Here is a 144,179-nt window from a genome sequence, read left to right on the forward strand (position 1 = left end):
ATTACTATGGCTTTGTAGTAGGGTTTGAAATTTGGTATTATTCTGTTCTTTCTGTTAAGATTGTTTTTGCTCTTCGAGGTCTTTCATTGTTCCATATGAATTTTTGGATTTCTTCTATTTCACTGAAGAGTGAGTTTGAAATATTGATAGGTATTGCATTCAATTTGTAGATAGCCTTTGGAAGTATTCCCATTTTCATGATGTTGATCCTTTCAGTACTGGAGTATGGGAGTTGTTTCCACTTGAATTCTGGGCTTGAATTCTGGGCTTGGGCGCTGACCCTCTGCTTTTCAGCTCAAGGAGAGCACTCTACCGCTTGAACCACAGCACCACTTCCGGGTTTGTAGTGGTTTATTGGAGATAAGAGTCTCACAGACTTTCCTTGCCATGGCTGGCTTTGAAGCGTGATCCTCAGATCTCAACCTCCTGAGTAGCTAGGATTACAGGCATGAGCCACTGGCGCCCAGGGAGGGTTAATTTTATACCCTGCTACTTTGCCAAAGTTTCAAATCAGCTGGAGTAATTTGGGAGTGGAGTCCATGGGATTCTTTAAATACAAGATCATGTCATCTGCAAAGAGGGAGAGTTTTACTTCATCTTTCCCTATTTGGATCCCTTTATGTTTGCATCTTGTCTTATTGCTGTAGCTGAGAATAGACATTCTTATCTCATTCCTAAGTTTAGAGGAAATGTCTTTAGTTTTTCATCATTAAGTATAGTGCTGGTTGTAGGTTTGTCATATACAGCCTTTATATATTGAGGAATGTTTCATAGATTCTTAATTTTTCCAGAGCCTTCATCATAAAGGGGTGTTTCATCTTGTCAAATGCTTTTTCTGCATCTATTGAGATAATCTTGTAGTTCTTATCCTTGCTCTTGTTGATGTGATGAATTATATTAACTGATTTGCATATATTGAACCAGCTTTTTGCATCCCTGTTTGATCATGGTGTATGATGTTTTTTGATGAGTTGTTGAAGTTGATTGACCAAAATTTTGTTAAGAAGTTTTGCATTGATGTTCATCAAAGAAATGGGTCTATACTTCTCTTTCTTTGATGAGTCCCTGACTGGTTTTGGGATGAGGCTTATGAAGGCTTCACAGGAAGCATTCATAGTGAACTTTCCTTTCAATTTCACTGAAGTGTTGGAGGAGTATTGGTGTGAGGTCTTCTTTGAAAGCCTTCTAGAATTCCTCTGTAAATGCATTCAGTCCAGGACTTTTCTTAGATGGGGGGGCGGGAGGGTGTCTCTTATTTCTGTTTCTATTTCGATGCTTGATATGGGTCTGTTAAGTTGGTTTAACTCAGTTTAGTTTTGGCATGTCAATATTTGCTAGAAAAAGGTCCATTTCTGCCAAGTTCTCAAACTTATTAGCATAAAGGTTTGAGAAATATTCCCTTATAATATTCTGAATCTTGGTTGTTTCTATGACGATGTTTCCATTCTCATCTCTGAGTTTATTTCTTTGGGTTTGTTCTCTTCTTTTTCTGATAAGATTTGGTAAAGCTCTATCAATTTTGTTAATTTTTTTTGAAGAACCAGCTCTTTGTTTTGTTGATTTTTTCTATGTTTTTTTTTGGAGTCTAATTCATTCAATTCTGATTTAATTTTAATTATTTGCTTCCATCTACTGGATTGGGTTTAGCTTGCTGCTCTTTTTTCAAGGAGGTTCATTTGTCTCATGAAATTGTTGGTTTTAGATCTCTCTTTTGTTAATGTAGGAACTCAGAGCTATAAACTTACCTCTGAGTACTGCCTTTGTTTTGTCCCAGAGGAGCTGGTGATTTGTGTGTTCATGTTTGTTAAATATCATGACCATTTGAATTTCCTTTCTAATTTCTTCCATGACTCACTGGTGGTTCAACAGTGTGCTGTTCAGCCTCCATGTGTCACAGGACTTTCTTTGGTGGCTTTTGGTGTTGAGTTCTAATTTTTTCCCTTGTGGTCTGAGAGAATACAGGGCATAATTTCAATGTTTCTGAATTTGGACAAGTTTACTTTGTGACCTAATGTGGTCTATTTTGGAAAATGTTTCATGTGCTGCTGAGAAGAACATGTATTCTGATGCTGCTGGGTGAAATATTGGGTCGATGTCTGTTAAATCTAGTTGATCTATGCAATTGTTTAGATCGATGAAATGTGTCATATAACAGCCCCTCTATTACCATTTTACCCCCCATTTCTTTTCTTCTTTCATATCCTTTTAATGTTCTGTCACTCTTTTTTTTAACCATGAGAGAATACATGTAATTCTTATATTTGGGTAATCCACCCAAAATACTGTCCAATAATGTTTGATTTCCTACAGACAATATCCTTACGTTCTTTTTCGTGGATGTATTAAGCCCTATGATATGTGTGTGTGTGTGTATGTGTGTGACATACACATAATCCATTCTTCCATAAATTGACACTTAGACTGATTCTTTAAGTTGGCTCTCATGAAGAGTATCATAATGTGAGTGTGTTTACAGTTTATGTGTTTACCATGATTTGTTGTGATATGTACCTCGGTAGTTCTATTTTTATTGTATTGAAGTTCCTCCCCACTATAGTGGTTTCACTAATTTACATTCTCACTAGCAGTGATAAATGTTCTTTTCTACATCATCACCAACATTTCCTAATTTTGCTTTTTTCTTGATTATGATCATTTTTTATTTTCTTTTTTCTCTATTAATTTCAGTTTCATATCTTATATCAAAATCATTTGTCCATTTTGTACAGACATTTGTAAAAATGAAACAAAAGTATCTACCACATTGGATTCGTATCCATGTGGACTTCCAGGTTTCTGATCATCACTTGTTGAAGAGACTAAACTCAAACTAGGTTTTTGACACATTTGTCACTAGTCCATTGGCTTCTTTACTCCATTCTTCTACTTTTCTCCTTTTCATTTGTCTACCTCACAAAAAACAAGAGTGAGGAAAGGAGTGGGTAGGGGTGGTATATGTGGGAATGTTGAAAGGGGTTACATTGATCAAGATGTATTGTGTTCATAAACTGCTTTGTTAAATTACAACTCTATTGCACAACTATTTGAAGATAATCTAAAAAAATAAAAATCGAATACTCTAGAAACACTACAAAGTGCATAATACCTCTTAACTAAACTAATTGGTTGAAAGTGAATAAAATCATGTCAATATAAGAAAGAATGCCAGTCGGGCATTGGTGGCCATACCTGTAATCCTAGCAACTCAGGAGGCTGTGATCTGACGATCGTGGTTCGTGGTTCAAAGCTAACCCAGGCAGGAAAGTCCGTGAAACTTTTATCTCCAGAAAACCGGAAGTGCCACTATGGCTCAAGCAGTAGAGTGCTTGTCTTGAGCTGAAGAGCTGAGAGAAAGCTCCCAAAGCCAGAGATCAAGCCACAAGACCAATTAAAAACAAAAAAGAAAAAGAAAAGGAAAAAAAAAAGAAAGAAAGCCATTTCTAGAGTTCTATGAGCATAATTCTGAATTTTTAATTTAATTCCATTGGAATAAAGTAGATCCATACTTGAAAGCTTCCTTATTTTGTGAACATTTAGCATAGGTCTTTTTACACCATTTTAAACAAACTCCATTATATTTTCTTTCATGTTTTTGTTATTGAAATTTTGCCCTGTTGGTGTATAACTCTAGATATTCCTGTCTCCAAGTCCAACATTGCTGAGGTTCGGGGCACTTGTTACCACACTTGGGTAGCTGAGTCATTTCTGTCTGCCGCAGTCTTTTCCAGGCATTTACAAATTTTATTCAATATGTATATCATTTGTTTCAGAATTATGAAAAGATTCTTGGGAAACCAAATGCCGGAACATGGATTGAATTTGAGCCAACTGCATAATATTAGCAAAAAGGCCATCAGAGCTATTTATGTTATGCTTGTGTCTGCTTGAATAAAAAAATTCTTGGAATCTTAAATATGAAAAGTAACTTAAAACGATGATGTAGATATTTACTCTTAAAGAAAATAATATTTCAATATATTCATATTTCTTCATTTATGGTTGTCTTTAATGTATTAAAGCATGGATAACAGTAAAGAAAGAGAAATCAATATATAATAGGCATATATAATACATAATATGCATATATGTATACATATATAATTAATATTATGCATATATACTAAAATTAATATTATGCATATATATAATAAAATAGTGAGAGTTACATATAACTATACACATACTCAGAACTGAAGCTATTTTAGTATTCTGCAGAGGAGAATAAACATTATTTATCATCATTAAAACCAACACATACATAAACATAAACATATATACTGAGAAGGATGTTTCAAATTATAAAGTGGGAATTTTTTAATATAAATTCCTCTAACACTTTGCAATGATTGATCAAATATCAGCCTTATTTTCTGTAGTAAAGAAAGTAAATTTCAAAGATTTTTCAATCTTACCAAAGAGCAAGTTCAAAATAAATAACACAGAAAGAAACCCTAGAGGAAAGAGAAATGAACCAGAAAATCAGAACACTAAACTTTTCTGTATATTTATAGTAGCAAAGTTAGAGCAAAATTAAAAAATGTTGCATTTATAAATCAAACCCAAATTCCTTAAAAAAAAAGATTGTTTAGGCAAGAAGTTTCAAATATCAAACCTATAGTAGAAAATATTTTTGAAATAAATTCTGACATTTAATATGAAAATGTCTATTCGTCAAATAAAAAATAAAAAAGTAGCTGAGCAGCCATGGTTCATACCTATAATCCTAGCTGCTTAGGAGGCTGAGATCTGAGGATTGTCTTTCCAAGGTAGCTTGGGCAGAAAAGTCCCTGTAAGACTCTTATATCCAATTAACTATTCACAAACTGGAAGTGGGGCTGTGGCTCAAAGTAGTAGAGAACTGGTCTTGAGCATAAAGAGCAGAGCCAGAAGCCAGGAACTGTGTTCATGGCCCACAACCTATAAGAAAAAAAAAGTGCATGTGTATGTGTGTGTGTGTGTGTGTGTGTGTGTGTGTGTGTGTATGTGCGTGTTCACTCACACATGTGCATGTGCCTTTAAAATAGCATAGATAGAATGAATAAACAAGATATTCTAAGGACAATGAAAGTTACATCTATAATATATTGCTTTAAGCTTTTTAAGCAATCAATTAGTGAAAGACACAAAGCAGTTTCTTCAATCAATTTTTATTTTAAGTTAAAATTTCATTATTATTTCTATTTACCATTTTGAGTTATTAAAAATATCTTACAATAAATTGGAATGTACCTTTATTACCAAGAACATATACTTTCATGAGAATAATAAAGTCATTAGAGAACAGGCCAAAAGAACAGGAAAAAAATACGAAAAAATATCAAGGAACAAGAGAACTCATCAAGGACTCCATGAAAGTTTTGCATATATGGCTAATCTCCAAGAAACTGTGAGACATGCATACAATTCGTAATAGTTCACCAATGCACTATATTTTATTATTGATCAATGCCATTTCACACATAATTTGATATGAAGTTGACTTACTAGAAAAATACATCACAAAATTCATGATTAATTAAAACTAGTTAATATAAATTAGTATTATTCAAATAAAAACGTAAATTGCAACAGGGTCCTGTAATCCTAGCTATTCAGAGGGCTGAGATCTGAGGATTGTGGTTGGGAACCAGTCTGGACAGGAAAGTCCATGCAACTCTTATCATTAATTTACTGCCAGAAAACTGGAAGTGGCTCTATGGTTCAAGTGGGTGAGTGCTAACCTTGAACATAAAGAGACTCAAGGGCAGTGTCCAGGTTTTGAATTAAACCTCACAACCAACAAAAAACAAACAACAACGGCAACAAAAACAACAAAACCATTAATTACTACACTGTGAAGCATGTTTCTTTCACAACCTTGTCTCTGGCCATTTTTAAATTTGTTATTTATACATTCCTTATTAGTATGGTTTCAACTGTCAAAAGGTATTTAAGATAAGATATGATTTCTCATGATTTAAATTGTGACACCTATATGTATATAATGGCTATATACATATTTGTATACTGCTTATCATTGATTTTAAGGGTTTATTGGTCATGGGGATTGAACTCTGGGCTTGGCTGCTCTCCCTGAGCTCTTCAGCTCAAGGCTAGTGTTCTACCATTTAAGCCACAGTGTTGCTTCCAGTTTTCTGGTGGCTAATTAGAGATTAAGAGTCTCACAGACTTTCCTGCCCAAGCTGGCTTTGAACCACAATCCTCAGATCTCAGCCTCCCAAGTAGCTAGGATTACAGGCGTGATACATGGTGCACAGCAATTATAAGGTTTTATGATTAATGTTACTAATAAAAACTCATATAGTTTAATTAATTAACTTAAACTACCAAAATATTTTTTTGAATTTTTTTAGGGAATGGATATAGAATCAGAGATGTAACAGATTAGAAAATAAGGAAACTCATTTAAGGAGAAAAAGTAAGGGGACATTTCTTTGAATTCTATCTGTTGAAGATTTTGTTTTGTGTTTTATATCAGTAGTTTCAGTTTAGTGCCTCCTACTTGCTAAGGTTACTTGCTCATAAATGTATCTACCACCTGAGCCATGTCTTTGTGCTAACTTTTTATTAGATTTAAAAATAAATTTACTCTATTTCATTATTGTATTATTCAATTTTAGTTTTTACATTAGTTATTTTCAACTAAGTGTAGAAAGCAATTAAAATTTCACATTGATTGTATGTAACAGTTTATTTTAATCGAAATCACCCCTTCAACCATTCTCTCTCCATCCCAACTTCCTCAATACCTATGTGTGCCTAAACTTTTCCTAGCCCTATTTTCAGTTGTTAGATTTGTAATTCACTAATTGCTGAAGATGTCAGTCATATTTTCATATATTTATTAGCCGTTTGTACTTCTTTTGAAATAATCTGATTAGATCATTTTTGCATTTACTGATTACACCATTCATTCTTTTGGTGTGAAATACTTGAGCTGTTTGTACATTCAAGACATTAGTCCTCCATTTAATACACGAGAAATCACGTTACCAGTTACAAATTAAAGACATTTATAAATGTGGTTAGTATAATATGTAGCAAATTTTAAAACATCTAACTTTTTGTCTCTAAAGCATAACCACATTTTTAATCAATTGAATTTTGATGTAAAGCTTTCCCTAAGGATTAGACATTATTAACAATAAATGTGATCAAAAATGTTTTTTTTTTCTTTCATGCGATTGTTTCTAACACATTTATAAGATTATCTCTTTGTTGCTTTGTATGTTCCTCCCCCACAGTATAACCCCTGCTTTCACTGTATTTGATTTCGGTATAATTGTGGAGGGGAAGGGGAAAAACAAGTCGTTTAAATAAGGATACAGGTGGACCCATTGCAACAATAAGTACAAGTCCTTATGTCGAAAATGAACTTTACAACTTTGGTGGGGGCAGGGGTGGGGAGAACTGGGTAGAGGGGGGTGGGGGAGGATGGGAAGGGATGGGAAATGGAAACAAATGAGGAGGATACAATGCTTGATAAGAAATGTACTCATTATCTTGCCCATGTAATTGTAACCCCTCTGTATAGTATTTTCACAATAAAAAATAAATAAAAATTAAAGACAAAAGAAAAAAAATTTGAAAGGGAATTGAAATTTTCTGTGCAGGGCATTTTATCTGATCTACTACATTCTTTCTCATAGCAAATACTTGCGTTGATTATATTGTTTGCCTTTGAATAAAGTTTACTCTATTGGCAATATTGCATTAGTTACACGTGTAGGAAATGAATAATATGGACAATCAATACAAACTGGTATGAAAAGTTTAAATCTACTTGAAAGACTGAGTCACCACAAAACAAAAAGATTATGGCTAACTTATTGGCATTCTTGTTTTCAGACCAGGCCTTGCATGAATATGTTTTGTGCCAGGGATTTGAGAGTTTGGTTATGTGTCTTATTTATTTATTTATTTATTTATTTATTTATTTATTTATTTATTTATTATAGCAAGTAACGTAGAAAACTGCCAAGGACATTATGAGTCCAAACAGAATTTATAACAGATATAAGACGTTGAGCTCTAGTCTAGTTTATTTAGAATGATGGGAAGGAAAGTCAAGGTGAGGTAAATCCATAAACATTGGGTTTAAGTATTATAATATGTTTATCACCTGAGAAAAATATAAACAGAAAGCAATTCCAAAAGTTGTTTATGCATAGAATCCATATGGTTCCTGGCCTTCACTGTATTCAAAATTTTCTGCAATTTTAAATCATTTTCATCATATCTTTCATAAAGCTATCAAAATTATTTAGGTGTATCTGATTTCAGATCCCAAATGTTCTAATCTCTTTACTGATTAATGTCCATATGAAGTTAATTTAATATTTTAGTTTTAACAATTAATCTTATTGATACAATAGGTTTTAAAGTTTATGACCAATAATATACAGAGTACATTGTCATTATCATTATTAAAATTACTTTAGACTTTCCTGATGAAATTTTTTCTAACAGTGAAAAGTTAAAACCCATCAACTTACTTGCTGTGTGTGTATGTGTGTGTGTGTGTGTGTATATGTGTGTGTGTGTATGTGCTAGATCTGGGCTTGAATTCAGATTATAGGTATTGTCCCTGTGCATTTTGGCTCAAGGCTAACACTCTGCGACTTGAGCCACAACTGCACTTCCAGCCATTGGAGGTGAATTGAAAAGTCTCACGGACTTTCCTTCCTGAGCTGGATTCAAATCATGATTCTCAGATAGTATCTAGGATTACAAGTGTGAACCACAAATGCCACGCCACATACATACTAAATGAGAATTTCTTATTACAGAAAAATGGAAGAATAATCATAATTGATTCAAGATCCCTTTTACTACCAATTTACTTTGGAAATATGTATATTTGCATTTGTGTATATGACTAATTTATAAATTACAATGTAATATTAAGTTAAATATACTTTTAAATTTGAATACTAATTTAAATAAATATTAAAATGGAAAATTTCCAAATTGCTAAAGGAAAAGTAATAGGAGGAAAATGCACAGAACTCAATTGAAAAGAGGGATAAATGAGAACCTGTAAAAACAAAAAAGCCAGAGAAAATTGGCAATAAAACTTTAGAATGTAGAAAATAATTCACACATGGAAAAAGTAAATCACAATAAAGGAAATGTCATATTTCCCATTACAAATTCAATCAATCTTTATGAATTATACATAATCAAGGTTATTCTCTTTAGAAGAGATGAGGCCACTGGTTATCATCATCACAAAAATAAAGAACATGAATATTCTAATGAAATAAGATTCAGGAGAAGACTAAGTGGCAACTGTTCTAGAAAATAATGTATATAATAACAAATATATAAATAATGTCATGTATAATTACTTCAGTACATTGAGAAGATAGGTGTTAAGTCATTTTAATATAAAAACATTAATATAACATTGGCAAGCACATTCATTGTAAAAGAACAATAATAGCAAAACATTGTGCAATAATTAAGCATGAATAAGTGATTCTAAAAATGTACATAATATAAAGTGATTGCATTCTTTATGTAATCTACAGGACTATTTGTTAAGATTCTCAGTAACATGCAGTTGTAATAGGTAAAAAAAATCTGCCCTTGGAAACTTAAATAGATGGAGTCTTTATTATTCAGTATAACTATGAGAAACAATAAAATAAAGCTACATTCTTTGGGAGGAATGCATGCAAAAATGGTGAAAGACAATATTATAGTAAATTTATATATTTTCCTTTATACTAAAGATTATGTGTCCACATAATACATATTTGCCATGTGAAGGGTGAACTTATACCAAGTATGGATATAAAATCTTTTAACTTTGTTATTTTTGCATTATTTATCTTTCTCTTTCTTTATGGGGAATCATATGTGCATAGCTGCCTTATTGTTTCTTTAACTGAACAATTTTACTGTATTCCAACATATGTTTTATCTTGAATTTAGATTATTTAAAAGTTACATTATATAGATGGGTCAAAGGGGTGTGACACAGATCAAGGTGCATTGTATTATAAACAGTTTTGTTAAATAGCAAAAAATATTCAATACATATGTTACAAAATTATGAAAATTAATGAAGTGATATATTGGGAGAGATGGGTAAGAATGTTGAAGAGTTAACAGGACTAAAGAATCAAAACAATCATAAACTGCCTTGTTGGATGGAAACTCCTTTTTCTAACTAAAGATAATAAAATATTTTAAAAAGTTACCTTATCACTATTATTAAACTAAAGTGCAAATCAAATGTTAAGTACAAGAATGCAGGCAAAGTTGTTCAGCCCACTCTTTGCTTGGAATATATATATATATATATATATATATATATACATGTATATGTGTGTGTGTCTATCTATGCATAGATAGACACACATGCATATATATGTATATGTATCTATGCATAGATAGACACACACACACATATATATATGTATATGTATATATGATCTGAAAGTTCCAAATGTTAAGGGCTTCTTCCGCAGAAAGGTGATATTTGGAGATGGTAAGAAGCTTTAAGAAATGAAGTGCCTTTGGAAAATGTTCACATCATTAACTGCCATGGAAAGGGAATTCAACAACCCTAGTCTCTTCATTTCTCTCTTGATGTTGAGCCATAAAATGAGTGTTTTCATCCTGTCATCCATTCCAGCCATGACGCATTGCTAAAGGCCTAAAGCAATGTGTCAGCCAATCATGGACTGAATCTGTGTACTAAATGAAACATTTTTCTTTATCCATTTCCTTAAGTATATATTTTAGGGACAGAAACCTAACTAGCACATTCAATTAGCTATTTATTAAAGAAATTATCACAGAACTTTTGATATTAGTCTTGGAATCTTGGATAGCATGCCAAGAACTTTTGATGCTGTCAGTAACTGGCTTAAGAACCACACATAATGAAAATTAGAGACACAAGGAGAGTCAATGATATGTAATAAAACATTTTTTTCCTTGTAACCATACAGTATACAATTTTTGCCACATCAAATCACAGGGAAGATGTTGCTTGATGTTACTTCTGCCCAACATTGAGTTAAAGAATTGCTCCTCAGATTATTTCATAGTTAGATATTTTGAATCCTTCTTCAGAGTTTAAATTATTTTAACCCATATTAATTATGTATTAGATATTGGCTGTATTGCACTACTGTTTTAGATATTAAGATTGAAATTTTAAACATTACAAAGTATAATTTGTATTGTTGCTGCTGATTGTGATGGTGATGGTTTTCCTTAGTTTTCTTTTTTTTTTTTTCCAGTTAATTCGAGGGTCTCAGGATCAATCTCAGCAAAGGACGGATGCAAAGAAGTACTCTACAATAACCTCATCCCTCTTGAGACAGTCTATGTATCCTAACTGGCTTTGAATTTGCCATGGAGTCCATACTAGCCTTGATCTCAAGATGCTTTAAGTTCAACTCCTAAGTACTGAGTTTAGAGTCCTGCATCACCTAAGGAATTTCAGGATTGTTTTTCTTTTGATTTGAAATATTAAATACTGGACAATTCATTTTCTTCCATCAAATTGAATGTGGCTGTTTTAAGGTACATTATTCAAAAAAGTGTTCCAGTATCCATCCCCATTACTGGTGAAATACTGATTAAGCTATGCCCATACTTGTTTTTAAATCTTGTTAGAATAACAGAGGACATATAAGTATTTCTGAAACAATGGAACATATATACATTCCATTTCTAATTTATAATATTTCAATATACACATAAAATCTAAAGCACATCATGTTAAATAGTCTGCCTTAAAGTTTTACTGTATTCCAATTTCAACATGAAGTTGCCAAAAATCTCTTTTAGGTTTCAGAAATTTACTATTTTAGTTTTAAAAACATTTCTTGACTGAATATTGGAAGGCATTTCTTGGATATTAATTGTTATGGACTCAGGGACAGACCTTAAAATGACACTTGAAGTCATATTGCTGTTTTCACATCACCAATTACAAAAGAGTTCATATAATGGGTTCCAATAGCTGAGCAACAGTACACCTGCATGTTATGCTTGCAGTAATATTGCTGCTCCTGTGGTTGACCATGCATCCATTCATCTTATAGACAATTAAATTACTTCAGTTAACTCAGAATTTCCAAATGGAATGTTTTGTCTCCAACCAAATTATGGCCCTGTAATTTTTTTGGGGGGAGGGGGGTCCAGTCGTAGGGCCTGAACTCTGGGCCTGGGTGCTGTCCCTCAGCTCTTCAACTCAAGGCTAGCACTCTACCACTTGAGCCACAGCGCCACTTCTGGCTTTTTTTCTTTTTGCTTATGTGGTGCTGAGGAATTGAACCCAGGGCCTCAGGCTTGCAAGGCAAGTGCTCTACCACTAAGCCACCTTCCCAGCCTGTGGCCCTGTAATTTTTGATGGTCAATATTTGGTCATATATAATTTTTACCAAATTATGAAAGCAAAATATATGTGAGAATAAAATGTGACTATGTGTGCATGATAATGTATAACTGTATGCATAATTGTATATATGTATAAATATGTATAAATTTATGGCCTAAGAAATTAAGCTCAGTTTTTGACTTTTTTGTTCTCAAGAAAAAATTTCTCCCATGTTGATAATACCATACAAAAATCCCAGCTTTCCATTTGAATACTTACTATTCTGCCATTGTAACAATCAATTTAAATGTTTATTTCACTTTCTTTTTGTTAAGTAACAACAATAGAGCTCCTGTTTAGCCAGCTAGAGTCCTTGGGTTCAAATACAAGATGTTATGTCGAAAATGAACTTTACAACTTTGGCGCAGGAGGAGGGAGAGGGGATGGGAAGGGATGGTAAGGGGAACCAAAGGAGGAGGCAACAATACTTGATAAGAAATGCACTCATTACCTTGCCCATGTAATTGTAACCCTCTCTATGGTATTTTCACAATAAAAAAATAAAAAAGTTTTATTTTTTATCATTGATGTTGATTAAGACATTTATATGAATGTCATCACTATTCAAATTGCACACACCAATACACACAGACACATTGATTAACAAAATGTTAGTAAAAGATTTCAATTCCTGAAATTTGCTTTGAAGAAAATCATATAATATTTGAGTTTCTATTTCATGATTTGTATGTTAGTAAAAGTTGTAAAGAAAAAAATGACTTGAATTTTTCTTTTTTGTTAAAAGCTTTCTCATGTGGAAAGTTGTCTTACATTGTGTCAAAAGAATAAGCTGTCAGACTGTTAATGTTTAATACATTCTGAGAATAACTGCCATGTAGTAGACTAATTTGACCTTTTCTTAGCTCTGCATTTGATTGGATGGACATTTTTCTCCTATTTAAAAACTCAAACCCCTGTTGAGAAGAACGAGAATGACCATCTGTTGAAATTCAGAATACTAAAAAGGTTAAAGAACACTACCAAATGCTTCCCGGTGTATTTTATAACTACATTTTGCCATCTATTTCCTGTTGGCGAATAAGAAAAACTAAGATGAAAACTTGAAATCATTCTCCGTTATTCAGAAAATAAAGAGCAAGGTAGTGGCACTCACGTTTCACTGTCAGGTGTGATATTCAAGGATATAACTATGTAAACTTGTGTCTTTGTTTTGCTCCCATGTTCGGTTTTCTAATTCTCACTACACTGTCGCAGCACAGGACATCTGTCGAGTTCTGAAAAGCTATCATAGGAAGAAGACAAGTAGAGCTACAAGAGGGGCATGAAAACAAATAACTTTGTCCCTCATCTTTCGCCAATATTTCTCCAATGTCAACTATTTGTGCTTCAATTACAATCACGTATACTTGTATGCTCAGAATTCTGGGAATTTAACAAAATTTCAAAGCATAACAGACAAAACAACAGATAATAAATAATAAGAGTTATTAAAAAAATCTGGGACAGGTGAGGCATCTCAGTTATAAAGTGGTACCTGAGCACGTGTAAGTCCCTGAAATGAGCTCCATAAGTTAAAACAACATTGTCAGAGCTGATCCACTTCTGGGATTAAGCTCATAGTCTTCAACTGCTGTGATAAATACATTACCACTTGAGCCATTCTGTCCACTGTTGGCATGTTGGTTGTTTTCAGAGTCTCAGTTCATATCTGTGCTAGATTGCACTGTGATCTTCCTATTTGTGCTTCCCCAAGAAGCTCAAATAAGAGGAGTGTATCCCTTCTCCCTAGTCCTTGTCCTTCCCATAGTTTGAGATTAGAGGCATACCATCAGGAAAACATTGGTGGAGACAAGGCTAACAGATGTTTCTTTGGTCTCAGGGGTTCCAAATTGTGCTGAGATAATCTCTGCCTTCCAAGGATTGTGATTATAGACCTTAGCCAATGCATCTAGAAGAAATGATTTCTTTGATAGTGTATGTGACCAGTAATGACATATGGAAATATTATGTGAATATATAATATAGCCTTTACAATAAAAATTGGTAATAATAGCCTTGTGCTGATGGCTTATACCTATAATCCTACCTACTTGGCAAGCTGAGATCTGAGGAACGTGGTTTTGAGACTCTTATGTCCAATTAAACACCAAAAAACTGGTAGTGGTGTGGTGCCTCAGAGTGGAAGAACACTAGCTAGCCTTGAGCATAAAAGCTCAGGGACAGCACCCAGTTTCTCAATTAAAATCCCACGACAGACAAAACCTAAAAAAATGTCAATAATATAATCATATCAATATAGGTATTTCATTAAATCTTGATACTACGTGGAAGTATCTTCTTATATTTAAAAGTTAAAAAATAATAGATTTTTTACTTCCAATATATGATCTCCTAATTTTATAATTTCTTCCCTCTACAACAGAACAAAACAAAAACAAAGGTGATTAAAAATATATCAGAATGGGGCAGCAGAGGCTCCTTACCTGTAACCCCAGCTACTTAATGGCTGACATCAGATAATATTGGTTTGAAGTCAGCATAGGCAGAAAAGTCCATGAGACTCTCATTTCCAATTAGCCAGAAGAAAATCTGGAAGTGCAAGTGTGGCTCAAAAAGTAGAAAAGTAGTCTTGAGCAAAACAAAACAAACAACAAACAAACAAAAAAACAAGGCAAGAACCTGATGCTCTGATTTCAAACTCCATTATTGGCACAAATACAAAAAAAAAGTACCAGATTTTTTTTGTTTCTTCCTTGAATTATTTTGGATTTTTATATTACCTGAAATTGCAGTAGAAAATAATGTGCATAGATTTCTTGTGTGTGCTTTCTTTCTAGTAGTTAAATTCAGTGAGACTTAACTGAATATTTTTAATATACACATGTATGTAGGTAAACATGCACATGCATATTAAATATAAACACTAAGGTTCAGATATGTGCATATGATCAAACATATTTATACATAACTACATTCAAATACATTTTACATACAAATTTCACAGTTAATATACATGCAAGCCAATGTGTTCTTTACAGAGTTATGCAACCATCACCATGTTTGTTTCTATAAAAATGAATTGTGAGTATTACTGTCTACTTGTTGGTATTTTTGTCAGGCCTGTTGTAAATTTTGACACCACAGACATTTGCTTGATTTTTTTCTTTACTCTTGTGCTTTGCTTTTATTTGTTGTCATCTATGTGAATATGTTTAGACACAGAAGTTTGTTAGTTGAAAAATTGCCATCTTATTTTTGAATGTGAATTTCATTTTGGAATCTTTTCTTTGGAATCTCATTTAGCTACTTAATGTCAAGAGAACAAAATATTTACTATTTGCCCTTTTTTCTATTCCAAAATATTAAACAGCATGAGCCATGAGTTGAAATTTCTGCTAGAAAATGCAAAAAGTACTATACAGCAAAATTAAAAGTTTATTACATATTAAGATTATATAAAAAGGAAAAGTAATTTGAATGTGGGTTTACTTAATATTCTCATTTGTTATTTATTAAATACGAAAATGTTATTGGTAATCTAGTACATGATCTTTTATCAGTTCATTTATTTTACTGAGATATCTGTAAGTAATTATGATGTGCTCATAGATTTTTTTTAATGGTGATCTCCTTACTTTGGAGAAAACTAAACTTGACAGAAACATTAAAGATTTTGTTAAAGAATGTAGACTCAAACATTCATGGATTTTGATAAAACATTTATATATATTATTATAAAGATCCTTTAGAGAGGGGTTAAAGTTAGATGAGTAAAGTAAGGAGTACATTTCTGATTGAACATTATTACCTCCTTGGTTTTTCCCCATTATCCCCATTCCCAACCTCCCCAACTCCTCTCCCCTCCCCAAGTTGTAAAATTATTTTTTAACATAGTGTCTTGTACACCTCATTGTTACAATGGGTCAACCTGTATCCTTTTTCAGCATTTTGTTATTTTCCTTCCCCTCTCTAAATTAGAAAAAATCTTGGGGCTTATTTTGCTTAGCATCATTTTATATGGTCATATGTACATTGCTTATGACCTTTTCTGCTTGTCTGGTAAGATTATCCTATATGTATACTAGTTATTGCAAATGACTAGTTTCTTTGTTTCTGGCTTACTTCACTTAATATGACTTTTTTCAATTCTTTCCATTTCCTAACAAATGGGGCAGTGTTACTCTGATGGAGGCATAGAATTCCACTGTGTGTGTGTGTGTGTGTGTGTGTGTGTGTGTGTGTGTGTGTGTGTGTGTGTGTGTGTGTTTGTCTGTATCATATTTTCTTGATCCATTCATCTACTAAGAGGCATCTGGGTTGCTTCCATATCTTAGCTATGTAAGAATGGCCAATAGATACATGAAGAAATGCACAATTTCTCTAGCCATAAAGAAATGAAAATTAAAACAATATTGAGATTCTACCTCATCCCCGTTAGAATGGGTATAATCCAGAAATCTAATAACAAGAGATGCTGGAGGGGATGTGGCCAAAGGGGAACCCTACTGCATTGTTGGTGGGAGTATAAATTTGTTTAACCACTCTGGGAAGCAGTATAGCGTTCCTCAGTAGACTACACATGGAGCTCCTGAAGACCCAGCAATCCAACTTTTGGGCATTTACCCAAATGATCACCAACAAAGCCATACTATAACTATCACTATAACTATCAGCACAACTATGTTTATTGCAGCATTATTCACATAGCTTCATAAAATATTTTTTATTTTTCCTACGTTTACACTGATTGTCACCTTTTAAAATGATTAAAGTTTAAATAGCAGTTAAAGCTCTAATGTTTTAAGTGGGTGTTTTTAATTTGTTTTGAAGTAACATATTTACAATGTATATCATTTTGTTTTAATCATGAACACCTCATAAAATTGCTGAATTCATTTGAATAGCAGAGACATTACTTCATATATTGTTCTCAGTAATGAGGAAAACTTCAACATTAGTGATCACCAAGAATATAATAAAATGTTGTAAACTACATTTGATATGTGTTTATATACTATATATTCCTCTAATTTAACTGATTTTATTGTTGTTGTTGCTCTTTAACCAACATCTCTTCAAATCTGCAGAACCCCATCTCCTAAGAATCATTCCACTTTGTCTGGTTCTAAGTTCAATTTATTTAGATTCCACATACAAGTACATAATGTATTTTGTCTGGGTCTGACTAGATTCATTCAACATAGTGTTCTCCACAGTCACTTTGCTGCATATCATAAGATTTTCTTCTCTTTACAAATTGGATTAGAGCCTAGAGCCAGTGACTCCAGTTACGTAAGAAGCTGAGATCAGAGAATGGTTTGAAGCCAGCCAAGGCAGGGAAATATGAGAAAACCCTTATCTCCAGCTAAACACCAAGAAAGCTGGAAGTTGAGCTGTAGCTCAAGTGGTAGAGTGTTAGGCTTGAACAAGAGAATCTCAGAAACAGTATCCATGCACCAAGCTTAAGACCCCAGACTAGACACAAATATAAAAATAAAAAAGTGAAAATAAAAAGAAATTGTTTAGATTTCAGATTTATAGCTTTACAACCATGTTGCCATATATTCATTGATGAAAACTTGTGCAGATTAATTGTTCAATTAATTATAAAGAATACAGCAGTGAATATACGAATGTAGCTATCTCTCTGACACACTTATTTTCTTATAGGTATATTCTCAGAAAAGGTAGATAGCTGCCTTTTTTCTTGTTGTGTTGAAGACATTTCCTCCTGTTTCACTGGTAGTAATAGTAATTTACATGCCAGAAGTAGAAGACAGTGGACTAGCATACCCCTGTCCCTTTTTTTTTTACAACCTTTTCACATTTACCTTTTAATTATTTAGCCATTCTGATAGGAATTCTCATGGTAAATTGTGCTTTTTGCTTTGTATAGAGAAATGTTTGGCCAAGCTAAAAGTTAAAAAATATTTTCTCCTATATTTTCTTGAATAGATTTCACATTGTTAGTTCTTTATATTTCACTCTGTGAATCACATTAATTTTTGGATGAGGTTAATATTAAGAATTATGCAGGCATCTGGTTAACCAATACCCCAGCATAGTTATTTAAAATGTTATCCTTTTCCTAGTCTCTTTTTAGAATTAGGTTTCTGCTTATATCAATTTATAATGCAGATTCTGTTTTGGACCAAAAAGACTTGTGTGCAGGATTTTTGATTCAAGTGACAGTCATTTCCCTGGGCTCAATAGTCTCTTACTGAGGACACCTACTGATAAGTGAAGAGAAGTTAAATGCACAATATATAGGTTTGACTTTGTTTTGAACCTCGGAAATAGATTCTCCCATTTAAGAAATACACGTAATAATCACATCATTAGAATTAAACTACCAGATTCAAATTCACAATTGAGCCAAGATCATGGGTAGACAGGTGGGTAGAAAGAAAAAAATTCACTAAGATTTTAATTTTCTTCCAGAAGTTACAGGTCTTTACTTTTTTTATATCCTAAGAAATATGGTGTTGAAACTAATAATTTAAGAGAATATTCACTCTGTGAGTGCATTTCTATTTTTTAAGGTAACAAAAATGGGACAAAACTTCCTTTTGTCTTTAAGATAATCATAAAAGTTTATACTGGATATTTACATTACAAGTGAACATTTAACAATGAATATTTGTATCATTAATTTTTTTTCAAAAATGCAGTAGGGAAACTAAAATCACAATGTTTGTGAAGACAAAGTTTATAAAATTTACAAAATGTATAAATGTAATAATTATTATATTAAGTCACTTGAATGCATGGTCTATGTGTGTATATGCTTATATTTATGGCAATTACTGTACACAGTATCAGGAAAAATAGAATTACTAGCAGAGACAATTTTAACTTGTCAGCCTAATTTTCCCATCTTGAAAGATTATGCTCTACTAAGTATAAAAGATGCATTAATGGCATTGTCACTATTTTCATACAGAGTATTTTGATTTATTTGAAATTACCATATGAATATCATAGTTGCTTCATTTTCTTTAAACCCTGTATCCTCTGTGGTTATTGCAAAGAAAACACAGTGAAAACAATTTTTCAAATTTTGACTAGAAAGTCTATTTCAAAAGACTTGTAATTAAAGTAGAGTGTACCTTTATAAAGTAAGGTATATATAAATCACGCTGAAAAACTGAATTTAGAATATGTATTCCTGTAACAACAAATTCAAGGATAAAGTAAGATATATAAATCACACTGAAAAACTGAATTTAGAATATGTCTTCCTGTAACAACAAATGCAAAGACTGAATACCAGTGTTTAGTACACAAAGTAAGATTTACTTCTAGTAAATATAGTTTATTGGGGTAGGGTAGGGAGGGAGGTGGGAGTTGGGGTGGGAAGGGGTAGTGGGACAATAAGAAGGAAGGGAAGGGGTAACAATGATCGACAAGTAATGTACTCATTGCCTTACTCATGTAACGTTAAGCCATCTGTACAGAATCTTTACATTAAAATATTTTTAAAAAATCATCATATAATATTAAGGATTTTTTAATCAAGAAGCATTTTCATAATTCTTTAAAAATATCTTATTGTTGATTACAAGATATCAATTCTACACACAATACATTTGATTTGATGGAATATATTAACAAATGGCATGTAATTACAACTTGAATATTTCACTTATGATTACATCTAAACATAAACATGCGTATATGTTCATATCCATAAGTCACATAACAATCCAAAATTATCTTCATCATCATCATGATATCATAATCACCATCTTCATCATTATCAGTAGCAGCACTGGCATGATAGGGTACCATTTCTTTCTTATTGTATTGTCAAGACCATAAAGTTGTATATTTAATAGAAATGAGATGGAGAATCCATTAATAAATATTTCACTGAAGTTTTTGCATTCTTTTCTTCCTCTATACCAATTTGCAATCAGACTTGGCATGATGCCATACTTCCCCAAGTAGATACCTGTGGTATAGTGTTGGACCAGACCCTATATTTGGATAATGAGTCAGCAGTATCAACAAAATTCCTCCTGACTTAAACCTTAGTTCAACAACTCAAACATAGAAAATATCACTGTCCTTTAAGACTCCCTAAGCTTGTACCAAAAAATAAAAAAGGATTTCTTGAAAACAAATGAACAAATATTTTCTTCATAGAGTTGTGTTATTTTCTTGTCCAACCCTCTCTGTTGTTATATTGTTATCTGTATAAACAGAGATCTACTTAGTTCCATCTATGAAGAGACACATGTATTTGTGTCTGGAGAGGGTGAGACAGAAAAGGCGAGTAAATAAATGAAAGCTAGATTTATTCACTTGTGAATGTGTAATGTGTCTCATTTCCAGAACAAGTGCATTTCATGCACTTGAACCATGGGCAACCTACTTCAGGATTCCTGTTTTTGCTGGAATTATGCATGGATTCCACTGTGAACAACTTTCCTCTGTGCAAATGGAGCCTAGGAACTTTTTTCTGCCCAACTGGATTGGCATGGTGTTCTTTTGATCTTCCAGAAATAGCTTGGGCTGTCAAGCATGCACCACTGTACCCAGCTAAGGATTAAGCTTGGATCCCCGGATCTTTTCTGATAAAGTATATCTTGAACCATGAATCCCTTTCTCACTCTGCCAACTAGTGAGAATAAGTCATTAACCTATGCATCTGGTGCTTTTATGTCTTTCTGCATAGATTTTGATCAGATATTTCAAAATAAGCTTTAGTGATAGCATGGAAATGATGTTCAGATACAGGAAAATAATAAAACCACATCCATATACAACATAGCTATATGATATATTGTATAAAATATGATTCTCTAACACAAGAACTGGTTAAGAGTGAAGAAAAAAAGTTTAATAAAATATATTTTGTTATTTATGGTTGGAAAAAATCTTGTCTGAAATTGTAAAATCAACAACAAAAACAGCGTATGTCCACAAGGAGAGAACCTATGCAAATATACACTTTATTTACTTAATTATTTGTTTAATAATTAAACAAATTAGTAAATGAAAAATTTATAAGAATAATAAAACATTTTGCCTGCATTGTGTGGCATTATAACTTTTGTTGTTAGAATAATACCACACACATTTCCAACCACTTGAATTTTTTGATTCAATGAAAGAATGAGTGAATGAATGAACGTTGAATAATGACTCAGGAATGTGTGATAGCCTATAATAGTTTTGACTTGACTAGCTGATAGGGTATTACATTCAGTTGGTTTTCTTCACATTTTTAAATGTCCAACTGTAAAAATAGCTTTTTCTCTATCTTCATGGATGATGCATAATGTACAGGCAAGTCTCTGAAAATCACTGCCTAATTCTACCACTGTGCTATGCTTCACAAACTCGACAAAATAGGTTATACACTACAATGATTGAGTTAATTGATAGAAAAATAATATTTTGGGACATGTGAAAATACAGGAAAACACCACCCAACAACAAATCCTCAAAGAAACAAATGCCCAATAAATAAGTGGGCGAAAGACTTAAAGAGAAGCTTCTCTGAAGAAGAAAGAAGGATGGCCAATAGACACATGAAGAAATGTTCAACATCCCTAGCCATAAAAGAAATGCAAATCAAAACAACATTGAGATATCACCTCACTCCAGTTAGAACAGCAAAAATCAAGAACTCTAACAACAACAGATGCTGGAGGGGATGGGGACAGAAAGGAACCTTACTTCATTGTTGGTGGGAATGTAAACTTGTTCAACCACTTTGGAAAGCAGTATGGAGGTTCCTCAAAAGACTTCACATAGATCTCCCCTATGATCCAGCAATCCCACTTTTGGGCATTTACCCAAATGTTTACAAACAAGACCACACTAAAGCTACCAGCACAACTATGTTTGTTACAGCATTATTTACCATAGCTAAGATATGGAACCAACCCAGATGCCCCTCAGTAGATGAATGGATCAAGAAAATGTGGTATATATACACAATGGAATTCTATGCCTCCATCAGAAAGAATGACATTTCCCCATTTGTTAGGAAATGGAAAGGTTTGGAAAAAATTATATTAAGTGAAGTAAGCCAGGCCCAAAGAAGCATAGGTCCCATGGTTTCCCTTATTTGCAATATCTAGTATAGGTATGAGTCAAGCGGAAAAGGTCAGATAATGTGATGTTAGGAAAATGAACCCTTAAATATGTATTTTAATGTTTTCGTTTCTTTCATGCATGTGTTTCTAACGCATTTATAAGATTATTTCTTTGTTGCTTTCTATTTCCCTCCCCCACAGTGTAACCCCCGCTTTCACTATATTTGATGTCAGTATAACATGTGGAGGAGATGGGGACAAACAAGTCGTTTAAGGATTCAGGTGGACCTGTTCCAACAATGAGAAGTACAAAATGTCATGTCAAAACCAGCTTTACAATGTCGGTGGGGGGGGGAGGGGGGTATAATTGGGTGGGGGGAGGGGGGAGGCTGGGAAGGGAGGTAAAGGGTAAACAAAGGAGGAGGCTGCAATGCTTGGTAAGAAATGTATGCATTATCCTGCCCATGTAATTGTAGCCCCTCTGTACAGTATGTTCTCAAATAAAATAAAATAATATTAAAAAAATACAGGAAACCTATGTTGTGTACCTGTAATGAAATTTGCAGAAGCACATTTATGATGATTCAGTTATAAGCTGAGTTCTAGGTTGAATAGCACTGACAGCAACCATATGGCTCAAAAAGCTCAAAATACTTGCTATCTCGCTATTGTTTTCTAAATGATTGAGTTTCCCTAAACTTAATGTATTGATTGTAGGAAGGGTTGATGACAGGCAAGAAATGAGGTGTTAGGGACAGATGTGATTAGTTCTTATTATCTGATGATCAGTGGTGTCTTTCTAAATCTCTAGGGAGACCTAATTCATTCTGTCTTGACCATATGAAGTAACAGTGTAATTCTGGCTGATCTTTGAAGCAGAAAATGAGCTCTTACATGGATCCTAGTTTCCAGACCTATAACAACAACAACAAAATTGGTGATTTATATACTCTAAGTTTATCGAATTTTGCCTTACTAATTCAAAAACATATGATAGTGTCACAGAAAAATTTGACTGGTTTTGATATAAATATTTGAATATCATATTCTAGGTTAGTTTCATTTTTTCTTCGTATATCCTTAAATAATTGTTTCAGTCTTACCTTTTGCTCCTATTATAGATATTCTCCCATTTTCTTACGAGTATCTGTGTATGCAATTAAATTTGTAACTGTCTCCTTGTTCCTTCTGATAAGATCAAGATGTCACTTTGCCCTACTGGAAAATTTCCTGGGTCTCTAACACAAAACCTCCCATAGAGTAAGAGACATTAATATGAATTCATGGTTGGATAAATAGATGCATTTTAATTCACTCCTTAATGAGGGTCAGTGTATATCATAACAGTCATCTGGAAAAAGATTCATTTTAAATCATTTTTATATATGCAAGTTCAACTGTGTCAGATGACTAATTGTTTAGTATAAATTAGGAATTAGAGCTATTTCATGAAAATTACAATTTTAAATATCTAACTTACACATGAAATGATAAACAGGAAAACTGTTCTCTATTTTTACATTAAACATTTGAAGGGTGATGAAAAATGAAATATTGAGAACTGTATTTAAACTTTTATTTTAAAATCCAGGCAGGAAAATTAAAAAAGAAATTATGGAAGTTAATTAGCACTGGCTGAATGCAAGGATCATTGTCAGAGTCCATTTAATGTTATTTTTACATACTGAAAAAGAAGCAAAGCTTCAAGACTTTGTCTAATTATTTTGGGTACTTTTCCATCTTCAAAATTAAATTTACATAAATTTTAAAATTATCTGAAACAAAAAAGTTTTATTTAAAAAACAACTATTGAAAGAATATTTAAACACAGCTAAAAGGAATTCAGGAAGTATGCATGGACAGATTGTCATTTAAGATCAAGAATAAGAATAAACACACACATAAATATATATGTATATGTATATGAAAGCCAGGTGCTAGTCACTTACAGCCGCTGGGGCATTTATCTCCAATTATCTACTATCCCCTCAAAAAAAATACAAAAAGTAAAAACACAAAAACAATAAAAAGGCGCCAAAAACAGAGCTGTGACTTAAATGATAGAGCACTAGCCTTTAGCAAAAAGCTCCGGGACAATGTTCAAGCAGCAGGCCTTGCACAGGCACACACGCACGCATACACACACACACCCCCACACAAACTATATTGTTTTTTCTTAAAGATTTCTGCTATTTTTAGTTTCATGGATGTCAATTATAAGCCATTACTTATGTTATGCAAAGATTATCAAGCATTCATAGATAGAACACAATTTTAATATATATGTTCACTTATCACTTCATAACAATAGGCATACAATATTATTGACCTATTTTATTTTAGTACTTTTTTTTGGAGTTGAAACATCAAAAATAATAAATATAATATTTTAGTTTGAATTCAATTTTAAACAGATGTTAAACAATCTATCTTGACTAGAATAAGTCTTTTGCCCATTTATAAACTTGTAATCATTTAGCTTCAAGAAAATATTTCTCCATATATTTGATTAAATTGTTGGCAAATCTTTGAAAATGAAAATAATGTAGACAAACTGAATTTATTTTTAGCACATGCTCATTTATTGGACATTTTATTTAATTAAATCATATCTATTTAAAAATTACAATGATTCAATTTTATACCACATTTTTCAATTTTTATTGTATAACTGCTGTACAGAATGATTACAGTTACATGAGTAAGGTAATGAGTGCATTTCCTCTCGAGCATTGTGAAAGAAACAAAAGAAATCACATAGTACATTATAAGTACATTAAAAACAACAACAACAAATATTAAACCTCTTGTGTCCCTATCTTGGGGTTCATTTCACTTAGCACCATCTTGTATGGTTATATGTGCATAGCTTTTGACCTTTTCTACTTGTCTGGTAAAATTATTCTAGACATAGAGTAGTTATTGCAAATAAGGGAAACCGTGGGACCCATGTTTTTTTGGTATGGCTTACTTCAGTTAGTATAATTTTTCCAAGTCTCTACATTTATGCAACTTTTTTATTTCATATTAAAGATGTAATTGTGAATAGTTGGCATGGAGAAGGTCAAATAATGCAAAGCATATATAAAAAATTCTAAACTTTAATATCAACTTGAGATTTTTTCAATTTTTTTCAATTTTTTATTGTGAAAATACCTTACAGAGGGGTTACAATTACATGGGCAAGGTAATGAGTACATTTCTTATCAAGCATTGTTGCCTCCAGCTTTGTTTCCCCTTCCCATCCCTTCTCATCTCCCTCCCCACCCCCAGCCAAAGTTGTAAAGTTTGTTTTTCATCATAACGACTTGTACATCTCATTGTTGCAATGGGTCCACCTATATTCCTATTTAAACGGTTTGTTTTTGCCCTTCCCCTCACCAAATTATACCAACATCAAATACAATGAAAGCAGGGGTTATACAGTGGGGGAGGGACATACAATTCAAAAAAGAAATCATCTTATAAATACGTTAGAAACAACTGCAAGAAAGAAGAATAAACATTTGAATACTTATCTTGGGGTTCACTTCACCTAATTTCAACTTATCTGACCTTTTCTGCTTGCCTTTGACATATACTAGTTATTGCAAATAAGGGAAACTTGAGGTGTTTTTAACTTTATACATGGTTGCAAACATTTAAGTTGAAAAATAACCTAAACATTTTGGCAAATTAATTTAGAACAAGTACTGGTGAATGGTACAAATGGCCTCTTAAAGTTATAAATTATACATATATGTATAAATATTATGTATGCATATATATCTGTATATATGAAAAACAAATCTTAAGAATGTTGATATAGTGTTAGAATTTAGGTGATGAAAGGTTAAACTGCCACAATGCTAAGGTGTTGAAAGGTTAAGGTGCCACAATGCTAATTCAAGTCTTCCAGGAAAGACTTTCCAAAGCTTGGTATGAATATGCAAAAGAAAGAAAACTGTATTCAATAGCAGTATTGAGAAAAAAAAAACTGTGATCTGGGTCAAAAAGTAGAACCAATGTGACTCTGAGCTCAGAACCATGGAAAGAGCCTGAACAGTTTTTTACTTGTGTATGCAATGGAGGACAATGAAACCCAAGTTGAGCTTGAATTGGGACTGTAAACTTGTTCAACCACTCTGCAAAGCAGTATGAAGGTTCCTCAGAATGTTAATTATAGAGCTTCCCTCTGACCCATTAATTCTATGACTGTGCATTTATCCAATAGATTACAAACAAGAACACACTAAAGCTACCAGCACAACCATGGTCAATGCCGTATTTTTACCATAGCCAAAAAAGGAAATAAATCCAGATGTCTTTAGTAAATGAATGGATCAAGAAAATGTGGCATATACAAACAATATAATTCTATGGTTTCATCAGATAGAATGATATTGTACCATTCACAAGGAAATGCAAGACTTGGAAAAAAATATTTAATGAATTAAGCCAGACCCAAAGAAACATAAGTTGCATGGTTTTCTTCATTTGTTGTAATTAGAATTTTTCTATAAGTCTACAAGTAAACACACTGGATGGTAAAAGAAAAAAAAATGCACTTGGATATGATAAACTATACAGGACTCTAGATATTCATACAGTGAGATAATATTCTTAGGAGAGGATCACAAATGCACAGTATCTGTGTGCATATGATCATAGGAAATAATGCTTATACAAATGAATTCCAAGAAATGGAAACAAAAGTTTTGTTTTGTTTTTTGCTTTTCTTTTCCTTTGATGGTGTTTTTGTTTTCTTCTACTGTTTGTCTTGTTTGTAAATTTATCTGTTTTGTGGAAGCATAAGGGGAGCACAGAAATAGTGAGTGAGGATGGAAAAATGCAGCAGTGATACTCACTAGGCATTATATTAAAATGACCTAGATATACAACTTGTGGGGGAGGAGGGAAAAACTGGGAGAAAATGAGGAAAGAGCTGAAACTGTTCAAAAAGAAATATATTCATTACCAGACTTCTGTAACTTTTGCCTCTGTGTACATAACATTCACAATAACAATTATAACATATATATATTATATATATATATATATATATGCTACTAGGATCTTACCAATGTTATTGCCAGTGTCAATTATGCATCAAAACATTTTACACACAGAACACATAGGAAAGTTGAGTTCCTTGCAGGTACTTGAGATGATTTTCTGTGAAAATTCAGTGTGTGAGTTGACTTTAGTGAAGACACTTGGTTCCCCCTCATGCTAACACTGTGAGCCAAACCCTGACATATGCTGAAGCTCAATAGCCATTTCATCATTTGCTTATTCATCTCGATGTGTGGAGTGAAATACCAAATGAAATACTGAAATCTGATTCTGATTGTTTTAATTTCTACTATAATTCATTTGCTATAGATATACTATTACTGATGAGAAATGCATAAAGTTGCAAATATGCCCAATTATATGATGAAGACATTTGTGTTTATTGTATTATAGACCTAATATTAATGAGGAGATATACATATGGGCATGTTTATAACACTCACTTAATGGTGCTGATGTGTATGTATTGTACTATAGACAAAACATTAATAGGAAGAATGCATACAAACGGTTGTATGCCCATTTACATAACAATATCCATATGTATTTTTGTAAGATAAAAATATTTCTACTTATGTAGTCAACATTTGAAACACAATATACCTGGGCTGATGAGGCTGGAAAGATTGTTAATGGCTTTGATGCTATATTTAGATGTCTAGGATAGATAAATTGGTTATGAAAATATATGTAAGTGAGTACTTTAAATTCAATATATTACTAAGAGGATAGCTATCCCTTATTTACTCCAGAAATGACACAAAATGCTCTGTACTCATAAAATGCCCCATTGCAACAAACAGTTTGTGTTTTATGAGTAATTTACACAATGGAATGATTTTTAAGGACATTTCAATAATTCGAGACAAATTGAAATCTAGGTATGTTTACAATTATTTTAAAATCTTTAAAGTCTTTTAAATGTAAAATGTAAAGTCTTTACATTTTATGTCATATATATATCCTAACAATAAGTAGATTTTTTTGGACATTTTCAAAAGAATTAAACAGAAAATCATTGAGTAAACTTTAAGCAATAAATCCTTCAAAATGTTCTCCTGAGACACTGACAATCCATGCCTCTTGAGAAGTTAGAACAGAATGCTGAATTAATCTTTAATCTTATTCAAAGACAGGGTAAATTTCTTGCTATATCCTGGTCAGTGTATAATATACTTGTAAACATTACATAATCATTGTGGATTATTGTGCAAGCTAACTGTAGAAGTAATGATTAAATAATAAAAATCATAACTTAAAACTTTTACATATTGATATATTACAGAACATGATTGTATGCTGAAGCAATTATGCATACATAAACAATACAATTTTGCATTTCCTGCCACAATTGTAAACAGTGAGTGCAGGAAACATGATGCAGTGGTTCAGAACTACCTGCTTACATTTATCTTTCAATTCATGTTCAACGATAACATGTTGTCAGGCTAGTCAGGTAGGAGGATTTTCAGTATAAATAGTGTCAAACCTGACAATCAGGGTGCCTTGTCTCTGTTACCTAAAAAGTTTGATGATTAAACACTGAGTACTGGATAACCACTGAAAATTTTCTCCACATACAGAAATCATGATTAAAATTATCTTCTTGATATGTAAACTAAATTGAATCCTTATGTATCATAAAATCATAAGGATATTAAATCCTTATGATTTTAGTCCTTTGGAGATTAAAATATACCTATTTTACTCTGGTACAAAGGTAGAAGAATTGAATTTTGATATGATTTTTCCACCAAATATTTCTTTGTTCACATTTCTGTGAAATTCTTGCTTTTAACATTTCAAGATGAATTGTATTTCCTGGTGACCCTAGTCACAGTTCTGCTAATATGATCTTTGCTTAAGATCAAATAGTCGGCGATCACTTTAAGGATTTTGTTTTATTACTGTCATTTGGGTCATAAATGTTTCTGAGGTGAAAGGAAAAAGAAAAACAACCAGTCAAAATATCTTCAAAGATAATGTTCTAGAAAGTAACCATTCACTGTTGAAAACTTGAGTGAGATTGGGGACAAAAGATCAAGTTTGGGTCAATGGAAAACATCTTTTTTTCTTCTTCTCTGCCATTATTCTTTCCTATAGTGTAAAGACATAAAAGGTAAAAGTTATTTTGTTTTTACATTAAGGGAACAAAGCTCTTTGGGCAATGTTCTGAGTACTTGATCCAATGTAAAATAAAAAAAGAAGTAAATTGCACATATTGTTTAAATAAAATCCAGACACATATTTGTAAATATAAATACTTCTCAATTATGGGAAGCTGAGTAGATTGAGTGAAATTGCATAGTAAGTCACTGAAGTTACTGAACTGTACAAAGTAACAAGTGTACATACAGACATACAGATATAAATATTTTCAACTCGAAGAGGATAGATTTATTTTGATCTATTAAAAATAACCTAAGTAAAGTTGCGCAGCCTTTGGTGCATTGGAAGTTCACCCATTGCAACAACGAGACATATAAGTCGTTATGTTGAAAACGAACTTTACAACTTTGGTGGCAGTGGCAGGGGGAGAGGGTAGGGGGGAAGGATTGGGTGAGGGTGAGGGGAAAATGGGATGGAAAGGGGAAACAAAGGAGGAGGCAACAATGCTTGATAAGAAATGTACTCATTATCTTGCCCATGTAATTGTAACCTCTGTACAGTATTTTCACAATAAAAAATGTAAAAAAAAAGAAAACTAAGAATAAAAGAGAAAAACCACAAAATAAAATGAGAACTACAACATGTCTAATATTAATGCAATTGAGAAATACTGTAAATGTAAAATCAACAACATACTTTAAAAAATGCATGATGATACACTGTTTCTTAAGAAGTTATTATGTTCATAAATTTAGTTTCAAATTCATATTTTAAAAATAAGATTAGTATAATGCAAAATTCAATTGAATAAAATGAAAATAATTTAGTTCCTATTAACAAAGTAAAAAAGAAACAAAATAAATGTGAAAATGTAAACAATATCAGAACATTTGTTTATTTTAAGTGAAATATTATTTTTATTAGGTAGAATTTTTTAAACATTTTAATGTTTATTTTATATTCAGAAATATTTCTATGTGTATATGTGCATATCTTTATGTGCATATGTGCATATCTTCTATGTGCATATCTTTAAGGACAAAATAACATATGGGAGAGAAAATATATGAACTATATTCTTCAGAACCTGATTTTCTTTTAAGATGATGATCTATAAATTTATTATAATTAAACTGGAAATGCCATATTTTCATTTTTGTTTATGTAGAATATTTATCATATATATATATATATATATATATATATATATATATATATGTATTACCTACCTTTTTTGAGCCATACATCAATTATAGGGTTTCTAGGCTGCTTTGGTAACTTTGCATTTATGAATAATTCTTCAGTGTTCATAGATGTAAAAATCTGTTCATTTTATAAATCCAAGTGTGATATCACTGAATCAGATGGTCCTTTCATCTTAGTTTTTTGAGGAATCTCTTTATACTGTTTTCCACACTGGCTACATTAAATTAGTATGTAAGTTTCATTTTCCTAATGGCAATTTTATGCATTAGAACTTAAAAATTTCCACATTACAAGGAATGTGTGAGGTAATAAAAGTCTAAATATTAGCTAATATTAGCCAAAATATTAATGATAAATGATGTAATAAAATTCATTTTGAAAATATTCAGTATACAAATATATTAAGGTAGATAGCCTTGAATACTATAATAGCACCAGAAGATAAGAATTAAAAAAAAAATAAAACTATACCACAGAAAGAACCAGAATGGCATTTTTTTGAGTCATCATAACTTGTGAGGAAATTATGATTGTTTCAAAAATTAGAATGCAATTATTCCAGGACCATTACATACCTACATGAACAAGTAAGAAACGAAAGGAGACTTTAGTGAAGTTAAGCTCCTTTTCCCACTAGGACAATTGTGAATTTACATCAGAATATTCAAAAGGAGGAGAGTCTTAGATCCACTAAGAGTAACTAGAGCTAGTGATAAGCAAACAAAAGAAAAACAAAGCAAAATAAAAAAGAATAAAACCAGTGAAAAACCTTTTTTTATCAAGGTGACAGTTTAATAAGAAACTTTGTAGAGCGAGTCCCTGTTATAACACAGGAAAGTCCTCCAAATGAAGGAAAAAAGAGATGAAAATATATACTTAAGCAAAAGCATTTTTATTCACAGCACACAAATATGTTCAGTATTAAATGAAAAGAATTCAAAACCAACTAAGATGAAAATTAATTTCAGAAAAAGTGAAAAAGCAACAACTATCACCATAAAATTGTTAATACTAAAGTTTTTTTAATAGAAAACAAATTAATTTTGACTAGCAGAATTATAAGGAAATCATAGAGAAGTTTAATATAAAGGCATATGATAAGATCATTTTCATTTGTGTGCCCAAAGTCCATGACATTATTTCATTAAAATAACAAAACCACAGCATATATTTGTCCCGGCAAAAACCATATTCATACAGTAGTTAAAATATAAGTGTATCTTTAAGTCTTCTGATTAAATCACATAGAGGCTTCATAATGGAGTCATGCTATAAATACTAAAGACAGGAACAATGCAAGTACAATTATCCTTTACCATATTTAGCAAAGAAAATAGGAAAGAGAGTTAACAGTTACAATATAAAAATAACACATCTTAAAGTGTAAGTAATTCAAGGAACTTTATCAAATTCAATTAACCTAAAACTATCCTAATGCATTTTTCAGTTTGTAAATGCAATCAATGTAGGACATACATGTTTTTTAATTTAATTTAATTTTAAAGGTGATATACAGAGGGGTTGCAATTACATAAGTAAGGTAATGAGTACTTTTCTTGTTGAACAGTGTTACACCTTCCTTCGTTTTCTCCCATATGTAATTGTTTTATTTCTTTTAATGTATACTTATATTAAGGTGCAAGGTGTAGATGTGCATAATAGTGTCAACATTTCATGGGAAAAATAAAAAAGTAACAAAATGAAAGATTAGTTACTGTGATATAAAGAACCTAAAGATGAATTAAAATAGATATGTTCAAATGATTGTGGCTAGGACAAGAAAACGAAATAAAAAAAAGTAGGAGACAAAAAATATTCTTTCTTTAAAGGCAAATGTGCAAGGATTTCTACATTAAATTTAATATGACTCTCATACATTAGGGAAAATAAGAGAAATACATTATCTATCTATCCATCTATCCATCTATCTATCTATCTATCTATCTATCTATCTATCTATCTATCTATCTATCTATCTATATCGGGCTTAATTTTATTTGAGGGAGTGGGGTATTGAGGCTTGAACTCTGGACATTCTACACTTGCTTGTATTTCTTTTGTTCAAGGTTGCTTCTCTTTTTGCTGATTAATTGGAGATAAGTGTGTCTTAAATTTGTCTGCCCAATCTGGATTTGAACTTTGATCTTTAGATCTTAGCCTCTTGAGTAGCTAAGGTTAGATGTATGAGCCACTAGCATCCAGCATGCTCACATTTTTGAAATACTTTGTGAGAATGGCTGTATCCAAGTGTCCTAAAAAAAATCTGATTCTCCCTCAATTTGTACACATACTATTTCACAATTACAAGTTCTGATTTTTCTCCCTGAAATTAATTCAGATTCTTACCCTGCATTAACATTTCTTCTATAACTTTTACAGTATTAACTCCTTCTCAAAAGCCATCCAAGGACATTCCAGAAGAGTGGTTACCTTTACAGGTAGTTTTACCTCAAGTTATGAAACATTGACAGACTGCACGTATAAGCTAGTACTGTAATGACTTCACTCATCAACGCGTCACCTACAGTCACTATAAGTGTAAGAATAATAAAATTAGGTAATTCAGCTAAAGAATTGATGAATCAAATTTATTGACTCACACATGCTGAAGCAGAATTACACTGGGTAATGTGCTTTGACTGACATATCAATAAGAAATCAGTAAGATATGAGATATATTTTATTTTCACTTAATTTGGAACATATATACATACAAATAACGGCAAATATCTCAATCCTTAGAGTAATAGTATGTCTGAATACAGATGGAAGTGCATAGTGTTTAATTTGCATTAATTTTCTCTGACCAATGAATGTCCTATTGACATGTAATACCTTGTTATTGAGGGATCTATCCTACTTTATTTCTGTGGCCAGTTCAAAATCCAGTAAAAAAAAAAAAAAAAAGCCTAATGATAAGGAATATCAGGGATTAAAGTCAATGAACAGTAGAAATCATGTTTGATCCAGTGCTAGTAAAATCATGTGATGACAATAGGTGTAAGAAGATTGGGAATCTGGCATCATTTGATAAATACACCAACACAATTTATGTGTTAGGTTAATTTAATGACATGACTAGTTAAGTAACACAAATTGTCATATATTATAAATGTGCATTTATCCAGGTTGTCACTGATAGAAAAGGATTTTTTAAATTTTATATATATTTTATTTGTTGAGAATGCTATCACTAAGTACCATAGAATGGTTGGTTGTAAATAATTGGAATATGTTAATCATACTGGAGGCAGGAAGCTTCACATCAGCTTGCTTCTCATTGTAGCCTTACATGTAGGAGAGGAGAGAATTTCAAGATTTTTCATAATTCTTGACCTGATTTTATTCTAATTGACTTCCAAAATACTCATTTCCGATGCTATTATATTGGTATAAAGAATTGCAACAAACAGATGTGGAGTGTATGTATATTACTCAATCTCCCGTGCCCATGCATGCTGTTTAATGGATGCTGAATGACACTCAAAGACTCTTATTCAGAAAAATAGATGTTGGTAATGCTGGAAGCTAATGGCTCTCACTTGTCACTATTTCTGTGAATTGCACTAAGCAAATTAAAGTCCCATTTTTAAGCTCCTGTCAAATTCCTGGGAACAGCCCACAGCTAGAGCAAAGTCTACATTCCCACAGATGCTCTTGTTTAAGGGTCAACTTCCAAGGGCCATTTTGACTTCTGCTTATCAGCTTTTTTAGAATTTTACCACCACTTAAATTTTTCATTTTTCTGCTCTCTCTTGTCCATGTTCCAACCATTACCTTTAAAAAATATTCTACTAAATATAACTATAACTTAGAGCCACGGTATATATAGATGTAATAAACATTTCCTGCAGAATTTTACAGGCATTCTTTGTGCTACATTTTTAATTTTTAAGATTTTTATTGTGAAACTACTGTACAGAGGGGTTATAGTTACATAAGCAAGGTAATGAATACATTTCTTATCAAGCATTGCTGCCTCCTCCTTTGCTTTTCCCCTACCAACACTTCGCTCCCACTTCCACAACTGCACTCCCCCACCCTGCCTAAATTATAAAGTTCATTTTTCAACATAGTGTCTCGTACATTTTGAAGTTGGCCCTTGCCTGATTCCAGCATCACTATGAAATTCTAAATAAGAATTCAAAAATCTTTAAAATTCATATTGTATCTCTTCTTTAATGGGACCAACTTTGAATATATTAAGAAATTATCCTACAGTATCTCTCATACCTGAATATTGCAAGTATATCTTTTCAATTTTTGACTTGTATTTAGATACAAAAATAGAAAATTATAGCAAGAAAAGTAACTTCTTTATGTAATCTACACATGATTTATGTAACTGTAACCCTTTTCTACATCACCTTTATAATAATAATAAAATGTATCCTCTTTAAAACTAAAAATTTAAAACCAGTGCAAATTAATGATATTGTAATAGGAAATACGAAAAAATAAGTGTGCAATATTTGATAATGAAAATACGATAACAAAAAAGTTTAATTGTATTTCATGTGAAGTTTCTGTTGCAATTCTAATTTGTTCTGTGACTCTAAGAAATGGGTACTCTCTATTCCTACTCACACATTACAATACCTTCCTGATCCACATTGTAGCATATCATACAGTGTATTTCAAGCATGGCTTGGTTGGTGAAGCAACAACCAGTGATGAAAGCATCAGATGTGTTTCTAGGTCTTTTTAGATCTTTTTAGGTCCTGATTGTGGACCTAAAAAAGAAAGAAGAGAAAAGAACCAAAATGTATTATCAGAATTACAGTTTTTATAAATATAATTGTTATAAATATAATTAAAACTTTATTTGCCTCAGATAATGAGCATTTAGTAATGTTTAATCTTTATTGTTCTAGTAAGGTTCAGCAGTTTTATGAAATAACTTGTTAGTTTATAGTTGAGAAGGTAAAGGGGCACAGAAAAGGTAGAACAAGGGTAAACACAGAAATGAAACACTGGTACTGACTAGACACTGTGGAAACTGAACTGAATATCCTGTTGGTGGGGATGCCGGGGAAAAACTGGGAGAGACTGAGGGAAGGAGGGTCATCATTTAAAAAAATGGAACTTCTTACTTATTTCCTGATTCACGTAATTGTAACCCTCTCAGCTCTATAGTAACAATAAAAATATTTGTTATGGTTACAGATTCAAATAATAAATGTGGGAATTAGATTTAGCTTATAAACTTAAAAGCTAATTTAGTGGTTTGTATGTTAGTGTATTCAAATGTATTAAGTGAAATAAGGTAGATTTAAGGAAGAACTCAATATAATTTCTTAGAAAGACAAAGTCAAATTTCAGCAGTATGAAACACTGGCAAGCTGGAACTCATGTGAGATGAGGTGGTATCAAGAGAAAAGGGTGGTCAAAAGAAGAGAAAGGAAAAGTTAAGAATCTAATATATATCTTGCAAAGTTAAGAGGAATAAGATAAGTGGTAGGAAAGAGAGAATGTTGAATGGGGTGACATTAATTGAAATACATAGTATTTGTAAACTGCTTTGTTGAATAATTGAATATAATAAACTGCTTTATTGAATAATTGAAGATACTAAAAAATAAAAATAAAAGATGGATGCAAGTAGCGCATGCTTACGCTCTGAATGATGCAAGAGGCTGAGATTTGGAGGGTCTCAGTTCAAGTCCTATCTAGGCAGAATAAGATCACTTTTTTTCTCTATTCAAATCAACCAACAAAATCAGGTATGCAGACATTACTCAGATAATTGGGTGACATTCTAGTAAGCATGAAGCCCAAAGCCTAGAACCACCCAAAAGCGGGGGGAGGAGGGGGGTTGCGTAAGCTTGCCTTCATCAATATCTTTTGGAGATAATATCTTTTTATATTTATATGAAAGTAGCTTTGAGTCTTTTAATATTGAAAACTAAAAAACTATGTTTTGTTATAGTTTAATATTTTGTTTCATCTGATACTCAGATTATTTATGGTTTTAGATTTTTAACTACTCATATATTTGCCATTATCCAAATATTTGATGTGAAAATAGAAGGGTAGGGTTGGGAAGGAGGCTTAGTGGTAGACTGCTTGCCTTGCATACATGAGGACCTGGGTTCGATTCCTCAGCACCACATAAGCAGAAAAAGCCGAAGTGGTATTGTGGCTCAAGTAGTAGAGTGCTAGCTAGCCTTGAGATGAAGAGGTGAGGGACAGCACCCAGGCCCAGAATTCTGGCCCCATAACCAAAAAAAAAAAAAAAAAAAAAAGAAGAAGGATAAAGCCTGCATAAAATGTTAAGCAAGATGTCCTATGTTTTCAGAATTAGAGTCCTTTAGTACAGTATGTGTAGTGATATATTCACAGTTGAATCTAAGCCATAGCTTGTCATATATTGTCAAAATCTCTCTTTGTTGTTTTATTTGGCATTATTTTACCCTTTGTTTTTATTAACATATACTATTTGTACAATTTAATGAGCAATAAATGTGTATTTTCATATCTGTACATGGTGTAACATGTTCAATGACACTACTTACATCTGAACTCCCTTCTCTGCCAGTATCCTTTCCAGTTATATTAAAAACTATTCTAAGTTGCCATATAGATTTTTACCTTTCACATATGAAATAGAACATGCAATAACTGTTTTTCTGTTCTGAATTAATTCACTAAAATGTCATTCTGTAGTTCTATCAATTGTGCTGAAATTGAGAACGTTGTATGCTTTCTTCATGTATGTTACTGATTTTTTTTTCTCTTACTGTCTCACACTTCCTCAGCAAACACTCTACCACTTGAGAGTCATGGCTTCATTATCTTTGCTTTCACTTTGTTTTTGCTATAAAGTATTAAACTAACTTTTCCCAGGCTAGCATAGAATGACAAATGTCCTATTTCTTCTTTCCAATTAGCTAAGGTTGCAGGCATAAAACTCCATTCCCTGCCCAGGATGTATGTTTTTTTATGACTGAATAATACTCCATTTACCCTTCAAATACCATACTCTATCTGTATTTTTTGATGGACATCTAAGATAATTACATGTTTTAGCTACTTATAAAAATATGCAATAAATATAGGAATGCAAAGTCAACTTAAATATAAAACAGAACCTAACAGCTGAATTTAAAAAAAACAAAACAAAACAAAACAAAAACTGGCTGTATGTTTGCTGCAGACTGGTTCTGTCGGGACAACAGAGGACACCTAGTGGAGAAACTGGAATAAGTGAGGAGATGGCAAGCAGACAACTCACACACAAGAGGAGTGGATGCTGAGTGCGATTTAATACAGAGGATAACAAACTTTTATAGCAAAAGTCTCCATGAAAAAGGGCAAAAGGTTACACAATCTTGCTGCAGGGCTTCATTCTTGGGTGGTCACCAGCTGGTCGCCTGATAGGCACTTGTTTCCGGCTTTACCTCTATTTTTAAGAAATACAATGGGTTTCTATGTTTATCATCAATTAACCATTACTTTTTTCTATAGAGGCCTTAACTGTCCCATGAGATCTTTCCTGTTCCTTCTTTAATAGTAAGCACCAAGATGGCCTAGATCTAGCAAGTCTCTTAGTAAATGAAAGAGAGTAACAGGAAGTTCTTTCTCCTAAGTAGTTTTCCCAGCAATTGCCATACACTCTTTCTGTTCTAGCCGCGCCTACAGCTTCTTGTAAATCTCTTACAATTCCTTCTGCTGAAATGACATCGTAAAACCCCCAATACTTTTATATTTACTTATGACTTGTCTACTAGCCTCCATAAGAGGGGCTTTCAGGGTAGCATTTAACTCTGGTGAGCTAGTCATATTTTTAAGACACTCATCAGATGTTGGAGTCGTCAACACTCTTAAGAAAGAGCCTTGAATAGGGGAACGTTGAGCATGAGTAAGTACAATGAGCAGCAGAAACAGTAAAAGATTAATAGGCACTCCTATACAGTGAAGAAAAAAAAAAAACAGGAACAGAAGCATATCTTTCCCAGGGGCTTGCCAGCCTTTCCAGGAGGTAGGCCTCTTTGAAGCCCCATTCTCTGAGGTAGACTTCGGTGAAGTCCCATTCTCAGAGATAGGTCTCTGTGAAGCCCCATTCTCAGGTCTGAAAGCAGGTTTTCCATGCTAAGCAGACTCCACCGGAGTAGGCGTGGCATATGTTTTCTTTGAATACGTTACATTGTGTTATCATTGTGTTATTTATCTTGTGTATATGAATTCACATTCCACCAATAGTAGAGACATTTTTTTTGATCCAGTTCATAATAGCATTAGTTTTTTTCTTTCTCTTGGTCCAGTCCATAATAGCATTAGTTGTTTTCTTCCTTTTAATCTTTTTTTTTTTTTTTTGTCAGTTGTGGGCCTTGAACTCTGGGCACTGTCCCTCAGATCTTCAGCTCAAGGTGAGCACTCTTCCACTTTAGTCCCAGCTCCCCTTCTAGTTTTCTGGTGGTTAATTGGAGATAGGAGTTTTCCAGACTTTCCTGCCTGGGCTGGCCTCCTGAGTAACTATGATTACAGGCGTGAGCCACCAGCTCCTAGCTAATCCTTTTTTTTTTTTTTTTAATATAGCTATTTCTATCCTGGTGAGATGGTCTTTCAGTCCCATTTTTATTTACATTCCATTAATGGCTCTAAAATCTGAACAATTTTTCACACATTCATAAGACATATTGAATTATACACATATTAAAAGACACCTGTCCTATTATTTCCTAAAATAATGTCTGCTGCTGATTTCCAGGTTAGGATTTGGCACTCGCTTGGAACCATGCACATGCACGTGCACACACACACACACACACACATACACACACACACACACACACACAACCAGTTTCAATGAATTTTAAAAGGAGGTGTAAGAAACAGCCATCACTAGATCCAAAAATGCTTGTTTCCATTTCAGCTTTGTTGATTGCCACCTTTCATTATGAGAATTCTCCACAAGATCCCACAATTTCAGAATATATGATCGCTGCTATAACATATTTATACAGTATCAAAACAGTTCTGCAACCCTGACCAAACTGCATGACCTATCTACAAGAACAATATTTCTAAGCACCTGTATCTAAAAAATGCTATTAATTTTACTTATATAACGATGTAAGTATAATCTTGTCTTTATATCAAGGGAAGACCAGTTATCCCTTTAATGTAAAGAAGTTCACAAAATGTGAATTTCCTTATTTTAGAGTAGATTAAATGTATTATTAATATATATAGTTAATTTGTTAAAAAATATGCAGTTTAACATACAAATGTTTCACTGCAAAACATTCTTCTCTCACTTTTAAAAATTAGTTTATATTTATATTGATTATGTATGTTTAAATTATATTTTGAATTACTGACTCTTTTTTTTAAACCAGTAGTTAAGAGGTATATGGCAAATACTTAATATACGTCTAAAGAAGAGGAGATCAGAATTATTTCACAACAAACTTGAAGAAATAAATTCATCCAGGAAATGCTTATTGTGTGTTAACATTGTTCACAATTCACTTTTACTTCTACACTAGTTTCCAATGTGTATTTACAGAAATATTTTACTTTCCCTATTCTTTGTCCAATTAATTGTGTATATTTGCCTAGTTCTCGAGGTGAGTATAGAAAAGAAGAAAAGAAAAGCAAATCCTTAAATGATCTGGCTTGTGATTTTTCTCCAGTGTATTCTGAACAAACACCTTCATGGTGCCTTTTCTGCTTAACATTCTCTAAAGCTTTCAATTTCCAGCCCCAGATTCTATTTTTGACTTCCATTTACACTTCCTAAGGGCTTCTATTTAATCTGCTTTCACTCTACTTTTTCTAAGAGCCCCCACTTCTAAATGCATATAAACTATTTTTTATTCTTGAGGGAAGCATAAAACATGGGCAAAAATGAACTGCAGTGTAAAGTGTAGAGAAATCAAAGTGAGTAATATATCAGGTATTTTCATAGGAAAAAAATTCATCATCATAAGAAATGTCAGTATTACAAACAGTTCCAGAAAGCTGTATTTCCTTCCATGAGACTAGAAACAATGAATGTTGATAATTTGCTATCTTAGCTATCTTAAATCTCAGTAATAGATTTTTCAAAATTATTCTTCTAAACAGCATTCTAAATAAATAGGATTTTTTTGGTTGGTTATGGGACCTGAACTCTGTCCTCAGTGCTGTCCCTCAGCGCTTCAGCTCAAGGCTAGTGCTGTACACTTGAGCCATAGTACCACTTCTGGCTTTTTCTGCTGACGTGGTGCTGAGGAATTGAACCCCAGGGCTTGCAAGGCAAGCACTTTAGCACTGAACTACCTTCCCAGCCCTAAATAAGGGATACGTTAATGCACACATTTATAAAAATTTATTTTATTTATTTTTTTCTGACCTACAAATTGTTGTACAAAAGAGGTTCAATTAGCCAGTCCATCTAATTGTTCAGTATTTCTTGTTTAGAGTCAACTTTTCTATCATTTGCCCTCAAACTGTTTCCTTCTCAATTAATTTCAAAATTTTCACTATATTTTGAACAAATGCACACAGTGAGTATTTTTGCTGTTGTCATGTAATCATTTCTTTCTCACCAACCCCAACATTACGATCACATTTCATTTCCCTGATATTAATTTTGTTAGACTCTATTTCAGTTGTTCAAATGGTTTCTTCATGGAGTTTCACTCCTATATATCCTAAACTTTAGTCATCTGGATCATATATATATGTGTGATATATGAGAGGTTACGATTTGGTCTAAGATCCACATAGGAGAGAAAACATCTGCTCTTTATTCTTCTGAGCCTGGTTTTACTTCACAAAGTTAGAAAGGTTTCTTTAGACAATATGAACTAGTATTTCCAATTTCTATGCATTTATTAAATTGTTTAATTTAGAATACCTTATTTTCACTTCTCTTTATATTGTACTTAATGACAACATGACATCATTTCAGATAAATAATAAGCAAGTGGGTACTAAAGTAGAATAGAAGAGGTAGTGTATTGTATAATAGATATCTTGTAGTTGAACGCATGTTTTAATATGTTAATTTGTTCTGTGTGGAGAAATACAATGACAAGATAGGCCATATTCTGTACAATATGCCCCTGTGTGTGCATGTGTGTGTGTGTGTGTGTGTGTGTGCGAGCACGTGCACACATGTGTGTGTTCTTTCCCAGCCCACTTCTTAAGACACATTTGCTTTCTCACACATTTGTCCAAAGATAACATGGATACACATACCTTCCCTACCCATATTCATAGCTATAAGAAAATGTGTACAGTCATCAATATAAGTGATATATTTAAAATAGATGTATATATATACATGTGTATAAAGATGTTTCTACAAAAGATAAAAAATTAAGATAAGCAGGATGAAACTGACATTCCATTACTATTTTTAATTTATCTTTCAGTCAAGTTCAGATCAATGACTAGTATTTTGGTCAGCCTGAGTCATGTAGTGCTCATTCAAGAGATGGCATAGAGCTTATATATCTATATACGATCTCAAAAAGAAACAAACAAAAATAGAGTGCTGGGGCTGGGAAGGTGGCTCAGTGGTAGACATTTGCCTTGCATGCATGAGGCCCTGGGTTCGACTCCTCAGCACCACATAAGCAAAAAGAAAAAAGCCTGAAGTGGCACTGTGGCTCAAGTGGTAGAGTGCTAGCCTTGAGCTGAAGAGCTGAGGGACAACGCCCAGACCCAGAGTTCAGGACCCACGAACGGACCCACCCCAAAAAAATAGGCTGTTGATGATGTCTTTGCAAAAAGATAACTCCTTTCTGATCTTATTCTGTTAAAGATAATATTTCTAGAAAAGGAAAATGATTTCTATGGGTTGCATCACTTACAAAAGTTGTTGTTCAAGGATATTCCAAAATTCATCAAGCTATAAATTCTGTAATTTTTTTATGTTGCCTAAGCTTGTTTCTTTTTAAAATTTTTAAATTTTATTTTGTATGTTTTTTATTGTAAAAATACTGTACAGAAGGGTTACAATTACATGATCAAGGTAATGAGTACATTTCCTATTGAGCATTGTTGTCTCCTCTTTGTTTTTCCCCTACCATCCCTTCCCTCCCATTCCCACAACTACCTCCCCACAACAACCAAAGCTATAAGTTTGTTTTCAATACAGCATCTTGTACATCTCATTGTTTCAATGGATCAACCTGTATCCGTATTTATGCATTTTGATTTTTCCCTTCCTCTCCTTGAATTAGAACAGAAGTATATATAGAAGATGCAGGGCACGGACACCAAATACAGTGAAAACAGGGGTTATACCTTGGGGGAGAAACATATGAAGAAATAAAAAAAATCACATGGTATATTAAAAATACGTTAGAAACAAAAGCAAACAAGAAAAAAAAATATTTGTGTCCCTATAGTGGGGTTCATTTTGCTTAACATCATTATATGGTCATATGTACATAGCTTTTTAACTTTGTTGTTTGTGCTACACATGTACTAGTTATTGCAAATAAGGGAAACCATGGGACCCATGTTTCTTTGTTCCTGGCTTACTTCACTTAATATAATTTTTTCCAACTCTTTCCATTTCCTAACAAAGGGGCAATGTCATTCTTTCTGATGGAGGCATAGAATTCCATTGTGTATATATATATATATATATATATACCACATTGTATTGATCCATTCATCTACTGAGGGGCATCTGAGTTGGTTCCATATCTTAGCTATGTTAAATAATGCTGTGATAAAAAGTTGTGCTTGTAGATTTAGATTGGCCTTGTTTGTGATCATTTGGATGAATGCCCAAAAGTGGGATTGTTGGGTCATAGGGGAACTCTACATGAAATAAAAGAAGCAACCCCAAAATTCAGATGGCACAATAAAAGACCCTGAAGAGCAAAAAAGATCTTTAACAGAAAGAGCAGTGCTGGGGGAATATCGATACCAAATTTCAAACCCTACTACAAAGACATAGTAATCAAAACAGCTTGGTACTGGCACAAGAACAGACCTGAGGCCCAATGGAATAGAACTTAAAACCTAGAAATGAACCCACAGACGTATAGCCACCTAATCTTCGATAAGGGAGCTAAAAAAATAGAGTGGAAGAAAGACAGCCTCTTCAGTAAATGGTGCTGGCAAAATCGGTTAAACACCTGTAGAAAACTAAAGCTAGATCCTTATATATCACCTTGCACCAGAATCAACTCCAAATTGATCAGAGACCTCTGAGTCAAAGCAGACACCCTGAAAACTTTACAGGAAGGACTAGGAGAAAGCTTAGGTCTCCTTGACACAGGCTGAAATTTTCTCAATACAGACCCAGAAACACAACAAATCAAAGAAAGGTTGGACAAATGGGATTGCATGAAGCTGCAGAGCTTCTGCAAGGCAAAGGACATAACTAGCAAAATCAATAGAAAACTCACGATTGGGAGAAGATCTTCACTAGCCATACAATAGACACGGCTCTCATATCTAAAACATACTTAGAACTCAAAAAATTAAATCCCCCAACAACAAATCCTCAAAGAAACAACTGCCCAATAAATAAGTGGGCTAAAGACTTAAAGAAAGATTTCTCTGAAGAGGAAATAAGAATGGCCAATAGACACATGAAGAAATGCTCAACCTCTCTAGCCATAAAATAAATGCAAATCAAAACAGCATTGAGATACCACCCCATTTAGAATGGCTATAATCAAAAACTCTAATAATATCAGATGCTGGAGGGGATGTGGACAGAAGGGAACCCTACTGCATTATTGGTGTGAGTGTAAACTTGTTTAACCACTTTAGAAGCTTTAATTACTTTCTAAACTTTTCTTGGTTGTACAGAGTTAGCATGATCTTCAGCTAAATGAACTCTTTACAGTTTGAAAAATCAGTCATAATAAGTAACAAGCATTTATCTTAACAAGAAGCCAACCTTGTAAGTGAAGAAGTGATGTAGGATTGTATTGTTGAGGCTTTGCCCACACTCAATCGACTTGGCTTTTATAAGATATGTTAAGATAATTCTTGATGAGAAGAAGTTCATAGTTGTGATGTAATAGTCTTGAATACATCACAAAATAATTATGAGTGAAGATATTTGGATTTTTAGGAGATCAAGTAGCACCTGTGACACATAAAATGCCCTATGTCCGCATAAAATGTATTTAATCATAACAATGTAAAACATAATTCTGTCAGAAAATGTAGGTTGATAGACTTTTGGCAACCAAAACAAATCTTTGAAAAAGAGTGCTTCTGTCCTCTTCAAGTTGGTTGCTACTGTCACTCTTACCTTAAATGCAGTTTATTGCCTTTCAATGTTAAATATATGGGAAATTAAGATTAAAAGGGAGAATTCTTGTATTTGTCCTTTAACAGTTCTCTAAATAATATTTTTTTACTTCTAAACCATTAGTGATGTTATTGTTGGTAAATTCAAAAAGAAGACAAAGGAAAGAAAACAAATTCAATCATAAAAATGCTGGGTTTTCCCTCCCAATAGAATTGTGTTATCACAATTGCACAAATAGTAAAAAATTTTATTTAAAAGATGCCACAATCAGAAGTGCTGGAAAAATAATAAGGAACAAAACAATCATTATAATAGTAATACTTTTTTCAAACTTCAAAAAAACACATTTTTACAGTGCCAGGTTTCTCTCTCTGCATCTCCAGTTGCAATCACTTCTGCTTCTCTCTGTAAAACTTCAAGTGTGCACACAATTTCGAGCCACCAAATCTTCTCATCTCTAAGAGATAAAGAACCAAATGTGCCTTGTTTAGTCACAAACATGGAAGAAAATGGAAAGAAAGGAGGCTTTGTGCATCTAGGCCATAATCCCAATCAACATTTATCCTCCTAGGTTGGTGTCTGCTCATGAATAAAGCATTTCAGCATTCATCCATCAGGCAATTTTCCAGGACAAGATAAGGAATGTGTTCTCAGTTTATTAAAATTCTGCTGGGCTACATGAATATCCATCTAGCAAAATGTAAGGTACCAGTATACTTGGCTCAACTATTTAACCAATGGCATATTGTGTTCATTTTTTCTTACCATAGACTCTATGTAGCATAGATTACAAAGTTAGCTATCCAGCATGTTATTGCATCCCATAAGTACTTGGCTGCATCAACTATTTAGTGTTGACCAAAGATGAGTTATGAGATTTAGCTTTAGCCTATTAGCCACTCTTATAAAGGCTATGTGAGACTATCTTAACCCTCCCTAAACAGTAACTAGTTTAACATGCTGGCACAACTCATCCATGTTGTGATGCAGAAGAATGTAAATGGTAGGATGTGCTTTATAACACATTCACCTGGAGATTTATTAAAAACCTTGGTCCTCTCATCAGTAGGTCTGTTTTGACATCCAGATTTACTTTCTTCTCCAGATTCCATGTCTGATTCAATGTTCCAAGAGTCATATTTTGAAATCTGCTCACCTCACTTATCCTGTAAAAAAAATTATTAACATCAATTGACAGACCAGTAAGCATGGAGCAGATGAAGCACCTTATGAGTTAGAATTGAGTTATTAGCAGAAAATAATCTAAGTGATTACATTTGTGCAACAACTTCAGTAGCACATTTATAATTAGAAATTCTATTGAAATGATAGATTGTGTACATTATCTTTGGACAAATGCTATTTTTAATTAACCATTAATTAATTCTACTATTTTTACATAGTTGTACAAAGGAGTTGCTATTTACCTAATATTAATTTTAATGTGTGGCCTATTCTAATTCTTTATTGTTACATTTTGTTGTCTGCTCAGATGTAGTGGCTTCAAACAGCATGCATTCAGTGTCTCAGAGTCTCTGTGAGGCAGCATCTGCTCTCTTCCAAAACTGATCTTCTGCTTCATAGTCTGTCAATGAGTGACAAATCAGGTGTCTCTGCAGCCTGATATCTCACATGGAGGACTCGGGGCTCATGAACCTTAAACAGGTCAGCACAAGGTCATTCAAATGGTCATTGGCAGGACTCACTTGCTCCTGGCCACTGCACTAAGGATTTCGTTTCCTACTGGCTGGCTGCTTCTAGAGGCTTCCAACAGTTGCTTGGCTGACAAAACACAAAAGCAGAGCCAGGAAGAAAAGTCAAATTACGATCATGAAAAATTGAATCCTTAAATTCATATACTGTCATCTCCACCATCTTTACAACCTCATGCCCAAGGCAGGTAGATCCAGCTACCACTGAAAAGAACAGTTTTCTACAAATACTAAGTAGAGATATCCATGAGTCATCTTAGAAATTGCCACTCTATCATAGTTCAAAATCTGCTAACTATGTACACAGTACACATTCAAAGTGATGAGATAGTAAAAGAAGAAAATATTATGAAATGTACAAAGAAGCATCTGTGTCTTATTGAATTAAAATAATGTTATATATTACCAGCAAAAAGAGAACTTGTTTTGAGATATTCAGGCATGAAGAATAAAGAAATACCATTTAGGTACTAAGAAGAGAGAAATTCATTTTTTTTCTTTTTCAGAATTCTATCTTGTAAATATGTGCATGGATACGTACACATATATATTTAGTGTGCCATTAGTTACATGCATACACATTTATGTGTTTGATTTGTATTGTTATACAACTATGATTTGCCAAATGATAAGATTTTGAGTTTATTTCCTTTTCGTTCAAGTGCTCATAAAATTTTTATAATTTGTATAGCTTATTTAAAAATATTCTTGCTGAACTTAAGAATCTTCAAGGAATACAATTAATGCTGGTTGTTACTGATAGTGTTGTTGATTTTTTTTTGTGTGTGTGTGTTGTTGATTTCTTATTCCTGTGTAAGTACTTCTATGATGAATGCTTAAAAGTGAAAATTCTGGGAAAACACAACCATGAAGTATGTTTCTCACCTTGAAAGGTATTCCTCTATGTCCTACATGGGTGTTTGATCCAATTTACCCCATAATGTAATAATGCAGAACAGTCTTTCTTTTTCTATTCCTTTTTTAATATTGTAAATCTTACCAACATTTTTTACTTCACAAAGCTCATTGCTAAAACTGACATCTCATTGAAGTTTAATATATGTTTCTTTCACTGTATGTTTCTCAGATTTTAATAAAATTTGGAAAGGTTTTCCGGCTGCTGTATTTACACTATCCATTTACTTACTCTGCCTTTTTCCCCGTCTTCTTTTTACTAAGTTATTGATCTTTCCTACTTGATTTATAAACACCTTTTAAAACATTTTCATCAGAAGCAGCAACTCCAACATTCCCTCTTCATATATTGTTTATTTATTTTATTTTTAGTGACTTATTTGCCAGGTGTGAACAGTCACTTGCTATGTAGTTCATGATTAAAGTGAGCAGTGAGGTAAAGTGAATATTAATTGCTGAGTGCAGCTCTGGTATGGCAGTGAAGTAAGGCTAGGAGATTGTGTTTCTCAACCTCCTTTATTGAAGGACTTGGCTGCCCTAAAAATGCAGGCAAAGCTGGTCAGCAGGCAGCATCCAACCTTCTGTCAGCTCCCCCAGTTTCTGGCTCACTCTCAAAGAACCACCTGACTGAGGTTGTTCACTTTCCAGAGCAGCTCACAGGCAGTGACTGAGTGAGACAGATTCTCTGTTCGGCAAGATTTATTTTGGACAAGCTAGAGTGCTACCTGCTGTGGGGGCTGAGAAGATGTCAAGCTCATCTTTACAGACTTCTCCCTGGCCCCGTGCTAGATCTTAATTTTTAACAAGTTACTGCATTCGTGTGCTCCTGATAGTGTCTTTGTATCTGCCTCCTAAGAATTAACGCTTGGTTGGCACTGTTCTTAACCGCAATTTAAGACTTAACTTGCCAAGCTGAGATTTCATGAGGATGCTTCTTCTTTGTTTGAAATATCCTTCTCTATCATTTGCACAGGAACAGTTTAATATTTCTATGGTTCTTTTTAGTTATCTTTATGAAAAGCAATTTGCAAAAGGTCTTAAACTGTAATAAAGCACACTTATCCTTTTGTGGGTTTATGATAAAATCATATTTTCTCTGTTCCATTGTAACATATTAGATTCAGTCAAAAGACAATATTGAGCCTCATACTGGTAGCTCATACCTCAGGAGTCTGCAGCTCAATACAGCGCACACATGAAAGTACTTGGGACTCAGTCTATAATTAATTGTTTTCTATGAACAGAAACATGGCTCAAGTGAAACAGCATGAGGTATTAGAAAACTAACTAACTAAGGGAATGGGAATTGATATATTTTTTAAAGTGTCTATGTATATTTGAATAGTCCTCCCCAAATCAAAACAAATTATGAAGGAAAACAATAAAATAAATTGTAAAAGGAAGGTAGTTCATTGATTTTAGTTCTATGATTTCTTTCTCTTAATTCAATGAGTTTGTAGGGTTAAAACTTGAGCATTTACATGTAGATTTTAATCGGTGGTTCTGTTAGTTTTTCTCCATTTTTCAACTATATTATTGATTTGAAAACTTGAACAAGAAATACTTTATATAAAAATTATTCCAATGAAATCTACTGTATCAGCTCCTTAGTTTTAGTGTACAGTCTCCAAAACTGTGAAAAATAAAATTTTAGCTCCCAATGCAGTGAAAAAATATACCTTTAGCCTCTAAAACTTTAAAAAGTAACTTTTATTATTTAAGTCAAATATGCATAAAGTGTCAAAAATTACATGTGCAAGTAAATTGCAAGAATACTCACCAGAAAATAACATGATTTTTGAACTTCCTTATTTAATAAAACTAAGAAGAGGAGAAATTATTTGAATGGGTATCTCTCTCATCTGCGCTTACTTTTATAATATATCACACATGGATTGCTACTTGTTTTTGTATTTTTTTAAAGTGGAGCTTGGAATGGAATTCCAGGTCTCAGTTTTACAAGTCAGGTGATCTACCATGTGATCCATAAAAGCCGTTTGCTTTTATGCTGGTTATTTTTGTGGGAGAGTCTCTCTTTATAGCGTGGCCATTTGAGGCTGTAATACTCCTTTTCTTTCTCTGTGTTGCTGGGGATAAAATGCATATTCATTAAGTCCAGCCAAAGTGCTAGTGCTCCCAGACTTTGGAAGATGGAGTGTGGCAAAGTTCTTCTAGTGTGGGTTAGAAGAGAACATTTATCCCCAATCTCTGCCTCCCAGTTAGCTAGGATTACAACTTGTACCACATAAGGGGGCATTCTCATGGTTTCTTCTACATTGTTGAGAAGGCAAACTTAACTTTAAGTTGTATTGTTAGTATTGTGGAGATGTTTAATTCTACCTTTCTTTTCTGCCAATGGTGACATAAAATTCAAAAGGTTGGATTAAAAATATTAGTCCAGTATTATTTCATCAACAAAAAATCCTCCAAAGATCATTTAAAATATAACATTTTGGTCTTATCATTGAACAAATAGTGTAAATTTCTTGTCTTTCCCCTCCTGGAAAAGGTAAAACCCTGTCTCCTGTCACTTTTGGAACGTTATTTCTGAATAAAACACCAGAGCAAGGCTTTGGCTCCTTATACTTAGGAAAATCTGTTCTTTGATTCTTGTTGAATAGCTTGTGGTTTCCCTAACAAATTTATCTGAATTCCACAGGTCTTATGACAGACACCAGCTTTGTTAACATGCTCATCCCAGAGTACTGAAGAAAAAAAAGCCTGAAGAAAATGTCAGAAGTAGATTGTCAATCAGAACTCTTTCTAACTTAATTAGGGATGAAACCTCATAGACTCACAATTACACAAACCATCATACACAATTACCATGATTTTTTTAACACCAAAGTTCATCTAAAAGTTTGACTTCTTTTCCATTTTTGATAAAACTTCATGAATAATTCTTTAATGAAGTATGACAAATTCTTCGATTGTCACCTTTCAAGCATGAAATTGAAGGAGAGGTAAACATTTCAATCAACAAAAAACTTCTATCTTATCTTCAGTCCTTGAATGTTAAGCCTTGGCATCTGTGAATGAAAAAAATAAGTAAAATAAAACTTTTATTTTTGTTATCATGAGGCTGTCTTTCAAAGATACAAAATTTTCTGTTTTGGAATTAGTAAAAAAAAACTTGGAAACATTGGTTTATTGACATTTATAATAAATGGTATTAATGCTAAGAGAAAACTAATGATATTAAGATAATAATGAGAAGGTAATCACACTAGAATTCCAGTTATTTCTTTATTGAAGCAATTTAAAATAATAAGGAAAAGTCCATTCCTTTAGGCTATTAAATTTTATAAAATTATAATTATGTGGTGTGTTATTTATGTCTTGCTAGGTAACACAACTAGATTTATTGAAAAAAAGGGGAAAATATACAGTAAACTCAATAAATAAAATTGTTAGATAATGAAATAATTTGTGCTGAGAAAGAAGTAGGGAAGATTTGGTTCTGAAAATTAATCATATTTAAAGTTAAAATATATAATGAAGAGATAATTATGTGTTAAAATTTATCATATTTCTTCCTTGCACTGATTGCTTTTGCTGAGATGTAGAATGGTAAATTTATTGACTTCTTTTACACTATTTTTTTCAACGTGGCTTAAAAAAGTATTTTTATTTTTTTATTTTCAACATGCAGTACATTTATTTATTTATTTGTTTTCTTTTTGTCTATAGGCCTTATTTGAACTTTCTGAATATACAGTAGGTTGTTTTATACACAGAATGTGGGAAGACTCGTATAATTTTTGAAGTATTTTCTTTTCACTTTTTTGTTTGCTCTCCCTATGGTAGAACTGTTATGCATATATTGGTATGCATGTCTCCTCTTTCTCCTCTCAGTATTATTGGCACAGTATTTTCACTCTTCCTTTAGCCAATCTAAATTACACAAATTAATTTCTGAGATATGCCTGTAAATTAGCATAGAGTTCTAAAATCTAAATTATTTCACGAATTATAATTTCTTATAACTCTTCACCCCATTTTAATATTTCAATGAGTTTCATTGTTCTATTTTTCCTTTGTGAACTTAAATTAATTCAATTATACTTTTCCTCTTCATCTTTTCTTCTGCTATCCTCCCTTTTACTGGTATCTACACATGTGACCCTTTCTTATTTCTGCCCTTCTTATAGGTCTAAATTCTATTACAGAGAACACATGCTCTTCGTCTTTCTGAGTTTGATGTATCTCTCTTAATATCATCTCCTTTTATGTACATTTTCTTGCCAATGACAATTTTATTTTCCTTTGTAGCTGAAAAATACTCTGTTGGCTACATATACCACATTTTCTTTTTTTAGTGTTTTAAAAATAATTTATTTATTATCTCTAATAGTTGTACAAAGGAGTTGCCATTCACCAAACAGTTTATATATACAGCGCGCCATGATTAATGTCACCTCTTTCAACATTCTCACCCACCATTCTCAACCTACCCCTTCTTTAACTTATCTTAATTTTAGATTATGCATTGCATATTTTTCCATTTAACAAAGAAGTTTATGTATATAAAGCTTCTTGATTTCTTTTCTCACGTATACCATATGTGCCAGTCAAATGAAATCTGGCCTGCTTTGATTCCTTTTTACTGTGAAGTATACAGCAATAATCATGGCTGTAGAAACATTTATCTTTGGTATTAACCTGAAATTATTTTCACATATAATCAAGTATGGTATGGCCCAAACATAAAGTAGTTCTATTTTTAGTTTGCTTATTTACTTATTATTTAAAGCACCTCACTAGTAATTTACATTCTCCTCAACACAGGAGCTGTGCTGATCTACATTTTTACCATAGAGTATGAGAGTTGGTAAGATCAAAAGCCCCAACATCATTCCCAAGATATATAAAATATATATACATAATATTATATATATTTTACCTTTGCATCATTGTACAAAGGAGCTGCATTTTAACAAAGGAGTTCCTGAATATATTTTCATCAATGTCACCCATTTCAATTGTCTCAGCCACCCCTCATACTTTCCCTCAATCTTCTCAATTTTGTAAGATAACCATTGAATTCGTGAATGCATTTTCCCACCCTTCTTGTCTGTTTGTCCCTGCCTTTCCATTGATTCCACTCCAACCCTTTCTAGTACTTGTTTCTTAATGTTTTATTCCAAGAATGTTTTGTGTTTTTTCCCATTATTATAACTGTGTTGCCCATGATGATACGGAATTTCATCATAGGCATTTCCTTTCTGGCTATAAAGGTAGAAAATGTATTAGCTGATATACTTTCTGCCTTTTTCTGTATATCATTAAACTTAAATGGTCAGTATTTAAGATACTGTACTCAATCACATCCCCATGTGTATATTTTCAATAAAAATAAATAACTCAGCCTAAATTTATTATATATGAAGTATGCAGTAAGTAAAATATACATTAATATTTGGAATACAACTACATTTTATAAAGCAGAGATGTTTTTAGTGTGTATTTGTTTGTATGTGTAGGTGTATAATTAAGGCAAAGCTATAATGAAGAATAGTGTTTAGAAGTGAAAGATAAAAGATTTATTTTGCAGGTTAAAAATTAAAGGAAGAAAATAATTTTAGGACTGGGAAAATGGCTCAGTGGTAGAGCGCTTGCTTTGCATGCGTGAGGCCCTGGGTTCAATTCCTTAGCACCACATAAGCAAAAACAAAAAAGCCGGAAGTGGCGCTGTGGCTCAAGTGGTAGAGCACTAGCCTTGAGCTGAAGAGCTGAGGGACAGCACCCAGGCCCAGGGGTCGGGCCCCACGACTGGATTCCCCCACCCCCCAATAAAAAAGAAAAAAAGAAAATAACAATTTTAGTAATAATCATCACTTTCACATTATTTCAACATGTCAGTAGTTGAGAATATGAAGGAAAAGTTATATTAGATCATTATGTTTTTAAGAAAATAACTATAATTTTAATAAGATTAATGCAGCCTACACTATTTTTCTGAAACATTATCTGAAGTCTCATGATATTTAGTATATCTAGTTTTTAAAGTTCTAATTTTTAACTTGAAAGCAATATTGAAAAAATAAGATGTCCTAAATGTTGAATACGTTATGAAATAACATTTGATCACATAGGAACCATTGATATCAATCACCAGTAATCATCTAAAATTATTTTAAAGGGTATCTTATTTAAAAAAGAATACATATCACAATGTTTCATAATCTATCTGATTTTCACTTTATGGAAACTAAGTTGATCATCACCTATGACTAACTCAGTACATAGCTAGTGTATGAGTCACAGCTGACCACAAAATGGCTGGGGCATCTCAATATGCTGCTAAGAATAGAATGAGTCAGGTTTCCTCTGCACAAGGCATTCTAGCTGAATACTAAAGACTTTTCAATTTCTACAGTTGCAGGTAATCAAATTGTATGCAGAAACAGAACTCGCGGAGAACTATTTTGTATCTTATTGATTAGATGCTGAAATGATTAGACAAAGGGAAGGTAATCTCACTCAATAATTAGCTGTAATTTCCCTTGAAAATGAAATGGAATATTTGTGATGGCAAGGGCCTGTCCAAATATCTGATCAACAAGGATACAGGAAAATTCATAGTTAAACATGTCCAAAGCTTATATTTTAGATCAATAGTTACCATATAGTATTAAATAAATAAATATTCAAGAGTGTTGCTGTTAAGGTGTTACTGAATCTAAACTTAGTGATAAATGGATATACAGTATTACACTGTTAAGACATATAATATATGCCTGGAATACCTCAATATCGAGTCCTTGAAAAAATATTATTTTTCTCATATTAACTTTTAATTCTAGTCTCTAAATTCTCTTATGTAGTAAACAAGGTATAAAAATAATTAATGGTCAAATGAAATTATTTATACAAGTAGTCTTGTTATCTCAGCTAATTGGGGTCCTCAGAACTTTTACTTGTTTTGATTCTTTCAACTGGGAGAAACTACTAAAATAATTGTTGAAAATGGAAATGTGTAAGTTTCTTAGAAGAATGATTTAAATATTTTCAAATTAAGGAAAATTACATTCTCTTTCATTAGTTGTCATTTCTGTAATTACATTTTAAAAGAAGATACAATATTATGAGAAATTATTGTATTCTGTGTTTGAGATACCTGGAAAGCTTTCAATAGAGAGAAAAGGAACAATAAAATGGTACTTTATTCAGAAATCTGTGTGTTGTTTCAAACAAGGAAATAGATTCTGGAAGTTAGAGGAGAATGTTTTTTTTTTCTGTCTAATATTTACTTTATGAATCTTGGCCTGTTATCTATCTTTTCTAACTCCTGAGATTGTTATAGTTACTGAGATAAATAGACTGTACAGTTTGAAAAGCCTTAGAAATAATAACCAGAATGTGTTTCTATATACTCGAATACAATAAAATATTCTATATGTCAACAGTTGAGAATCCCATGTGTGTGTGTGTGTGTGTGTGTGTGTGTGTGTGTGTTTTATTTTATTTTTTGTGTGCTTTATTATAAAGGTTCAGGAAACAATTTTGATGAGATTAATCCAGAACTACATACAGAGGTGGAAGCAATTTGATTGATATATTCCAAAAGATTAAAGGAACACTTAGTAAATCTAGGCTTGGTTCTCTTTTACACGAACTGTTATTTGTCACATTGTATCATAAATTATTCATAAGCACCAGAGTCACTTGCAACAGGCATGAACAGAATAGGTAATAAGTAAGTTTACTGTCAGTAGAGAGGGAATTCCTCATTAGGTTAACACATGAGAGTCAGAGAATATCACTGTCTTCCCCTCATTACCTTTCCTGAACCACAGAATCAAAAATGTTTTGTTACTTTAAACTTGCATTGCTCCTAAATAAAATTAAGGAAAATTACAAGTTCCCTGAAAATTGTTTCTCTATTGGTACCTTAATTTAAGAGATGAGGAAAAGCAATACATTTCAAAATGAATGACAGATAAATCTCCAGTTATTTCTGTCACTGTTAATGAATCTTTGTGGATCTGGTCATGTAACAAGATGTTAAGATGGTAAAGATTAAAGATGCCTCCTGTGTAGCTACACAGAGACATAGTCCTTTCAGATTTGAATGACTTTTCAAGCACAGATTTTTTTAAAGAATTAATCAATACACAATTCAAAATATATTAAAAAGTATCAAAACCCTTTATAACTTCAAAATTAAATTGTTGTCCTAGTGAAAATTTCACAAATTTAGGAAAATCACCCAATACCGCTCGAAACTTTTAAAAGTATTGTGTGTTGGAATTAGATATAAATTATGAATATATGTGTAAACGTATACAGGCTCATATGCCTATGCACACAAACACGTTAACAGGGAAGAATTTCAATGGCATAACTCTTGGAACAATTAATTTACAGTCCAACAAGTGGAGCATCTGGGATCTAGAACTTGTGGTATCAGGAAAGAGGACAAAGGGAATGTGTAGATAAACTAAGAGAGCAAAGTTGGAGAATGCATTTATATTAAAATTGTACATGTACAAATGGAACTATCTAAATTGAGGGGATGAGTAGGATTGGGTTTGGTGGGGAGAATTATGAATGGAATAACATAGATCGACATATATTCTATTCATGTTGATATGTTTAATTGAAAACCCTCTGCACCACTATTTAAAAGATCATTTCAAAAGATTTCATCTAAAATAGTATTTTTTAGCGCATAAGTTATACACAGTATGTTATACCTAATTTTAATTCTGTTATGAATTTTGCTCCAATTCAAACAGGTAGTAACAGAGAACCTAATCTTGACGAAGAACATATGGACAGATTTTGTGAAAATATGAAAGTAAGTATGAATGAGCACAGACATAATTTTCCTTTCTTTTTTCTTTTTTCTTTCTTTTTCTTGAACTCTGGGCCTGGATGCTGTCCCGCAGCTCTTCAGCTTAAGGCTAGCACTAGCACTCTATCACTTGAACCACAGCACCTCCTACAGTTTTTGGTTGGTTTATTGGAGAAAAGAGCCCCATGAACTTTCCTGCCACGGCTGGCTGGCTTTGAACCTCGATCCTCAGATCTCAGCCCCCCTGAGTAGCTAAGATTACAGACGTTAGCCATTAGTGCGTAGCTGACAGACAGAATTTGCAAAGAATGGACACAGACAGAATTTTCTGTAGTGAAGTATATTGTGGAAATAAAAGTGTACAAGGCAAATTGAATGAAACAATTTTCAGTGTTTTTTTTCCTCTCAGGTAACTTATTACCTGAATATCTGTTTATACTAATCCCAGGATATGTGGAATACATAGAAGTTTCCTGCACATAGTTGCTGCTCCTGCTTCTTATGACATTAGTCCAGTTTTCCATTTCTCAAAATCTGACAAAAAGATTATCTGTGTTTACTTACAGTTCAATTGATGTTATTAAAACATAATTAATATGTGTGAAATGTGTAAAACTTTGCCTTTGATCTTCTTAACTTCTCCTGGAGCACATCTGGAGAAAGTGTATTTAGGTCATGGAAAGTACAGTATGTGAGTAGACAACTTTTTCCCCCAATGGAGGTCAGTAACCTTAAGGATTTGTGTTTGATTCTGAATGAAGCAGGTCTTATGAAAACGTAAGATTACAAATCTGATTTAGTTTGGATTGAACACTGTAATACACAAACATAGGAACTGAATGTTCTATTAGCTACAAGCAATAAAGTAGACAGGATATAACTGTTTCAGAATAGAAACATAAACCTTTTTAGTGATTTCCAACACATTAAATTCATCCAATTTCATATGCTACTGGAACTGTTTTTCAAGATAGAGAAGCAATTCACTTTCATAAATTCTTCCTTCTATACAATTAAGAACATGAATTTGAATGTTTCTTCTTTCTAAAAACTATTTTATCCTTCTTTCTACCAATTTTTTTTGTCAGTTTATGTTCTTGTTTTTGGGTTGTTCTGTGTGTGTGTGTGTGTGTGTGTGTGTGCGCGCGCGCCTAGATAAATTCATGTTTACTATACCTACATGTTTACAATAACATACATTTACTATACCTACCTTGGTAACTTTAAAAATAGGAAACACCTGTGAAACACCACTATAACTATATCATAAACATGACATTTTAAATGTTTCTTTTTTGTAAAATAATTAATAGCAGATCTATTGTATGAAATTTCAAGTGCATATTACAGTGCACTTAACTTTCCACATAAAATGGAAGTATAGTTTCCCAAGGACCTATTGAGCTTTTATAAAAGGAATAGTATACTATTTGACTAAAACTTCCCCTTTTATGCTTCTTTCTATCCACATAGTGATATGGCTATTTTGATTTTTAACTCTCTGATTTTCTGTATGACTTGTCTCACTTTGCAGAATATCATTTAAATCTATATATTTTTAGCAAATGACTAGGTTTCCCTTTATAAGGTTGAATTTGATTCCATTTATGTAGCAAGGATATTTTCCTTATTCTTTTGGTGGGCATTTAGATTTTTTCCATGTGTTCACCACTTTAAATACTATTATAATCCATTCGAATATACAAAGATCTCTTCTAGTTATTGATGTCAAAGTTCTATGCATAAAAAAAGCTATATGATTAAGTTTTAAGACATAGGGTTGTTGGGTGTTTAATTTTTGAAAATTTCTATGCTGGTTTTCATGAAGCAATTCATATCCCTTTTAGCAACACAAGAGGATTATTATAGTTTCTCTCTATTTTTTGCCAACTCTTCTTATGTTTTATCTGTTTGCTTTTATGAGACCGGCATAAGATCACTTTTTTTATATTGATATAGCTTTGATTAGCATTTCTCTGCTGATCAATGTTGAGCAACATTTCATGTATACAGTTACCATTTACTCATCTTTGGAACAATTATCCTTTCAAATAGTTCACATCTGTTTTTGGTCTGATTTTGTTTGTTTTAGTTGTGTTTTTCTTTGATTCCCTTTGATACTGAGTTATATGAGTTCCCTATAGATCTTTTTTAAAATTTTTATTTTATTGTAAAGATGCTGTACAGAGGGCTTACATTTACATGAGTAAGGCCATTTTTCATTGAACATTATTACCCACTCCACTGTTGCTCTCCCACTATCCCTTCCCTTCCCATATTTCTCCCCCTCCCCCAAGAAGATGTACAGTTCATTTCTGACATAGTCTCTTGTGAGTCTCATTGTTGCAATGGGTCAACTTTGGTACTTCTTTCAGCATTTTGTTATTTCCCTTCACTTTCCCCAGTCAGATAAAACCATATACAAGATGGAGGGTACCAGAATCAAAGATAAAACTTTTAAGAGAAAAATTGTTTGCAGATTTTGTCTTCCATTCGGTAGGTTGCTTTGTAATTTTTTTATGTATTTTTTCCAAACACTTAATTTAATATAGACCCATTTATCTGTTATGTTTCTGTTGCCTATTTATTTGATGCACAATCCCAGAAATTACCAACAGTGTTAATGCTAAGAAGTGTTTGACTGTTTTCTTCCAGAAGTGTTCCAGTGTTTCATTTTACATTCAAATATTTACTGCATTTTAGTTGATTATTGTGTGTATCTTATCATGATTAGATTTCATTATTTTACCTGAGGATACCCTATTTTCACAACAAGGTTATATAGACAATTTTTTTCAATCATAGATTCTTGTTGTCCTTGAAAATTGTAATTTACAAAAAATATTTGAGATTAATTTTAATTGTCTATCTGATACTACTAGTCAATGTTGGATTTGATACCACTACCATACAGTTTTATTGGCTGTAACTTGCGTTTGATAAAGAAGCTGAGATATTTCTTGCTTTATTCTTCATGATAAATCTTTTGGACTATTTTGTGGCTTTTGTGGCTTTATATAAATTAAACAGTTTAATTCAAATCTTCAATGTACTTAAAAATTTTAATAAGATTTAGAAAAGGCTTAATTATATTGAAAGTATAGTTTACAGTGAGGCGTAGTGATATTGTAATAATACAAATTTTCCTATGTAAGATAAATCTCCATTTACCTATATCTTTCTCAACTCTATGGATTTTTTTTATTGTTTTCAGTACTTTTTTGTAACATTTAAAATGGATATACATGGTTTTTCAAAGAAAATATCACTTATTAATGTAAAAATTTTGTCATATGTCTGTACCTTTTTGAATTGTTCTTTTTAACTTTTACATGTGAATATTAACTGAATTACATAATAGGTTTCATCTTCTCATTTTCACCTGTATAAAGAATTTTGATAGTATTCATCTCATTTATTTATCTTGTCTCTCCACTTCACTTTCTCTCAGTCATTTTCTTTTCTCTAATACTTCTGCTTACACACCTAAGTACTCTTACCACATTAGGCATTTGAGAGAAAGCAGAAAATACATTTTTTTCTACTTGGCTTGTTTTTGTCAACATGATCACTAATCTGTTCTGTTTCTTTTACCATCTTCATAAAATGTATTATAACGTTTCATTTGAAAATTCCAAACAACCTCAGATTTGTGTTTAATTCTAAAATTATTTTACTGTCATTTATTCTTAAAATTTGTCAATGGGAACCTGAAAGTTTAGTAGTGCAAAACATTCAAACATTTGAGTATAAATGTAACCAAAATATTCATCATGTTTCAAAAATTACAAGTAATCCTGTCTTCTAGGAAAAATTGTCAATGACGTTCCTGTTAGATAATTTACACCATGTAAAAAAATTGACAATATAGGATGAGAAGGAATCTCCTTGTGTACTAATGTTGTAAAAGAGATACTTGTAAGTAAGAGAATCGATTCCTATAAAGACAGTCATTCCTATAGATTCCTCAAACATTTCCATATATTATTGAAGAATATTTAAAACATTAGAAATATTTTAAGTCACTCCCTAAACTGACATGTTATAAATCAACTTTCTGAATAAAAATACCAATTATCTAGTTATTAAGACACTCATAAATAACATGTATTGTAAATGAACCAAAATTAACTAATTTTAAAGTATGAACATGTAAGATTTCCCTATCAAAATTATTACTTTTAGTTAATTATTCTATTTTATTGTAATTGCCTAAATTAGCAAGAGAAAAATACATAACCTGGACTATTTATAACTTTCTTGAGAAGTAAATTAAGCAAACAAAGTATATTTTTATAAATGATACCATTTTCTCCAACCTCACTTATGATCCATCATAGTGAAAATTCTAATTATTTGATGAGACGCATCTCCATTACTGTGTTCTTTACTCTAATTATAACATGTTTGCATTGCCACTGGTAATAGAGAAATTAGTTTACCCAAGCAAGAAATCTATAATTCAAACTTATAATTAAATTTTATTATAATGAGAAAAGCCTCACATAAACAGGACCCATCTATTTATTTTCAGTATTTATTTTGTGATTCATGCATAATTAAATATGCAAATTAAAATATCTAATATCAGTGATGCTATAGTTTTATTAAAATCAATAGACTTGAAAGAAGAGCAGTGTACATCAATAAATATATGACTAATATGAAATTAATAAGCAACAAATGTATGTATACAGTGCTTCATTCATTGAAATCAATAGCAGCTAGAAGTATTCCAGTTTTGATATTGATGGCTTGAAAGTTTTAATTTGAAAATTAATCATTTTCATCAATAATGATATGTATGTATCAAAAACAAGAGTAGCAACAAAATTTATAAAGCCTAGTGTGAAAATGAATATTCTGGCAATCTTATTCCACATTAATGACTGATTTCAAAAAGATAGTGGACAGAACATTTACTCTGCTGTCAGAATTACATAGCAAAAGTAGGAAAATACAAATATTCCTCACAGACATATACTGTTTTTAAAATATTAGTGATTTGAACACAGTAGATTTTTTTATTTTTGGTGGGTCGTGGGGCTTGAACTCTGGGACTGGGCACTGTCCCTGTGCCCTTCAGCTGTAAGGCGAGCACTCTACCGCTTTAGCCAATGCGCCACATCCAGTTTGCTAGTGGTTTTTTTTTTTATTGGAGATAAGAGTTTCAGGGACTTTCCTGCCTAGGCTGGCTTTGAACCACGATCCTTAGATCTCAACCTCTTGAGTAGCTAGGATTACAGGCGTGAGCCACCGGTGCCTGGCTAACACAGTAGATTTTTGAAATGCTATAATCTTGTGGACTTTATTTCAGATATGTAAGTCTAACATTTAAAAATCAATCAATCTATTTGATCACATATCACATGTCAAATAATTGAGAGAAATATTTGATGAAAGGCATCATTTGATGACAAATGAAACCAATTTGAGAACACTTGTGAAAAAGGAAACCTCAGCAAAATTCAACATTACATTTAAGAGAACCTAGATCTTCACTTTCTTAGGCCAACAATAAACTAATATCCTAAAATTTTCAACTATTCCTACTTTTACTGTACTTAATGTTTTAGCCAACTCAGTAAGGTTAAAAAAGATGAACCAATTCTTGATCAGACTCATTGTAACAATGTGATGTACAAGACACTATGTTGAAAACTGAACTTTACAATTTAGGTGGGGGAGTGTAGTTGTGGAGGAGGGAGGGAATGGATGGTAAGGAGGAGGCAACCATGCTTGATAAGAAATGTACTAATTATCTTGCTCATGTAACTGTAACCCCTCTGTACTGTATTTTCACAATAAAACACTTATAAAAGAAAGTAAAAAATGATTAACTGTCATAAAAATGTGCCCAATTGAGAAGATCTTCACTAGCATACAACAGACAAGGGCCTCATATCTAAAATATACTTAGAACTCAAAAAATTAAATCCTCCAAAAACCAATCCTCAAAGAAACAATCACTCCATCAACAAGTGGGCTAAAGACTTGAAAAGAGACTTCTCTGAAGAAGACATAAGAATGGCCAATAAACAATGAAGAAATGCTCAACTTCTTTTGCCATAAAAGAAATACAAATCAAAAAACATTGAGATTCCATCTCACCTCAGTTAGAATGGCTATAATTAAGAACTCTAATAACAACAGATGCTGGAGGGGATGTGGACAGAAAGGAACCTTACTACACTGTTGGTGAGAGTGCAAACTTGTTCAACCACTTTGGAAAGCAGTATGGAGGTTCCTGAAAAGACTTCACATAGACCTCCCCTATGACCCAGCAATCCCACTTTTGGGCATTTACCCAAATGATCACAAACAAGGCCATACTAAAGCTACCAGCACAATTATGTTTATCACAGTACTATTTATCATAGCTAAGATATGGAACCAACCCAGATGCACCTCAGTAGATCAAGAAAATGTTATATATATGAATTGTATGCTTCCATCAGAAAGAATACATTGCCCCAATTGTTAGGAAATGGAAAGATGGGGAAAAAATCATACTCAGTGAAATAAGCCAGTCCCAAAGAAAGGTAGGTCCCCTGGTTTCCCTTATTTGCAATAACTAGTGAAATAAATAGTACTTTAAAATCATGTAATATAAATTATCAAAAGTGCAAAACATAATTTTGGAAATGTGAAATAAATTGGAAGGATCAAATGTGATGTTTAAAACTTGTTTTCACAGACAAAATTGTCAAGATTATACATAATTGAGGATGCATAAAGTCAGAATGATGGAATAGAAGATATCCCAAATGGGCACATATACAAGTCATCGTGTATTAAGAACAAACAAACAAACAAAACCTAGTTCAAAGAGTATCATCAATATTGTTCAAAATATTAAAAATGTGAAAGAATTTATTTTTATGCTGGTACTTTTAGTCATTTTTTTTCTAACGGCTGGTGCTCTACCACTTTTTTTTGTACATTTTTATTGTAAAAATACTATTCAGAGGGGTTACAGTTACATGAGCAAGGTAATGAGTACATTTCTTATCAAGAATTGTTGTCTCCTCCTTTGTTTTTCCCCTACTATCCCTTCCCTCCCACCTCCAGAACTACCCCCCCCCCAATGATGTAAAGTTCATTTTCAACATAGTGTCTTGTACATCTCATTATTATAATGGGTCAACCTGTATCCCTATTTAAGCATTTTGTTTTTCCCTTCATATCCCCAAATTAGAGAAGTGTGTATACAAAATGCCAGGCACCATCATGAAATCCAGTGAAAACAGGGGTTATGCTGTGGGGGAAGAACATACAATGAAAACAACAACAAAAACAAAAAACACATAGTACATTATAAATACGTTACAAACAATAGCAAGCAAGAAAAGAAAAATTGTCCCTATCTTGGGATTCATTTTGCTTACCATCATCTTTTATGGTCATATTACAGTAAGGAAGTTCCTCAAAAGACTCCACATAGAGGTCCCCTGTGACCCAACAATCCCACTTTTCGGCATTTACCCAAATGATGACAAACAAGACCAGCATATATATGTTTATTGCAACATTATTTACCCTAGCTAAGATATGGAACCAACCCAGATGTCTCTCAGTAGGTAAAAGGATCAAGAAAATGTGATACACACACACACACACACACACACACACACACACACACACACACACACACACACACACACACACACACAATAGAATCCTATGCCTCAAGCAGAAAGAATGACATTGCCCCATTTGTTGGGAAATGGAAAGATTTGGAAAAAAAATCGATTAAGTGAAGTAAGCCAGGCCCAAAGAAACATAGGTCCCATGGTTTCCCTTATTTGCAATAACTAGTACATATCTAGTACAAGAAGAAAAGGTCAAAAGCTATGCTCTACCACTTCTACAAACACCTCCACTCCTGTGTTTTGGCTGGTTAATTGGAGAGAAGTATCTCAAGATCTTTCCCATCTAGGCTGGCTTCAAATTTCAATCCTCACATCTCACCTTCATGAGTAGCTAATAGGAATGTGCCCCTCTCCTCCATAAAACTATCTGTTAGTTACTTGTGACACTGGGTATGGGACCCAGGACCTTGTGCGTGTGCTAGGCAAGCTCTCGACCTTTGAGTTGCACTCCAGTTCCAAATGTTATAAATTAAGAAGAGATTGTTGTCAGAGACCTGTTAAGTCACAAAATATTCTTCAGTAGAATATGAATAAAATTTGCACCATCTTATAAAGTCTTTTTAAATATGTTGTCTCTGAGTCTCCTGAAAATCACCCACAGAAAGAAGCAAGGACAAAAGAAGTGTAGTTTGCAATGTCAGAAGACAGAAAATTCAGAATGATGATAAATGAGACTACAATCTAAGGAAACATTATTATATATCTGCTAAGGGCACGACAGTTAACCCTATGCCCAGGGAAATGGATTTGGTTAGAAATTTGACAATGTGGTTGGAAATTAACAGCTTACTAAGTGCTTACTAAGCATGACAAGTGTTGCATTTTACTATCCATTCCAACTTTCACCAAATTGAGAAATTATGATTAAAGTTACTAAAATTACCCCAAATCTTTCTAATACAAAGTGACCCATAACCTGTGTGAGGAAATACATGTGTAGAATATATTTTTTTCCTGACTGCACAAAGTTAAATTTTAAGTTCTATAGGGACTTGAGATTGAGACTCAAAAGTCAAAATGAAATCTAGGTTGTAGGGGGAACAATATAATCTGCTTCATTTGTATTCTTCTTATAACAAAATAAATGTCTGATATTATTTGATGAAACAACATGTGTCTCCTCTTATAAGTGTTAAGTAAAAAACAAAGTTGACTGGAGGGGAAGCTGATTTTTTTCCTGAGTATGGGAAAGAAGCCAAACTTTCTGGAGGGAGGAGGTAGGAGGCGGAGTATGGATAGACAGACAGAGACTGTGTTCCTCAAGGCTATGCTGCACACAGGTAATTATACAGTATACCACAGTGAACCTCATCAATATGGGAAACTGTTAAATGTTAATCTCTCTATGAAATTCTTAAAAGAAAAAAAAACACTTAAACCTTACCATGTGTTCCTTATTCAAAACTACAAGTAAGATAAATATGATAACATTTAAATGAATACTTTTATAATTCATTTGTAGATAATAGAAATATAACTATTAACATTAGCTAAAATTAAGAATTTGCTTTACATAGGCCAACATAGTTTGAAATACAAAACTAAAGAACATCATATAAAGAAATTCACATAAAATATTTTACAACAAGCAAAAGTAAGCTAAATATATTTGTTCTTTGAAAAAAGAACAGAAGAAAACAAAGGTGACTTTAAAAGTAAAAACAAACTCATTCAAATACTTGCAAGTATAGAGCACATCCTTAGCAAAATGTCCAAAATCATTTGAAATAAAAAAAGACAAATAAAAAACAAAAAAACACAACAAAAAATGAACTTGGAGCCATAAGCTCTATTATCTTGTATTGCTTATTATCAAAAACCCGAAAATGTAGGCATGTATTTTAGGAACTTCAGAGGCATTCAGGAACAAATTCTTAGTCAATTTGACCTGTTTTTATAAATTCATGGCAAATCATGTAGGAACAATTATAAGCACAGAATTATTAAATTTGATATTAAATGTGATAAAATTGATTATTAAAATTGATAGTAAAAAGTGAATTGAGCTTTATTTCTAATAATAAAAAAGATTATTTTATTTTATGTACTTTTTTTCTGGCAGTTCAGATTTGAATTCAGAGGCTTGTGCTCTCTTGGATTGCTTGTTTGGCTTCCACTCTGCTGCTTTAAACATGCTTCTCTTCTGTTTTAAACATGCTTCTCTTCTGTTTTAAACATGCCTCTAGACCTGGTTTATCGTGCTAATTTTGGACACTGAGTTTTACAGACTTTTCTATCTGGGCTAGGTTAAAACTGTGATCCTTTGGATTTCAGTTTCATAAGTAGCTAGAAATACAGGCATGAGCCACCAGCATGAAGTTTTACCTTCTTATTTTTAAGACTAATGAGATATGTTTCTCTCTGTTGGATCAGCAGTTTATTAATTCATTTCTAACTTCAAAATTGTGGGAATTAAAGTTCCCAACTCACTGCTGGTAAAAGTGAAGATAAATATCAGAAATGAGTCCTTTCATGGTCGGGCAGGTTGTGACACCTGCAGGAGGATTTCTCTGGATTCCAACTCTATGTTTTGATGACCATACAGCCACACAAACAACAACAACAACAACAAAAACAACAACAAAACCTGCCAGGTGTTTTTTTAGAGTCACACAAAAGGTACAAAAACAATCTTCTTTTACGTATTCAAGTTGAATTTCCATAAAGTATCTTTTCACTGTCTGCAGAGGGACGCAGACCAAATGCGGCTGCCAGAAACCTGATGATCAAGGGCAGCATAAGTTTATCACTTTCTCAGACTTGATATCTTAGTATTCTTCCCACCTCTGTCCTCAGCTCCACCCAGACCTGAGCTCCTCTCTGCCCCAGAGTTCCCAGGATACATCTGGCCACTCCCTCTCTCCAGGCAAGCACTTACCTCACTTCTACCCACACTTCCCTCCCCAGACCTAGCTACCACTGGGACAGTGGCAGACACTATGTGCTCCCTCTCCTGGGGAGATATGGCCTCTCTAAAAAAAATCTTTTTTTTTGTTTATTTTTTAATTTTTTTTATTGTGAACATACTGTATAGAGGGGTTACAATTACATGGGCAAGACAATGTGTACATTTCTTATCTAGCATAGCAGCCTCCTCCTTTGTTTACCTTTCACATTCCTTCCCAGCCTCCACCCCCCCCACCTAATCCTTCCCCCACCCCAAGTTGTAAAGTCGTTTTCGACATGACAACTTGTACTTCTCATTGTTGCAACGGGTCCACCTGTATCCTTAAACGACTTGTTTTTCCCCTTCTCCTCCACAAATTATACCTACATCAAATATAGTGAAAGCAGGGGTTATACTGTGGGGGTGGGGCATACAAAGCAACAAAGAAATAATCTTATAAATGCGTTAGAAACAAATGTGTGAAAGAAAAAAAAACATTTAAATACATATCTAAGGGTTCATTTTCCTAACATCACATTATCGGACCTTTTCTGCTTGTCTCATACATATACTAGATATTGCAAATAAGGGAAACCATGGGACCTATGTTTCTTTGGGCTTGGCTTACTTCACTTAATACAATTTTTTCCAAGCCTTTCCATTTGCTAACAAATGGGGCATTGTTATTCTTTCTGATGGAGGCATAGAATTCCATTGTGTATATATACCACATTTTCTTGATCCATTCATTTACTGAGGGGCATCTGGGTTGGTTCCATATCTTAGCTATGGTAAATAATGCTGCAATAAACATAGTTGTGCTGGTAGCTCAACTTCATTCTTCAAGGAAATAGAAGAGGCAATCCAAAAATTCATATGGAACAATAAAAGACCCCGAATAGCAAAAACGCTCCTTAACGGAAAGAACACTGCTGAAGGACTATCAATACCAAATTTCAAATTCTACTATAAAGCCATAGTAATCAAAATAGCTTGGTACTGGCACAAGAACAGACCTCAGGACCAATGGAATAGAATTGAAAACCCAGAAATGAGCCTACAGACGTATCGCCATCTAAACTTCGATAAGGGAGCTAAAAAAATAAATGTTGCTGGCAAAATTGGTTAACTACATGTAGAAAACTAAAGCTAGATCCTTATATATCACCCTGCACTAGAATCAACTCCAAATGGATCAAAGACCTCAGAGTCAAAGCAGACACTCTGAAAACATTACAGGATGGAATAGGAGAAACCCTAGGTCTCCTTGACGCAAGCCGAAATTTTCTTAATAGAAACCCAGAAATATAACAAGTCAAAGAAAGGTTGGATAAATGGGATTGCATGAAGTTGCAGAGCTTCTGCATGGCTAAAAAAATCTTATAATAATCTTTCTCCTGCGCCTGCTTACTTCCACATGGTCCCCTGCCATGGTTGTGAAGGATTCCTACAGGCTTATGTAGCCACTTTTTGGAAGAGTTCCTTAAACTGTAAAGCCAAAGAGCAAAAAGAAAATCATGTATATTTAGGGGAATGCTTATATATAATCAAAACTTCATAGTTTTTCAAGTTACACTTTGGACAGATTCCTGAGATATCTAGAATCTTAATTTCTAGATTCATTCAGGATCTAGAAACTGATCAAGATGCAGTAGCTCCAAAGCATTTTATAATTTCTGGTCAAGTGAAAAAATATGCCTTTAGGTTATCCGAAGAATGTCTTGAAATCTTACACTATGAAGCCACTTAGTTGGATGTTTCCATGCTACACGATAAAGCAGTGTTGTCAATTTGCAGTATTGTGTAGTCTGCAAATTTTTCATGATCATTCTTTTGTTTTTTTTCTTACTTTTTTTTGTGGTCATTCAAGGGTGTACTTCCCAAGTGGGTTGTATTTTTTTTCAATTTTATTCTGCCATCTGGCTTGCTGAATAAATTAGTATGCAGTTATTATTCTGAAAATTTCTAGTGCTAATTTAATCATCTTAAACATTAAGGGGATCATTTTTTTTTCTTTTGTCCTTATCAAAGTTCCTTTCTCAAATAGGTTCAGCTGCTCTGGAGATTTTTGAGACAGAGGTATAAAATTCAAATGCAATCATTAAACATCCAGTGGAAGTGCTCAAATATTTAATGTTTTTAAGGCATGATTAGAGTATCCTAACACATTTGAAAGCAGAAAGCAATAAAATAGATTTCATTTCCTTTTAGATAAAAAGTAAATCCTTGAAAATACAAGAGAATAAGACTGATAACTCAAAAAAGATGGTAATTCAAAAAAGTCAACATTTTAATAGCATCTAATATCATGAATTATTAAAGAATATAGATAAGAGAAAGTTAGCTTTTATTTGCCTAATAAATCTGAAAAAGTCAAAAAGTACTACGCTCTTTAAAGGTGTTTAAATAAAGCTTGTCCTACTAATTTTCCAGGAAGAAGGAGAATGGAAGAAGACAAAGAAAATTGGGCACCAGAATACCTCCTGCCTCTCAGAATGAGACATAGTGTTTCTAGAACCCAGGATTCTACCAAGAGTACATTCTATTAGGTAATTAGAGGCAATGAAAATTATTTGGGTCTCTTGTAGTAGCTGATATTAACATCTTTACTATCTTAGAAGAAAACAAAAATTATTGGGAGTTTTCCTAGCTTAACATGGAAATTAAAACTGAAAAAAATTCTTTCTATATTTAAAATATCATAAACACCAATACAATGTTTAAATTCACAGAGTTTATATTATATCTCACATAGAAAAATAACAGGATGATTTTTCACCAATAGTGACATCATTATTTTATCATGTTAAAAATGACACTGATTTTTACTTTTCCTAAAAAGCCTAACGTTTTTTACTTCCTTTATTTGATTTTAGTGAGCATTAGAGCCTATCCTCAGATAGATAGATAGATAGATAGATAGATAGATAGATAGATAGATAGCCCTGCTGCTGCTGCTATTGTTGCTTTTTACTCGCAGTAGAGTTTGTACTCAGGAACACTCACTTGCTTAGCTCACTTGACTGGCTATTGCTTTACCAGCTGAGTGATACCTCCAGTCCTGCTTTTTGTTGGTTTGCTGGTCATTCTAAAAATTGAATTTACTGGACTTTTTTGTGCTGTACTGGGCTGGTATTGAACCATAGGGTCCTAGATCTCAACCTCTTCAAATGTTTAATTTGCAAATATGAGTCACTGACTTCTTCCTCTTACTAATATTGTGCAGGTGAATTTTAAATTTTCAATAATCTTCTTTCCTCTAACCATCAACCACATAAAACTAAGAATTTAGATTTGCCTGTGATATGTTTCTCTTATTTTATGTAAAAATCTACCAGTACTAGTTTATTGCAGTATTATTCTGTCTATTGAAGTATAAACACTGAGAGTTCTTTCACTTTCGTGAAATGCAAGCAAATATCTGAATTGATTCCTTATTGTACAATTGACATCATAATTTTGTGATAGCATGCATACAAGATGAAAAGGGAGGTAAGACTAAACTTCGGAAAGTGCATTATGGTGAAGATCAAGGATGAGATTTTGTGTACTTCATGGCAAGTACATGAATCATAAGTGCATACACGCAAGCCTACCTTCCATAAGAAGCATGCTGTCATGTGCATTTCTAATGTCTCCATTTCTCCTTTTTTACTTCTTTGAGAAGAAATAAAGTAAAATATAAACAACTGCATCACACCCTTAAATTAAGGACAAAACTCAATAGATTTGAAACAATCATCTATAGCAATTATGGAGTATCTCATATATCCAAAAATGTTAATTTGTAATAATCCAGGAGTATAATAAATTGTAGTACAATTGAGGAAAGAAACAATGATAAAAAGCACCTAAGATTAGCAGAAAGACAATTCTCTCTATACAGATTTTGCCACATATGCTATGTGAGGTATTTTCCTTCCCATAGAAAGGATAGTAATCTTTTATTAGGAAGGAAGCTAATATTTTATTCTGTTTGATGTTTAGTTCAACAAATGAGTCCAGAAAAATAACAAGAAAGCAGAAGAAAAAGAAGACAAAATTGAAAAAGATATATTTTTCTGAACTACTTGTACAAAAAGCTTTCAATTTGACATATCAGATTATGAGTACAATGCCTCATGATGAATGTCACTAAATTACTCATTTTCCCCCATCTCTCCCAATTGCACCTGTACCCTTACGTTGCCATTCCATATTCACCTATATACATTGAATATTGTGTCTGCATGTGCCAACCCTTCCTTTTTCCATTTATCTGTGCCTTTCCTCTTAATCCCAACCCTCCAGAACATTTGTTACATCTTGTGGTGTCCATTTCAGTAGACAAAAGCTAGTGGATGAAAAAAGTTACACCAGGGGAATTCTCCACTTCGTACACCATACTTTATTTAACATATTTGTGTATATGTGAAGATATGAACATTTGTTCTGAATAAGTTTAAATATAGTAATAATTTAAATCTAACTTCTATAGATGAGAGAAAACATTCATTCTTTTCTTTCTGAGCCTGAAATATTTCACTAACTGTAACATTTTTCTAGGACGATTTTTTTTTCATGCAAATGTCACCATCCTGATTGAGGAATAAAATTCCATTTTTGTATAATTATAAACGTACAAACACACATATATACATTTATACATACACCCATATATACCCACACACAAACTATATAAGCTGTATATATCTATATATGTGTGTGTTATATTTCTCTTGACCATTTATCCACTGAACAGAATGTGTACAGCTTCAATATATTGGTTATGGTTAACAATGCAGCAATAAATGCTGGTGTGCAAATGTCTTTACCATACCCTGACATGTATTCATTGCATAAACAACCAATATGCTTTATTACAAAGGGATAGAAAAAAAATTAACTTGGTATTGACATAAAAACAGGCCTGAAGACCAATGGAAGAGATTAGACAAGTAAGAAATAAATGAATATATCTACAGCCATCTAATATTTGACAAGGGAGAAAAAATAAGGTGCAAAAAATAAGCCTCTTCAAAAAATGATGTTAGGAAAACTATATACCTATATTCAGAAAAAAATGGAACTGGAAAAATAAAATAGTAAGTTCAATATCTCAATGCTACATGACAAACACTAGTCTTTACCAGTGTTATGGTATTTGTTAATAAGCACCATTGCATGGAATACCTATGCAACATTTTAAATTTGTTGCACTTATTTCAAGAAGAAAAGCAGAGTGACCTGTATATAATGTAAGTACTTGATCTTTGTAAAGTATAAAACCTTCTGGAGTTGCTGAGAAGCTGGCAGCCATTTTCTCAAGAATCCCCTCCTGATTAGTTATAACAAAACCTGTATATTTACCTCTCTTCAGGAGTTAACCATTCTATGAGTAGAGAGAAAGGTTGCACAACAGGAGAGGCTTAAGTAGAATACTGAGAAAAGGTAAAGGAAACAAAATAAGCCTCAGAGAGAATCTGATTTATCTTATGCTACTCACATTCCCTCCATTTCTAAAAGGACAATGGCTCTAAGGTCCCCAGAATTGAAAGGAAATAATTACTGTTTTGGTAGGCTAAGATAGCTGGAAGAAGCCTGAAGAGTGTTTCATAATATTCAGGTTCCTTGTGTTCCTCAGATTTAAGGTCATATTAAGCAATAATGCCCATGAGTTTATTCTTTGCCCTGGTTGGTGACACTCACGAGTCTTCCTGTGCAGCATTGAAGGTGAATTATTTTTGGACAGAATATGCAGTCAAGAAGATGCCCTAAAAGTACTGAATTATGAATTATTTATAATTATTTTTGAATTATTATTATTTATGAATTATTATTATATGAATTTATTACTGGCTTTAGACTATTCATCAGAATTCTTTGCAGGAGTCTTTGCTAAAATCATCATTAGTTTAATAAAAGCAAAAGCTCTCTTGTCTCAGTTTTTCAGGTAAACTCATACAGTATGATTTTATCTTTACAAACTGGAGGAACTGTGAGATTGGCACTGGGAGTTGAAAAGGGGTTATTCAAGGAAGTTTTGAGGTGTAAATTAGGATAAAACAGAGAGCAAAGTGACAGTAATAGCTACTGTGAGGGTTTTTTTTCTCTCTTTTTTCCTGGGCATTTAAATTTATCAATCAGTAGATTTGAACATCTGGCCCAAAGACAGAAGAAAAAGATTCATGCATGTGATATGTTGAATAAGAAAATCATAGTTGGCTTCATGTGCTTCCAAATGTGAACACATGAGCTATACTCTGGTGTTAGAATTGTTTTAAGCACGCATAACTTTAAATTTACTAAAGAAGAATCTGTTTTAATCAGAATAGATATCTCAGAAACCATTACTATAATTAATCAAACTTAAAGATATAATAGTGAAATAATTGATTAATATAAGGAATAAATAATATTATAATATTAGATTATTTGTTCAAATGATTACCAACTAAAGAACAAAGTTAGAGGAAAAGATTGACATGAAGACTAGGGAGAAAATAGAATTGTAAGCAATGAAGAAAATAATCTTGGATTAGTAATTAACAACAGTAGATTTTAATCTTTACAAATTCTTCAAAAATTTCATTTTGACTTCATTTTATTTTTATTCAAACAAAACTTACATATGCCTTTTCAAATACCTTGTTCATTCTTGAGTTCTCAATTAAATTAATGTTTTGTCAGTTACTTCAACTTTGTAAGGTTATACATTCCACTTATTTTAAATTCATCTATAAAAATAGAATTTTAAACAAGCCATTATATTCTTTGAGCATATTCAAAATATATTCACTCTTATTTCTGGATATCATCTCATTGAGAATTTTCCAGTGAATTTAGGTCTTCTCACACACACACACACACACACACACACACACACACACACACACACACACACACACACACACACACACACACTTCATCTTCAAAGTGTAATCTTTTCTTTGTGTTAACAACTATATCCAGCAGGGCTTTTACCATAGTGTCTCTAGGTGTAGGTTTATTTCTACTCATTCTCTATTAGATTCTTAGAATACCGAAATGGCCTAGTTATCGATTTGGAAAATGTTCAGGCCTGTTCTTTCTGATATTGACTGATCTGCTTCTTGACAGTGACTCTCAAGTCATTTGTAAGGCTTTGTGTTCTACCCTCTAGAGCATAACTTTTCTTCTTTATAGTTGGTGTTTTTCACATTGCATTTCAATCTTTTTTTTTAGTTATTAAATTCATTGTATATTAAAAGTAATAAAAATACTAAACCTTGGAAAGTAAAACAGACTAGGCTGAAGGGAGAAGGAGGGCCAGATAAAGGTAGGGTCTGTGAAGAGGACCTGGGAAAATATAACAAGGAAACCTGATGAAATCATTTGTGGAAGGGGAAATGCCTCTCCTTTGAGGACAGAAACTACCCTCTTCCCAAACTTAGTACTTGAACTAATAACCTGACAATTGCTCAGCTTGCTTGTTTAGAAAGCACACCTGAACCACACCTCCAGCATAGAATTTTGCTCATTATTTTTTGGATAGACTCTCATAAACTTTACTGCATATACTGGTGTTGCATCATAAATTTCCAAATCTCAGTCCTCAACATAAGGCACCGACACCCAGCTTCAAAATAAGTGTTCTAGAAATTTAATATCAAATATCATTTTCTATACAATACTTTTCAGTGTTTTGATTCTTTGATGATTATTATTGTAGATGGGTAATGTAGGACTACGCTACAATTTCTTCTCCCAGAGGGTTGATAGGTTTGTTAGGCCACTCATGGTAGCTAGAAGCTAGATAAAGCAATCTAAATCATTTCATGGATCTTTACAACTTATAAAATAGTTAATGGCACATCGTAGGTGCAAATATTATATTTTAAAACAAGAAAAAGTATAGAAGGAAATAAAATTTGATTTCAGATTCAATGATGAGCTTTTAGATATACCATTAAAAATACAACACAGGGTGTCAGTGGCTCATACCTGTAATCCTAGCTGAGATCTGATGAGCACAGTTCAAAGACAGACCAGGCAGGAAAAGTCCATGAGACTCTTATCTCTAATTAACCAGCAGAAAACTGGAAGTGGCACTGTGGCTCACATGGTAGAGAGTTTGCCTTGAGCTGAAGAGCTCAGAGACAGCACCCAGGCCCACAGTTCAAGTCCCACGACTGACAAAAACAACACATTAATTATGATAAATCATATTTTAATACTCTCTTCAGACAAGTCAGACACAAACCATGATTGGTATAAAATATTTACAAGTTATATATTTAATATATATTATAAATGTTATGGACAGATATGTCACCAAAAATCAAAAATAGGTGACAAACTTTTATAGAAAATGATTTTCAAAGTCATTTGTCACAATGGCACTATTATATAATGAGATATCATTTCAATGGATGAACTCTCAACACTGTCAATTTGAAATACTGATAGAGATGAGTAATAAAAATTCTTTTTCATTATTTTTGATAATATGAAGTTGTATAATCAGTTTGAAAGAAACTTAATTTGTTGTTAAAATTAATCAATTTTTACCACTCAACCAATAATGGTGGCCTGAGGTAGGCATTTAATAAAGATAACTCAAATATTATTTTCACTCAACAAATGTTATACATGTATATAGAAGCTAGATTTATTTTTAATCCCCCTAAAATAAAAAATGTTCTTCTATAGACACATGAATACAGTATATTACAACCAGGCAATGTAATAATATTCAACAAAGAAAGTAACAGAAGTAAAACACTAAAAAAATCTTGCATGTATTTTTGTTAGTGAATCTCACCAAATCCATAGAGCTGTTCATTTTATCATTTTTCTGAAAGCTACAATGGAAGCTTGTAGGGGTGGGGAAATCAGTAAGTGACTAGACACCTGGTAGGATTGCTGAGTATAGGCCTATTTAGTAGAACTGTTCTGCACAATTCACCAATGATTTACTACATCTATCATAACCCTTAGAACTTTGCACTTCAAAGAATGAATTCAATGCATGGAAATGTCAAAAAATTCGACTAAATCCTGGCAGGATCCTGTGAAGAAATATATACAGGATAAAATGATGTAACTATATTATAAATAAGGAGAATGAATTCACTGAGAGTAAAAAGGGAGTACTTAATGTCATTTAAAGAAGGTTTTCTGATTGAATCTGCAATACTAAAGACAAAAAGAACCGTATATTAAAATACATTTTAGTGGGTAAACTTCCATACTGATATTGAAGAAATGATCACACAGATTTTTGAATAGTAAGTAGCAGGATTCTTCACATTGTCGGGGAAATGCATAAAGTAAATAACTTGATAATAAAAATAAGCACAGAGATAAATGTAGATATGTGTAAAAGTTGGCATTTTATATGGACTTGAAGTAGACTGTAGAGAATATCCATTTTACACTCACTCACTGGGCAGGACCTGAAGTGATCTGGATAACAACAAATCAAAAGAGATCAAGGCACTCTTCTAACAACAGATTTAAGGTCTAAAAAATATCTCAGTTCTAGAAAGTGGATGAGAAGATGGATTTTCCTAATATACTTGGACCCCTATATTATTCATTGTTTTTGTTTCATCATAGGAATTCCTGATGTGTATTGTGGGTTTGGTAATATTTACACACGCTTTTTCATGTCTAGATTTCTATAATCCCTTCATTGTCTTACTGAAATTAAGAGTACTGCATTGAAGTGAGAATATTCTACAAAGAATCCAGGCCTACAAAGAAGAGCTAGCACAGAGGTCCTGTGTGACAGATTCAAACACATCACCGATGTTGTTTTTCTTTACAGTGACCTTGAGGCTAAACAGGAAAATACAATAAACAAATAATACATTCATTTCTTACTATCACTCATTGGTCCTTTTAGTTACAATGTTAAAACACTGAAAAAGTAAATATTTCTTGTTTGTATATAGATATTGTTTCTTTCAGTTTGTGGTGTGTGTGTGTGTGTGTGTGTGTGTGTGTGTGTGTGTGTGTGTGTGTGTCTGTCTGTCTGTCTGTCTGTCTGTCTGTCTGTCTGTCTCTGGGCCTGAGAGCTGTGCCTTAGCCCTTCAGCTCTAAGCTAGTGCTCTACCACCTGAGCCACAGTGACAATTCAGGTTTTCTGGTGTTTTATTGGAGATAAGCAGTTCACAGACTTTCCTGCCTATGTTGGCTTTGAACCACCATCGTCATATTTCAACCTCCTGAGTAGCTAGGATTGCAGGCGTGCCACCAGTGCCCAGCTACTTTCAGTTTTGAGCACATACACAAATATTATATTGTCACTTGCCAACAAACTTAATCAGGGGACACAATTTGAATAATAAAACTGATATACCATATCATTAATTATTCGATCACATAGCATTATTTTTGTTGTGATCGATGAATATTAATTTCTTCTTTTCTCAGGACTGTCTTACGTTTGTCAGGCAAATGTTGTGCTACTTGATCTAAGTTACCAGACTTTTTAATTTCTTTTTCAGGTAGGATCTCATTCCCTTTGTCTTTGACCAGTTACTACACTCCAAGCCTCCTGCACAGTTGATATTAAAAGAATGTCCCACCATGCCAACCCACATTTATTTTATTTTATTTTTTCAAATTCGCTTTTGGCCACAGCCCCACCAGCATCTGATGGTTAGTTTCCTTGATAATGTCCTTCTCACTGGGGTGAGGTGGAATCACAATGTTGTTTTGAGTTACAGAGATATCAAACATCTCCTCATGTGATTACTGGTCATTCTTATTTCTTCTTCAGAGAACACTACTGTACCATTGGTCGAAATATTAACTTTTTCAGCCACTCTAGAAAGCATTAAAACCTAAACATAGAGCTTCCCTATGACCCAGAAATACTTCTTCTGTGCATTTATCAAAATGACCACAAACTAGCCCCCACTAAAACCACCAGCACAACCACGTTCATTGAAACATTATTTACCATAGCTAATACGTTGACTCAATACACATGCTCCTCAGTGTACTTCAATGGATCAGAAAATGGAATTCCATGCTTCCATCAGAGTGAATGACATCACCCTATTTGTAAGGAAATGGAAAGACTTTGAAAAAATATATTAAAAACAGTAAACCAGACCCAAGGAAATATGGGCTCACAGGGTTGCCTTCATTTGCAATAACAAGAATGTGCATATAAATCTATAAGTAAAAAATAATTATGCTTGGACATGATTAATTAAACAGAACTATAAACATTTACACAGTGAGAACAAAGGAAGATATTCTTAGGATCACAAGGGCTCAATAGTTATGTGCATATGATCATGTAAAATGATGCTGACAGCAATGAACTCTAAGATGTGGAAAGAAGAGGTTTCATATTGCACTGCTTGTGATTCTTTTCTACCCTTTGGTTTATCCCTTTTGTCACTGTTTTTTATTTCTGTACCCTTTGTCTTATATATGTTTATCTGATTTGTTGAGGGAAAGAGTAAGCAGAGAAAGGGTGAATTAATTCAGAGGTGATACATACTAGTCACGATGGGTGAGGTATAGGAAAAACTAGGAGAAAATGAGGGAGAATGTGACACTATTCAAAAAGAAATGTACTCATTACCTGACTTATATAACTGTGACCCCTGTGCACATCATCTTTAGAAGAAAAATTTAAAAAAATAAAATAAATTATCTTTAAGTAGTTGTACATTTAAGAAAACAGGGAAAAACAATGGAGGGGGTAACAATGCTCAATAGGAAATAGACTCATTACTCATGTAACTGCAACCCCTCTGTACAGCATCTTTACAATAAAAAAATAAAAAATAAAAAGTATATGAATACAATGCATCTTGGTAAATGTCACATCTTTCTATATTCTCCCCCCATCTGTCTCCACACCATCCCTTCCCTAACTCTTTCATACACCGGAATTCTTGAATTCATTCTCTCTCCCCCACCCATTTCTGATTATTGTTCAAATGATTCCTATAGAAAGTTAAGCTTTTATGTAAAAAATATTAGCTAGTTACAAATACATCACAACTAAAAAATTTATGTGAGTTCTAGTAGCTTTCCCATAAGAAGAGGGGGCATGACTTCTCTGTCCAAAAATCTAGCCCTACCTCTGTGAAGTTATGACCCTTTAAGACATATACGTATGCTAAGGATATAGGTGTACTAAGGATATATGTATACTAGCACTTGAGGCTGAATTACACATGAGCAAATTCACCTCTCCCAGAACTTGAAGCCACATATTTCACCTAGCATAGGTTCTAGAATTGAATGTATGGAAAGCAATTGGTTACATTTCAAAATCAATCTCAGTGGTAACAAATGGATTTTGAGGCTGGCTTTGAGGTCAGCTTCTCTTTTATATGTGTGAGCATAAGAACAAAAGAAAGAAAATAAAAGAGGAAAAAAATAAAAGGAAAGGAAAATCTTTTCAAAGGCCTGTCATTTAAAATGTTCCTTATTTAATGTGAGTCCTTCTTCTTAGATGAACTTCATTCCAAAGCAGCAGAATAAAAACTCCTTGATGCTGATTTGTATAGCTAAAGATTGTCACCAATTAGTATTTGTACTAGCACAAACATCTATAATGTGCTAGATCTTTGTAGCATAGATTTCAGGAAGCAAGTTTGGGAACAGCATCTTTGAATCTTAAACCAACAACTGACCTTTGCTTAACATTTTGCCTAAGGGTGCTGCCTCTAGGCATATTGTGATCCATGGAGAATATTGAATTCTTTTGCTGTTGTCTCTAATACAATTTTTTTTGAAAAAGTCCTTTTGCAAATTTAATAAGTAAGCCTTGTTCCCAGGACTACTTTTCTAAACCTAGCCTTTTCAAACTTCAATAACCTATTTAAATAACAATGGGAAAAGATTTCCATAACTGATGATTTTTATGTCAATATATATTTATGTTTCTTGACAATGAATTTGCAGATTTTATAAGTGTACAGAAAATTAAGTTCCATGTAATGAGTTATCCTTTGAAGATGTAATTAATGTGCAAGATCTATCTCTGAGATATAATAAAAAGAAGAGAAAAGCGATGACTTAGTAAATATAGAACAAGAACTTCCTTTAAAATATACCTTTAGTTATTTATTCTATTTTACAATATTTGAATCTAAGATTTATAAGTTATAAGCACTTTATAGATAAAACACTGAGAAATTATGACACTAATTAAAAAATTTAAAGACATTCTGAACTGGATACTGAATTAACCTTTATATTGTACCAGTTCAAATTTTTACTAGAAAATTGCGACTTCCTGTTTTAAATGTTTTCCACATCAATGCATAATAGAGGTTAAAAGGTATAAATATTTACAAGTACAAATTTTGTGAGGAAATTAGATATGAGTTGCTATTAATATAGCATGAGAGTGATTTAATCAACGTCCTTTGAACTGCATTTCTTTATGTGAATTTTCTTTTGATGTTTCTTTTTCATAAAGTCTGGATATATGATATAAAACATAACTGAGAATGGTCTCTGCTATTTACTCGTGTGTGTGTGTGTGTGTGTGTGTGTGTGTGTGTATGTGTGTGCAATTTTCTATTATAAAGAAGGAAAACACAAGGTGAAAAAGTATTGTAAAATGAGTGGCAGTATTTGAACAATAGGACTCTCCAGTGTGATACAGACTATTGAGAGAATAAATGCATTAGGGTGTATTTATATTGGCAAAAGAGTCACTCTTTGTGGTCCTCAGAAGAAGAGTTTTGCCATGACCCACATAACAAATGACTATTGTCTGACCTCATTGAAACAAGGATCTCGTAAAGTACACAGTGAAGCTGATGTCATTGAGCTGCTTTTACCACAGTACTCTCCTGAAGGGCCATGATTACTGCACCCTTTATTTCCTCTAGAACTCAAATACTCCATAAAGAGCCTTATCACCTTGATCCCAGAGCGCTTTTGCTATGAGATAGAAAAGGACAGCCTGTGTTAGGACAAATAATGGCATGCTATTTTCTGAAGAGTTAAGATTACTAACTGGAAAAAGAAATTCTCACATACAGAGAGGATACTATTGTGCTATAGTCAAAGCAGCCAGCAATGCACATTAATAAGAGAGGGGGGTGCTGTGTTCTTCTGTCACTTCATATTTGTTAGCTATTTATATTTGTACGTATGCATGCACATGTGTATTTATTTGTCAGTACTGTGCATGGAACTCAGGTGCTGGGTGCTATTCCTTAGGTTTTGATGTTGTTGTTGTTGTTTGCTTGTTTTTTTTTTTTCAGTCAAGGATATGAGCTATCACTTCAGCTACATTTCCACTTGCAGTTTTTTCATGGTTAATTGGAGACAAGAGTTTTGTGGACTTCCCTATTCTGGCAGGTTTTGAACCTCATATCCTCAGCTCTGTCTCCTGAGTAGCTAGCATTACAGGAATGAGCCACAAAAGCCTAATTTGCCTTTTACTGTGTAGAGTTATGTCAGCTTCTCTGTAAAGTTTTTCTTTCACAGTTTTCAATTCTACTTTATGTATAAATTTTATTTGCATATATACTAAATATCTTCATAATTTAAAAGTTATTGTTTTGTAATATATTGCCCTTTCTTAAGGTGAACTTTTTACATAAAACAGTGTTTTTCTTACAATATAATATTTTTTTACATACCTCAATACTTTCAGGAACTTAAGACATTAGAAATTACTTTTTCAAGTGTTTCTAGAGTTGAAGCACTTAAAGTTTTTATTTTAAATATAATAACTATTTTATTGTCTGAAGATGTAAAATATGATTTCCAAAATGAAAATGGGATAACCTTTAGTCTTGAGAAAGGACTTCCCTTTATGCCTGCCTAGCACATGGTGGTTCCCAGTCACGAGGATTATCTAAAGTAATCTTTCATATTTTTTTCTAATACCCAATAAAGAACTGAAACTTACACTTCTCTAGACAGCTTAAAAGCTTAGCTTTTTAATTGTCCTTAATATTCCATTTAATATTTTATTGCTGAATGCAGTCAGGAGGAAATCACCTGTTCGTAATTTTCATTTTGAAATATATATTTTTGGTTATCAGTTTTAGCAAATTGATCTCACACAAAAGTTCTTTCAATCATCTTTATCCAAAATGCTTTAAATTAAATAACAATGTTGTGAAAAATCTAACTTGATTAATAGTCATGAGGATTGTTCAAGGCTCTAACTCTGATTTCTGAAAGCTCTTTCTCACCATAATAACACCTTTAATGAAAGAATTGGAAGTACAGACATTTGCTAATTTCTTTCTTTCTTTTCTCTCTCTCTAATTGTATGTTTTTAATAACTGATAAAAAAGCATGTAATTAATAGAGTACAATGCAGTATATAATAGCTCTGTCAAAGTTCTTTAATTTGGTTAGTATAATTATTTTTCAATAATTAAAAAAAGTTAACAACTCTGTGGTACAAACATTCAAAATCATTCCATATTTATTATGTTTGTGTTCACCGTATAGTGTTAAATTGCCCAAAACTTATGTTTTTCTGTTCTACACATGCTACACATTGATACAAATTCGATCTGACATGTCTCTGGCATTTTGTAACTCTCAACTTCTATGATATTATTATTTTTTAAATTAAAACATGTCATCCTTTTCTGGACATTAGTCTGTTGATGGGTGAATAAGATTTTTCTCTAGTTCTATGGAAATCTTGTGCAATTGTTTTTTTTTTTTAATTTGATGCAATGCCATTTTCAGATTTTTTTTATTTGCTTTGCTTTGTTTTGCTTTTGGGTTTTAGGGCTTTATTTATTTCTGGTGCTATGCCATTTGAGCCAAAATTCCAGCACTGTTTCTTTGTGCTTATTTTGGAGTTGGAGTCTAGTAAGCTTTTTTTGCTTATACTGACTCCAAACTGTGATCCTCTAGATCTCAGTCATCAGTTTTTAGAACTACAGGTATGATGCCATTCATTTCTGGCTCCATGTGTCATTTTTAAACTACTAGTGACCTATTTCCCTTCAAGAGTTTTATCCTTTTTCTTCTAGTAGTTTCAGTTTTAGGTCTTATATGAATAAGGTCATTATTCATTCAGTTTTACACATCACATAGTGAGAGATCTAGTTTTAGTTTTCTGTATGTGAATATCCATTTTCCTGACCAGAGCACATTAGAATATGAATTTTCTTTTCTGTATGTTTTTGAAAACTTTGTCAAGGATCACATGGCTGTAAGCTAAGAGAGTTTATTATGGCATGAATCATTGTATTGCATTGATTTTTGAGTCTGTTTTTGTGATGGTACAACACTGTTTTGTTATTAGAGCCCTGTAGCATAATTTAAAATAAATTATCCCCTCCACACCTAGCATTTCTTTAACCATTTAAGGTTAAATTAAGATTTTTTTCCCTAGTTCTGAAATGTATTTCATTAGAACTTTGACATAGACTTCATTGAGTCCAGAGATAGTTTTAATGAATACAACTATTTTACACAGTTAATTTTGCCAATCCATGAACACAGGGTGTAATTACAAATTCTTTTGTCTTCTTCAATTTCCTTCTTTCATATTTTACTGATTTCATTTAGAGTTCTTTCAACTCTTTTTTTTTATTTTTATTCCTAAATGGGTTTACTTGTTTTCATTGTTGCTGTTTGTTGTTTCTTTTGGTTAAGATTTTAATGATTATCCCTCAAGGACAAGATATATGAAGATAGTTACAATCTGGAAAAGTGTTTAAAATTAGAAACTCCTGAAATTTTACAAGTATAACCCGTATGGTCACTGATTTACTAGAAGTGGTGTCTAGATCCCTGTGGGTTTTTATTTATTTCTTCAGATGAAGTAAAGTTATTTTTTGGATTGTTTTCATGTAGGAAAAACATTAGGAATGAATGCAACTAAACTATTTACATTAGACCAATGCATGAGAAGCCTGACATAGCTCTTTTGTCACATAACAGGAACTGTTTTCCTATTGTTATAACCACATTTAAACTGCATCCACTGCCTGCCACTGAGTCACCTGTAATCCTAGCTCATCAGGAGACTGAGATCTGATGATCATGACAGGAGCAAAACCTCTGTGAAACTCTAATGACTAGATCAAAGTAATGTTTTTTTTTTAATTTAATTTTATTTTATTTGAGAACATACTGTACAGAGGGGTTACAATTACATTGGCAGGATAATGCATACATTTCTTACCAAGCATTGCAGCCTCCTCCTTTGTTTACCCTTCACCTCCCTTCCCAGCCTCCTCCCTCCCCCCCACACAATCATACCCCCCCACCCACACCGACATTGTAAAGCTTGCTTTGACATGACATTTTGTAATTCTCCTTGTTGCAACAGGTCCACCTGAATCCTTAAACGACTTGTTTGTCCCCATCTCCTCCACATGTTATACTGACATCAAATAAAGTGAAAGCCAGGGTTACAATGTGGGGGAGGGACATACAAAGAAACAAAGAAATAATCTTATAAATGCGTTAGAAACACATGCATGAAAGAAAAGAAAACATTAAAATACATATTTAAGGGTTCGTTTTCCTAACATCACATTATCTGAACTTTTCCGCTTGACTCATACCTATACTAGATATTGCAAATAAGGGAAACCATGGGACCTATGTTTCTTTGGGCCTGGCTTACTTCACTTAATATAATTTTTTCCAAGCCTTTCCATTTCCTGACAAATGGGGAAATGTCATTCTTTCTGATGGAGGCATAGAATTCCATTGTGTATATATACCACATTTTCTTGATCCATTCATCTACTGAGGGGCTTCTGGGTTGGTTCCATATCTTAGCTATGGTAAATAATGCTGCAATAAACATAGTTGTGCTGGTAGCTTTAGTGTGGTCTTGTTTGTATACATTTGGGTAAATGCCCAAAAGTGCGATTGGTGGATCATAGGGGAGATGTATGTGAAGTCTTTTGAAGAACCTCCATACTGCTTTCCAAAGTGGTTGAACAAGTTTACATTCCCACCAACAATGAAGTAAGGTTCCTTTCTGTCCACATCCCCTCCAGCATCTGTTGTTGTTAGAGTTCTTGATTTTTGCTGTTCTAACTGGAGTGAGGTGATATCTCAATGTTGTTTTGATTTGCATTTCTTTTATGGCTAGGGATGTTGAACATTTCTTCATGTGTCTATTGGCCATCCTTCTTTCTTCTTCAGAGAAGCTTCTCTTTAAGTCTTTTGCCCACTTATTTATTGGGCAGTTGTTTCTTTGAGGATTTGTTGTTGGGTAGTTTAATTTTTTGAGTTTCAAGTATATTTTAGATATGAGACCCTTGTCCGTTGTATGGCTAGTAAAGATCTTCTCCCAATCGGTGGGCTTTCTATTGATCTTGCTAGCTATGTCATTTGCCCTGCAGAAGCTCTGCAACCTTATGCAATCCCATTTGTCCAACCTTTCTTTGATTTGTTGTGTTTCCGGGTCTCTATTCAGTAAATTTCGGCCTGAGCCAAGGAGACCTAGGGTTTCTCCTATTCCATCCTGTAATGTTTTCAGAGTGTCTGCTTTGAGTTCAAGGTCTTTGATCCATTTGGAGTTGATTCTGGTGCAGGGTTATATATAAGGATCTAGCTTTAGTTTTCTACATGTAGTTAACCAATTTTGCCAGCACCATTTACTGAAGAGGCTGTCTTTCTTTCATTCTATTGTTTTAGCTTCCTTATCGAAGATTAGATGGCTATAGGTCTGTAGGTTCATTTCTGGGTTTTCAGTTCTATTCCATTGGTCCTGAGGTCTGTTCTTATGCCAATACCAAGCTGTTTTGATTACTATGGCTTTATAGTAGAATTTGAAATTTGGTATTGATATTCCTCCAGCAGTGTTCTTTCTGTTGAGAAGTGTTTTTGCTATTCGGGGTCTTTTATTGTTCCATATGAATTTTTGGATTGCCTCTTCTATTTCCTTGAAGAATGAGGGTGGAATTTTGATAGGTATTGCGTTGAATTTGTAGATAGCCTTGGGAAGTATTGCCATTTTCACGATGTTAATCTTGCCAATCCAGGAGCATGGGAAGTTTTGCCATTTTTTAAGTTCTGTGTTGATTTCCTTTTTCAAGATTTTAAAGTTTTCATCATAGAGTTCCTTCACTTCTTTAGTTAGGTTAATTCCTAGGTATTTTATTTTTTTGTGGGGCTATTACAAATGGAGTTGCTTTCCTAATTTCAGCCACACTTTTCTCATTGTTGGCATATAGAAAAGCCATTGATTTTGGGGGGTTAATTTTATAACCTGCTACTTTGCCAAAGTTTTGAATCAGCTTGAGTAATTTGGGAGTGGAGTCTATGGGATTCTTTAAATACAAGATCATGCAAAGAGGGAGAGTTTTATTTCTTCTTTCCCTATTTGGATCCCCTTTATGTCTGCATCTTGTCTTATTGCTGTAGCTAGGCATTCTAATACTAGATTGAAGAGAAGTGGAGAGAGTGGGCATCCTTGTCTTGTTCCTGAGTTAAGAGGAAATGGCTTTAGTTTTTCACCATTGAGTATAATGCTGGCTATAGGTTTGTCATATACAGCCTTTCCAAGTAATGTTTTAAGCTATATGAATGGGGTTGTTTTCTTGATTTCTTCCCATTGGTATTTTAATATATATTGCATTAAAACTATAAATATCTTTAAAGAAATTTGAAAATTACAGTATACTCAATTTGTTATCATTTTTCTTCATCTTCATTTTGTGAATATTTTATAATATTCCTTAACAATATATTTCACACATTGGTTCTATTTATTCCCAGGTATTTTATTTTTGTCAACCCTGAAAATGGTACTGTTTTCCTCATTTTTGTCTCAGGAAATTCACTGTTACTGGTAAAAAAATGAAATGGATTTGTAAATGTTGATATTGTGTCTTGCAAGAACGACCTAATTTCTCCTAGTTCTAATACAATTTGGGTGGAATTTTTGGGGTTTCCTGATTGCAAGATCATGTCATCTGCATAAAGGGGCAAATTGGCTTCTCTTTCACAGCTTGGACAGCTTTTATAGCTTTCTATGTTGTCACTGGCTAGGAATCCCTGAATTGTGTAAAATATAAATTGTGAACATAATTGTTCTAGATTTGAGAGATATTTAGCCTCTAATCATCTGACAAAATATTGGTTGTTATTTTGTATCATTATAGTTATTAACAATATGAACATATAATTATTATAAATATTCATTACAATATTGAGGTACTTTCCATGTGTGCTTAATTTATTCAACATTTTATTTTATCATGCAGGGAAGTTAAATTTTATCTAAGGTGTTTTCAAGAGTTGAACCTACCATATGACTTTGGACCTAAAACTTGCTATTTTTGTGTATTAAACTAGTTAATTTTTTCATAATGAACCCTTCTTTGCATTCCTGGATGCTGGATTACCTCATGGCAATGGCAAATTATTATTACTATTATCATTTACATTCCATTGGATTTGATTTGCTAACATTTTGTTTAGGATTTGTGTAATTGTTTTCAAAGAAGTCACTGATAGGAAGCTATAGTCTTCTTTTGTGTGTGTGCTCTTGTCTAGTTTTGGTATCAGACATAAATTCAATTGGAAAAATTATTTACTATTTCTGTTTATATTTCTGAGCCTAGACTAAATTAGCATTGGATATTTAATGCTCGGTGAAATCTGACAGTGACATTATCTGACCCTGAACTTTTATTTTGATAGGCAATTTTTTTTTTTCTGATTCAGTCTTATACTTATTATTGCTATAGTCATGTATTCTACTTCTTGGTAATTCAGTCTTGGTAAAATGACATGCCTAGGAATTTTTCCATTCCTTTGCATACAGTTGTTCATAAGAATTCCCAGTGATATTTTGTATTTCTTTGATGTGAGTTCAGTTTCCCATTTCATGTCTGTTTTTGTATATTTTGCTTCTCTTATTTACACCATATAATTGTTTATGACAGAAAGATAGTTGAATTTCCCTGAACCTTAGGAATAAAATAGAAGATATAACTAAATCTGTGGGTGTGTTCCTCAGTATCGTATTGTTCTTTTTTTTTTGCGGGGGGGGTGGGGGGGAGGGTTCCGGTCGTTGGGCCTGAACGCTGGGCCTGGGTGTTGTCCCTCAGCTCTTCAGCTCAAGGCTAGCACTCTACCACTGGGCGACCTTCCCGGGCCCCGGCCCTGCCCCTCCCCACCTCGTATTAGTCATTTTTGTATGTTCTAAGTCCAATAAGTAATAAGATATCCCACAGGAATTAATGATATGCTAAAGAAACACAAGCATAATTTTGTATCCATAGATTCATAATTATATAACAATAAAGGTACCTGAATGGTGAATCAATACCTGAATTAATCTCATTTTTTACTTCCTTAACATGACCATGTCCTCTTCATCTTCTTAGATAACAATCTTCTAATAAAGCACTTGCTTTCTACCATTAGAAATCACAAATCTACTCATTTTACAGTGGGTATAGGTTTTCTTCTCAAAAATTATTGACTAAAGTGAGATGAAACTTCCATCCACTGAAGATGAAATTTTACTTGAAGATATACATTTGATGAAAGCCACAAATCCTTTCAGCTAAGAATCTTAATCAATTCCAAGCATTAGCAACTTGAAAAATAACTTCCATTAAAATCAATGAAGAGAAAATGTGAAAAACAACTTTAAAAATTCCCCAAACCTAGAACAGATACAGGAGAGAAAGAGAGAGTTGCCGTGTGTGTGGGGGGGGGGGGGTGGGAGGGGGAAGAAAGAGAAAAATAGAGACAACAGCAGACTTCTCATTAAAGACATCATATTATTGAAGAAAATATTCACTGGCATTACCTTTCCTGGGCAAGTACTACCACATGAACTATGACCCTCAAATTCTATTTTGCTTTAGTTATATTTTACATTTTAATGATCTCTTTTCAGAGAAGGGCTTCTACTATAGTATCCTCTCCTATGCCTCTGACATAGCTGACATTCCAGAAATATACCTCTGCAGTGGGCTCATTTCTTTAGATAAGATCTTGCTAACTCTTTGCCTGGACTGACCTGATATCCGGAAGTATCTTTCCAAGGCAAATCTGAGCTTCTCTACATTAATAAAACATAATTAAAAAGTGTATATATTTCTCCCTCACACCTAAGAAAGCTAAACATATATATTCAAAAATCTTATGTATTTATCTCATAAAATGAAAAGAACTTTTGAGTTGACAATGTAAAAGTAGAAAATCGTTAAGAAGTAAATTGTTAGAAATACTGTATTTCAGATATCATAATTTTGCTTTCTGTAAAGCTATACCCTAATTATATTCAAAGTAAAATAGTTTTATTTTGCTTAGCTTGTAAGCAAATATAAAAGCATAATAATTTAAGTGAATATTTTTTTGCATAGCCAAGGTGAAGGTTAAGGTTTTATTCCAAATATAATAAAGTAAATAATCTTAGTAGGCAGTTCCTTTGTCTTTAAGCAGGCTGAATGTTTCCAACAAGAACAACCAGAGCAAAAAGAGATGCATGGGTACAGCATCAAGAATAGGCTCACATGTATAACATCAGCTAACATATTTCTACATAGCCATAGGGACCTCAGTGGGATGAAATGACAAATATCTAATGAAGGATATATCCAAAATAAATATAGAAGTGAAACAACTCAAGAATAGAGTAAGTAAAGTAATAACACTATTCTAAAAATTGGAAGAGGATTGAAATAGTCATCTGTCAAAAATATATACAAATGGTGAGCACATATATTATGCTGTTCAACATTAAAATAACCAGAAAAAATTAAATTAAATCATAATATACTATTAATGAGCACTATCTTCAATGACTAACATTTAAGAATAAAAACTTCGCAAACATTGGCAAAAATGGGAACAAATTAAAGCCTTGTGAGTTGTTAGTAAAAAGTAAATTAGTAGCCATCTATAAAACAATAGGGAGGGTCTTCAAATGATTATAAGTAGAACTACCAACTGTTACAATGACCAATCTTATCTTTGGGTATATATCCAAAGTAGTAACAAAAATCACTACCTTAAGGGATGGCTACATCTCCTGTTTACTTTTACATCATTCACAGAAGCAAGATAGGGAATGAACTCAAGTGTAGATATACAGAAAGCCTAGTGAAAGATTGTGAAAAATATGTATATTTTGGATATTCATCAGTCATATTTTTCCTTGTTGTAAATTTCCTTTGTTTGTGGGAACTAAAAATATCAGTCTCAGAAACAGAGAAGGCACAGTGGAGATAAGGAAATGTTTCTGGTGTTAGGCAACTTGTTGTTACTATTGGTAAAACATACTGCAAAATTTATCTTAAGAGAAACAATTGCTCATTGATTTGGGTTATGACTTCAGAGGGTTTAATACATGGTCAGATGATGCATGTTTTCCAAGCCTGTGGGGAATCTGTGCACTGTCTTAGAGCAGGAAGAAGTTGTTCTCATCATGTTACAAGGAAGCAGAAAGGGAAGGAATGGATCCCAAGGGACAAGACTTATCTTTCTGTAGTATGTCTCCAGTGGAATACTTGTCTAACTATCCCCTACATCCTGACAGATTATTGATCTCTGAATAAACCAATGAATTAATCCACTGTGAAGGTTAGACCCTTATAACCCAATCACCTCTCAATAGAGCCCCAGCACAAAAACTCAGCACATGATAAGGAAAATCATGTCAAAATTTCAAACTACTTAATGTCTCCAACTTTCAGTTAGATAAGAGGAACAAAGTCTGCATAACTGTTGTACAGAATGGTAAATATAATAAATAAGAAGGTAATGCATACCTGAAAATGTCTAAGAGCCTACACTTTACATGATTTTTATAAAAATGAAAATGATCTGAGTATTGGTTCTGCTAATTATGGTTATGTAAATATCCCACAATACACGCATCTATCAAACATGGCATAAACCAGGAAAACACACTTTGTATGTGAATTTGAGAAATATAGTTAACTCTTGCAATGAAAGTTAGAAAAATACTACTTTTATAAATCAGCCCATGTCCTTTCTTCTACCCATCATCCTAATTTATCATAAGCACACAATAATGCATTAAATTTAAAATGTGCTTATCCTATTTCTTAGAAAATTAAAAAAATACACATCCTCTATCGCATTTTTCTTTTTTTTCTTTTTCTTTTTTTTTGGGGGGGGGTCCGGTCGTGGGGCCTGAACTCTGGGTCTGGGCACTGTCCCTCAGCTCTTCAGCTCAAGGCTAGCGCTCTACCACTTGAGCCACAGCACCACTTCCGGCTTTTTTCTTTTTGCTTATGTGGTGCTGAGGAATCGAACCCAGGGCCTCAGGCATGCAAGGCAAGGGCTCTACCACTGAGCCACCTTCCCAGCCCGTCTATAGTATTTTTCTAGCTGATAGAGGTCTGGCATCATACTTTAAAATACATAAAATAAATTCTATATTAATATTATCTGTATTAAAATTACTGTTATTTTCTTTTGTTCTAAATTTCCAATTAAAGATTATAAATTATTTAAATTAGGAGAGAAAATGCTGGAATATTGAAGCTTTAATTAAAGTAACCTAGTAAAATCTAGCACACTTTTCATTGATTATGGCACATTAAAACAATATGGATACCAGAGGTCTTTGTTCTTGTTTTAAATGCACTACATGATTTTTTTTGTTTCTTTTGTATGCTTTTCCTCTTATGGTATAACCCCTGTTGTCACTGTATTTGATTTTGGTACCCTGCATCTTGTATATACTTTTATATAATTTGTGGAGGGGAAGGGGAATAACAAAATGCTGAAATGAGGACACAGGATGACCCATTGTAGCAATGAGATTCACAAGACACTATGTTGGACATGAACTTTACAACTTGCCTGGGCGGGGGTGGGGAGTGGGGGAAGTGGGAGAAGGAAGGGATAGTAGGAGAAAAACATAGGAGGGTGTAACAATATTCGATAAGAAATATGCTCATTACCTTACTCATATAACTGTAATCCTTCTATACAGCATCTTTACAATAAAATAAAATTTAAAACAACAAGACAAAACAAAAAATGTCAAGCCTTCAGTGCTTATATTAACAACTATTTACTATCTGTTCCCTTTGTATGGTGATTTCTACTCAAGTTGCTTCTTCAAAAACCTGGTAGCAACTGGGTTCACCTATGCTACATTTCACTTAGACCAACATCTTTCTTTCTTTTTTTTTGTAATACACAATAAAGTAGAAGATATCCTGGGGCACATTATTGGGTACAGATAGGAGCATGAAGGTGAGTGAAAACATGGGCTGAAATAACTTTATGTCCTTACACTTTACTTAGAAGTCATTGGTCAAATCAAATTATACAGGATGAACATCATCCTATGAAAGAAGTAAAATAATATCCCAATTGGCTTCAATAACAGAATGATTCAGGCCTGTGTAAATATGACTTTCCCTTTAATAAGGCTGGGGAATCATGGTTCTGGTGATTTACTACACCACTTTTGATGTTCACTTAAATATTTTAACAAGATTGCATATGAAGGTGTACTTTGTTGTCTTTATTATTAAAATAGTGCTTGAATGTCATTGGGGCTTTAGTAAAATAGATGAGAATACAAGGCTGAATAATGAGTCTGTTGGAAAAGTTAAAAGCAATTATGATGCCAAGTGAAGTCTAGACAAAAATGGCCAATAGCATGAGGAGATTGGTAAAGAGGGTCGATACATGGCGACTGAAAGTCCAGGCTGTAATCCATGAGTGAAAGAAGAATAGGAGAAAAATCCATTTAAGTTGCTGTATTAAGAAGCTACAGAAAATGGAATAAAAAATAACAGAATTTTCAGGCAAGCAAAGTTTACCTTATTTAACAAAATGTATTGATTTCACTTTGTATGTTGCATAACTTATACCTTAGCAGCCTATCAGGTGTTGTAAACAGATATTAACTACTTTAGTCTATTTTTGTGCCAGTCTTATAGAATACTAAAGACAGGATAACTTACAATGAAGAGAAAAATTATTAGCTCCGAGTTCTGGAAGCTGTTAGGTCTAGTATTTAGAAATTGACTACTAACAATGACCTGCTGAACACATCATTGCACTTTAGAAGTTGAGAGGGAAAGAAAAGCTAGAGGGATCTAACCTTATTCTTGTAATAATACCAGTCAACTAAGTTATCATGAATGAATTTTCTCTTACAGTTTCTACCACTTCAAAGTACTACAAGGGCAATGAGATTTTTAACCTGTGTTACAAAAGTATAATATTAAACAAAAATTAAAATAAAAGCCAGATGGCGGTGGCTCCTGCCTGTAATTTTAGCTACTCAGGAGGCTGCGATCTGAGGATTGTGGTTCAAAGCCAGCCCGGACAGGAAAGTCTGTGGCACTCTTATCTCCAATGACCCACTAGAAAACTGGAAGTGGTGATGTGGTTCAAGGTGCTCCCATTGAGCTGAAGAGCGGAGGGACAGCGCCCAGGCCCAGAGTTCAAACCCCACAACTGACAAAAAAAAAAAAAAATCAATTCAACCCAAAAAGCAGCAGAATCCCATTTTAAACTGCTTGGTTCTCTTGTTTCATGCTAGTAGCTATCCAGGAAACTGAGATCTAAAGATCAGAGTTTGAAGCCAATCCAGACAGACAAATCTTCAAGATTCGTATCTCCAATTAATTTGCAATAAGCTGGAAGTGGAGGTGTGGCAAATGTTGAAATGTTGAAATGTGAGTGAAAAAGCCAATGAACAAATAAACAAATAAACAAAATAAATAAAATAAACAAATAAATAAAATCACCCAAACCACAAAACTAAAACACCATGAAATAACACAATTACATATTTGGTACTAAAACTGAATAACTTTTACATTCAAAATGAAGTTATTTTTACACACAAATAACCTCAAAATCCTTACCTGTGTCTGTCACCAAATTCCAAAAGCACAATATTAAATCTCATCTGAGTATGAAATCTTTGGGACTCAAGGTATAATGCACTCTGAAGCAAATGCTCACCTGCAACATCATTAAAGTGTCTACATTCAAACACAATGATAGGAAAGGATATACATTCCTATTCCAAAAGGCAGAAATGAACATGAAAAGACAGAACTCATCCCAACTATGCCCAAAACTCACAGACGAAAAAGAGGAAACCTTGAAGCTCCAGAATAAAATCTCTTGCCTATAAAACTCTCCCAAGCTGCCATTTCATGATGTTCGTTCCAGAGTTCTAGAATCTTCAAAGTTCCTCTGGCATTGGACTTCCATTATGTCTTATTCTGGTAGGAACTCTTGATCATAACTGCAGTCTCAGGATTCTACTTGGAATTACTCTAGCAAAAGTGATAAGTGACACTTGTGACAAGTCTCTGACATTGAGATACAAAAAAAAAAAAAAAAAATCACTTGCCTACACCTCTTGCCTTCTGTATGCTTATAGAATTAGCACCCGGTGGATGTCACCAAGGTGTCTAGCTTGTGCTCTTTGCAGTGACATATGAAGTTGTTTCCGGGACAATGTCAGCTCCAAATGGGGAAGTCCGTAAGCCAGGAGTACACTAGAATGGAAGGAATCAAGTCCCTATATGGTCCTAGACAGCAAACCACGAGATTCCATCCATACCATGGGCTCATGATTAATCAAATCCTTCTGCCCTTGAGAATTTATGGTGCTCTGAGACTGTATTGGCAACAGTCAGCCTTGAAGATCTCATCATGTCTTCTTTAGACAGAAAGAATATTTTTTGTTTTCTTCAGCTCATCCTAAACTTCTTTGCAAACATGCTTGGCCATCCAGTTGATCTGCTTGCTTCAACATACTTTTTTATTTTTCATATTTCCAGGCTGGAAGTTTTGCAAGTCTATTTCTCTTTTTTTTTTTTTTTTTTTGTCTCTCATGGGACTTGAACTCTGGGCCTGGGCGCTGTCCCTCAGCTCTTCAGCTCAAGGCGAGCACTCTACTACTTGAGCTACAGCACCACTTCCGGTTTTCTGGTGGTTTATTGGAGATAGGAGTCTCAAGGTCTCTCCTGCCCGGGCTGGCTTTGAACCGCGATCCTCAGACCTCAGCCTCCTGAGTAGCTAGGATTACAGGCGTGAGCCACCAGCGCCCGGCTATTTCTCTTTTCTTGAATTACAAATTCACCGGTTTTCAGTTCTATCTTGTGTAAAATGATTGGATCATCCCAAAATAGGTCCAAGCTATCAAGAGTGTATCATTTGAATTGCAGATTTCTTCTGCCAAAAAATGTACTAAACTTTCTGAATCCTGAGAAGACCAACAGTGAGGTGCCAGTGTATGTTTAAGAAATAAACTTAAAGGGATTAAGGGAGAGCATGCACTAGCCATGTTAAACTTTTGTTATGATATTGATAACTACTCACAAAGGTGGAAATTTCATGGCTCCTTTGTGACAATAGCATTTGTATTTAAACACAAAATTGGAGGAGACATTCCAACTAAATCAAGAATTTCTCTGCTTCATGTACACATGTCTCATGTACTCCCATTTTCTATAAATCTATGAATGTATTAGATGATAAGAACTAGGACACAATAATTTATAATTTACAATAATCTGTGAAAACCTATCTCCGAATTTTCTCTCTGGGTTTTTGTGTAGATTTTCATTGCATGTAATTCATTTTATTTCCAAGTGCACAGAAGAGTATTATAGCTCACAAAAGGAAAACAGATAGTAATTGTTTTGACTTTAAACAATTTTGCCAAGTAAAAGCACTAATGATGAAAATATCAATTTTAATATTTGTCAATGAAAATACTTAAAAATGATGTTTCCATTCAAAGCTTTGCCATAATATTATACAGGGATTTTCCTATGCATCTGATTTACTTACAAAGATATACTGTACATATGAAATGTGGATAGTGGGTTTAAGTAGCACCATCTTGTCCTTACCTCCATCTTGGCATCTTAATAGATGATGGGAGACTTCTCAGCCAGTTCCCAAAACTCTAGAGGTGATATAGGTCATTCTTTGAAATGCAGGTGTGTCAAATATTGCCCTAGATTGTCCTTAATTGTTCCCCTTAGATAACTAGCCCTTGATTGTCCTTGATCATTCCTCCTATATAACCTTTAACTAGTTTGTTTTCCTTCCGAAAATATGGTTTTCTAGGCTTCCTATCATGTGACATCTGCCTTCATGTGATTTTTGCCTTTATAAACTTTGTGTTAGATACATTTGGGAATGCAAAGTTCTGTTGTTGTTGATGTTGTTGTTGTTATTGTTTTGTTTTGGTCACGAGTCCTCTTGCAATCACCAGCTTTCTAAAAAAGGCTCTCCACTTCACCTCTCAAAGTTGGCTTCTATGTATCTCACTTATTGAATTCCCATATAATACATATTTAAGTTTGAAAAAACCTCCAGTTGAACAAATATATGGGAAAAAGGTATATAGATTGATATGTAGATAGGTAGATAATTTTTGATCACTTCATTAGTTCCCCATGGAAATGCAAACAAACTATGCATTTACATCCAAATATGTAAAAATAAGTTCTGAATAATTCTCAGGTTCAATGCTGTTGACTAACTACTAATTACCGATGTATCATTTATTACAGAAACATTTTTAACTACAGACTATCTCTGTGTTTTATTATCTAGAAGGTTTAAAATTTCCTAACTGGAGCAGGGGAATGTTTGCAAACCTGCTGAAAAGATACCAGGTGATTTCTGAGACTGGTTTTAGCCGGAGTAGGAAGAAGTTGTTTTCTGGGATGCAGTAGTTAGCATGTAAGCATCCCACAACATACAAAGGCACTTGACTTCAAATGACAAAAATGATCAGAGTATTGTGACATCCTCTCCTTGTTAGGTACTAGTTAACCATGCTGTGTTTTTTTGTTTTTTTGTTTTTTTGTTTTTTTTTCGGTCATGGGGCTTGAACTCTGGGCACTGTCCCTCAACTCTTCAGCTCAAGACGAGTGCTCTACCACTTGAACCACATCACCACTTCCAGTTTTCTAGTGCTTTTTTGGAGATAAGAGTCTCATGGACTTTCCTGCCTGGGCTGGCTTTGAACCATGATTCTCAGATCTCAGCTTCCTAAGTAGCTAGGATTACAGGCGTGAGCCACTGGTGCCCAGCTGATGCTGTGTCTTTGTTGGTATTCTTACTGAGCAATATAATGTTATATACTGTTCAACTGTTCAATGATTTGTTATTTTGTCACTCATCACACAATTCATTTGATAATTATAAGAATCTGTTTAGTTTTAACCTAGACCCTTTTTTATAAGTGGCTATTAAAAGAGGAATTTTTCTTTCTTTCTTTCTTTCTTTCTTTCTTTCTTTCTTTCTTTCTTTCTTTCTTTCTTTCTTTCTTTCTTTCTTTTTTTCCTTCCTTCCTTCCTTCCTTCTTTCCTTCTTTCCTTCCTTCCTTTCTTCCTTCCTTTCTTTCTTCCTTTCTTCCTTTCTTTCTTTCTTTCTTTCTTTCTTTCTTTCTTCCTTTCTTCCTTTCTCCTCTTCCTCGTCCTCCTCCTCCTCCTCTTCCTCCTTCTTTCTTCTTTCTTCTTTTTTCAGTGTATGGGGGTGTGTGAGGGTAATAGGCTTAAACTCAAGACCTGGGCACTGTTACATAGCTCTTTGGGCTATAGGTTCACTTTGAGATTTTGAGAGGTTAATGGAAATCAGAGTTTCACGGGGACATTTTTTTTTTTTTTTGCCTGCTCTGATTTTGAAACATGATCCTCAGATCTATGGCACCAGTGACACAATACTCTGAGTCAGATTACAAACTCAAGCCTGTCATCCGTGCTACTCAGGGCTCATAGGCTAGTGCACAGTACCACTCAGTCACCAAACAAAAATTCTTCCTCGAGATGTTGCCATACCTGCCAATCTTCTCCAAAAGTGCCATCACAGACACCTTTGTGTTATCTCCTGGGCATTTCTCAATCTGATAAAACTATCCATTTTAATGATAAGATATATATTTACCCACAGTATCTATAGGTAATTATCTAAGAGATAAAATACATATGTCACTTTTATTCTTGTTTTTTTTCTTTAAACTGTGAGAAAATAGATATAAATTGTTTGCTTGTGAAATATTTTTTTCCAAAGAGGAAATAGCCTATTTTAGCTTGCAAATTGACATCTGATGGTTTCCTACAATAACATTATTAAGTTTTAAAGAACTGAGTTGAAAGGAACTTTATTCAAGCGATAAAAAATAATACATTAAGCCGGGCGACTGTGGCTCATGCCTGTAATACTACCTACTCAGGAGTCTGAGATCTGAGGATCATGGTTCAAAGCCAGCCCAGGTAGGTAAGTCTGTGAGATTCCTATCTCTAATAAAACCACTCAGAAAACTGGAAGTAGCACTGTGGCTCAAGTGGTAGAGTGCTAACCTTGTCGTGAAGAACCTGAGGTACAGCACCCAGGCCCAGAGTTCAAGCTCCATGACCAACAATAAATAAATAAATAATAATTATTATTATTATTTCTTTGTATAAACTATTCAAATCCAGCTGATATCATCTGGGAAAAGAAATTGCAAAAATAGAATGCAGAGTATTGTTTCAACATGGTTTCAGAACTCTAATCGTTAATTACAAGTCAGTGTCATATTATAATATACATGAACACACAGGTAATGTGACATCATTTAAAATTGTGCATATATCTGTATTACATGAGAAATAAATAATATGCATAATAAGACTAAGTACATATAATACTTAGTATTGGTGGCTGTCTCAATAGAAACTATGAGTATATTAGATTCTTTTTAGATAATAATAGAGTTGAATCAATGATTTGGATTTATAACTAATGTTCCACACAAAAAAATACAAATGCTATTTGGCTCAGAACCATTATGTGTGTTTTACTGCATGTTTACTGCCAAGAAGGTAGTCTGTCCACTTCAATATTTTCCAAGTATTTATATGAACTATCTTTTATTTTGGACCTGAACTGTGTTCCTTTGTTTGTCATTTTAAAGACTGACTTAGACAATGTGAACTGTATCAATATGAACTATACAAATTATGAGGAAAGGGGTTTGGGAGGGTAACAACTGAGAGGAAATACGAGAAAGAGTGACACTGTTTAAAAAAGAAATGTGCTCATACAAATTGCAACCCCTCTGTACATCCCCATTACAATATTTTTTTAATATGGGTTTGTGATTTTTCACAGTTATAGTAAGGGACATTAACAGCAGTATCTTCTTTTAGGTATCTTTATTTTACCTGAAATATAATTTATATAGATAGAAAGTATTTACAGTAATTACATGTTAGTATTTATATTAGAATAATATTCCCTTCCTTTCATTTCCATTAATTACTTTAATATTTCTTGTGAGCTAAGACTCCCTCCATAGAGAACTTGATGCTAGTCATGATTAGCTGTTGAATTAATGACTGATTCAAATGAATAAATAGTTCCTTCTGTGAGCTGATAGCGATAACTAAAACACAAACATTTATAAAAGGAAAGAATGTGAATGTACACTTTTGAAATGACCAGAATGATTTAGCAGAATGTTTCAGTGAATAATAGGTTTTTATTTAAATATTACATTCCCCTTGTTCTCTGGATTATTAGCATGTGATTTATCACAAATGAAACATCTGTTTAGAAAAACAAAATAATATAAGTAATCAACTTCCTTTTGTGAATAACTTCTATCCAGCTGTATCATATTATGAAGTTATTCTTATGATGAACAGGATGTATCTGTCTTGAATTATTCTACCTAAACTTTAGACAAATTCATCTAGATTTGCTGGTATGTAACAACATGTTCCAAATAGGCATAATTTTTGGAGATATTTATTACACTAAACTAAGTATTCTAATTTGAAATAACAACATAGAAGAAGAAACTTCTGATTTACAGGAAAGAAGAGGTTTAAGCAATTACTTGGTTAGATTTATACCAAAAATTTTATAAAAATTTAAGAGAAAAATTTAGAATAAAAACAATTTCAACTTTTTGTATTAATATATGCAGTGATATCCTCAAGTTTTCTTTACTTCCTGGAGTTGACATCTTACTTCCAGTTCTTGTTCATTACAACTTCACCAATAACTTTTCATCACACCTGTGGTACTAAAACTTTTGTCACTGCAGAATATGTAAGACAAATTTTAGTCGTGTATTAATTACCCTTGAGAGTTTAATGGTATGTTTATGTGTTTTCTTATTTATTTTTGTGCAGCTGCTGGGACTTGTTGTTAAAGGCTGGCTCTCTACCATTTGACCACACCCCCATGCTTTGCTTTTTGCTAGATTAATCAGAGATTAGAGTCTTTTGATTTGTTTGCCCAAGGTAGTTTCAAACCTCAGATCTCAGCCTCCTGAGTTAGGATTAGTACCTAGGCCACTGCCACAGACAACAATAGGTTTGTGTATGTGTGTGTGTGTGTGTGTGTGTGTGTGTGTGTGTTGTGTGTGTGTGTGTTTTATTTTGGGTAATTGAGATAAGGCATTAATTGTACAGAGGCTGAGCTTCACATGCACACCCACCTCCCTTCACAGGTCTCTTTCTCTTTCTCTCTCTCTCTCCCTTCCTTCCTTCCTTCCTTCCTTCCTTCCTTCCTTCCTTCCTTCCTTCCTTCCTTCCTTCCTTCCTTCCTTCCTTCCTTCCTTCTTTCTATATATATCATTCATAGGGGCTGAACTCTGGGCCTGGGTGCTGTCCCTCAGCTCCTCAGCTCAGCTCTTCAGCTGAAGGCGAGTGCTCTACCACTTTACCAAAGCACCACTTCCAGCTTCTACTCCTCAAGTGTTACTGAGGAATCTATCGAACCAGGGCCTAATGCTTGTGAGGCAAGCACTCTACCACTGAACCATCTTCCCAGGGCAAGAATACCATATATTGTGATCAATGTTACCTTTTCAACATTTTCTCCTAACCTTCAATCCACTCCTTTCCTTACACTTACTAATTTTGCCAGATGTACATTGGATTCTTTTTTTTTTTTTTTTTTTTTGTAGGTTGTGGGTCTGGAACTCTGGGCCTGGGCGCTGTCCCTGCGTTCATCAGCTCAAGGCGAGTGCTCTACCACTTGAGCCACAGCATCACTTCCAGTTTTCTAGTGGTTTATTGGAGAGAAAAGTCTCTCGGACTTTCATTGCCGGGGCTAGCTTTGAATCGTAATCCTCAGATCTCAGTCTCCTGAGTAGCTAGGATTACAGGCATGAGCCACCGGCGCCCGGCAAGTACATTGGATTCTTGTGTGCATTTTTCCTCATCTGTCTACCCCTTTCTCTTTGACTCCACCCTTCCTCTTTTGAGTACATACTTCCTGGTATTTAATTTTGCTGAACTTGAATTTTGCCATGCTAAGTATTTACATTATTTATTCAATGCATTATTTTCATACCTCCTTTACATCCAGGGATTTTACTGAATTTTCTTTTAACAAAATTATGTTTAGGTGACAAAGAGTCACTATAACAGTGAAATAAAAGTTTCTCAGTTGCTATTCAAACATTTTTTTAGAAATTCATAAAGCAGTCATAATTTTAATGATATTCATTATTCCTTGACATATATTGAATATTTGCAGTACATGAAATGATACAGAGTTTGAAGACTGTACTTTTTAAGTAAAAATATTCCTTTCGTTGTAAATTTGTCTTTCTTAATCTTGCACTATTTGAATTACCAATAATCATTTTCTATTAGGAATAATTATATATTACTATAGAAAAATCATTATTCATAACATAAACATTTATAAATATGCTTATGAAAAATACTTTTATTTATTCAGGAACAACATATATATGTACATATATATAAATAATGTGTGATACAGGTTTAATACTTATTTGCCTAGTTATAGTGTCACAAATATCTGTATCATCTAAGAATCCTTATACTTTATGAAAATTTTCACTTTTCACTCATTCAGTATTTTGTTATTTGAATTTGATATTATTTTATTTAAAATATACCTCATTCAAATTGTCTTTTTAAATAATAATAATAATCTAATTAAAATGAATGCAGATATGTATAATTTAATTTACAATGATTGTATATTTTTCTTTCATCATAGTCTCAAAAGCAGTGCTTTATTTATATTGTTTTGATCAGCATCAGAAAAACACATGATCCATTTTTCTGTTTTTGCAATTCAGATAAGCCTTTACATGTATCTAAATTTGCTGATAATGCCAATGGGAATGTGATCCATATGTGATTACAATGTAAGATAATCAGAGATTTATTTAATTTCTTGTGACCTCAGATTAAATTTTGCCTGTGAACTACATGATAATGGTCAAAATTTATTTTAACTTCAACTTAATATTTTAACTTCAACTTTAATATTCAACTTCTTATGTAACAAATATTAAAACTATTTATTAAAATAATATACATAAAATATTTCAAGATTACCTAAAATACTTAACTTCTGAAGCAATGTGATACTTGAGCAGCAGAAATAATGTGAAAGATGATGTAATGTTAGGAGTGAAGGCACACAATAAAAGAAAAATAAGGATTCCTAAATAACCTATCATTATTGGAATTGTGCCTGGGCTGGTACTGTTTCTCTTCCCTGTGAATCTAATTTAGTAGAATAAATATCAACATTCTTAATTGCTACATTCAAATGTATAATGTACATCAGTTGGATATCTGCTAAGAGGTCCCAGTCACTGCAAAATGAAAATCTTGAACGTCATTAATTATCCTTCACTTTGTTTCAGTTACTTTATAAGTCAAAACACTTTCACCATAACATTACTGAAAGAGATAAGACCATATGTTAGTTTCCTGCAAAACTATACTTCTCTGGCAAGCTAGCATTATTTTCCTTTTATATTTATCAAGCTATTCTATATTCTTTCTTCCTTCATATTTTTTTCAGAATGATGTAAATACTGCCTATCCCAACTTTCTTTCTTGCTTGCTTTCTCTCTTTCCTCCTTCCTTCCTTCCTTCCTTCCTTCCTTCCTTCCTACCTTCCTTCCTTCCTTCCTTCCTTCCTTCCTTCCTTCCTTCCTTCCTTCCTTCCTCCCTCCCTCCCTTCTCTCTGTCTCTCTCTCTCCCCCTTTCTCCCTTCCTTCCTTCCTTTATCCTTTTCTGGGGCTGAACTCAGGTCTGGCTGCTATCCTTGAGCTTCTTTGTTCAAAACTAGTGCTTTACAAATTGAACAACTGCAGTTCTAGCTTTTTTGATAGCAAGTTGGAGGTAAGAGTGTCACAGCCTTTCTTGCTAAGACTCTCATCAAACACAGATCCTCAGATCTCAATCTCCTGTGTAGCTAGGATTGAAAGTGTGAGCCACTGGTGCTTGACATATCCTAATTTTAATACACAAATCCAGGGCACAGATCATCCCAGCTCTTGGGAAACATTTAATTTTTTTCAGTCATATTACCAATATAACAAAGTAACATGACAAATTGCATTTTTTTCAAAATTCATATATGTGTGTTAGAATAAATTACAGTGAAGTAAATATAGCCATAAATTTTGTAGTATATATTCATAAAAATTCTTAAATATATCCATAAATACATGTATATATTTATATATGTATGTGTTAGAATAAGGTTCCATAAAGAAATAATGATTAATGAAATAGCTAAATGTTTCTAACATAGATCACCTCATTGCAATAGCTTTTGGTGATTCAGAGAACATGTACCAGTCCCACTCTTGTTTTCTCTATAATTAAATACAACATAATTAACTGTAGGCACTGTTCTTTGGTATAATTCTTTTAAACCTATTCCCATTATCTAATTATAATATTTTTATCATGGCTTCTAGTATGTGGTATCTATTTTGTCTGGTTCAAAATTATGTGTGACTGAGATCATATCATATAAGCCTGCATGTATATATATATATATATATATATATATATATATATATTCTTTTGTTTCTAATTCCTATGGTAACATTCACTTTCTTTCCCATATAGATCTCCATTTGACGAGTTTCACAATAGTTCTACTGTTAGATAATGTTGGAATTCAAATTTTGGTGCACCAAATCATCCTAATTGTGAAAGTATATAATTCTTTTTTCAAATATTATACTAAAACAAAATACTTGGAAATATATTAAGATATATTAATGCTCAATGAAATGACAGATTAATTTTATCTTAGGAAAGAATTACTTAAAAACATCTCAAGTCCACAATAGCACAAAAATCAGATATTTGGTACTATGTAGATGGTTTAGTCATCATTTTTTTCCTTTATTTATGACATTCATAGACTCTTTAGCTGTGTAACATTTAAATTAATGTTAACCTTAAGAAGGGCCATAGAATGGGACCAGTGATTCCCTTCTGCAACAGGTTCTCTATTTCAGTTCTTGTTTGAGTACAGAGCAAATCGAACATCAATCTTCAGAAACAATATACTTATCACCATCTTATTTTAAACTGAGTAATTGTTAGTTAATTCTACTTATTTAATGTGTGTTTACTAGTTCAATTAAATAATAAGAATATTTAGAGAGATTTACCTTCTCTGTTGCATTATAACACATTGACGAAATATGGTTGCTTTTCATAGAAACCAGCAATTAGATTGTAGAAACCTACAAGTATTTAAATGCAATTCATGTACATTTAAGTAGATTAAAACTATAACTATATTTATTTATTTTTTATTGTGAAAATAGTGTACAAAGAGGTAACAATTACATGGGCAAGATAATGAGTACATTTCTTATTAAGGATAGTTGCCTGCTCCTATGTTTCCCCTTCCCATCCTTTCCCATCCTCCCCCCCCCACTGAGTCCTCCCCCCCCCCCCACCAAAGTTGTAAAGTTCGTTTTTGACATAACGACTTGTATGTCTTATTGTTGCAATGGGTCCACCTGTATCCCTATTTAAACGATTTGTTTTTTCCCTTCCCCTCCACAAATTATACCGTGGGGGAGGGACATACAAAACAACAAAGATATAATCTTATAAATGTGTTAGAAACAATCGCATGAAAGAAAAAAACATTTGAATACATGTCTTAGTGTTCATTTTCCTAACATCAACTTATCTGACCTTTTCTGCTTGACTCAGACATATACTAGTTATTGCAAATAAAGAAAACCATGGGACCTATGTTTCTTTGGGCTTGGCTTACTTCACTTAATATAATTTTTTTCCAAGTCTTTCCATTTCCTAACAAATGGGGCAATGTCATTCTTTCTGATGGAGGCAGAGAATTCCATTGTGTATATGTACCACATTTCTTGATCCATTCATCTACTGAGGGGCATCTGGGTTGGTACTATATCTTAGCTATGGTAAATAATGCTGCAATAAGCATAGTCGTTCTGGTAGCTTTAGTATGGTCTTGTTTGTGAACATTTGGGTAAATGCCCCAAAGTGGGATTGCTGGGTCATAGGGAAGCTCTATGTGAAGTCTTTTGAGGAACCTCCATACTGCTTTCCAAAGTGGTTGAACAAGTTTACACTCCCACCAACAATGCAATAAGGTTCCCTACTGTCCACATCTCCTTAAGCATCTGTTATTATTAGAGTTCTTGATTACAGCCATACTAACTGGGGTGAGGTGGTATCTCAATGTTGTTTTGATTTGCATTTCTTTTATGGCTAGAGACGTTGAGCATTTCTTCATGGGTCTATTGGCCATCCTTCTTTCCTCTTCAGAGAAGTTTCTCTAAGTCTTTAGCCCACTTATTTATTGGGCAGTTGTTTCTTTGAAGATTTGTTGTTGGGGGATTTAATTTTTTGAATTCCAGGTATATTTTAGATATGAGACCCTTGTCTGTTGTATGGCTAGTGAAGATTTTCTCCCAATCCGTGGGCTTTCTATTGATCTTGCTAGCTATGCCCTTTGCCATGCAGAAGCTCTGCAATTTCATGCAATCCCATTTGTCCAACCTTTCTTTGATTTGTTGTGTTTCTGGGTCTCTTAAGAAAATTTCGGCCTGAGCCAAGGAGACCTAGGGTTTCTCCTATTTCATCCTGTAATGTTTTCAGGGTGTCTGCTTTGACTCCGAGGTCTTTGATCCATTTGTAGTTGATTCTGGTGCAGGATGATATATAACGATCTAGCTTTAGTTTTCTAGAAGTAGTTAACCAATTTTGCCTGCACCATATACTAAAGAGGCTGTCTTTCTTCCATTCTATTTTTTTAGCTCCCCTATTGAAGATTAGATGGCTAAAGGTTTGTAGGTTCATTTCTGGGTTTTCAATTCTATTCCATTGGTCCTGAGGTCTGTTCTTGTGCCAGTACCAAGCTGTTTTGATTACCACGGCTTTAAAGTAGAGTTTGAAATTTGGTATTGATATTCCTCCAGCAGTGTTCTTTCCGTTGAGGAGTGTTTTTGCTATTCGGGGTCTTTTATTGCTACACATGAATTTTGGATTGCCTCTTCTATTTCCTTGAAGAATGGGGTTGGAATTTTGACAGGTATCGCATTGAATTTGTAGATAGCCTTGGGAAGTATTGCCATTTTCACGATGTTGATCTTTCTAATCCTGGAACATGGGAGTTTTTGCCACTTTCTAAGTTCTGTTTTGATTTCCTTTTTCAAGTTTTTAAAATTTTCATCATAAAGGTCCTTCACTTCTTTGGTAAAACTATAAGTTTATTGTACTGTCTGGTATTCTATTTTTCCTCCTTTGTCATTTTTTGCCCTTTGTCTTACTCTCTTCTGTCACTGTTTTTTAATGTATATATAACTTGTGTCATATATATATATATATATAAGTTGTGTCATATATATATGTTGTGTAATATATATATATATATATATATATATATATATATATATATACTTAAAGAAAGAATGGCTAAGTTTTTTTTCAGAGTATTTCTAACACTTCTGGTGACGTAGTGAGCTCACAATCTCATTTCATCTGTTTTGTTTTATTTCTTATTTTTGTTTGTTGTTGTTTTTTGTAGATCATCAATTCACTTCATACCATTGACTGTACAGTGTGATTGTTAGTAAGCTTATATGTACTGTATATTTTACAGGCGCCAAAATACACATAGGTTCCTTTTCTAAAGTATTTCAACAGTTCATTTACATAATCATCAGTGCTAGCCAAATTGTGAAGCCAAATTGAATAAATACTCCATAATTAGTACAGACAAATGAGTACAGAGTTAATTTATGCAACACATTGTGTTCTTGGCATATGTATTGATGCTCATTTGAAATAACCTCAGTGAATAAAGGTCAAAATAATGGATAGGGAACATGGCTCAAGCACACTCAATCTGGCTAGCAAGGAAACGATTTTGACTTGAACCCTAGTATCTTAAAAAGAAAAAAAAAAGCTCATATTAAGACTTATAAGAGTGTTTCACTTAAGAAATCATCAAGCAACTGGTTTTTTAAAATGCTTACATATTTGATGTTTTATGAATGGCATTATAGCTAAATGAAGTTTTCAGGGAGTGGGAGATTTACTTACATATTGCTAAGGTAATCAATGGAATATTAGGGGTAATGAATGCAATAACCAAATGGAGTTAGACATATGTGTTCTATTATCACAAAATTTCATTTAGTTTCTAAGTATATCATAGAAAAAATAGAATGAAAAAAAATACTTCAGCAACTTTACACCCAAACTCTCTTTTGAAAACTTTGACAAATTTTCACACTATATATATTTTCTCACAGAGCTTCAAGATAAAAATTGTGAAAGTGACCTTTACTTTTATGCTTTTATTTTCTCGATATGCAAGCTTGGATCATCATTTTATGCACTATTTATACTCCTTTTTTTTATGGAAAAGCTGACCTTTATTGGAATTTGGATATGGACAGAATACAAATGCATAAGTATACTTCATAGAAGCTGGAAAAAATGGGAAATGATAAACAGATGAGGAGAGGGTCCATGAAAGATTTCATGTAAAGGGTGTGTTCCAGATTAGTGTGTGGGAAAATCAATTACATTATTTTAGCTTTCCATGAGGCTTTACCACTAATTAAGAATGAATTAAAACAAAGCATGTACATACATGAAATACCCTTGATTGACGAACTGATGTTATGTATGTGATTACAATTATAAAATATTAACTTAAAGTTATACTAAGAAGGTTTACTTGCAAGAAAAATAACATTCCTTTCAAAACTTTGTCATTATAGATCATTACAAATAATGACCCCTGAATTAGCTTTTGTGTCAATACCATAATTTAGCTGACTATAGTGTTGAATTAAAATAGTTAAAATTAGCAGTGCTAAAATGTTGTTTTGCTCCAAGCTAAAACTCTTCCTAAAATTAAACATTATTTTTAGAGAGATGTTTATGTTAGCAGAAATTTTAGATAGATAAAAATTAAATTTATAGCTATGATATGGACAGCCTAGGACTGTATCATTCCATTGAAAACTACAAATTTAGTTCATTGATAATAAAAATAAAATATTGTTCTGGAAAGATCCAAGGATGCTTGGAAAAATTATCTATAAAATTTTGTAAAATAATTGTTATGTAAGCATAAGCAGGTTCAGTGAATGTTCTAACTTCAGTTTTGTAGAGTATCGAAAATATCCTGTCTGCCAATACACTTTGTGCTCTCCATGTAATTGATAGCATCTTAGAGATGAAGGTACACACAGCTGTGTAAAAATGGATTCACGCCAGCAAAATAATCTGAACCAACTCACCATGAAAGCAATGGCCATAATGACATTGACTGTGATCTATCAAAGCTGACTAAGTAAACAGCATATACCATGTTCGAATAAGTGCAAACCACAGCTCCTTTGAAATTACCAGCTGCATTTCTTGATCTATTTGTTCATCATGATATCTTAACTAGTATAACCAGAAGGAAAAATAGATGAATAATTTCTCGGCAACTAACTTCTACAGTCTTGCTAATTTAAATTTCACTTTAGATTTTTCCCCACAGAAGAGACCTCTAAAAATGTTATGTGTTTGTTGAACAAAAAAAGCGAAATCACACACACACAAAATCAAATGCCAAAATACATCTCTTTTTAGTGAAAGTGGCCACAATGTAAATTTGAATGAATCACATCATCAAATCATGTTTTCTAGTTTGCACATCACTATTTTACTGTTAAAAGTTCTGTGTTCTTTTATTTAAAATAGTTAAGAAATGTAGAACAACTGTGAATAAAGGTGAATTATCTTTATATCCCTTTTCTGATCCTGTTTTTTCCTGATTTGTCTGCTAATCATTCACACTTGTCAAATAAATATGACTGATTGCCAAATATAACCAAAATGCTTACCTATAAGTGAAATAGTGGCATAATAGGTACAATACTCTGAGATATAATGGCAATATATTGTTTGTTTGTAAACAAACTTTATTGTTTTGAATATTTGACTTATCAAACACAAAGCAATAGAGTTGAATACCTATCAGTCTACATAAAATTATTCTAATTTAAATAATTTAATGTAGTTATATTATATTTAAGTAGTTGTACAAGAGAATTGCAGTTTGTGAATACTATGCCTCATGATCAATATCACCCCTGTCAACATTCTCACTCATCCACCCCCCACCCAATCTTTCCCTCATTCTTCTTAATATTGTAAAATGTACATTCAACTCCTGACTTCATTCTTCCCATCTTCTCTTCATTTGTCTTTCCCTTTCTCCTTGACCCCACCCTATCCCTTTAGAGTACCTGCTTCCTAGTGTTTATTTTATTGAACTTGTCTTTGCCTGTCTAGGGCATTACGTTCTTTGAGTTCTTCCTTAAATCTATCATAGGTTAATACAGTTGTATATACTTGCATACTATGCAATTTTTATATACTAAATTTAGCTTCCACATATAGGGGAAAATATGCATCCTTTATCTCTTTTAGCTTGACTTTGTTTTCTTTTTTTTTTTTAGGCCCAAGACTGGGGCAAGAAAATATTGTTACAAACAAACAACATATATAAATTTTATCTTTGAGTATTGTACTATTTTAACACTATTTCACTTATATGTAAGCATTTTGGCTATATTTGGTAATCAGTCATATTTATTGGACAGATGCAAATGAATAGTAGACAAATTTGGAAAAATAGAATCAGAAAAGGGATATTAAGATGCCATCTTTGTTCATAGTAGTTCTACATCCATTAACTATTTGAAAACTAACACTAAATTTTTAAAAACATAATAGTGATGTGCAAAACAGAAAACATGATTTGATGATGTGATTCATTCAAATTTACGTTGTGGCTACTTTCACTAAAAAGAGCTAGATTTATTTGGCATTTGATTATTTTGTGTGTGTGATTTCCTTTTTTGGTTCAGCAATTTCATGTAATCTTTAGGGTACTCTTCTGTGGGGAAAAATATAAACTGAAATTTTAAATTGACAAGATTGTAGAAATTGGTTCTTGATAAAATATGTATTTATTTTTCTGGTAATTTTTTATAAATTTCTGTCAAAAATAGGAGAGAAGTGATGAAGGAAATATATGGCATTTGTATAACACATACATTTCTTGAAACCTGGACAAATTACCTTGAAATATTAGTACCTGTCACTTTCACTCATTGACTATGTCTCTACCCACTGAGTCAAGCTTCCAACAACCGACATCTTATTTTATTTTATTTTTTATTGTCACAGGTAGTGAGTACATTTCTTGTCTAACTTATTACTCCATCCCTCATTTTTCTCCCTCTTTGAGTTTTATTTTCCTTTTCATGTTAGTTCTTTAGTTCATTAAGTCCAATAAGTGAATTGAATGAGCGTAATGACTACATGCACTTATTTTCATAATCTGCATTTTTTTTATTTGTGTGATGTATTTAGGTACCTCTTTAAAAAAAATTCTCATCTTACATTTTATTTCTGTTCGATTCCATGTGTGGTTGGTTGGTTTGTTTGTTTAAATTTTCTGTTCTTTGCTTAATTCTGACATTATTATGCAAGTATATTAGGTTCTAGTTAATTCCAAATGGGCACATTTTCATTTGACAATAAAATCCTGAATATTCATTCTCTAAATGCTAATCAAATCAGGGGAATCAGGGAAGAAGTTAGTGGGTGTGATGGTATTTTTGCCAAGACTTTACTACCTCAGATTGCAGAGGTAGTGACTGAGTTATTCCTAGTGCTCTATGTGTCCTCTGCCCACTAGTTCATGTGTTTTTCATGGGAAAAAAACAACAACAAACAAACCTACCTATAATTATGTTTCCATGGAGTCACCATTTTTCTATTTTTAAATTTATCCTGTTTATTATATATATTACAGTTTCTCCATATATTTAATGTAAGAATAAAATAGTTTTTACTGTTTTTTTTTTGCTGTATTCTTAAAATTCAAGGTAATCTGTCCAGGTTTTTTAAAAAATGTGTTATAGGAAGTAGCGCTGTAGCTCAAGTGGTAGAGTGCTAGCCTTGAGCTGAAGAGCTGAGGGACAGCGCCCAGGCCCAGAGTTCAAGCCCCACGACCGACAAAAAAACAAAAACAAAACAAAAAAAAATGTGTTATAGAAATGACATATATTTCCTTCATTATATCTTTTCTGTTTTTTATCAGAAAATTATAGAATTTACCACGTATGAGATTCCACATATTTAGCATAAAAATAGATATGTTGGAATTTTCTGTTAACAGATCTCAGAGTTGATTCACTGGGCACATATCAAAAATAAAATTGAAATAAAAAAGATAATATAGTTTAGTTCCTGATTATAAATATAATAATATCCTAGGAAACATCATAACTACAAATCTTACAATTCCTTACAAAATAAAATGTAACAGTAATATCATATTTCAACAATCACATAAACATGGTGGGGGCTTGAGTCAAATGCTAAATGTGTTATGTTACAAGATATTCTTGGTTTGACCAATATGTTGATCCCAAACATTCTACAGAAATTAATTACTGTTTACAAAGTTATGGAAGATTTTTCCAAGAGCAAATTTAGGACAGTTATAATCAGTAAATGGTGGCTGCGGGGTGGAAGCTATTGAACTTGACCTTACCATGATAGAAGCAGTAAACTGATTGTATTGCTATAAAATGGCATTGAAATGTTTTTCTTTTCTTTTAAACTTTCTGTTGTAACAATGAATCCCAGGTTCTTTGAATAATGATACACATACAATTGCATGATTTATCCTTGTTATACTTGCTTTTCCCCTTCCTTTGTTTGGTTACAATGAGCCATATTAGCATACTCACAGTCTCTTGGGTTTTTGTACTGACTAGTCTCTCTGCTTAGAACGCCCTCTTCAGAATCACATGACAAAGTCCCTCACTGTTCTATCTTCTTGTTGCTGAGGGCTGCCTTAGTATAACTTTGTCAAAACTCCATCCACTTTTAAACTTTTTTTTTTCCTTTTGTTCAAATCATTGTTTTATTTAACAGCATACTCCACTTTTCATAATCCTGTTAAAGTTCATGAAAGCTCACCAAATATTTTACTGAAAATGTGAATGAAGTTTGAAAGCTATGAAATTTGGGTGTGTGTAAGGATCTGGAGCTGGAGTGAAAACTCCAGATTTCAAATCAGAAAGATGTAAGCATAGAAAAATCATTATCTCTTTCATCTATGATGCCACTCAGGAGGAGAACAAAGGGGGGCCGTAAGCTTATGAAGTTGAATGCCTGTCTAGGCTGGCTTGCACATGCTTTCAGCAGAAAGGCATTTTCAATGTTGATGTTTTATGGTAACTTCTATTCATGCCAATTGATAATTTAGATGTATATTTGCAATGTCTTTCTCAGTGACAGATAGTAAAAATGGATCTGATCTTATAATGTATTTCTTAATTTAATTGTGATATAAATTCTAAAAGAAAGGTCTGGAAAATTTAATGCCACAGGCTAAACTAATCAGGCTTACTCTGTTCTGACATCACCTGCTTACAGAGCCAGTGATTTAAGTACTGAATAGAAGGTTAAGTTTAAAGTCATTCCAACTCTCTCACTAATTACTTCCTACTTAGTTTCTAGAGTTAATATTTTTGAAAGTTAAAAAAATAAATAGATAACCTAATCTTAAGGTTTTAATGTCATATTTCTTTTTCTTCGCTGCAAATACGCGAGTCAAAAACACGTTTTTCTTAGCATAAATTTATTGACATGTAATTGGCCTAAAACTTTATACCTACATAAGGTTTTTGATTCATCCAAAAAGAATAAATAAAAAGGTTATATGACTCTAGTGAAATATAAGTAATGACTGTTAAAAATACAAATTAGATGATGTAAAAAATATTTTAATCTAAAAGACTTAAATAAATTTAGCTAAATTAAAATGTTAATATAAGTATTATAGAATTAAATATATTATGTAGTAAGTAAGTGTATACACATGCATTAACTGAAATATGATAGATTCAAGGGAGAACTCAAATAATATAGTTTTTTAGAGAAACAAAGGAGGAGGTAACAATGTTGAACAAGAAATGTATACATTACCTTACTCATGTAACTGTAACCCTTATGTACAGCATATTTACAATAAAATAAAATTAAAAAAAAAGAAGTACAAAGACAAAAAAAGGGCAAAATCAAAGGTCAATAAAATAAACGCAAGAATGTGAGGACTTGAAACTGGTAGGGCTAGAGGAAAGGGAAAGGGGTAAAGAAATGAAGAGAACAGAGAAAGAATGTCATCAAGAATTCAATGTAAATCCTAAAAAATTAAGAAACATGAGGGAAGGGCAAATCTGGTAGGGATGGATGAAAATTTTGAAAGGTGTGACATTGATCAAGATGCATTTAAAAAATAAATACTACTAAAAAGAAGGAAAGGGAATTAGGAAAATTAAAGTTTAGTTGAAAGTCAAATTAGCACTACTTTGATAAACCAAGTTAATGAAATAGTCATAAAGATATTCATATTGAACATAAGTTCCATGCATGAACCCTATATTTGAGATTTACCCAATATGAGCCATATGGTCTTTTTGTAAGTTTGGTAACTGCTTTTGTAGTGATATGGGGATGTAATCCTCAGTTTTAACAAAGTGAGGATCTATTGCCCAGTAATTTTAGAAATACATGTAGTCAGCAATTTGAACTCTTTAGCAAAGAGAACTATCCTCATTTTTAAGTTTAATTATACTCAGATTCTACGTTAGCTGGAATTATTTATTTTCCCTCCTCCCTTACATAATAACTTTGCATACTATGTAATTTTCTGACCATTACATATTTTAAAAGTTCATTTATAAAATCCTTAACCCTCCAGGCAAACAAAGAATTGTCACATGATTTCCTTTGAATTGACCTCACACCTCTAATTCTAGCCACTAGGGAGTCTGAGATCTGAAGATAGGCATTCAATCCAGGCAAGAAAATACAATTAGCTATCAAAGAAGCTACAGGTATAGCTTAAGTGTAGAACACTAGTCTTGAGCAAAAATAAATTAAAAACAAAAAGAAAACACAAAACATCAGTTAGGGACAGTGTCTAGGCCTTGGAATCAAGCTTCAGGATAAGACAAAAGAAATTAATTAATTTTATTTATTTATTATTTCAGAAAAAGAAGCTAAGAAACTTGACCTAAGTATAGCATCTGAGTAATATGTTCCATCCTCTTGCTTGTATAATCCTCTAATTTGGAAGGCTGAGAATGCGAGAATGTCTTTTAATGGCCCCCAGAAAATAAAAGTTTACAAGATCCATTTTAAACCATAGTTAGGCTGGCTATCTTGGCTTGTTTCTTATCAGCACTTCATTGACAGGCTGAGATCCGGAGGCTAGTTTCCAGGCCTGTGCACCCAGTGAATCAAAGAGACCCTATCTCAAAGGAAGAGCTGCTTATGGTGACACCTGCCTGTCATTGAGCTGTTTTGGGAAGCCGAGAAAAGACAGATTGCATGAAAGAACCAAGAATTAAGACTCTATCTCCAAAAGAGTCAAAGCAAACAGGGTTGAAGGCATGGCTGATCAGTAGAGTACCTGCCAGCCAAGTGCAAGAGCCCAAGTCTCCCACCCCTGTCTCTCCCCCTCCCCTTTCCCCTGCCCCTACCTCCTCTGTCCCCCAGCCCCCAAATAAAAGGCCCTGGGTACCACTAAAATTTAAAACAACAACAACAAAACAGTAAGGAAGCACAGAATCCCAGGGAAAAGATAGACAGTGATTTCATGGTGTGAAGTAGATAATACTAGTGTGGAATGCAGACCTGAATACAAAATGCAAAATTTTAACTGTAAATTACCATTGAAAACTAATAGTTAGGGGCTGGAATGCAGCTCTGTGGCAAAGAACTTTCCTAGCAAGTGCAAAGTCCTGGGTTCCATACCTAACAGCAAAAATGACAATACAAACAAAAAAAAAAAAAGCTAAGAATTTTCATTGTTCAAGTAAGATAAATTATATAATTGTGTTTTACTCTATTAAACAAATTTCCACACTACTTTCCTAGACAATCTACTTTCTTTCTCACGTCAATGTTTTTAGTTCATAAAAATATTTATTAATATATTTTGGATAAATTATCTCCAATAATGACTCAGTTTTATTTAACCTAGTTCCCCATTTAAACACTATATTGTCCAGCCATTGCTTCACTAAATGATTCTTTCTTCTAGCAAAGGCTTGTACACATGCCCCCACATCTTGCTTTTATAACTAATTTGGATATTATTTTTTCAAAAATAAAAGCCAATATTTGACAGTAAATTCATTTTTGACTGAAATAGTATAGTAGAAATAACAAACTTTTATTGTTTTGAAGGTAATGTTTCGATGTGGCTGTTTATCCATAAAATAACAGATTTATACATACAGCATTATTTTGCTAATTGTGTATGAAATGGAAGTGGAACGTTCATCAAAATAAGAAAAATCAAGATGAAAAAAGATTAAGTAAAATAACAGAGATACAAATTTTGACAAAGGCTGGAGGAATATTCTTCATAATGTAAGTTTCTATTACAATAATACAGAGGTCTATATTTATTTGATATAAATTTTTCTTTGAAATCAAGTGTTCAAGCATTGGGCCGTGACTACTGCATCTTGCTGGCAAAATTTACAGTGAAGCTGATGGAGCTCAGAAGCAGCAAAGAATTATTAATTGAATAGTCTATCCATTTTTGCTCTGTCAATTTGCACCAAGTCACAAGTCATTCAGCAATGGGGTGTATATATATATATATATATATATATATATATATATATACACATATATATATATATATAATTCATATATCTGTATGCATACATACCACCTTTTAGTAAACTAGAATTGTTTATATGTGTATTTTCTATTTTATTTGTATATATTAATTGTATAAAGGATTTTCTTGTAATATTTCCACACAGGTGTATAATGTTTTCACACATTATACTTTTTTCCCCTACCTGACAGTTTTATACAATTTTGGGTTGTTTACTGGTTCGAGGTACTCAATGTCGGGGTTCCATACCATACCTTTTTCACTTATGGATGGCACTCTATCACTTGAGCCACAGCTTTGCTTCCAGATTTGTTTGGTTTGGTTTGGTTTTTCGGTGGTTAATAGAGATCAGAGTCTCTTGGGCGCTGCTGTCTAGGTTTTAGAAGGGCAATTCTCAGATCTCTCAGGATTACAGCCATGAACTACTGATGTCCTACCACTTTCATACAGTTTTAATAGGCTTCATTTTTCTGGTTTCAAATGTGTTGATAGAATATTTTAATACTATTTGCCTTTTTTCTGTTTTTTAAAATTTTATTAAGATACAAATTAAAACACAAAGAGTATGTCCTCAATGGGTTGATTTTATAAATTCAGACAGTGGTGAATCTTCTGATATCACCTCAATTAAAATAATATGCAACAGAGTTTCCTGTGATTCTGTATATTTGCAACTGTGGACTGGTCATAAAGGAGAGACGGAAAATGGGCTTGAGATACGAGCTATCAATGAGGTGTACAGTCCTGGATTCTCAACTATAAGCATTGTATGATGAACTAGGGCTCTAGAATTTATTCATTTAACATAACAAAATAATTTTATCCATACAACAATAAGGTGCTGTTTCTCCTATCCTCCATCCTCTGGAGCAAATGCTTTCTTGTTGATTTCCATGAATTCATATACAATGGACACCTCATAGAGCTCTTATATATGCAATTAGCCATATAAACATATACCTATGTTCTGTAGTAGCTTTTAAGTTCAGAAAATCCAATAAATTTAATGGATAATAGAGAAAGCCCATGGATTGGGAGATCTTCACTAGACATACAACGGACAAGGGTCTCATATCTAAATATACCTGGAACTCAAAAAATTAAATTCCCCAACAACAAATCTTCAAAGAAACAACTGCCCAATAAATAAGTGGGCTAAAGACTTAAAGAGAAATTTCTCTGAAGAGGAAAGAAGGATGGCCAATAGACACATGAAGAAACGCTCAACCTCTCTAGCCATAAAAGAAATGCAAATCAAAACAACATTGAGATACATCCTCACCCCAGTTAGAATGGCTATAATCAACAACTCTAATAACAACAGATGCTTGAGGATATGTGGACAGACAGGAACCTTACTGCATTGTTGGTGGGAGTCTAAACTTGTTCAACCACTTTGGAAAGTAGTATGGAGGTTCCTCAAAAGACTCCACATAGAGCTCCCCTATGACCCAGCAATCCCACTTTTGGGCATTTACCCAAATGTTCACAGACAAGACCACACTAAAGCTACCAGCACAACTATGTTTATTGTAGCATTATTTACTATAGGTAAGATATGGAACCAACCCAGATGCCCCTCAGTAGATGAATGGATCAAGAAATGGGATATATATACACAATGGAATTCTCTGCCTCCATCAGAAAGAATCACATTGCCCCATTTGTTAGGAAATGGAAAGGCTTGGAAAAAATTCTATTAAGTGAAGTAAGCCAAGCCCAAAGAAACATAGATCTCATGTTTTCCCTTATTTGCAATAACTAGTATATGTCTGAGTCAAGCAGAAAAGGTCAGATAAGTTGATGTTAGGTGAAATGAACCCCAAGATAAGGATTCAGATGTTTTTTTCTTTCTTGCAATTATTTCTAACATATTTATAAGATGATTCTTTTGTTGCTTTGTATGTCCCTCTCCCACGGTATAACCCCTGCTTTCACTCTATTTGATATTGGTATAATTTGTGGAGAGGAAGGGAAAAAAAACAAATCGTTTAAATAGGGATACAGGTGGATCCATTGCAACAATGACAAGTTGTTATGTCAAAAAATGAACTTTATAACTTTGGCGGCGTGGGGGATGGGGGATAGGGGGTGGGAGATGGGAAGTGATGGTAAGGGGAAACAAAGGTGGAGGCAACAATGCTTGATAAGAAATGTACTCATTACCTTGCCCATGTAATTGTAACCCCTCTGTATTGTATTTTCACAATTAAAAAAATAAAAGAATATATTTCCAAACAGCATATGAAATAACTATCAAATATTTAGGTTATATTATCATATATGTTTGGCATTATACCTATGTTTCTAACACGAGAGCAACATGTTCATGTCAAACTATTATAATAATTTTCAGTATACACACATATGTATATAGGATATAATTATGTATGTTTATATACATATATTTACATACATATATACATGTAAGTACTTGCTATGTTGTATTACTTAGGTATTAATGACAAGAAGAAAATTGTATGACAATTTAGTACAGACACAATTTTGGTATATGTAATCAACAATGTACACATTTTTTTCTGACCATTATTTATTCAAAGGCCCATCCTTCTACTTCAATTTCAATCAGCAACTTTTCACTTTCTTAGGACACAAACATAACTCAGACTAATATTGAAATTTAGTAATTCAGAGATAATCTGGGGTGAGCAATCAAACATTAATCTTTGTTGTATTCATAGAAAATATTTTGAGTTTAAACTCAAAACTGTTTGCAAACTGTTACTTTGAATAACTGCAGATTCTTTTTGCCTAAAATCATAAGTGAAATATTTGTTTTATTATTAATTATATTTTGAAGAGAGGAAATTATTAGAATTGGCTTATATTTCCTAATGCTGGTACCATAGCTCTGTTTCCCTAAGAAAAGAAACTTTATTCTTCGTATGACCCTAACCTGCCTTAACTAATTATCTATGTCAAAGCAGCATGAACAAGAAATTAAAGTTTCTCCTACAGAATAAAAAAAATGTCAGGAATGCCAAAGTAATTATAGTACTAGGAAGACATGGGCTAGCAGGAGCAGAAGGAATATGACTGCAGATATGTTCTGATGCTGGTGGGTGATATCGTGGCTCATGGGTAGAAGAGAAGTTGAATTAGAAAAATAAAATGACTTATTAAAAGGGACATTTACATCTGAATTAGAATTCTGCATTAAAAGCTACAGAACTTAAACACTAGGGTAAATGACTTTTTAAGTAACTAATAAAATAAACTGTTTCACTTAAGAGATTAAATATTCAGAAGTTTAAATATATATAATTTATAATACTACATATATTTATTTATTTAAAAGGGAGGTTCTTCTAGTTAAAAGTGTTCCATATTTCAGAGTAGTCACGCCCCAAATTTAATAAGGAACCCACTAGAAAAATAGCTTTATAGGTATCTAACAAGGCTTCATGGATCTATTCTGTAGGCTGTCGTTGGAAATCAAAGAATTTTTATGAACAGTGGATCGTTTTCATGGGTACTGACATTTAAAGTTCCTAGTAACTGGTAACCTAGTAATTGGTAGCAAATAATACAGATGCAAAGTGAACATAGTTCTTATATTAGAAACAAGTTCTAACAGAAGCTATGTCAAATTATATATGCATCTGTATGTATATATAATATATAGAGAGATTAAAGTGAATTTCAATACACTTGTCTGACACTAAATAAAAGGAAAAAAAGCACAATGCTAACATACCTGTTTCCTCACTTAAAAAATTGTTATTCTTTACTCAATTTCTTGATCTAAGTCACCTTACAGACATGAGTTCCATTAATATATAGACAAGCTATATCACCCTGGGGAACAGTCCTGCAAACAACCACCAATGATGTGTCTTATTTATTCCATGTCATATTCATCACAGTAGATGTACATGTGAGAGAAGAGAACATGCAGGTACAGTGAACACTGATACAGAAACTAGAAAAAAAATAATACTCTCCTGTATTTTTTCAAAGGTTTTCAGAGGCCACATAACCTAAGGGAGCAGTAGCCCACATCACAGATGACAGCTTAGTCTTCTGAAAGAATCTTCTGTAGTTTACCTGGTCCCAAAATATGTAATAAAATAAATGTAAATGGCATAAAAGGAACTTTTTCAATGTTTCAAGTAAAACAAAGACTAGAAAATAAAATAATGCTTTATAAAATGCATCCTTTTCCCCATACAAATCTACAGAGATAATTGGACCAACAATTTGTGGGTAGATGTAAGAGCAATGATGGCCTTTGTAAACTCTCTGTAAATTTTGTTGGGGACACCTGGAATAAATTTTCAGGTGGTAACCCCCTTCACAGCTGTTCTCCCAGATGTGGTATCTTGCTTTAGTAGAATAACATAGCCTCTGGCATTTAGACTCTTCTAATTATCTAGAAATTGTATTGTATTAATTTGCATCAGTAGAGAATGTCAAAAGTAGTTTGCTTTCATTTGGCAAAGAAAACACAGTGTGTTCATTCTTGTGCCCCATGCCTGTGTCAAATTATTTTGTACTTGACATCAAATAGTCTCAAAACACCCTCATTAAATGATACTCAACTAATATAACATATTAACACATTAATGACATGAGACTCAAAGAATCTGATGAGCAGAAACTGACAAGCACCTTAGCCAGCCTATAAGACACGTGCATATCAGAATCAGAAGAGTTTTTTGATTGTTTTTGTTGAGGGATTTATTCACTCTTGAGGATTTTGTCGAACTAGTCTCCTTGAAAATAATGGAAAAAAAATCAACGCTGTTACACATTTTACAATTAGTTAAATAAATATGTATAGAATAAAATACTGTTGATATGAGCCAGCTTTATCATCATCATTTTCAGATTGAGAGCAAAGGGCTCATAAGTGAATGTCTCTCTCCTCAGGAACAGATGTTCGGTGTTTGCTCAGAGCATGGGAGCTGTCATTCCTTGAGAGACTAGGCTACTGACTCTTGTAAGTACTCATCCTCAAACTGACAGCATGAGACAGCGGCTGAACAGATTTATTTCGGAGATCAAACACTTATTTGGTGAGCAAATGTTGTCATTTTAGAGATCTGATACAATATTGCTCCAATACAATTTCAAATATACCCCCATGTATATTATGTACTACAATATCTACATTATTTCTACCTTCTTAAAATATGTTATTATCCTTGGATTATTCAAGACAGCACCCAAATGGAGTCACTAACTCAAAACACTCGGCTTTCCTCTGATGCCAGCATATATATGAAAGCTCTTGATTATCCGGTGTGAATTGCTTTTCACTTTAGATCAGATTTTTATGAGAACCGTTCTAACAGGTATAATGGTATAGAAAAGATGAGCAGTAGTCCAGTTAAAGCTAGACATTCTAAAGAAAGTATTATTTAAAGTATATCACTTATTTCTTCACTATTTATTTCTTAAATAGAAGAGATTATCAGGAAGAAAGATATCATCTATAATACTTGGCTCTCTTGAAACAAGTTTTCACAAATACAATATGTGTTATAGGGTTTTTTTTTTTTTTTTTTTTTTTTTGTCTGTCGTGGGCTTGAACTCTGGGCCTGAGTGCTGTCCTGCAGCTCTTCAGCTCAAGGTTAGCTCTCTACCACTTGAGCTACAACACCACTTCCGGTTTTCTGGTGGTTTATTTTTTTTTAATTTTTAATTTAATTTAATTTTATTTGTGAACATACTGTACAGAGGAGTTACAATTACATGGGCAGGATAATGCGTACATTTCTTACCAAGCATTGCAGCCTCTGGAGGTAAGAGTTTCATGGACTTTCCTGCCTGGGGTGGTTTTGAACCGAGATCCTCAGATCTCAGCCTCCTGAGTAGCTAGGATTACAGGCATGAGCCACTGATGCCCGGCCATTTGTTAGAGTTTTAAGCATAGGTATTACGATAATGCTATGATCTGTTGTTTTGTTTTGTTGTTTTACTTACCTGAGATTTGTTGGGTGAATGATCTACCCCTGAATTTTACCCATCCCTAATTTTCTGATTTTGTATTCAAAACTTTTCTATTTTATTTTCCATTTTCTTCTATTGCTTTTTTCACAAAGGTATAATCTTAATAGTTATGGGTATTGAGAAGGGCAGGAGAACATAGAGAATTGCTAATTTTATGACTATGTAAAAATAATAGATTTCTTAGAGACTTCTCAGTGGTAAAGCTTTCTGAAGCTTGGAAGATTCAAGGCACTAATCCTCCCAAATGATGCAGATCCAAAACACCTAAGTGTATTTGGGTAGTATTTTTCTTTTTACAAAAAAGTTATGTGAACAAAAATGGGAAAAAAGTGTATCTAAACTACTGCTGTGTATTACAGCTGGCTTGTGCCTCAATGATTTCTGTATTGGAAATATAAGCTCAATGTGCTGACATTGAGAGAGAGGAACTATTAAATGTGAAGACATGTGGTAAGTCACCCCCATTATGCTTTTGAAACTCATCTTTATACTGTTCTTGTGGGACCACAATTAGTTCCCTCTGAGAATGATTTATTCCAAAATAGCAAAATGCATCTATCTGGTTGCCTGTCTTGCCATGTGATTTCTTCTACATGTTCCCACCACTGTGATGCTATCTTCCATGTACCTTCAGGTGAACAAATTATAACCTGGTACCACACCTCTAGAGACATGAGCGAAACTGTTTTTCTTTCTATAATCCTGACTTGTATTGTAGCAGGGAACAATGGATTAACACTGCAACCCTTAGATAATCTTTAGAATATTGGATTCTCCCTCATTTAGAGTTTATTATCTTCTCAAATACAAATAAGTTACATCTTGGTTATTTTAATTGCCTTTATCATTTATTGGTATTAAATTATTCTGTGTCATCCACAGGAAAGACCTTTCTCTGTGACTGAAGATTCTCATTTTGTTATGATTTAATCATGACTGTAATATCTATCATCAATATAATACTTATTGGTTATGAGCACTAAAGAAAAGGACCATCCTGCTTGCTTTTTAATATAAAAAGGAAATTTTCTGTCTCTAATCACCATCTCAACCCAGTAATCAATCCCAACTATATTATAAATATGTTAATAGTCATGGATTTCTATCCTAAAGTACTGAAAATGGGAAAAAAGTATTCTTTCCATCTTAAGTTATTGATAATTGCTTCGGTATTTCCCATAATATGTAAGATGGATACATCTTCTTGTTCTGTTTATTTAGAGTGGAGTTTCTCAGAAGAATGCTAGTTTGCTGGAAATGGAACTCCAATTTTTAAATGGGGTGAAACAGCCTACAGAATAGGTTATTGACTATCATAATGAAGCCGTATGGAATGAAGGAGACATAACTCATTACAAATGTAAGAGGATAACTAGCTATCATTTTCTTCTTTCTACGCACTTTCATGCAAAATAATTCTGAGGGAGAAGACTTGCAAGCCTTAAGATGTTCTCAAAGAAAGAAGATGTTGTAGTAAAAGGAAATTGTTAAGTAAATTTGTGGATCTAATGAACATTGTAAAAATGAAGATATTTAATTAATTTGTACTTCAGGATGGTTAGTTTGCAGGATAGACCAAAGAAATATAACAGTTTAGAGGAATTGTTCTGGGATCAAGCTTATTTTTTAATAGAGCAATGAGATGCCAATTAATAAAGTTTAATAGATGCATGTGGCCAGTAAAAAGAAGTAAGACATACTAATGCCACTGTCATTACTAGGTGACTGAGGCCAAACTCAGAACGTTGCTTCCCTGAGAAGCAACATCAGACGATTAAAAGTGTGTGCATGTGGAAGAGGTAGAGTTAGACTTTATTAAAGTAATATAGGCAGTCATTAAACAAGTAGACTCTCCAAAATAACAAGCCCCAGTGGGATAGTTTACACTTTGACTTGCTGCAATGTATTATCCAAACGCAGTTTTATTTTATTTTTTTACCAAAAGCAAAGCATCATGTAAAGATACAGTGAAAGACTAGATCTATATTAGAAATTAGCATACAGCATTAATTGCTGTATTTTTGTATTTAACAGAAAGATATTTTTTACAATGTGTTAAGAGAACAAAACAGATACATGATTAATGAATGAATAAAAGGTAACAATTTTGTCACAAGAAACAAATTCTGTGCTTTGTGAAATTGTACCAAGAATTACTGGTACTGTATTTCTGTTCATCTTGGATATCCTCATAACTCACATATAGGTATCTCACTCAGCAGTTTAGATTTTCACTAAACTATGTTCTTGTTTTCATTCTATACTTCACCAGGACCCAGAAAAATGATGCAACATGAGAATGTACAAGGTACTGATTCATGAAGGACATTACAGCAGCCACTTGTAGAAATCGTAAATTGTACACCTTTATTTTTGGTGAAATAGAGTATATTTAATGAGATTAAATAAATAAGACATACCACAGATTCTAAGTTACCACATTCTAAGATACCTTACATTTTTTTTAATATTATTTTATTTTATTTGAGAACATACTGTACAGAGGGGCTACAATTACATGGGCAGGATAATGCATACATTTCTTACCAAGCATTGCAGCCTCCTCCTTTGTTTACCCTTCACCTCCCTTCCCAGCCTCCCCCCTCCCCCCACCCAATTATACCCCCCTCCCCCCCCCACCGACTTTGTAAAGCTTGTTTTGACATGACATTTTGTACTTCTCATTGTTGCAACAGGTCCACCTGAATCCTTAAACGACTTGTTTGCCCCCATCTCCTCCACATGTTATACTGACATCAAATATAGTGAAAGCGGGGGTTACTCTGTGGGGGAGGGACATACAAAGCAACAAAGAAATAATCTTATAAATGCGTTAGAAACATATGCATGAAAGAAACGAAAACATTAAAATACATATTTAAGGGTTCATTTTCCTAACATCACATTATCTGACCTTTTCTGCTTGACTCATACCTATACTAGATATTGCAAATAAGGGAAACCATGGGAACTATGCTTCTTTGGGCCTGGCTTACTTCACTTAATACAATTTTTTCCAAGCCTTTCCATTTCCTAACTAATGGGGAAATGTCATTCTTTCTGATGGAGGCAGAGAATTCCATTGTGTATATATACCACATTTTCTTGATCCATTCATCTACTGAGGGGCATCTGGGTTGGTTCCATATCTTAGCTATGGTAAATAATGCTGCAATAAACATAATTGTGCTGGTAGCTTTAGTGTGGTCTTGTTTGTAAACATTTGGGTAAATGCCCAAAAGTGGGATTGCTGGATCATAGGGGAGATCTATGTGAAGTCTTTTGAGGAACCTCCATACTGCTTTCAAAAAATCAATGGCTTTTCTATATGCCAACAATGAGAAAAGTGTGGCTGAAATTAGGAAAGCAACTCCATTTGTAATAGCCCCACAAAAAATAAAATACCTAGGAATTAACTTAACCAAAGAAGTGAAGGACCTCTATGATGAAAACTTTAAAATCTTGAAAAAGGAAATCAACACAGAACTTAAAAAATGGCAAAACCTCCCATGCTCCTGGATTGGCAAGATTAACATCGTGAAAATGGCAATACTCCCAAGGCTATCTACAAATTCAACGCGATACCTATCAAAATTCCACCCTCATTCTTCAAGGAAATAGAGGAGGCAATCCAAAAATTCATATGGAACAATAAAAGACCCCGAATAGCAAAAACGCGCCTCAACGGAAAGAACACTGCTGGAGGAATATCAATACCAAATTTCAAACTCTACTATAAAGCCATAGTAATCAAAACAGCTTGGTATTGGCATAAGAACAGACCTCAGGACCAATGGAATAGAATTGAAAACCCAGAAATGAACCTACAAACCTATAGCCATCTAATCTTCGATAAGGAAGCTAAAACAATAGAATGGAAGAAAGACAGCCTCTTCAGTAAATGGTGCTGGCAAAATTGGTTAACTACTTCTAGAAAACTAAAGCTAGATCCTTATATATCACCCTGCACCAGAATCAACTCCAAATGGATCAAAGACCTTGAACTCAAAGCAGACACTCTGAAAACATTACAGGATGGAATAGGAGAAACCTTAGGTCTCCTTGGCTCAGGCCGAAATTTTCTGAATAGAGACCCGGAAGCACAACAAATCAAAGAAAGGTTGGACAAATGGGATTGCATAAGGTTGCAGAGCTTCTGCAGGGCAAATGACCTAGCTAGCAAGATCAATAGAAAGCCCACCGATTGGGAGAAGATCTTTACTAGCCATACAACGGACAAGGGTCTCATATCTAAAATATACTTGGAACTCAAAAAATTAAACCACCCAACAACAAATCCTCAAAGAAACAACTGCCCAATAAATAAGTGGGCGAAAGACTTAAAGAGAAGCTTCTCTGAAGAAGAAAGAAGGATGGCCAATAGACACATGAAGAAATGTTCAACATCCCTAGCCATAAAAGAAATGCAAATCAAAACAACATTGAGATATCACCTCACTCCAGTTAGAACAGCAAAAATCAAGAACTCTAACAACAACAGATGCTGGAGGGGATGTGGACAGAAAGGAACCTTACTTCATTATTGGTGGGAATGTAAACTTGTTCAACCACTTTGGAAAGCAGTATGGAGGTTCCTCATAAGATACCTTACATTTTAAGGATGAAGAGGTAGAATATCTTGCCAAGCAAGCAGAAAGTACTGGGTTCAAACCTCAGTACTACCAATACATAAAAAATAAATAAGCTGCAAGAAAAATAGAAATATGTTTTTATTCAACTTATAACTATGAACATAACTTTGAATTTAATCTTTCTAACTTTACTTTTTTCATAAAAAATGATTTAGATGAACAGAAAATTGAAGCAGAAAATACATTTTCTCCTCATATGTTTTTCAATGTTCTTACCATGTTTAATTAATTTATTGCCCTGGTGTGGAGCCTTGGTTGTAACTAATAGGCAGGTAATAATATGTTATTATTAACTCAAAATTGCACTAAAAACTTGATGTTGCAAAGTACCTTGGTTTTGGCAAAGGCTGAATGTCTTCCATTCATTAGATTTTCACTGTACCAAAGATACCACATTTCATTTTTCCCTCTCTCTACCATAAATACTGTCAATCTTGATAATTTTATAGTCCCTGTCTTTCAAGAAGTCATAAACAGAAAGATAGAATATGCTGCTTCTGCTTTTACAATAAAGTTTCTTCGGTTAGCAATATGCATTTGAAATTCTTTCTTTTTGTAGCTGGTCATGTCATAGCCAAGTGTTATTTTATTATGTAAATACATCATTTTCTGTTAAGACATTCATCTACTTAAGAGCAAATCAGTTCTTTTTAACTGTGGCAATTAGGACTAAATCAGCTACAAAATTCATGTGAAGGGTGTTGTGAGAGTGAATTTTTCAACTCATTTAATAATCTACTTCATAGTGTGATTGCTGGATTTTCTGATAAAATGACTATTTTCTGTCTGACATGAAACTGCCAACCTACCTTCCAAAGAGAAAGAAGCGTTTTGGATTTGCATCAACAGTGAGTGAAAGTTCCCATTGTTCTTATATCCCATTGTAGATACAGATAGGACTTTAGGTTTTGATCTTTGCAGTATATATATCTTGACTCTCTTTAACATTTTAAATTTATTTGCTCAATTAAGTATAACTTGTTTTTCAAGAAGGTAGAGTGACTCTGCTTCCTTCATGTCAGACTCTTCCTACTACACTGTGCCATCTCTACATTGGGCTCCATGTTTATGAGGCTATTAATCATATGAAAGGTCTCATTTAGTCAAGTATAAATTATGTAAGTCAAGATGTTTTGGATACAACCTCATCTCTTTATATGCACCTTTGCCAAAATTCTTTGGAAATGCTCAGTTGTTTATTGCTTTCACCTTAACATTTTCTATTAGGTTAAATATGTTTCAAGTGTTGTACAAGATACTTGAAAAACAATAAAAAAAGGAAATAAAACCGTAAAAATAGAGCCTTAAAATCCAAGGCAATTTTAGATAAAACCAACTTTCAACCTAACATTTACAAAAAACAAAAACAAAAACAAAACAAAACAAAAAAGATGATTTTTCTCTGTAGGGGTGTATCTAACTTGTCCATGATTTGAGAACAAAGTCAGAAAATGGTAGTTTCCTGTATCCCACAAATGATCCAAGCAGCGTGATCCCAATAAATCTACATGAATCAATAAATGCTTTTGATACACAGGAATGGGTTTTCTTTTTCCTAAAGTTATGTGCAGTTCATAATTAGATATTTATTAAAAAATCAATATTTATACTTAATGAATTTAAGAATAATACTATCAATATATTATTTAGAAATACTCAAATATAAGCAATACTAACAACTTAGAAAATTGACAAAGCTTTATAAGAAAAGTATTAAGGCTGGGCTCCAGTTGCTCATGCCTGTAATCCTAGCTATTCAGGAGGCTGAGATCTGAGGATCTCAGTTCAAAGCCAGCCCAGGCAGGAAAGTCCGTGAGACTCTTATCTCCAATAAAACACTAGAAAACCAGAAGTGGCACTGTGGCTCAAGCGGTAGAGCGCTAGCCTTGAGCCGAGAGCTGAGGGACAGTGCCCAGTCCCAGAGGTCAAGTCCCATGACCAATAATAAAAAAAAGTATTAATTGAGAAATAATTCTAATTCCTAGGCAGAATTCAGTGGGTTGTCAAAAAGTTATCTTCAAATGGCACAGAGGAGAGTATTTTCTTATTAACTCCAGGATTTTGTGACTTAATTCAAAACTTAATTTTTCAAAGTTTTAAGATATTTTATTTAAAATTTAACTTCATGACTTGCAAAAAATTGTAATAAAAGGTATGTGAAAAGTCTATCTTAGCTAGCTTGTTACCATTGTGTACCTAAAACAAGGGCTCCAGGCCATATTACATTTGGTTTTCCAGTCACGTACAAGTTTTTCAGTTGTGTGTTGAATTTTAAAAAATGAATTAAAATAGCAACATTAAATAGGGTAAAATACAAGAATACTGCATTTTGTATATGTTTGTCTACATTGATGAAGTATATGCCTACACTTCTAAACTTAAAATATAAAATGAAATATACAATATTACTTTACCATAAATAGGGTGTATAAAGGGTCTTTAGTGAAATTAAAAAAAAAAAGAAAAAGAAAAAAAAATCTTTAGTCCCTCTTTAGAGGGTAAGCCATGATTCACACTTTTACTGGATTCTTTAAAGTATGACTTACTTCCCTAATAGATTTACTCAGATATTGTTGCAAGTATTTAAAAATCTTGACATGGAAGTAATTTAATCATTAAATACTAAATAAATTAAGACTCTAATATGTAGCAATGAGAAACAATGCAAATACAATATAAGAACAATACATAAGAAATTATGAAATATAAACCATGATAATGCAGTGCTCTGATCTCATTCGCATCTGAGAGTAGAATATAACAGTTGTGTTCATAGATTACCAAGAATAGGTCATACAATATTGCACAATGATCAACTACTAAAAGTATATAAGAAGACAACAAAATTCACATACATATGCATGAAGCTATGTCTAAGCTGCTTGAGACTAAAATTGTACAGTTTTGGTGACAAAATTATTCTTGTTCCTAACTTGCTTCTCTGCTCCTGTTGTTTAAAAATTTTAAAGTACCATGGGACCTATGTTTATTTGGGCCTGGCTTACTTCACTTAATATAGTATTTTCCAAGTCTTTCCATTTCCTAAAAATGAGGTGATATTCTTTCTGATGGAGGCATAGAATTCCATTGTGTGTATATGTATGTATATATATATATATATAAAAACATACATACACACATATATATGCCCATATATGTACATATATACACATACATGCATATATATCACATTTTCTTGATGCATTCATCTATTGAGGGGCATCTGGTTTGGTTCCATATCTTAGCTATGGTAAAGAATGCTGCAATAAACATAGTTGTGCTGGTAGCTTTAGTAAGATCTTTTGAGGAACCTCCATACTGTTTTCCAAAGTGGTTGCCCAAGTTTACACTCCCACCAACAATGCAGTAGGGTTCTGCCCACATCCCCTCCAGCATCTGTTGTTTAATTAAAATTCGTGATTATAGCCATTCTAACTGGGGCGAGGTGGAATCTCAATGTTGTTTTGATTTGCATTTCTTTTATGGCTAGGGAAGTTGAGCATTTCTTCATGTGTCTATTGGCCATTTTTATTTCCTCTTCAGAGAAGTTTCTCTTTAAGTCTTTAGCCCATTATTTATTAGGCAGTAGTTTCTTTGAGGATTTGTTGTTGGGGGATTTAATTTTTTGAGTTCCAAATATATTTTAGCTATGAGACCCTTGTCTGTTGTATGGCTAGTGAAGATCTTCTCCCAATCCCTGGGCTTTTTATTGATCCTGCTAGCTATGACCTTTGCCATGCGGAAACTCTCTAACTTCATGTAATCCCATTTATCCAGCCTTTTATTTGCAATAACTAGTATATGTCTGGTACAAGCAGAAAAGGTGATAAGACGATGTTAGGGAAATGAACCCCAAGATAGGGACACAAGTGTTTTTTTTTTCTTTCTTGCTATTGTTCCTAATGTATTTATAAGGTAAAATGTGATTTTTTTTGCTTTGTATGTCCCTCCCCAACGGTATAACCCCTGTTTTCACTGTATTTGAAGTTGGTATAATTTGGGGAAGGAAAGGGAAAAACAAATTGTTTAAATAGGGATACAGTTTGATACATTGCAACAATGAGATGTACTATGTCGTAAAATGTACTTTACAATTTGCGGGGGGGGGGGGGGGAGGAGGGAAGGGGGCGGGAGGCTGGAGGGGTATAGTTGAGGAGGCAATAATGCTTGATAAGAAATGTACTCATTACCTTGCTTATGTAACTGTAACCCTACTGTACATTGTTTTCACAAAAAAAAACTTATTAAAAACATAATAGGAAATTGAAAAAAATTAAAGTATCTATGTGGATTAGTGCATATTCTTTATAGGATCAAATAATTTACCTCTCAAGTAAGCTAATCGATTTGTCCCTTCAATTTATGTGGTTAAACTTTGGACAAATTTTGTTAGATATATTTTTGTCATACATATCTTTGGCCAAAATCTCTCCTCAAGTTTGCCTTCACTACAATCATACCTAAGACCATCTGATTACATATTGTCTATATATTTTTCATGTTGATATCAGAATTGAATAGCTGCTGCAGACCATACATGGAGAATACAACCAAATACTTGCTGACACATTATTATAGTAATTTGTATACCTATCCCCTAAAAATTAGGAATGATAAAACATGTTAAATTGGAACCCATCACAATTTTCATCTTATGTTTTAGGAAACAATGTACTTAATAATCTGTTTAATATAACAATCTATTTTAATATGTGTGACAGCCAGTGACTACCTTCTCAGGTGGCTGAAATCCTAAGACTATGGTTGGAAGCAAGCCTGAGTGGGCAAGTCTGTGAGACTCTTATCTCCAATTAACCATAAAATAGTGCTCTGACTTAAGTGGCAGAGAGGTAGACTTAACCCTCAAACTAATAATAGCATACAGACTTTGTCTCCAAGTTCCATGACTAGTACACACACTAAATAAAGAGTACAAAAAAGAGTAGTTGAGACATATCCTAAAAAATTTCCAAGTGAGAATTGTGAATTTTTGTTTTAAAGACATGCTATTGCAAGCAAATCATTTACACACAAAATATTCATTTGATGAATATGTATTTCAGAGAAAAGGAAATATTAGGCTCATTTACAGCTAAAATAGCTATGATTTTAAGACTAAATTTCCATAATGTTCAAAAAATAGCTGGCTTTTCCAACAAAACAACTTGGCCTTTTAGCAGTTACATATTTTTTATGCATTTTGGCTATGGTGTAATATGTGCTATGAAAATATACTTCAAGTTGGTAAGGTTTTGTTATAAGTTTTTGTTCCCACAAGTTATTGAATTTTTCTCTCAACCCACATACATTTATGAATTTTAGATACAATTCATGTAATATAATTGGTGTATCATTGATATGTAGGTATTGTGTGTATGTGTAGGTATTGTGTGTGTGTGTGTGTGTGAGTGTGTGTGTATGCATGTGTGTGTTCCAGTTGTGGGGATTTGAACTCATGGCCTGAATGCTGTCCTTGATGTTCTTTTGTTCAAACCCAGCCCTCTACCACTTGAGCCACAGCACCACTTCCTGCTTTTTGTGAGAAGTTTGTTGGAGATGAGTCTCATCGTCTGTCCTACAGCTCTTCAGTTCAAGGTCAGCACTTTACCACTTGAGCCACCTTGCCACTTCCAGTTTCCTGGTGGTTAATTGGAGATAAAAATCTCACAGACTTTCCTGCCTGGGCTGGTTTTGAACTTTGATCCTAAGATCCCAGCCTCCTTAGTCCCTAATATTACAAGCTTGGATTCTTTCTTTTTTTTTTTTAAATAGAATCCATTTCTAATATGTTTTCAGGTATTGTGCAATTTTTAAAACATTCACCTAAATTTGTCCATATGTTAATCCCCATAATATGTGATACATGATGCTACATAGAAAGATGAAAATATAGAATTCCAGATGGGGTGAATTGGTTAATCTTCTGCCCTTAATGTAATAATTTATTTGTAATTCTCTATAATTCCATACAATCACAAGTATTCTTTACTTATAGAAGACAGAGGTTGGAGAGTTAAACTATGACATGTGAAAAAGAGTCATTAAATATTGTGATTTTAGAAGCTGGAAAGAGTATATGGAACAATGTGTACAAGAAATCTAAAAATATGAAATAGAAAAGTGAAAAGTCTCTTCATGATCCTTCAAAACAAATGAAACTCTGATAACCATCTTAATTTAGCTTGTGAGATTTTTTTTCCAAAACATAAGATTATAACATGTTTAAGATACAATTTTTTTGGAGGAAGATTAAATCCAAAGTCCTGCTTGTTAAGTAAACATTCGACCAACCATTGAGCTATCCCTCTTATCCCAGCTGAAACTAAATTATATGCATTTTGAACATCTGTAGTTTCAATAGTCATGAAATTTAATTTGCTGATTGAATTCATTTGCATTTCCCTGATCATGGGTGAGATGGAAATCTCTTCAAATACATTTTGGCCATATGATTCTTCCTTGTGGGACGTTTCTGTTAACAATCTGTTCTTCACATTTCTACATTTTTTTCCATTTTTTTTTATCAAGTTGAAAGAATTCTTCACTTTTACAAAAATATTTTTCATTTAAGAGCTCAGAATATATTCTCTGTTCTTGGATCCTTTTTAACATTTTCTTAGGTTGTCATTTTATGAAAAAAATATTCTCTACTTTGACATCATTAAACTTGCATATATATCCTCAGTTTAATTAGTTACTTAAAACAATACTTCCATTTCCTACCAAATACTAATATTTTCCTCAGATCTCAGCTTCCTGAGTAGTTAAGATTACAGAATTGAGTCCTGGCTTTATCAAATTTTAACATGTGGATTTGCTTTGAATATAGATCCCTGATTTCTGACATCTAACAGAAAGGATTACATGCTTAAGCTACTGTGTCCAGGTAGAACATTATTTTAAGATATGTATGATATTATGAAACATTTTTATGCTGATGAGTACATGCAGAGGAAAATTAAATATCTCTACCTATGTCTTCCACAATTTCAACAAATTGTAACTATGCATAATTTAGACTTTAATCCATTTTCTCACTATCTTTCCAATGTAGTTGATAATCATGCCAGTATGTCCCTAATCTATATCACTCAACCATTTATGAGAGCAGTGTCAGAAGAAGATGTAGTTGTGATAATCTAGAAAACATTACAAAAGTTCCAATAACTATCCTTGCAGTCTGAATTAGAAATATGAAATTGAGATGTTCAGGATCTTTCCAAGGGGGACAAATCATTACCTATTCTTGTGAAAATTGGGACTGGCTCATCCCATAGGTTGAATGAGTCTGAAAAAAAAAATAAGGTACTATACAATTGTTAACTTGCAAAGAAAACAGGTTAGGTAGATGAGGATTTGATGTCATGCCATTATATTGGTTTTTCTTTTTAATTCTGTTTAAGATGAAGCTCACCACTGAACTTCTAAAATTTTGCACATATAATTACTTTGCCTTTTAAATGTGGTTCCAAAATTGGATTTCTAATGGTATCAAATAAGGAAAATATTTTTTAAAGTACAATTCCTTACATTAAAAAAATAACTTTCAAGTCACAAAATATTCTGAAGACTCTCTCTTTTTCTCAGATTGGGGAAGATAATAGGATGAGAAATATTGCAGGAAAGAAGTCCAGACATTTTAATACTTGAACATGCAAACCCATTCAAAGATCTTCTGTTTACTTGGACCAGCACAGTGATTGAACTTTAAGAGTATGCTTCATAATTGCACTCTAGGACAAATCAGATTTCTTATTCTCATGTGGGGCTTACACACAGATTTGCTAATTCATTGCAGTTACATTTCTAGGTTGAACAACAGTGATTTCATAAAATAGCAGCTAACCATTTGACAAGGATATTTGCAACAAAAGAGGCACTGCTTTTTAATTGTTTTCCTTAAAAAAAGAAATAATGAAAAAGAAATAATCCTCTTTATATGTGAAATTAGTGAATTAAAATGGGTGGGCCTGCAAGTGTTTAACACCTCTGAAGACATTGTGGAGGAAATGTTAGCTATATTCCACAGTTGGCACAACTTTCCCATTTTGCTAGAAGGGACAGTAATTACATATGAGTTGTGGAATTCCACACCCAAAGTGGTTGAAAATGAGTTTACTTTGGTTGATTGTAACAAGGGCTTTATAATTAATTTAAATTTTAAATACAAGACTGCTAGTGGCCTGACCAAACTGCAACCACCAGGTTTGTAGCTTCTCAAATCCATTTAAGTTCAACACTTCACTACAGATCTTACCCATTTAGCCAGTCTATCAATAATATATTAACAAAGCTTTGTCCTAATGATGCCATGATGCCAGACACAATAGCATATTCTTGATTTTCTTACAAGGAATGTATATTTTAATTATAACTTGAAAACCATAAGAAAGCTCAATGTTTTCCTTGTTTTCTATTCAGAAATGAAGCTGATTGTTCCCTGATTCCATATCATGTTTTCATAAAGTATCCTCATTGAATATGCTATGTGACCTCAAAAAAAACCTTATTACAATAAAATTATGTTTTCACTACCTCAATTAATTATTTACTATTGTAAACTTAGGTTTGAGTGGGGTTTGTTTGTAAGTGAGAGCTATTTTACTGGGAATACAGATGATTTTCATCATGATTAACTTCCTTTTCAACAAAGAATACTATACTTGATATATTTTTATGTTTCTATGGTAAATAGCTATTACATATAAATTATATAAAATATGCTTATACATTTGTTATTATATATTCATTATAGAATGCATTGTATTATGCACATATAATGTATTATACATATATTAACTATTATATTATTATATAACACATATATCCATATATATTAATCTATTCTAAATTGCTTATATATTCTGGGTTCTTTGGAGTATGCTTGATATGTGTTCATTTGATAAAAATTAAAGTATTTTGCTTATTGAATTACAATGTTCGTGTTATTAAGGAGAGTTTATTACAAAACAAATCTTTTGCAAAACCTTTTCCCTGGTGTAAGATTAATATTATACTTGATATGCAAGTACTTATATTCCAATAAAATGAACTTTACATTGTGAGTTGTTGAATTTTGTTGTATCTTTAAAAGAGTGTTTGATTTCTTGGAATATATTTAATCTTCTAAGACTTTACTTCTGTGTTGTGTTAGGAGGAATTGACTGTAAGATTTACTCTACACTAAATTTTTTCATTTTAGAATTTACACTTCATACTCCAAACAAAGATCTGCACATTTTTGGTTTTAACAGGTTGAATATAAAATATTTCCACTATGTTTAAATTTTCAGAACTAGATATTATGTACCACACTGGAGGTATATTCACCATGTGCATTATGTTATTTTTGAAGTATGTACAGAGAAATTTGCAGCCACGGCTTACAAGAAACTCAGAAACTAATACTTATAGCTCTCTTTTTACATTGCTTTTTTTTTTTTGCCGGATTCCCTTTAAAAATGTCTATCTCAGTTTATCAAATCCATTCTCTCCCTTTAACTGATTAAGTTTTCGGGGTAATATTAGAATTTGTTTGCTTGGTTTTTTTTTCTGTGCTTTGGAAAATATTTTCAGATTGTAAACTGGACTAACCACAGGACTTATTTCCTTTTTTTAGAGATCACCATTTGGCTCTGCTTGTTATCCAAAGTCTATAAACATGACATACATATATATATATATATATATATATATATATATATATAAAGAGAGAGAGAGAGAGAAGAGTGAGAGAAAGAGAAAGAGAGAGAGAATTTTGAACTGCTTTTCTAGTGAGTGATTTTTTTAATAACTTTTTTTCAGGAAAAAAACACATACTGAGATATTTACCATAACTGATTTAAATTGTGAGTATTGCAGATAAATTGTAGTGGTTTCTTAATGGTCATTCCTCTTATGGCTTCCTGGAGGATTTATCCAGAGGAAAAGTTTTTCATTCAATATGTAAAGAAATTATAAATTGGCAATATAAAATAAGCATAATTTATGGTCCAGTTATATTTTGAGTGTGTCATATAAGTATATTTTCTCTAATAATTTTTTAAATCTTTGAAAACATCTTGTATTACACATTTTTTAAGTATATGATATTCCCATAATAAACTTTACAAAGAAATAATAAACATCTAAGAATATTTACTGTTTTCATATTTTAATTTATTATTTAAAAATTACAAAAATTTCTTTTGTGAATTTGTAACTGATAAAAATAGGGTAAAATTTATTTACAATACCCCTGTAGAACATTAACCAGTGTTTTGTATATAAGCAACTTAACTTTTTCAGTTTCTTAAATGATGGAATCAAACTAACATTTGATCGTTTTTATTGTCCTTTGTACCAGCTTGCAACTGTTCACTATTCTGGAATAAATTAAAATGTGTTCTGTGCTCCTTTACTTTGTACAAGATTTGGGGGGTGGATTTTGAAAATTTCATATGGACACATTTCGAGGTCAGCTACATGAATATCCAAGTAGACTGAACTATAAAATCCAAATAAATGAATCTTAACTAAACAGTACATCACATGGATTGGTGTAGCATCTCTACATCTCTTTCTTTCTTTTCCCTTCTCTTCGTAATTCTAAGCTAGTGTTTTATGTGTGTGTGTGTGTGTGTGTGTGTGTGTGTGTGTGTGTGTGTGTGTGTGTGCATATATATAAATATATGTATCAGTAATTATTTCAAATTGGCAACCTAAGCTTCTAAAATAACTGTTTTAGCCAGACAATTTGATAATCTTTATGGGCAATGGTAGTTATTGTAGTATAGTAGTTATTATATCTTTGGGAGATAAAAGTGGTTATGAGACTTTTGTGATATATTTGTCTATTTTAAGAATATTTTATACTAAATCTGACTCTCTTAGTTTGAATATATATTTCGCTTTTAACTTAGATTAAAGGAATTTTTTAATCTTTGAGATAAACTGTTTTATCATTTGGTTTCTTTAAGTTAAAAAAATCTTTTCAGCTTTTTAATTGAAATAAATTTGTTCTGATTTGCATATAATGATTCTGATGTGATTAGTTAAATGTAATTGTTACAAAATTATCAGAAATCTATAAGATAAAATGACCTTTTGTAATTTAAATGATCTAAACTAATTTTTAAATGTTATAGAAATTAAGATATATTATTACATACAATTTTAATTTTATGCATTTAAGGTGAACTTTTAGACAAGGCAGGCTTAATTTTTTTGTGTGTAGACAGTACATATAAACTAGCTTTACCTGGTTGATCTGTATCAAAAATAACTAAAAACATGTATTTTTAATGGTATTTATTTTGTCTTCTTATAAGCTCTCCTGAGATCTATTTCCAAGAATTCGAACATTGGCTAATGAATAAGACAAATTGGAAGTATAAACATAAACCAATTAACATTAATCTAATTTAAAATAATGTTGAACACCATAGAATTCTAATTCTGATTCAATGCATAATGAAAAAGTAATTAGGTTTCCGTGGGGGTCAATGAAAATATAATTTTCACCATTTTTCATTACATATAAAGCATACACATCAGATTATGTTCAGTTGATAAGATATACTTTACTTGATTTTCTGATTAGTATAAGAAGTTTGAGCCTTTGTTAATCAAATATAATTTTCATTTATACATTTTCTTCTTAATTTTTTATATGCTGAAAGTTCTGGAATCCTTGGGCATTGTTAAAGATTATGTTCTGTTTCACTGTTAAACACGTGGAAATGCATGCATGACAAGGAAGGGCAATATGATGTTCCCTTAAGAGCCACGTATTCCCTAAATGAATGTTTGCTTTTTTCTTCTCTCCATTTTGAGACTGTGCATTACTGTAATAAGTTCAACATTATTCGCTGGTAATGTCATCCAGTAGGTAGCTCGTTCTTTCCTTGGACTGTTGCCTGGAGACTCTGCTATAAGCCCCAGGCTGAATATGTTTCTTTGCCAAACAGCAATGCTCTTTGAGTGTCACAGAAGATACCACATATACTGAAACTTTAAAAGATAGCTCTTGGAGAGAAAGGTCTGAGCTGAGTTATAATTCTTAGTATTCATTTAAGTACAGAACCCAATAGCCTTAACCTGCAAGACATAAAGCATAAAAGTGGACACAGATTAATTACAGAAGACTGCATGGACTACTGAGGGATACTAACATATTTTAAAAATGTAATTAGAATTATTCTTAATGCTTTAAATTGGAATGACATTTGGAATGAGTTTGGGGACCCTGAGACCAATTAAAGGAAAAGAATAATCACAAAATGTCAGAAAAAACACTATGAACTTTTTACAAGTTTGCATTAGGAAGAAATTATCTTATACTTAGAGTGAGACTTTAGATACCAAGGCACGGGGACCTTATCTAGAAAATCAGAGGAAAAGAATGTCAGTGGCTTATGTCCACACCCTAGCTACTCTAGAGGATGAGATCTGAGGATTGAGATTCAAAACTTGTCCGAAGACATAAAATTGATACTTGTATCTTCAACTAGCTAACAATAGATGGAAGTGGTTATGTGGCCCAAATGTTTAATAAAATATGCTAAGGGAGAGCTCCGGGCTTGGTTCTGAGTTCAAGTCACAGTACCAGAAAAAAAAAGTGAAAGGAAAGAGAAAATTTAAATTGGAGATTAGAATAAAAGATTTGCATAGGTGATTTAGTACAATAGCCAATGGGAATGAGAATTGAGGGTTGCTTTTGTACAATAGTACTCCCATAGGCAATAATAACTAAGGTCCTTTACAATCTCAGTGATATATTGCTAAAATATGTATATTTTATATGTATTGTGACAACTGAATATCTGAGTTGGATGCTAGTGAACTTTTGAGTTAATGGATTACATTTACTGTCAATTAACAATCAACAGCGTTCTTCTATAAACCTTAATGACAGCATGTGATTATAGAAGGCTTTAACACATTTTGTTATGATAATATTGTTTTAGTGATTGTTCAGTATTTCTACTTCAGAAAAAGTTATTTTACTAGGATTTTGTTGTTATCTTGGGGCATTATTTGAAAAGGCTTAGTAAGAGTCTCCCTGTTCTACAGAGGTTTTAAGTTTTGAATAATTATGGAACTTGAGCTAAACAGAAAGCCATATAGGGTGAGCATACATAAAGACCATTGGAGGATGTGATTTCTGATCAGCAAGTGCCTTATCGGATGAAATCCAGTGCTTACAACACTAACTGGGAAATTTGCCCAGAATGATAAAGCTAATGTGAATACATGGTTAAAGTAAATACAAATTTACATGCACTATTTATCTGAAGAAGCATCATTTCCAATTCATGGCCAAGATCTATACCTTATGAGATAAGGTATAGTTTCAAAGGAAGTTGTTAAGAAAAACAAAACAAAACAAAACAAAACAAAAACCCAACAAACAAACAAACAAAAAAAACCAAGCCTCACACTAGTGACTCTTGCTTGTAATCATAGCTAGTCAGGAGGCTGAGATCTAAGGATTATGCTCCCAAAGCTAGCCTGAGCAGGAAAGGTTGTGAGACACTTTTTATTTTTACTTTTATTATTTTTATTGTTTTTTGTGTAGCTGATATACAGAAGGGTTACAGTTACGTGAATCAGGTAACATCAGTATAATTATTTTTGAACCATTTTCCCCTTGCTTTGCTGTCTTACAATCTTTCTCTCCCATCTCTACCCATAAGTAGAAAGCCCACAGAATGGGAGAAAATCTTCACTAGCTAAACATCAGATATGAGCATCATATCCCTAATATATTTAGAACTCAAAAAATTAGACCACCCAAAAATTAACTCTCAATAGCACAAAACCCAATCAATAAATGGGCTAACGAAATAAAGAGATTTCTCAGAGGAAGAAAAAAATGGCTAATGGACACATGAGAGGAAGCATCCAACATCTTTAGCCATAAAGAAATGGAAATCAAAACAATACAGAGATTGTACCATAAGATTCTATCTCCAATTGATTGACAAAAAACTGATGGTAGCTTTGTGTCTCAAATGGTAGAATTCAAGCCCAGGAAAGGCAAAAAAGACAAAGATGAAAGAAAGAAAGGAAGAAAGAAAGAGAGGAAGAGAGAGAAAGAGAGAGAAAAAGAAAGAAAGAAAGAAAGAAAGAAAGAAAGAAAGAAAGAAAGAAAGAAAGAAAGAAAGAAAGAAAGAAAGAAAGAAAGAAAGGAAGGAAGGAAGGAAGGAAGGAAGGAAGAAGGGAAGGAAGAAGGGAAGGAAGGAAGAAAAAGAAAGAGAAAGAAAGAAAGAATGAAAGCAAGCAAGCAAGCTATTTCCTATTTGTTACTTAATTTCCCAACAGGAAATTTCATTTTTATTTTTATTTATTTATTTATATTTTATTATTTGTTTGTTTGTTTGTTTATTGTGGGACTTGGGGCCTGAACTCCGGGCCTGGGTGCTGTCCCTCAGCTGTTAGCTCAAGGTCAGTGCTCTACCACTTGAGCCACAGCGCCACTTCCAGTTTTCTGAGTGGTTTATTGGAGATAAGAGTCTCAAGGACTTTTCCTGCCAGAGCTGGCTTTGAACCGCGATCTCAGCCTCCGCAGTAGCTAGGATTACAGGTGTGACCTACCAGCGCCCGGCAGATATCATCATTATTATATTACATATAAAATAGTTATTCCTCAAAAAAAGGATTTTCTCTTCACATTTTCCATTTTGATAGCGTTACTTAGTCTAACAATAAATTGAATAATGTTGAATATGAAAATAATACTTTTAGATAGAAATCAACACAATACAATATTACTGCTCCATACTTTCTTTACTAAAATTTGTTTCAACATTACTTTTACAATCTGTAACTCTATACTTTAAACTCTCTTTTTTAGCAATTTTATTGAAGTATAATACTATTTCTTATAATTTATCCAATTCAATATATTTAGCCTATTCAGTGGTTTTAACCCATTTACAGATTTGTTAAAATTTGCAAACAAACTGAATCATTTTCCTTAACATACATACAAGAAAATCTCATATCTATTGACTTTAAATTTTCTTTGCCCCAATCTTCATCTCCCCAGCTAAAGACATTAACAGTTTGCCAGCTGGCAAATAATTCATAAATAGAATTATGTATGTACATTTTGCTGAAAGTCTTCTTTACCTTGGCATAAGATTTTCAAGTTTATCCATAGTGTAGTATGCACATATAATTTCCTTATATTTCTGAATGTAAATAATATTTTATTTTTATTATTAGTCATACATTTGACTCTATAATGTGTGTCCTTTCTACTACTAGTAAGAGGAATGCTATTAATTTTATTTTGCAATTATAATTATAATATCAAAAGTGTTATTAATTTTAACTTTTATACTTTGTTTTTTATTGTTCTGTGTTTCAAGAATATAAGTAAATAATGCTCAAAATGCTTAATCTCAGAATTGATACATAATTGAAGCTAACACATATAGTTTTAGGTTTAGAAACATATGGAATATTCATTAATAAGCTAATATAATCAAGGAAATAGCATTTAAATGTTTAGATTTACATTAGTAGTTAAATTCAGAATTTATTTCTATAGTGTTTTTTGAACCAGAAAAGAAATGTTAAGTTGTACATTTATATGAAGTTTTATTCTTGTTCATTTAGTTCATTAGAAACATCTAAAAGGTATTGGACAGTATTTGTATTTTTGCAGCTGTTTTCATTAGTACATCACAAGCTGTGAAATTTGTTGATTTTGCCATGACCAGCCCATGAAATTGGTTGTCTAACTGCTTTATAGATTGGATTCTTTCTGTAAATAAAATCCTCTAAATTAAAGATGTGCTGTGAAATGACAAGCATACTTTTGTATAGGAATCTCATTATACTTTTCATGAATATTAGAAAACAAAAATAAAACTGTTTCTTATGATTCTGTGTGAATATAAAATGTTTTAACATTTCATGAGAACTTGAGATGGACTTACGGAACTTTTTCTATATTTTGTAAGGTTTCTGTTTTTTATTTGTTATATGTTATTTATTAGTTTTGATCACTGGGAGATATACAAGATTTATCATTTGTGCACTTTAAAACTTGACTTCCCAAGTAATATTACAAATTATTTACTTAAGTATCTTCATATTCTATATGGAAGCATACTAACAATTCCTTTTTCATACTGATTTTCAGTAATAGGCTTTAAAATAATAATAATTCACACCATAAAGCTTTGTAACAATAGTTGTTATTAAATGACAATTCAGATAGATGAGGCAAGTGTTGAAATTATTAAAGTGTTGTTTATTCAAAATATGTTATCTTACTGCTCAGTTAAATATGTTAATGAAAAGCCTAAGTGAGATTGAAATTTTCATGGAACCATTTTAATCCATGTTTATTTATTATTTTAGCAAATATTTGAGGCTGAATTACAATATTTTGCTTTCTTCAAGCAATAACTAAACTAGTAGAACATTCTTACATTTTATTTGAGGTTTCCTTCTTCTTAACTCTATATGACACTAGATTTCCACACTATTATTTTAGTAAGTGATGAGTCTTTGTCTCCTGGGAAATAGAATAAATGTTTAAACTAAATGACCTTCTCACGTTCATCTGTTTAAAGTTTTTCAACAGCCTGTATAAATATTAATCAGACTATACTTTTTAATAAAACTAGAAAAAATGCAAGTAAAAATATAAAAAAGGAATATAGAGAAAAGGTTTACTCTTGGCTACGGCCTCAGAAATCTTAGATTCATCTCTATTTTAATTTTTATTTCTTCTACATTTATTTCAAGAAAGGAAAACAATGTTTCTCCAATGTGTTGTTCTTATATTGTTTGGATGTTTGCCAATACTGCACATTTATAATTATTATTTTACATATATGATACAAAATTTATGGGTACATATGGATGTGTATTTGTATGCATATGATTTTTGTGTGTACATACAAGTATTTGGGCTTAAGTTTTTTCACTCATGATTAACACTATACCATGTGAGCCATGTCTCTGGTTCTAGTGTTTTGATAGTTAATTAGAAATAAATGTCCCATAGATTTGTATGCCATGACAGGCTTTGAATTTCAATACTCAGATCTCAGCCTCTTGAATATCACGATTATAGACATGAATTATTGGCACCCATATTTAGCATAGGATGTGTGTGTGTGTGTGTGTGTGTGTGTGTGTGAATGTGTCTGTGTCTGTCTCTGTGTGTGTGCATATGAGAGAGAGACAGAGAGACAGAGACAGAGAGAGAGAGAGAGAGAGAGAGAGAGAGAGAGAGAGAGAGAGAGAGAGAGAGAGAGAGAGAGAGAGAGAGAGAGAGAGAGAGAGAGAGAGAGAGAGAGACTGTTCTGTCAATTAAAATCAGGGCCTGGGTTCTGTTCTTGTGCTTTCGTAGTCAAGACTAGTACTTTATTATTTGATCCACACATTCACTTCTAGCTATTTGGGGTGATTAATTGAAAGTAAAAGTCTCACAGACTTTCCTGCCTGTTGTGGCTTCAAACTGCAATCCTCAAATCTTAGCCTCCTGAATAGCTAAGATACCAAGCATGAGCCACGAGCATGCAGTTCATATATACATATACAGATATATAAATTATATGTTATATATATAATTTTTCAGTCATTATTTTTGTGTATTGATAATTCAG

General features: G+C 33.0%; 2 long non-coding RNA genes across 2 annotated transcripts; both read right to left on the reverse strand.

The window, feature by feature from the left end:
* Positions 1-45,364: 45,364 nt before the first annotated feature.
* Positions 45,365-46,612, reverse strand: LOC138841424 (uncharacterized). The gene is made up of 3 exons (XR_011376428.1): positions 46,432-46,612; positions 46,035-46,170; positions 45,365-45,461 (listed from the first exon to the last, which is right to left on the reverse strand). It is a non-coding gene; the product is annotated as an uncharacterized lncRNA (long non-coding RNA).
* A 127-nt stretch (positions 46,613-46,739) lies between these two features.
* LOC138841423 (uncharacterized) lies at positions 46,740-94,050 on the reverse strand. The gene is made up of 3 exons (XR_011376427.1): positions 93,974-94,050; positions 50,569-50,660; positions 46,740-46,786 (listed from the first exon to the last, which is right to left on the reverse strand). It is a non-coding gene; the product is annotated as an uncharacterized lncRNA (long non-coding RNA).
* Between the last annotated feature and the right edge of the window lie 50,129 nt (positions 94,051-144,179).

This window comes from Dipodomys merriami, unplaced genomic scaffold (genome assembly GCF_024711535.1).
Source record: "Dipodomys merriami isolate MVZ:Mamm:240054 unplaced genomic scaffold, mDipMer1.0.p SCAF_32, whole genome shotgun sequence".
Classification (NCBI taxonomy): domain Eukaryota; kingdom Metazoa; phylum Chordata; class Mammalia; order Rodentia; family Heteromyidae; genus Dipodomys; species Dipodomys merriami.